We start from the raw sequence: 117,500 nt of genomic DNA, 5'->3' as shown, positions 1-117,500 counted from the left end.
TACGGTTACTCACGTGTACTTGCAGACGTGAAAATGGTGTGGTATATGTTAGTTATCCTATGCAAATGTACCGTACAGGCCCTTAACACTTGGGAACTACGTAAACAAAGATTGTCTTAAAAAAGAAGTGAGCAATAGTGACCCTTCTTTCTTGTTATGTCCTGTCATTTTCAAGAACATGAATAATCATAATTATTTTTTGCTGTATTTATTCCTTAGAATTTATAAATAGGTAGCATGAGGCAATACAAGGCTTTCTGTTTTTAATGTCTTCCTTAGGAAATGGTCTTTAGTAAAACAGAAAATGATAATCAAATTGACAAAGGTCCGGAGAATCAATGATGCACATAACTCTAGTTTGTCAAGTTTTTAACACAAAATGTATTTCCTGTCTTAATATGGTATACAATGAGTTTCATAAGATTTATAATTTGCAAGTTCTAAGAACACAGCCTTGCAACACAAGCCATAATGCAAAATCAGATTTGTATGATTTAGCTGGAGCTAGAACAGCAGTTTTAGACTTGAGTACCTGTACTGGATGAATCAATCACATTGAATTTAAGTTTTCTGAGGTATTCATATCTTCAGGATCAGGCTCCGAATTCATACGAACTGACAATACAATCAGCTATTTGTGATATTGCAAAATAATTCACAATGTTTTTAAGTCATTTTCCTCTCCTGAAGTCTAATTCTTGCTTTGCAGTTAGAGAATTTAAGATATACCAATAAACTGCTCAAATCACCCAAGTAATCTGAATTTCATAATTTGCCTGAAAACTACATATCCAGCTGTATCAAATAGACAGATTATCATGCACTTGAATTCACTACAAAAAAAAAAGGGGGGGGGGGGGCAGGTTTCTGAATTTATAGTAACAAAAGAAGAAAGCAAACAAACATGAAATTGTTAGCTCTGAGTCCTAACTCATCATTTTCTCACGGGAAAAATTGCCCTTCATTTTGCAACACCCTAACAGCAACACACACAAATCAGTAACATGTGTGCAAAAGAATAATCCCATTTTTTTTCCCCTGAGTGCTAAGGCATTTTGTAGAACCATGTTTTTGTTTCAGTGCTACCTTATTTTCTAAACCTTCCCCCACCACACCACCAGCACCCACAGGTAGGAACTTTTCTGCTGTTCACATTATAAGTTTAATGGGGATGGATCAATAGATAAGTAGGTGGGGTGAAGAGAGAGAAATTGGAATGATTTAATATAATGAGTATAGAGCTTTATCGTGCCAAACTGGTCTCCTTCTCTTTCTTTTCATTTCCTTCTACTGCCGCTGGCTAATTATTTAAAGGAAAAGGCATCTATGTGAGAAAATAAAATCTACCATTAGTCTCTTGTGCTGTACCCTTCCCTAGCCCCACCCATTCATCCATATGTAGCTTTTCCATTCACTCCCATAATACCACCAATTACTATGCAGTCAGGACCATTCATATTCATATTCACATCTCACTGTGGACATTTAGGCTACACTCTGAGCAACACTCATACCTTAAACTACACCTATTATACAGCTGTTGTACAATTACTGTAAATGAAGTATACAATATGGGGCTCAGCTTGTATAATAATTTGTAATCAGTGATAGGGGAAGAGGGTTTTGTGTACTTCTGCCCTGCATACCTTTTGGTCTCCTTATTTCCATCATTCTTCTCTCCCTTCCTTCCCTTGGGCTTGGTTCTATAAAGGCTTATTCTGAGAGACACAATAAAGAGATTCTCATCTGTGGTAAAATGACTTAGCCAGTCATTCAGACAACTGAACCAGTTTATGCCAGCTGAGACGTTCAGCTCGTCTGTCTCAGCACATAGCGCTGATCTCTTTTGTATTGTTCTGTACTGAAATGGACTTTGATTTACACCAAAGATCAGAATAAAATATGTAACCTATGTATGATAGGAGAAGATGACCAGAAGAAAGGTCAGAACAAAATTACTACAGGAAGAATTGTTAACTAAATTAATGGCCTTTTGTTTGGCTAGTTTTAACTGTTTTTCAGGTATTAACTGCTCCCAAAGGCAAAAGATTATAGACTTTGTGAACCAACATGCTGATTCAGCAGAAAACCTCACAATCAAAACAAAGGAGAGGAAACTCAGTATAGTATTGTACGTGTAGGTCAGCTATCTCATTGGTGGGGCAAAGTTTTCACAACCTTTTCTAGGCAGTATTTCCATACTTGAAATTTTTGTCACTTGAACTTTGTATGGATTTATCACCTACAAAAGCAAAGCTATGTGCAGAATATCTTAAAACAGCTACCCATTTTTACCTGCAGTGTGGTCAACATATACTGTATTTCATAGAGAACATAAGACAAGAATTGTTATGGATAGTTTAACAATTTATTCGGACTGTTTCCTGTGTCTTTTTACAAATATGCTATTATAAGACCAAAGAAGTTCCACTGTTCTGAAGTCTTGACTAATTCCAGAAATGCTCTTCAACAACATGGAAAAAACATTTCAGTATCAGTAGATATTTTAGAACTAGAGAAACATTTTTTCATAAGAGGTTTTATTTCATTGTCTAACATACAATGTACTCATCGGAATCCATAAAATACTTTCTAAAATACCATAATCGTTGTGTGTACTCCTTCTACATTTACCATTATATTCTTGTCCTCCTGACTTTTTTTTTTTTCTGACCTACAAATCCAATACATATGCAGAACTTCCTGTTGTGATTGTCTTCACAAGACTGAACTGACTGCATGGGGTTACATATATTGTCCTTAGTAACTATTTGCAATATTATAGCCTTAGCAGAGTATCCCTAAGATAGGCAGTCTGTCTTACTACTGTTCTAAAAGTCCATTAAGCTAGCATGCTATGTTATTAAATAGAACAGAAATGCTAACAATTTTTATAACATTTTAATCGACACTACTGCTCCAATTAAAGCAGATTTCTTTTCTTTCTTAAAGAAGGTTACAGTCAATATTTTGTTGTGCCATCCCACTGTATAAATATTAACTGAATTCTTGTTATGGGTTTTCAGCTGAATAATTGTTACTTTCCATGCTACTGCTTCTCTCATAAAAGGATTTATGATAAAGAGGTAGTGTAGGTCCTTCCACACTCATGTGCCATATTAAAGGGAAGAAGTTGCATCACTGCTCCTTCATCAGCAGTTTATTTATGTACAACTTTATCTCCCCTCCCCTCCTTTTCCTCAAAATGTTCTTTCCTACTCTTCCCTGTCATAAGATGGAACGATTGTTTTCCATCAAAGACTAACAAAAAGGTCAGCCTTTCTGTTTGTTTCTGTCACTTAAGAGTTTTATCATATTTCTTTATGATTTTTAAGGTAGTTCCCACTGTAAAATAGAGAGCAAAATACAGATTACTTGCTTGTTTCTGCCATGGTACTTCTTTCCTAATGCACTTGCATATAGTGACTGTCATTCTTGTATTCACACACGGATACTATCCATTTTACACATTTCTTAACAAGCTTGCACATTTCTTCATACAAGCATGTAGGAAAGAACAAGGAGGTGGGTTAGTTCAAACAGTTGTCAGGAAGAGAGAGAACATTGTCACTTATGGGAAACAAGTACTTATACTATTCAAGCTGTTGATGGTACAGAGTTGCTGTATCTGCCAGATGTATCAAAAGATATAGTCTGAAAAGGAAAAAAAACGCTCATTCTTAGTTGACCTTGTAGAAGGCAGGTGTTCTAAACATGGTATGTACCACCATATCTGCTGCAGTTCAGCCATCTCAGATAATCAGAACCTAAATGTGGGTAGACATTTACCTCCTCTATGCTTGTAGTAAGGTCTCTCTAGCCCAGGTTCAGGATACGACTACAGAGAAGCTAAGCTTTGATCATTCTTCAGATTAAGAAAGGGGTTTGAAAAATCACTGCTAGTTAAGATATCTGCTTTCAGAAGTACCATGAGAAATACTGAAATATAATCTGTATTAAGAGCTTTTGATGAGGTTTCAGAGTCCTGCAGTAAATCAGTAAAAGATATTCATAATTGGAGAGACATTTTGGATTCATAGTTCTTACTCAAGTGATGTATCCACTCTAAGACGATCATCTGTCTCTCTGTGTAGAAGGAATTATTTTTAGCTGTTTGATCATGGAAAAAAATGTGGACTGCATGATGGCACTTAGAACATAGCCTTATAAGCAGATCTCTTGGTAGCAGCACTATTTAATTCATAGACTTAATTCATAGTTGTTTCCATGTAATCAAGAAGATAATCCAGATCACAATTTTTTCCTTTCACCTTCCTCAACAGCAACCCATCTTTCTCCTCCTCTCTTTTATTTATATTAACCAAGAGAAGATAATCTTTTTTCTTTAATGATCTCTTACACTTATTTTCAGTCTGTGAAGTACTGTTTATCTGGTTAGTCTTTCATTGCCATAAAATCCCTCCCTGCAGCTTTCCCAGCTTCTGTAATAGAGTCATAATCTCTGCTTCCAAATACTATGCTGTTTTGTGTCATCACCTCACTGACTTCCTTTACATTGCCTTTTCTTTTAAACTGATCTTCCTGCTCTGGCCTCCTCTGAATGGTCCACAGTTCAGGACTAGGGTTAGGTAGGACTCTAGTGCTGTCAGATCATAAATTAAAATGTTCTGGAAGTTTCTGTGTATTTCTAGTGTGGGAAATATATATATATATAAAGAGAGAGAGAGAGGGAGAGAGAGAGAGAGGCCTCAGCAACCAGTGGAAAGGCTAGTGCCTTGTGTTTGCAATACTGAAACAAGATGTAATAGACTGAACTTATGTACAAGTACAGCTGCAATCAATATTTCATTATTGATATACAGTGGAACTAGTTTCAATGCAAATTACCAAATAAATAAATAATTAAATAAATGAAAATCTGCCATTTAGATTTTCTGGTACGGTGGAGCTTCCCTGAAGACAGAAATACAGAAGTTCAAGCTTAAGTTGTCATCCCATAGGAGACTTAACTTTGACTGGGTGACTGCCTACTCTATTTTCTTATTTTCAATTGTGGTGGGGAAATATGCAGCAACACCTCTTCTTACAAGAGAAGTCCATCCTTACTAAAAACTGAAATGCATTTAGAGTAAAGAAGGGAGATTTAAAAAGCAAAAAGCAAACAAACATAAAAACAAAAGCAAAACACTACAAAAATAAAAATAAAAATTGAGAACTCTGAGACCACTCTTCCCTTCCCCATTCATAACTGAACAGTATGTAACTTCTGTGTGATGCCATTTTTCTCATTTATTCTGCTGAAAATCTGTATTTTACCACAATCTCAAGACTATCTCCTCCTCCCCAACTGCTGATCAACACTACTACTCTAACAAAGATGCCATATAACAATTAATTGCTTTGCTTTGTATTATAGCTCATCAACTTGTTGGGAGCTAGGAAAAATGAAATAATGGGGGTCACTTCTGGAAAAAATGAGTTTATTTTCATGCCAGCTGCAGAAAATGAGCAAGGCTGGCTTCACGCCAGTTAAAGGGATGCTGTAAGAGGTTTCTTTCTGTTCGCCTGCAGCAAAAATGCTTATCTAAATAATAACGCATGCACATACATACATGCCTCTACATGTATGCAATTTAAATAACTTCTTATTTGATAAAATAGGATAGATTTTGCACCTCCTGCTCTCTTGTGCCCTTACTTTCCCTCCATTAGATTTTTATGTTATGTCAAAAACACATTTTCTCACTTTTTTTTTTTTTGAAAATGGTTTACTAATTTAATCTGAATTGACTTGCAAAGTACAAAATAGCCAATAAGGATTTTAGAGCTACATGACCTGGAAATTAAATATTACTGAACTAGTTTATAGTTTACTTAGAGTTTTTAGGCTCTTGGAATCAAGGTTTATTACCTGCTTTATCTATTTGTGAAACAGTAAGTGATTAAAAGTTTGATACAAATGGAATGAGCAGTATACATATTTTCAAGCACTCAGCACCTATGTAGTGGTGTTTTGACTAATGTGTCTTAAATCCCCAAGAAAGCTGAGCTCTATAGTCTTAGCAGATTACTTAATGGCAGTATATGATAAGGCACTGCCATAAATCAGTTTGGAAGTAAATGACGACTGGACTCATCATTGAGGAGAGAGTATATATCCACTTTCTAGCAACAATACTCTCTTGAAAATAATTTTTTCATTGTGAAACAAATATCAGTGCAACACTTATTTGGACACTGCATATGGTAATGTCCAAAGCTTCCAGAATTCTGCCAAATATAAGATACCTGTTTTGTCTTGTAATTTTAGGAAATTAAGAAAAGAAATTACAATATAAAAAAAATATATAATAATGAAATGCATGAGCCTTAGTAGCAAAGAAAAAAATAGTGAGGGTAACTGATAAATAAATGAAACAAGGTGTAAAAAAGTATTAATGTTTTCATTATTTCATACTATTTCTATTCTGTTGCAACTGATTTCCATAGTAATATAGTTAGCTCAAAATCTGTCTTTGCATATAAGGTCTCCATAGAAAAAACAAATGTGAAAATGGCAATATTTTCAACACTTCTTTTCTTTAATAAAACTAACATTTTCAAATCTGCTTTTATTAAAACACAATAAATACCATCAATTTTTGACATGAAATCTCATTACACACTGTAAATATTTATCACGTTGCAGAAAGAAGATTATACATTAGTTCTATTCATTCAATTCAAATATGAGTAAGAATGAATTCATGTTTTATTTTTCTTCATCTATTTAAAAAGGCCCAGTTGCTAGAAGAAAATGAAAGAAGTACTTTTGTTGCTGCTAATATAGACATAGAGAAATATCTCAGAGGTAAGTGCTCTGACACACTGTTCTTGACCCTGCAATTACTCCCTGCAAAGTCTCACTGATTTCAAAGGGAGTCAGTCCATGAAGATCTCGTTGGCAGACAAAGATACTAACCTTTCAGTTTCTGGAATTTGACTTCAAACATGAACTGAGGTTACAAGAGAAAAAGAAAACCTGATGCTTTTATTCTCCTTTTAACTTTGTAGCAGAATCACTATTATATTAACTGGTAGAGTTCAGAGCACAGAAAGCATTCTGTTCAAGAAGCTCAAAACTGAAATAGTAGTGTGAATAGCAGTAGTGTAACACAGCAGGACAAAATGAATAGACGTAAAGATTATGGAACTGTATGTTATGCCTGTCTGTACTAACCAACACTAGAACTTTTTTACTATTCTTTCCATGAAATCTAACCACTAATATTTTTATTCAATGCTTTAGTTTCGAATTTCAAATTCATTTTAATAGAATGTTTTCTGAGAAATCCATTCTTGCAGGTTGTTGCTCTTTGAGTTTATGGTTTTATGTAGATCACAATATAGACCATATCCTGTTGCACAGTCTCTGAAAGATTCTACAAGTATCATAATTTAGTTGCACATATCCCACTGGTGTCACTCAAATCCTTTGAAGAATGTTTTTGCTAACCTACACACATTTAAGAACAGAGCAAGTGGGCTTCCTCTCCCTTTTCTGGGGCACAGTCTTTGCAGAATGAAATGATGTAATTGCATACACAAAGCAGTTGAAACTTTGCACAAACAGAAATTCTGCAAAAAAAATCCAACCATTCTGATATTAAACAAGCAAGCAAAATATATGAAATTGAGGACCTTTTCTCCACATAGAAGTTTGATAACAAGATATCTATAATCAAAAGACAAATGTGTAAAAAAGAATATAATTCTGAATAGTCTTGAAATAGCACAAAGCAGTACTAAGTAAAATTTATTTACTTAAGAATCATATGAGAATCAAAAAGTAATATGTATGAATTCAATCAGAAAGATAAGAAAAACTTTTTGCCCATGACTTAATGAGGATTATGGAATTTCTCCAATGAAATGATGCAGTCCTTTAATATGGTCTGTCTCTTTACCTTTAATATGGTAAAGAGAGTAAAGAACTTTTTTTCAGTCATGAACATCAGTTCTCTCACTGACAATTTAGTCTCATAAATTTGTCAAGATCCATCTCTAGTTTTTATTTATTTATTCATTTCTGTTACAGAAAGTTACACTTTGGAAAATGTACAAACACAAGAGTTATTCTTTTCTTTCAAGAATAAGTTGCAATGAGAAAAGGAAGAGCAAAGGATAATTTAAAACTTAATGGAGTGAGGATTGCAATACTCCCAAACTCCACTTTCAGACTAATGAGAAAGTGAAAAAATTTCATCATAGTTTCACCTCCATTGTCCTTTACCCTACCAGCTTTAGTGCCAGCCATACAAAATATTGTTATACTTTCCTAGACCCCCAAAATTAAGAATTTGTGTTTTGGTTTGTTTTGTTTTGGTTTGGTTTTGCCAGATCAGGAAGAAATGTTAAAAACTATGTGTGAGCAATCTTAATTCATGTTTTATCTACACTAAAGTTTTCTTAAATAATTTTCCTTTTGCAATTCTGTCATTGATCCACCAAAATATACATGGTTATGTTATTTCTGTGACATCTGATTTCTTCAATAAAGCCTTGAATACAGTGTATGAAATGAAGATTTTTGCAAATTGCCTATTAAAGAGTAAGAACTTTGAAAAAAAAAAAGTCTTTGAAATATAACCTAAAATATGTAAATACAAGAGAATTTTTGTCTTCTGCTTGGTGTCTCAAAGACAGAAGATAGTGATTTTACTGATTAAGTAACATACTTGAATTTGTTGTGGGTTATTAAAAAACAGTACCCAGTGTTTACACTGTTTTAAAACTATACTTGTCTAGATACATCAAATCTGCCATTAGTAGTTGAGTATCTCTTTGAAATAGTGATCTTTCATGGAACCATGACTTCCATTTCCAAGCAAACCTCATCAATTCAGAAGTAAATAAAAATTAATTAAAAACATACACACACACACACACACAAGTAAGACTATTAGAAACTTCCAATTTAAGTTTGGCTTAAAAAAAAATAATGAATATTTATGCATAGATGGGTGAGTTTTAATTTTATCTGAACAAGTCTGTCCATCCCTAGTTCTTACAAACTCAGAGGAAACCTACCTTCATTATTCATATACCTAAACAACTATGTTAACAAGTACTTCTAATTGCCATATGGAACTAGATCTCTGAGAGAGATATTTATATGAAACAGAAACTGTAGAAAAGGATATTCTCTCCTTTATTAATCTGATGCCAACATTTTGCTAATTAAACCACCACATGTCTCATGTCACTTCCTACGTAGGTCACTGGAAGAAGAGATACATTTGGGCAACCTTAAGGATGAATCCCAGGGGAGCATCCCACAAACGCATGGTATTTAAGCTTGCAAGTTTATTAAACAAATCACAGAATATATTCCAGTCTAAATCACAGACGTGGCATGACACAATTAGAAGATTTATTGATTCTTTGGGCTACAGATCTCACAGCTTGCACTGGGGGCTCTACACCCACCAGAACCAACAGATTTGCTTCATCACAACTAATCTTTCTAAACTAGTGCAGGGAAGTTTATAAAGTTGAAACTGCCTGACTTCAGCTTTGCATGCTTTCAACTTTGCTTCTATTTTAACCTAACTATAAACTGAACACATTTTGTATTAGTCCCATGTGTCACCACCCTGAATTACTGGCACCCAGCCTGCAATAGCAGAATCACTGTATGAAGCAAAGGAAAAAAAATGGAATAAACAATATTTTCTTTAGACTAGCTACCATCTGCCTGCATTAGAAGTTCTTACCTCTCTAGTAGTCTTTCTTTTCTTGTTGAGCAAGTAATGAGAATAATAGTTAGGATCTGGCCATAGATACAATATTATAGAGAAGGTTGGCTTCATCCTTTACAGTATATTTCCAGTAAAAGATATTTGTTTATGAATGAATTGTAGGTTTCTCAGGACTCAGTTACGTATGAAATGGTTCTTCCAATAATTTCTTAGAGTTGAGTATTTTACATCAAATGTGCAGATGTTTCTTTTGAAAGTCTATTTTTTCTTTTACTTTATGGCATGTAAATGTGTCAGTGTTTGCGCAAACAGAAAATTTATCTTTATTTGAGACAGCATGCCAAAATCTGTATGTAGTAGAATGAAATGGATTCCTTAGGTTCCCCTTTGAATCGTCAGTTATGAAGAGATGCTGCTCTGGATGGAGCAAGTACTTGTGAGTGTGCTTAATTTCCAGAATACAAGCAATTCCATTGCTTTCTTTTTCTTCCAAAATCAGGAACATGCTTGAGTTTTTTAATAAACTATATCTCAACAAAGAACTTAGAGAGATTCCCCAAAGTCATAATAAATTGAAATTCTCAAAGACAGAAGAAGACAATAAGCTTTATCACACTTTAATTTGATCTTTAGTTTGCTTAAATTGCTCTCTGAAATAATTGTTAAACCAGAGTTCTTTTGTTGTTGTTGTTGTGTTGGTTGTTTTGTTTGTTTGTTGTGGTGGTGGTTTGGGGGGAATTTTTGTGTGTATTTTTGTTGGTTTAAGAAATACAGCACATCTGCAACTGAGCAGATGTGTTTAGTTACTACAACAAAACAAAATCTGTGAGGTGTTTGGAAGGTGGGCCTTAAAGGATTTTTTTAATCTTTCTTTTTTTTTTTTTCTGAATATATTTCTTTTTTGACAGTGCCAACCTTCTGAAAATGTAAAGTGACCATCTTTTTAAAATTCATTTGAGCTTTTCCCTTTCAAACTGTTCAATCTATGTGACAAATATCTTGCTTTCTCCTGGGAAGGTTTTCCTTTTTAGATGTCAAATTACATGTGAAGGGCTAATTTCCATCTGGAGACCTTATCAGTGAGGATCTTTCTTCTTCACAGCCTTGGGAGGGAAATGTTTTTCTCTTGCATAACCTTTTTTTTTTTTTTTTTTTTTAATTGGAGCCTGCCTCTACAGCTGTAAGAAATTGGTCTATGCTGCACTCATTCTAGTTCAACTTTAAAGTAAATATGCAAGTTGTTTGTTCATGTTCCCGGTATATTTGAGAATTCCCTCAGGGCTTTTCTAAGTTTTCACAACACATTTTTATGTGGGAAAATTATCAGCCAATTTTTTTATGGTATATGGTATATATGGTTAAACCACTTTTGTCACAAAACATTAGTTGAGCCATATGGCAGGAGCCATGTAGTATTTCTTCTCTGCCCTCTAAAACTTATGACAACATAAGTATCAGCTGAAACTAAAAAAAAAAAAAAAAAAAAAAGTGGTTCATCATGAAATATAAGCTGTCTTTTAGTGAATTTCTCTATGTTGAGCTTGTATAAAGCACAAAGCATACCTTGTTTTATCCCCTATACCTAGCCAATTGCACGGTGTTATTTGTTGTTAACATGCACCTGAGAACAAATAAATTATCTTCAGAAGAGATTTTGCTTATTGGATTGACAACTAAATAATGTTGCCTTCTAGAAATCACCTATTTGACTTCTTTTCTTTTCTTTTCTTTTCTTTTCTTTTCTTTTCTTTTCTTTTCTTTTCTTTTCTTTTCTTTTCTTTTCTTTTCTTTTCTTTTCTTTTCTTTTCTTTTCTTTTCTTTTCTCTTCTCTCTTCTCTTCTCTTCTCTTCTCTTCTCTTCTCTTCTCTTCTCTTCTCTTCTCTTCTCTTCTCTTCTCTTCTCTTCTCTTCTCTTTATTGGCACTTCTTTCACTCAATCTGCAGTACAGCCTACTCAGTCTCACCACATTCTTTTTTCCATATCTTTTTATATTTCTGGAAAAGAAATACCCTCTTTGATTCCCTGCTCTACAATCAAATTAAGCAAAATTAATTCACAGCAAATTCTCTTTCTAGCACCCCAATAACATGCATTCACTACATTCAGGAATAAACAAACCATCTTTGAGAGTTTAAATACTTGTCAGAATATTAATTAATTATAAAAATATAATTAATAAATTAATATTAATTTCTATCATGCTTTCAAACTACATCTGATAATGTTTGAAAGTTGTAGTTTTTAACAACTAAACTATATTCTCTGTGCAACTGCTATGCTGAATAATAAGAAAGAAAGAAAGAAACAAACAAACCAGCCAAGAAATTTTGATTCAGCTAATTGTTTTCACTCACAGAATAATGTACCAGTTTGCATTTTTTTACTTGTGGCCCACATTTATATTTCTTATTAATGTTCTACAAGTTATGCCTTTCAAATTCTAACTACTACCTCTGGCATTTCAAATAAATACATGTGAGAGAAAAAACTGTATGGTGGCTTTTCTTAGCTTCTTTCAGTACAGAATTCACATATTCATGTCAAAAAATGACAAATACGTAGATATATATTTCATATTGGTATCATAAAGCCAGAAAGTTTTGAGGTAATATTATAACAGCCACTTTTTATGACATTGATTAATTTTTTCCTGTTTAGGTCTTTGACTGACTTGGAAAATATCTTAAGTGAGGAAATGAACAATCAAAAGATTTACTGTAATATGCTTTCCAGCTTTGAGCTTCTAAAACTTGGTAATCGAAAAATGACCTTATTTTTGAATAGAGGGGGCAATTGAAAATCATGGAACAGACCTACCCCCTAATGATTTTTTTCTCAGACATAATTATAATAATTAGCATTATAAAGTGCTAATTGTCTTTCGACACAGAGGACTTACACATCAGAGAGAGAGGTCCACATTAAGTAAAGAGGATTTTTTTTTTTTCTGTAACCATTTTTTTTTTTTTACAAAGAGGTAGAAGGACACCTAGCCCATTAGGCCTCCTTTCCAAATGTTCACATTTTGTTATTACTAGATGACTGTGTCCAATAAAGAAACAGATCTGTTCTAAAAACAATGTGGATTGGTCCAACAATCCACATCTAGTCTGTAGATCGGAACTAAACCAAGCTTATCTTCTCATTTTATTGGACCTCCACATTTTCCTGAAAAGACCTTGGATGCATGTCATTATTAAGGGTTACTTCAGTCCTACTCAGCCCTAAAGGAATTGGATTAATTTTGTTAGAGAGCAGTATCATTTTCTCAGAAGTTCCTCCTTACTGACACGGCAGAAGGAAGGTTTCAGTCCCCTTAAAAAATACCAGACTGACATTTTTAAAAGGAACTGTATTGCCAACTGCATATGTTTGAAAATCAGAACGAGAACATCATAGGCATGACATAACAAATAAAGGATTGGGAGTTATTTTTCTTTACTTTCTGTACCGATCCTTACATCTGTCCCTGGCTAAATAATCCTTTTCTTATAACTGCACTGCAAATCATTGCGTAAAGTGTGAACCATTTATATCCTGCCAAAATTCTCACTCTCCTTTGCTCCAACAGCCTATAAATACTGTTTTATCTGGATTTTCTTCCGCAGTCTTTCTGCAGCAAGCACTGCTATTTCATTCAGGTGCTATGCCCAGTTCTTCATCTGTCTTCCCCAGACATCTTCCCAGTGCCTGAAGAGAGACTTTGAGATACACTTTGGTCTCCCTCATCCTCTCTCAGAGTTATAAGCCTCACAAGCATCACACTAGAAGGTGATATATATGCGTATTTCCTACACATACCTCAATGTCTCACTTAATCATCACACACTTATTTAAAATGTTATTCTTGTTATATATACATCTGAGCTGTCTCTACTGATGATTTTCTGCATGACATAAATGCAGAATATGCTTTCTTTAAACATAAGCAGGTTACACATTCCAAAGAAATTGGCAACTGCTCATAGCATGTGCAGTACTGATAGACAGTTTTGGATATTCAAAGCAGTAAACAGAGTGAATGTAAGAGTTTGCTCTTGAGAAATGTGTTGTGTTTCTGTTAGAGAACACCTGCTCTCTTCTTCTCATAGTATTAGGTAGACTACCAGAAAGGAGTTAACCATCTTATAGATGAGATGATATGAAACCACTCTTTAAACGTTAGCTGAAATGTAATCCAACAGAATTCCTCTGGAAGCTTTGGCTACATTCCTTCTGAAAAAGACTTCTTTTTCTTCTGATTGTTATGTTTTTTTTATCTGGGTCTGAGGCAATGAGCTCAAACTTTCTTTGAACGTTAATAGACATGTCTGGACCCAGATGAGGACATCTGTCTGTGATGCTCTGGCTTTTCTTCCATCTCTTTTTTGTATTTTATTTTATTATTTTTTATTACAAGTCATTGGTTAACTATGATCATTTTTGAAGGCTAAGCTGATGAAATGTCTAATTAAGTGTTCTTGCAAAATGGTTAAAAAAATATTTTCATACTTTTCCATGATAAGTCTGGCAGAATAGTTTTAAATCTTGATTTCAGTAAGGTTTTTGACACCATTTCAGCATTCTCCTGCAGAAACTGGCTGCTCATGACTTGGACTGGCATACGCTTTGTTGGGTTAAAAACTGGCTGGATAGCCGGCCCAAAGAGTTGTGGTGAATGGAGTTAAATCCAGTTGAAGGCCGGTCACTAGTGGAGTCCCCCAGGGCTCAGTACTAGGGCCAGTTCTCTTTAATATCTTTATTGATGATCTGGATGAGGGGATTGAGTGCACCCTCAGTAAGCTTGCAGACGACACCAAGTTAGGTGCGTGTGTCGATCTGCTCGAGGGTAGGAAGGCTCTGCAGGACGATCTGGATAGGCTGGAGCGATGGGCTGAGGCCAACTGTACGAAATTCAACAAGGCCAAGTGCCAGGTCCTGCTCTTGGGGTACAACAACTCCAAGCAGCGCTACATGCTGGGAGATGAGAGGTTAGAAAGCTGCCTGGCAGAGAAGGACCTGGGAGTATTGGTTGATAGTCGGCTGAATATGAGCCAGCAGTGTGCTCAGGTGGCCAAGAAGGCCAACAGCATCCTGACTTGTATAAGAAACAGCATGGCCAGCAGGGCTAGGGAAGTGATTGTTCTCCTGTACTCAGCTCTGGTGAGGCCGCACCTCGAGTACTGTGTTCAGTTTTGGGCTCCTCACTACAAGAAGGACATCAAGGTGCTCGAGCAAGTCCAGAGAAGGGCAACAAGGCTGGTGAAGGGTCTGGAGAATAAGTCTTATGAGGAGCGGCTGAGGGAGCTGGGATTGTTCAGCCTGGAGAAGAGGAGGCTCAGAGTGACCTTATTACTCTCTATGAGTAACTTAAAGGAGGCTGTAGTGAGGTGGGGGTTGGTCTATTCTCCCACGTGCCTGGTGACAGGACGAGGGGGAATGGGCTAAAATTGCACCAGGGGAGGTTTAGGTTGGATATTAGGAAGAACTTCTTTACTGAAAGGGTTGTTAGGCACTGGAATGGGCTGCCCAGGGAAGTGGTTGAGTCACCATCCCTGGAGGTCTTGAAAAGACTTTTAGATGTAGAGCTTAGTGATATGGTTTAGTGAAGGACTTGTTAGTGTTAGGTGAGAGGTTGGACTAGGTGATCTTGGAGGTCTCTTCCAACCTAGATGATTCTGTGATTCTGTGATTCTGATTCTGTGAAATGTTGTCCTATAGCTTTCTGCCTGCGTTACAATTGGATTTTCACCCAATCAGCTGTAATGATAATTTAAAATCACTGACAGTATTACTGCTCTTAATTGAATAAGTACTTTTGGAATACATATTTGTACCTTTGCATTTAAAATTCAGTTTTGTTAATAGCTACATTTTTTCTAATACAGAATCTCCCCGTGATTCTTCTCTGTGAGAATCAGCTTTGGAGAAAATAAATGGGTAGTGAACAGAGTATGACCAAACTAATTGTTTTTTTTTTTTTAGAAAGGTCTACAGAATCCCTTCTTAAAATGTACTGTAGTATGCTCAGATTCTCTTTAGCATATGCATAAACTTTTAAGTTCCTTATTTGGAGTGGCTGCTGAGTTTGCAAAGAAACTTCAGAGAAGTTAATAGAGACTTGGCGTACTTATTACACTTTGTATCAAGGCTGAACTTCACCCAGTAAAACAAAAAAAAAAGGCATCTGCTAATATATATGAATTCCTTTCTTCATATTTGACCTTTTTTTTTTCTTTTTTCTTTTTTTTTTTTTTTTTCCCTAATGCATTGCTTTTTGTATTGTTGGGAAGGTTTCTTCATTTTAATAAAAATATATAAGTACAAACTTAGGGATAAGAGAGAATTAAAATAATATGATATGAACAGAATACATCATACCAAGCATCTCAAACTGCATACACTCACAGGAGTAATGAAAATTAAATATAACGTCATCATCTCCATCCCATATGAACAATCAAGGGAGTCAAAATCTAGCTAAACCAGCAAGAGTAAATAGTTTAGTGATGAAAAATTGATATAAAAAGTTCACTGAAAATATAAATATCCTCTGGGCTGTCAAAAGCAATTGGTTCAGCTCAATCTGTTAAATCTACTTTTAATGATAATGGCAACAACTTTTCCTTTTTATTACACTTTACATAAATTTATGAGCTTTATCACTTCAAACCAAATAGAATATATTTGTCTCTGCATCAGGGCTTAAAGTTACCACATGTCTTGGAAACTTACCTAGAAATACAAGAATACAATGGTTATTCTAACCCATTTCTGTTAGGTTGGAATTAAACTTAGGTTAAGATATCATACAATTGCTCCTAATTAAAAGGAAGCAAATGACCATATACGGACTGCAGCACTTTTTTCTTATTTTTTTTCCCCCCCCTTAAATAGTTAAAAGTACTCATTCACCAAAGTTTCTAAGTATGGAAAAATTGCGGCTTAAAACTGCGATTTCTTTTTAATTAAGGTCTTTTATACTACATTATATGTTTATATGCATCATATATTTATTCGCCAGGCGTTCCTGGTGAATAGACTGGGACTGTGTCAGTTCAATACTATAAGTAGTCTGACTTTTGAGGCCTCACCAGTAGATGCTGGGAGATTATTTGTAGTTATTACCTTCTAAATATCTGATATTTTCCCCCAAGAAAATTACCGGTCAATGGTATGTATCAAAAGTGGAGATCTATTCATCCACAACCATACATAATACTACTAGGAATGCTTTGTAAAAACTAAGAAAAAAAAAAAAATAAAAATGTTGGTGAATGTTATATACCAATAACAAGCCAATGTTATTTAATTATTAAACATGTTACTAAATTGAAATTATTTCACATCATTTTTACCAGTTGTTATTTATTTTTCAAAAGTGACATTTTGTCAGGACTTGAATTAAAATCTGATCCTTTCCATGAGCTCTTTGATTATCACACCAATATGTTGTAGTGAGCATCATTTACATCTAGTGCTGCAGACAATTCTGTACACATTGCATCATGTCCAGATTGAAAATTTACCCTAAATTACTTTTTGTATTACCTTCGACCTTCCGAGCGGTACAGACTGATGTTTCAACAGTGTTATTGTTTTTCTCTTCATAACACTTGCACTCAAAAAGCAAGATTACTCTGGATCACTTATGATCATAAGAAATAAGAGTACACTTCCCTATTACATTTGTGTTACTATTTCCAAAAATTGCAGGTATATCATACAGGCTAACCTGCATTATATTTCACAGCATTCTAGTTTGTGAAAACTAGTTTACCTAACATTTTTCTGCTTCTGTCCAACTGTACTTAATCACAAACCTACCTTGCAGTACTATGCAAAATTCATTATCTATATGAATTTTTCACAATTTATTTTTTTACCAGTCAGTAGGTTTTCCTTGGCTTATTCTGTTTTAATCTGGATATCTATTTTGTAATCAAGGAAAGACTTTCATTCAGCTACATACTGTTCATCTTCTCTCTGAATAGACTTCTGACTTTCTTTTTTAATCAGAATATTTACAGCTAATTCCCACTCTTGAGATGGGAATCTCTTTTTCTTAGTTCCCAACTGTAAAATTTTTGCTCTGTCTATAGATCTCTAACATTAATTATTATTGTGCAAGGTCTTTTGTATTCTTTGGTTTTAATTGCTATGAGTTATGAACTTCATCTTCAAAATGATTTGATCAAAAGTCACTATTAAATATATATCATTCCATAAAAAGATTCAGTTCTGACACAACCTATAAGGACAGATATATTGCAAGGACATCGATGGTAGTCCAGGAAAACTGTAGCAATTATTATATGAGGCTTGCTTTTGTAAGCAACGTAAGAGGTAGACACCTCAAATTATTTATCATTATTTGGTGATAACCATACCTTTTAAGAAATCCACAAACAAATAAAACAGTGTGGAAGAACTTTCTTAAAGCATTGTTAGGGTACTGTCCTGGTTTTAGCTAGGATAGAGTTAATTTTCCTCTTAGTAGCTGGTAGGGTGCTATGTTTTGGATTTAGGATGAGAATAATGTTGATGACACACTGATGTTTTAATTGTTGTAGAACAGTGCTTACACTAAGCCAAGGACTTTTCAGCTTCTTGCTCTGTCCTGCCAGCGAGCAGGCTAGGGGTGCAGCAGGAGCTGGGAGGGGAAAGACCCAGGACAGCTGACCTAAACTGGCCAAAGGGGTATTCTATACCATCTGACGTCACGCTAAGCAATATATAGGGGTGGCTGGCCGGGGTGGGGGGGCCGGCTGCTCGGGGATAGGCTGGGCATCGGTCAGTGGGTGGTGAGCAATTGTATTGTGCATCACTTGTTTTGTACATATTATTATTATTATTATTATTATTATTATTATTATTATTATTTTATTTTCTGTCTTAATAAACTGTCTCTATCTCAACCGACAGGCTTCAGTTTTCTCGTTTCTCTTCCCCATCCCAGAGAGGGAGGGGGGAAGACGAGCAAACGGCTGTGTGGTGTTTAGCTGCTGGCCGGGTTAAACCACAACAGGTACAAAGGCTGCTGGGGAGAAAAACTTGAGTAAGAATCCTGGTGGTAAAGGAGGTTAAAGTTTACAGTCAAACATCTGAATTTCATATAACAATTATCTTTCTACATACTGCAATGTTGAGACTGCAGTTTCTTTTTTAATTTATCCATAAACAAATTTTAAATATTCTATTCTACATTAATTTTAAACTTAGAAGAGTGAAAGAGAAAGAAAAAACTCCAAGAGACTAGACCTTTCTCAGGCAGAAATCTGATAATAAATACACTAACAAACACATGTTCTCTATGCAGAGTCCTTATATTTAGAAAATATAAAACATCCTACATAAAATTTGCCATTTTTAGCTTCATATATAACACAGAACACAAAATCTGAATCCACAGAACTTTCAGTGTGCCAAATTAATATTATCATCTCCCCATTTTCTTTAACTTCTTTTAAGTAGGATTGCAAAAAGCACTGTAAAAATATTAAGGATAGGCCATTTTGATAAAGCTCTTTTCAGTATTTGTTGATGAGTAGAAGAGTAGGGAACTGGAAATTAATGTGGTGTTTTTTTTCTGGTTTGGTTTGTTGGTTTTTTGTTCGTTTGTTGTGTGTGTTGTTTGTTTTTTTTTTGTTTGTTTTGTTTTTTGTTTTTGTTTTCCTGGAATTGGTATTATTTTGACTGCAACTGTTTTCCTGGTGGACAGAAAACAAATTTTCTTATCATAATTCTCTTCTGTACAAAGACAACTTAAAGAGTTATTTCAACACAAAATGGCAAAATGCCTCAAACAGCCGTACAACTTAAGGGTTACATTTGCCAATTAAGTATTTAGAAAGTGAAACCTAAGTGGGAAGACCAAAAGGAATTATTTTACTGAATAGAAACCATTTTGCAATATGGTCAGACTAGCATTGCTCATGGTTCTTTTTAAGAGAAGGAAGTTGTTTTCTAAATATAGTTAAAAATGTGCTGCACTTAGACAATAACTCATGACAAAGAATTAACAGGTTATCATAATACAGTGGGAGTTGTATGACACAAAGAAAAGATGAGCAATACCACCTTCCAGAGTTATAGCACTTTATTGTCATTATGTAACATCTTTATTGGAAGGGAAAATGCATTATTTTGGAAGAAAGACGAGATGAAGTACAAGGGTAAATGAAATTGTTCACAGAGAACATTCAAATTTACAATTAAACAATGCCTTTCTATATGTGCTGTGCAGTGCTCACAGTCCATCAGAAGACGTCTATCTGAGGGTAAACTGCTTGATATACAAGGAAATGAAGGGGTGTCATTTTTAACCTCAAAATGGAGCAAGGGTTTTAAATAAGAAAATACTTCAATGCACAAGTACTGAAATTCGTGTATTCATCCCATCTCCCCCATCCCTTTAAAGAGTTTTGTTTTACAAGTGTTTAGTCAGGGAGGGTAATTTCACTGTCTGTCATATTTCATTTCAAATAATATAAACTGCTAAATTAGACTCTAGGGCCCGCACTGCTATTGACTTTAGAGGGAGGGGGATTAGGCGCAAGCTGTTATTCTTTTGTTTATAGAGCAGGAAGCTGAAAATTCATGCCTGGCAATGTCCTTTAGATATAATGCATGCTTTCATTTTTAAGCTTTTTGGTTATTTTCTGACTTAAGGCAACTATACTCTTGCTCCCACCTCCAGTAAAGCCCATGATAAAAATCTGTTTTATAATGTGAACCTGAGTACAGCACATGCACTCACTGGTATTCAAAATCAGCTTCAGGGAACGGCATTCAAGTATGCTGGACTTTTAACTAGCACACCTGAAAGAATGCTGCCTGGAATACTTTCAGCTCTGTCAATGGGTGGTGGGATATTTTGTTTGTTCCTACCTTTTTTCTACTTATAAAGCTCTGCACAACTTTTAATGATGTTTCTGCTGAACAATATTTTTATTCTTTTGCATTTAACCTCTGAGACAAGATCAAATGACAGAACACAGATTTTCTGAAAACAAGTGTGGTGAGACTGGTTTGGGGAAAAAAAAAAGAAAAAAAAAAGAAAAAAAAAGGAGAAAAGGAAGATTTCATGCTAGTAGAAAGGTGTTTCTTATATTTCCCCTGCACCTTCACAGATTCTCATGTTTTTTCTCCAATTCCAAAACCAGCTGCAAGGCAAACCACCTCTCCCACTGAATGTTTAGTGTCCAAGACCAAATCCCCCCAGAGTTCTTCTGTAGCCTAGGATATACAAGTCAAAGACAGACCTAGTGCCAACACTTGCACAGGCTCTAAAGAACACTACTGAACAAAGAGATCTATTTAAATGTTTAAAACAAACAGTGCAATGCTTATTATTTTAACAATGATCTATATGAAATAAATGATTTAAACACAAACACACAAAAACAACAACACAAAAATTGCAAGATTCAGAAAACACATTAAGTTTTTATCTAGAATATTTTTTACAATGATACCATTACTGAGCTTCTGAGCTCTGTACTTTAAATTGTGGAGGGAAGCATTACTATAAGCAGTATTAATTTTGGTAGCAACAACCAGCCCTGTTTTCCCTAAAAATAATTAATGAATTACACCACCATGAAACAGCACATTCTCAACACTCATTAAAACTACTGGATCACAAAACATTTATTTCTGAAAATCATAAATCTGTGTTTGTTGTTGTTGTTGTTGTTTGTTGTTCTGTTTTGCTTTTTTTTCATCAAGATTTCTAATCTGAAAGAATCAGGAAAACAACAAGTTTTTTTGAAAAAACAGCCTTTATTGACTAGTGCAGAAACACCTGCAGCTTGACACATATAATTTAAGCAACTTCTGTGAGAATTTATGTAGGTCACTGCTGGTTATGTAGATGTGTGTGGGAGATACTGGCCCTGATATAAATGATAAGCATATTTCTTGCAGTTTTATGCATACATTGGTCAGCCAACCCATAGAACTGTAAAAAAAAAAAATTAAAATAAAATAAAATAAAACAAAACAAAACAAACAAACAACAACAACCAAAAAACCCAAACCACATATATAGGAACAGAGTTAAAAGGGCCTGAGAAAAAGTGCAAAACCCCAGGTGCTACATATTTAGGTTACCGTGCCATCTACTTAGGTTTCTATGATCTCTCTAAGTATGGGTAAGTGGTAGGTGTGCGTAGGTTGCAGTCTTCGTAAATCACGGGTATGACTCCAAGCCTCCTCACAGACATGGTGTGAACCTGCATTCAGTACTCAGATATAGAATCTCAGAAAGCAAGCACTGAATTTTCTACAAAACTTGTTACCACATATGTACAGTGGGATAAATACATGTTGTACCGCAGATGTGAGATAATATCCACAGTGTGCAGTCAGTAGAGGAAATATATATAGAAAACAATGTGGGAGAGGGGGAAGGGCGTAGACAGGTTAATTCACTGAAACATTCAAGACAAGGTGGTGTACAATCTTACCCTTTACCACTGAACAAACTTAAATAACACTTTGTATTGTCCTCTGCAACTGCAACATGAAGCAGTGCTTGATGAAGGCTTTCTTTTTTCAGAAACACCTCATACTACATGTTAAACACTGGCATCTTCTCATAGACACATGCTCTATCTTGCATTAATCAGAGGTTGCACATTTGTACTCACTTTCACACACCAGCCTTGTAGTAGATTTCTTTTTGCCCAGTTTCAGTATTCTCATGTTTAGAATTTGCTTTTTGCCTGCAAAATTGTGTTTTCAGTTCACAGATAGTTTATCTGGAACTCTGTATACACATCATAGGGCAAAGAGCATAAAGATAAATTCTTGGAAAAACTGGCTAACATAGACTTTGTTTCTTTAATAGATATTGTTACTACGTTTACTTACTATGAGTCAAATACAGCAGACTTTGTTCAGTTTTATTTCTTATTCCTGGAAGATGGTAGAGGAAAAGAGTTATTACGTTTATTGCAGTTGAGAGTGTATAGCTTTACTAATGACAGTTTGGGGAAGTAATACTATTTTACACAGATATGCATTACATATTACTTTATTCATATTTTTATGTGTTTTATAAAAGGACAGCCTTTTCTTATAGTGGATTTGATTTTGCTTCATTTAAAATATCTCTGCTTAACCTGTATGAAAATGTTGACTATACTAAATCCAAAAGTCCTTATCTCCTATTCCTTATTTAGAAATGTGGTGGAAGCCAATCACCAATTCAAAACAAATATAGTATCTCACAACAAGCTACAGAAGAGGGGTCACTTATTTTTTCTGAAGGGACAGAAGCACTGGAAAGAAAAGTAGATTTGTGGTCCAAAAAAAAATAAATTAAAAAAAATTCATTTTTTTATCCTCAACTCTTAGAACAAAGAAATATTGAACCTGAAGGCTTTTTTAACAAGTGAGAAGGAGAAAAACATAATAAATGCAGTGGCTACAGAAGTTTCTCATAGGACTCATCATAATGGCGTAATGGTTATCAGCTGAAAATGTCAGATGAGATCTTTAAATGGCAATTGGTTCATGAACACAGATATCAGCAAAGAACTAACAGATCACTTCTTAAATGTTGTTAGACTGACCTTATTAATGGCCTTAAACTGCAGTGATTTCATAGTCAGCACTCCAATTTAGTGATACGTAATATAAAAATGCTCTGCAGAAATAAGATTATAGTAGCTTAGATTAATATGAAAAAGTATTGAGCAAGAGAAAGTGCACAAGGATACTTCAAGCATGAAGCATTGCAGTATGTAAACTTAGGGATCATGATAGCATTTATTGCTCTTTCAGGTTCAGCTTGGATAAATAATGATGTAGCTTCAAGACACTGCATCATATAACATGATGTTATCCATGCAGAAAGCATAGCCCAAATGGTATTAAAATGGACATCAGTACAGAGATGGTCAAACTTTTGTCAGATAAATCACATCATGTGTATATTCAGTATCTTGTGATGATGCTAGGACTACAACATTTTCATCGATGACTTGATTCTTATAGTACGTGCACAATTCCAGTTCCAAAGTTTGTTAGCTCCTGTGGATACAGCTAGAGGATGTAGGCTACACACAGCTGGGATGTGTTAGCCCAATATGTATTTTAGAAACAAATCTGCAGAGGACAAATTTGTAATGTAAGAGCTAATTTAGCTTCTCCAGAATTAAGCTGTTTTTAAAACTCTTCCCTTTAAGCTTGATTTCAGGATAGTATTCTTAATGCTTACAATATTTTACATTAATGTTAATATTCACTATTTTCAAGTTTTGATTAAAAGTCAGGAGGAATTTTAAAGTGGAGTTGTTCTCCAACTCAGGACATTTTTTTCTGAGATGTCTGAATATTAATTTATTCTGGCTAATTCTGGCAGTTAAATCAGAAAACAGATAGGGACAAACATTGCTAAAGGGGAAGTACTCAAAAATTCTACCACCACCCTGCCAAGTATATATTGTTGATATATTTGTTTGTAATTAAAAAAAAAAAAAAGTTTGTTGCCAATCTAAATTCTAGTATCAATGAAAGAACTATTCTAGTATTTGAGTTTATTCCACAAGGTTGTATTTCCAACTCCATATTAAAGCTACAATAAGGAAGCAACATTTGAAAGTTTCTCATCAGTTCCCACTTTGATCATTGGCCATTTGGTCAATTTTAGACATATCTCCAATTGCTCCATGCACATTGCAAGAATGGTATTAGTCATCATTGCTTATTCCTCTAATATCTGAAAAGATTATGTACAAAAAGATTGTACTGGTGTCCCCAAATGCTCATTTTTTTTTAGCAGACTATAAGAAACGGCCTAGTAAAAGGTTAGATCTCTTCCAGTTGGTCCTGTCCCTCTCATACAGCTTCTGTCATTTTGGGCTTCTTAAAAAAACAGTAAGGTTTAAACAAGGATTAAAATTAGATAGAGAAAAAAAAAAAGTTATGTTTTTTAACAAAATCAACACTTTGCAGAAAGTGAAGAATCCCAGCTATAATAAATCATATGCTTCCGTGGTTATCTACAATCCAAGATTAACAAGGTATTTCATGAGCAATGGTGAAAAAAAATCCACAAGGAGTCCAACGTTACAGGGAACGGGAGGAATCTCTCTCCTATTTTACAAATGATCTGTTATTAGAAAAATGCTGGCACATATTGATAAGGCAGTGCTGGGAGCTACTGGTAAAGAAATAGTTTTACTGCTATTATGGGAAGGATATGCAATTTAGGTGTCTGATAGAAAACAGAAAGGAAAATATTAGGCAGACTCAAGCAGAGAACTCATAGAGTCCCACCTCTAAAGCTAACGTTTTCACATACAGACATCCTTTCCCTTTCCAAAGCTCTTAGGCCACGTGCATTTCTTATGTACACACTCCTTGCCTAGTGCAAAGCCAATAAGAGAGAATCATAGAATCTTAGAATCATTTGGGTTGGAAAAGACCCTTGACATCATCAAGCCCAACCATCAACTAGACTTTAGTTTATTACTAAACCATGTCCCTAAGCACTACATCCACACATTTCTTACATACCTCCAGGGATGGCAACTACACCACTTCCCAGGGCAGCCCCTTTCAGTGCTTGACCACCCTCTCCATTAAGAAACTGTTCCTAAGGTCTGATGTAAACTTCCCCTGGCACAACCTGAAACCATTACCTCACATCCTATATCACCTGAAAAGAGACACCAACACTACAACCTCCTTTCAGGTAGTTGTAGAGAGACATGAGGTTTCCCCTTAGCCTCCTTTTCTCCAGATTAAACACCCTAGAGAGGTACTCATGGATTCTCAAATAAAAATATCAGTTTGTATATAAGGGACTAAATAAATTATATCTTTGCTAAAAGCTCAAGAAACTAGAAGGAAGTGGCAAATTATATGCGTACTAAGAAGGAAAGGACTGTCATGCCAAAGGTGTCAGCAACTATGCTTAAAGGTTTATGGCGTCTCAAGATTTAGCAACATATTTCTGTGTTTTTCTGCGCTGTGGTAAGTCCAAAAAAAAAAAAATAAAAGAATCTAAGCACTGCCTAAAAATTGTCATATGCCTATTTATTCTTCCATTGTTGTAAGGAAACAAGAAATTAAGAGTGACATCAGACAAACCTGATCATCTTCTTTTCTTTATACCTTGACATATTTTGCTACAGTATAACAAGGTTTTCAATAGGAGACTTTTTGATATGAACACACATTTTAAAATACATAATATTAATTTAATGTAAATTAAGGGTGACCACAAAGAGCACAGAGCTCATCCATTTTCAAATCAAAATTTACTGACAGTTCTACTGAAATAGATAAGATGATCCTTTTTAACTAGGGCTAATTTGGTAGGAAAAAAATATAATGAAACAGTTAAACACCAAATGAAAGGGTCAGCTGCTTGCAAGATTAAACACTAACTGATTTTTATTTTTCTCCTGAGCCTCCGCAATGGAAATTTACAGCAATGCTTTAGAATTAGGTACCTTTAAAACTCTGGGCCAAATTCATTTCACGTGTAACTCCATTGACTTAATGAGGCTATATTGGAAATAAATTTGGCCCAAAGGGTTTTTAATATGGCCTGAGCAGCCAACTACAAATAACACAGTGCCACTTAGTGGCAAGGAAAAAGTTTTCAGTATATGACAGAAAGACATTCAGGGATACAGATGATTTTTCTGGTGCTATTTGTATTTGAAATTTTGATACAACCTCATCTGATAGCTTCCAGTTACATTAAGCTCATTATTGCCACAATATTATATGCATCTTGTCATATAAAAATACAAAAAATGTCTCCAAAAAGGGAATGAAAGAGAGCCCTTGTAATTAATGTAGCATTAAGAACACTCTTTTCACATTATATCTTCAAATTATAGCCATTTTCTAAAAAGGTTAGAATGCCTGTAAAAGGCATAAATATCTTACAGCTATTTGTATTTCTTATTCTTGAGTAATGTATGCATCACGTTACTGAAAAATCATCCCACAAAAAGGCCTACAGTATTTCTTTTATTTAAGTACCTATAGAATTGCAGTTATGAGGAGAGACACCTATACTTAATAGCATTTTAAATGGCAGTATGTAACTTGTTATCCAGTGTAATAATATACTATATTCAGGAAAGAATGAGGTAAATACAAAATGGTATTTCAGTAGACATCATAAACACTAAGTATGAAAGGATCCACAAAAGACCATGTGGTCTGCCACCCAGTTACAAACTGGATGATTCATATATTTCCACAGGAAGAACCACCACAAAGAATTGCACATTTTGACAATGTATCTAAAGCCAGAGATGATATGCGTTGATGTCGACAACAAAAATTAAAAAATAAAAACGTGTGTACATTGGGAGCAAAAATTGTTTCTGTCTTCAGAATAAGACAAAGAGCCGAGTATGAATTTTTTGACTAATATTGGGTTTATAACCACTCTTTAATCCACTAAGACTTATTATCTCTGATTATGTTAAACAATCCTTTAGCAATCATTTAGCTGACATTCATGTTTTAATCTTTCCTTTTATACTACCACTGAAATTTGTTGTAGGAGGACTTCAGTAATAATTCTGAAGTTATACTGTTGACAAAGTTAGTACTTTGAATGGGTACACAATTTACATATACTTCTTAGCTGTAGACTCCTTCTGAACATTTAGTGTGAAGAGACAGGGGGTTTCACTTTCCAGAATGTCCCCTATTAAATATTCTTAAAATTAACAGTAAAGTGCTCTTCATCACTCAGTGATACCTACAGTCTCCTTCCAGGTACCCTTTGACATGGCTATCCACAATCCTTGGTGAGCAAGAGAGGCAAACTAAGTCTTCTAAATGAAAACACGAATCTCTGGAGCATCCTTTGAGAGGAAAATACAGGCCTGTGAGAAAAATCTGTCTGGAGAGATAAGGACATATGTGCAGGTTGGTAGAAGACTGGAAAGAAGTTTCAGTGAATGATGAAATGGTAGTGATATTTAAACACCTTTACATTGGTGTATTCATACCTAAAAACTCTCCAGAGTTCAAACAGCAGTGTCAACTGTAATTCTTCACACCCAGTGCTTTATATGAGAGTTCGACATCCTTGGCTTGTCCTAGGCTGCTGCACAGATTTACTTTGAGGACTCCATTTCATGATGCTGTCTCACTGTAGCAGGGACCAGGACCAGAAACATCATGTGAAACTTTAAAATATGTGCCTCTCTAAGTAATACAAGTATCTTATGTTGTCTTTATAGGTGTAACTGCCTATACCATTTTATTTACTTTCAGTAAAGCCCTTGTTTTCCTAGTCCCCGACTGTTGTCCCTTGTATGTACCACATCCCTGTCCCTATTGTTAATACACTATTTGGCAGGCAAAAGGAGGGAAAGGTAAGCTAGGAGAGGATCATGGAGAGTAAGAACTGTGTTGTGACAATGCAAACAAGAAAGAGAAGAAAGAAGTTGACCCGGCCTGTATAAATTGCAGGTGGTACTCATATCAAATAGTCATTAAAAAAAAAAAGAAAAAAATAAAAAAGAAAATAACCATTGCCTATCAGATGTTAGTAACACAGAAATATTGTAATGTAAACAGAGCTTTGCATAATTAAGGAATATTATAGCTAGAAATGTTCCAACTCCTATCTGTTATATTTTGACCCAACACTGTGGCCCTCCAGCACCAGACTTGTTCTGTTTTCCCTACAATCTCCCATTAGCTAGTCAGACAGCAGTAAGATTCCTCCTGAGCCTTCTCGTCTCCAGGCTGAACAAACCTGATTTTTTTCAGCCTCTCCTAATACATGATGTACTCCAGCTGCCTCCATCACACTCATTCCACTAACTAATCTTTCTTGTACTGAGACCAAAATGGACATAGTACTTCAGAAGTGATCTCAGAAGTGCTGAACAGAGGGGGAGAATCACTTGTCTTTATGACTGGCTACATTCTTGGTAATACATCTCAGCTTTCTTTAGTGTCAGGGTGAACAGCTGCACACACTCAACCTGTTCTCCACCAGGTCATCCAGGTCTTTTCTGCCAAGCTGCTCTTTAGCAAGTCAGTCTCCAACCAACACTCCTTGAGGGAAGGAGATGATACTTGCATTTGTCTTTGTCAAGCTTCGTAAATTTTCTGTCAGCCCATTTCTCCATCCTGTTGAAGTTCCCCTGAATAGCAGCCCAATCCTCTGGCCTATCACCTGCTCCCTCTATTTGGCATCTCCCACCAACATGCTGAGAGTGTATTCTGTCCTTTTGTGCAAGTCAATTATAAAGACATTTAGGAGTATTGGTCCCAGCAATCTTTAAGGGACACCATTAAACACCAGTTGAATTTTCTCCCTCTGATCACCATTCTTCGGGCTCAGCAATCCAGACAATTTTCTAGTCACGTAATTGTTCATAAATCCATTCCTTATCTCACTAGTCTAGCTCAAAGGATTCTGTGAAAGACCATACAAAAGGCTTGGTTAAAGTGAGAACATACCACATCCATCCATCAATCACTCTTCTCTTCTTCACAAAGACAGCCATCTCATCACAGAAGGAAGTCAGGTCAGTTAAGCATGATTTGTGCTTGGCAAATCCGTGCTGACTGTTCCTAATCACCTTCTTGACTTTCATGTGCTTCTATAACCTTCTAGAGGACTGACATTTAGCTGACTGCCCTCTAAATCCCCAGTTTCTCCTTGTTCTTTTTTTCAGATGAGTACAATATCTGCCTTCTTCAAGTCCGTCCTTCATTTGCATCATAGAATCATAGACTCATTAAGGTTGGAAAAGACCTTCAAGATCATCTGGTCCAACCATCACCCTATTACTAATGTCACCCACTAAACCATGTCCCTAAGGACCAGGCCCAACCTTTCCTTGAACACCCCCAGGGACAGTGACTCCATCACCTCCCTGGGCAACATGTTCCAATGCCTGAGCACTCTTTCTGAGAAGAAATGTTTCCTAATTTCTAACCTAAATCTCCCCTGGTGCAACTTGAGGCCATTCCCTCTAGTCCTATCACTAGTTACCTGTGAGAAGAGGCCGATCCCCATCTCCTCACACCTTCCTTTCAGGTAGTTGTAGAGAGCAATAAGGTCTCCCCTGAGCATCCTCTTCTCCAGACTAAACAACCCCAGTTCCCTCAGCTGTTCCTTATAGGACTTGTGTTCCAGTTCCTTCACCAGCTTCATAGCCCTTCTCTGGACACTTTCCAAGGCCTCGATGTCTTTCTTGTACTGAGGGGCCCAAAACTCAACACGGTACCCTGAGAACATCTAATATGATTTTTTCTGTATGAAACCAGAAGATGTGTTTCAGGATTTGTGGGGGAACAAGATTTTTTCTGTACCCAATAATTTCTCATTTTCAGTTAATAGTCTGAGATGTGTAAACTTTACTAGCAATCCTCAAATACTGTCAAATTAAAATGGATTTAAAACTCCTTCTATATACAGATGCTTTGTTTGCATCCAAACTGAATGATCTCTTTGTTCTTATAGACTAAATTTTCCTGCTTGTAGGTTAATCATGCAGGACTGAGTGAATCTCCTCATCTACAATAATCTTGTAGAACTCAATTTTATTTAGTTCTATACCAAACTGGCAAATAAATAAATAAATAAATAAATCTTCTTAGTCTTATAGATACCTTCTGTTATTGTTAGAAAAGAATCAGGACAATATTTACTAAGCAGTCAATCAGAACAAGGAGAGAGATATTAATTTTTTGATAGTTCACGTTATAAACTGAAATCCTGGGGTTTATTAGGACGTTAAAATTATTTTAGAATTCTTTTTACTTAGAACATTCTCGAGGATGTCTTGAGGCCTTTTTAGGTCTTTGATTTAGGTCTTTGAACTCTATAAATCAAGGTCAAAGTGTCACAGTAAATGGGGTTACATCAGGCTTGTGGCCAGTCACTGATGGGATTCCACAGGGCTCCATTTTAGGGATAGTTCTCTCTATTGTTTTCATAAATGACTTGAACATAGGACTTGAAGATATACTAAATATGTTTGCAGATGACATAAAATTGGGAGGAGCTGTTGACTCCCTTGCAGAGAAACCTCGACAAATTAGAAAGCTGTGCAGTCACTAACAATATGAAGTTTAACATGAGCAAATGCCAAATTTTACAACTACAGATTCTACCCAGGGAAGGAGCAACCCTGGATATACATACAGAGTCAAAGGGATGAGGGGATGGAGAGCAGCCCTGTGGAAAAGGGATCTGGGGGTTTTGGTCAATTAGTAAAAATAAAGTACTAAAAGCATATAAAGTACTATTAGTATATTAATATTGTATTACTATATAAAGTACTAAAAGTATTAAAAATTAAAAAAAAATACAATAAATTGAGTACAAGTCAAGCAGTGTGCCCTGGCAGCCAAAAGGGCCAACCGTAACCGGGTGTGCATCAGGCACAGCACTGCTAGCTGGTTGAGGAAAGTGATTGTCCTGCTCTGCTCTGTGCTGGTGCAGCCTTACCTCATGTGCAGTTCTGGGTGCAACAATATAAGAAAGACGTAAAATATTAGAAAGTGCCCAAAGGAGGTCTACGAAGATGGTGATGGGTCTAGAGGGCAAGACATACGAGCAGCAGCTGAGGTCATTTGGTTTGTTCAGCCCAGAGCAGAGCAGGCAGAGGACAGGCCTCATGGCAGCCTACAGCTTCCTCACGAGGGGAGCAGAGGGGTGGGCACTGATCTCTCTGTTGACAGTGACAGGACCTGAGGGAAAGGCATGGAGCTGAGATTCAGGCTGGATATTAGGAAAAGGTTCTTCACTGAGAGGGTGGCTGGGCACTGGAACAGTCTCCGCAGGGAAGTGGTTACAGCAGCCAGCCTGTCAGAGTTCAAAAAGCATTTGGACAATGATCTAAGATATATGGTTTAATTTTTGGGTGGTCCCATGTGGAGCCAGGAGTTGGACTTGGTGATCCTTGTGGGTCCCTTCCAACTCAGGATATCCTATGATTCTATGATTCTATGATTCTGTGATTCTTATATTATACTTCAGCAATTTTCTAGTGTCAATAGGTCTTATGATTTCGCTTTATGTGGCAAAACATACTGATTAATTTAAATGGATTTAAAATTATTTAACTCTATGCAATACATCCATATCACCTTAAGAGAAGTGTGTTTCAATTTAAAAAAAATTAAATTCTCAATGATTTACAAGATACAACACTATGAAACCAAAAGAAATATCCATTAAAAGTCTGCACTAGTCTGACTACATTTCTTTATATCTGTGCCATTTGAAACACATTACTTTACAGGAAGGTAAAATTTGGAGACCTGTTGGCTGAGATACAGAGAAAATATTTCCTTTCACGGGTGTTAAGTATGTGTGCATACTTAACAGGCAGTCTTAATCCTGGCATATCCTAGTTTTTCCTTCAAATAAGGGGGGAAACAAGACTACATTAAAACTCTCAAAATTGTCTTAAGAATTGCATATGCAGGATTAGAAGAATAAAAATATTCCCTTGGATTTTGAGTTCTCGTAACCCAGATCTTCAGTCTACATCCCCAATAAACTGAACCCTTTTAACCCTTCGGTCATTTTCAACATTACAGACTGTGTTATTCTAAGCACTAAAGTTTTGTCCTCTACATCTCCCCAACACACTTCAAAATTCTGAAAACTGTTGTAGAGTGGCATCCATTACTTAGTTCTTTAATTGATAAGTTTGAAAACACCCCAGAATCTTTCATGCGATAAACTAACAAGTTGTTCAAAAAGCAGACTAAATTCAGAACAGCCTTAAAAAAAAAAAAAAAAAAAAAAAGCACACCAATGACAGTTGGATGTTAGAAAATCCTTAGAACAAGTCTAACTTGACTTCAATTGAAGCCATGGATTAGGATGTAAATGAAGCAGAGCCACTGCTAAGTATTTTCAAACTCTTACTCTAGCACCTAATTGGGTCATTACTCTATGAAAGCTTGAGATAATGTACATGTAGTACCAATAAACAGAGAGGTTTAAACAGAGAGGTTTTACCATACCGCTGTCAGAAGACCTGACTCATGTATCGTCCTTAATTTGAAGGGACTCTTTGTCTGCAGACACTGGTAAATTAGATAGGGGAAAAAAAAAAAAAAAAAAAGTAAGATTTTTAGCTGTCCTAACAGCAAACAGAACATGCAATTTTAGCAGCATTATTATAGAGAAGCTAAGCAGGTGTCATGGTACCAGTCCAGGTCATCTGAAATATCTTTAAATACTAAGCAAAGAAAAGCAGACAGAAGATCAAGGCTTAGCTTTCAAGTTACAATTATAAACACAAAATGAGTTCTTCTTAATTTCGTAGATACCAGGTCTGCATACAGCATTAGCCATTTTCCAGTACATTTCCATTAGTAATGTCTTTGCTGATTAGTTTTTTTCTAAATTAGCATGTTTATCCATTAGCATATCAATATTGCTGCCAACCATCCTCTTAATTTTTAGTTTTCTTGTTGCAACAAAAAAATTGCCAATAAAAACAAGCTTTACTTGAAGCCTTAATTAACTCTAGTACAATTCCTTTTTCTTTCTTTTTTTTTCTTTTTTTAATCTTTCTTAATAATAATGTGTAATATTTACTCAGATTACAGATTTGCTTTGCTCAATAACATTACTTACTTGAATAATCAAAAACTTCATATTTTTGGTTTGGCACCAACACAAACTATAGTATTTTGCATAGTTTGGAGACATTCTGATGAAAGCTTTTCTTAAAAATGAGCAAGTCAGTGTCATCACAGTCAAAATTGTTTTACATTATTTCTGAAGTTCATGCTAAGAGGCAGTAACAGCTACAGGAGAGACCGTTACATACAAACACAGTGAGACCTATTCTGACCTTCTTTACACTTTCTTACAATGCTGCTCCCACATTTATCTGTAGTGATATTTCTGATAGATGTCTTGCATGTGAGAGAAGAGCCAGGCCCAATTCTTCCAAAAGACTATTTTTGTTCATATTCCCCCTTTTTGTATTATAGATAATTCTCTTCATTGCTTTGATGTCTTCAATTATATTCATTTAAAGTCAGTCACAGCAGAATAGCTAACACTATGTTTAACAGAAGTACATAGAGAGCTAGCTTGAATATAGAACATAGACAGCTTCTACTGTCTACGCTGTTATTCAGGACAGATACTCTTGTCTGACATAATTAAATCTTGATGGTAATTATTTCTGCTGATTCCTGGTAGACTGCTGTTAAAGATATGCTTATCCACTTTCAAACACACTATCTTATTAAATGAAATGCATGTCAGTAATTACAAAGCTGAACTTTTTAAATTTGGGGTTTTCTTAAAGTCTTTTAAAAATGAGAAGATAAAGCTTTCTCTAGAATGATCCCTTGTGTTTCAAAACTAAGAGAGCACAGACAGTGTCTGAAACTTTAATACCTGATGAGAGAAAGAGAGAAGGAATCTTCGTGTATGCACTGCATCGGGGGTTGAGAAGTTTTTGGTTTTTAACTTAGTAAGTCAATTTGTATTAAGTTATATGAAAATGCTGATTCTTACTGTTCATTGCTGTCTTCTTCAAATAATAAGTTTACCTGTGCCATTTTGTTAACCTATTACATATGAAATGGAATTTCTTATTTCTCTGACAGTGGGGGATGGGGAGACTTCAGATAATGGTTAAGATGAATCATTAGTATTTCTTTTTACCCCATCAAATGAAGACAAAAACAAATAAGGAATAAATTTCAGAGGAAACATAGAAACTAAATGCATTCTGAGTTATTTCCAAGATTCCTAATTTGAATGAGAAAAGTAAGATCAGATCTGCCTAAAATGTCTGAATATTATTAAAGATTACCTTTCAGTTTTTTTCAGTATTCATATCTAAGAACATAAAATATTTTCACAATACAAGTACATTTACCATGAGCAAATGTTTAAACAAAAGAACTAGGATTCTTAATGAAACACCCTCAGGAAAATGTTTAAACTTTGCCCTTAAGTTTACTTTGTTCACTAATAGGCTTCTATTTCTAGTAGTGAGTAGGAAGGATAGGTTCAATGTGTTAATAAGAAAAAAGTAATAATATTTAATTAATTCTGGCTGAACACACATGGTTTAATATACTTGGCAATATCATTCTATCACATGATATGATAATTTAATGGAACTTTTTTATTTAAATTGCTGGCAAGTTTATGAAATTATAAAGCAAATAGGCCATGCACTTGGGTGTAATTGACTGTATAAATGTGTTTTATACTATACTGTTGGCAAATTAGCCAGTCCCTGTCACAGAATCAATTATTATCTAGCTGTATTCTGCAAACACAATAGCAGAAATATAGCATTTATAGAAAAAAAAAAATCTACAATTGTTAATCTTACATTGTGCATCCTAAAGTCAGGCAATAAACATTCATACGCTGTATAATCATCTTATGATAATGCTGCTGCCAAATGAGTGTACATTTAAAGATTCCTTGTTGTTGAAGGAATTCCTTAAGTGGAAGTCGTGGTTTTGTTTTTATTTGTCTTTTCCTCTTCAGATCAGTGAAGTGAGTAATACATATGTCAGTGACTCAAAAGTTATAAGGTTTTACTACGTCTCAATTTTCCAAACCTACTTAATGGACTTGGACACTCAGTTTCTCTTGGTACTGCATCCACTCTAACTCCTACCTAATGACATCTTTGATATTCTGAGTACTGTAGCAAAAATTACAAGATGTGTTCTCCATGTTTTTAATACATGATGTTGTTAGAGATCATTGAGGGATTCTGAATGAATTGGACACTTAAAATATTCCTTTTTAGTTCTCATAGTAAAATGCTTGAAGTTATTTATTTCTTTTATATGTCTACCTGCAAGTAGGCCATATCTAAATTATGAGCATTATTTAACATAACAGCTTCCTGATGGTGTAAAAAGAAGAAGTGCAGATGAAAACTGCTACACCAAGGAACCAAAGTCTGCTGTTCTTAAAGACTATATCAAAAGTATAATGGTTCTGAGCAAGTGAGAGTGAAGAAGTCTGGACTCCCACAACATCACCATTGTTCTCTGTTCCTACATCCCAGCTGTGCAAGGACTATGATCTGTAGTTATGTGGACAGCTACAAGAAGTTTCACAAGGCAGATGTAATGGTACTTCTGTTCACTGGAAAGAAACCAAGTGCAAAGGTGTAGGCAGACAGCACAGTTCTACTTATGACTGTTTTCATGTACACATATGAGGGTTTTTACACTATGATCTTCACTGTAGCTACAAAGTGAAGAATGTTCACTGTCATCCAGGTGCACAGAACTGCAGCTCATGTAAACATCCCTCAACTACCTCACGTACCAAAACAGTTCATGTATTATAGCAGACTGTACAAACCCACCAGAACACTGGCAGGTTCTTGGCAGCTGAAGCCCACACTGCTATGACTTCAAGACTACAGAATCCCAGGCTATATGATTTAAAGATTGCTCAGGGATGCCTGTACATACCTGTGAACAGATGCATTGTAGATATCCCCAGCACTCTTAATGACATGCAGAAAGCAAGTTGTTTAGAGCTTTGAAAGGCTCTGCAATTCTTTAAGGTATCTTTACAGCACTTATGTGGAAAAATACCACCATCCAGCTGAGAGTCATCAGAAATATTCTGTTGTTCTAGGGCTCCAAAATCAGCACTCTTGGTCTCAGCTCCATTATTTACCTAGACGTTATTCTTTCCATGGAACCAAATTACTGATACCAATTTGAAAACAAATCTGCCAAAAGGGAAGGTATCAACCATGTGCTTCTGTCTTAGAATCAGCCCCACTGAGGACACTCAGAAATATATTGTATATATTTCTTAGGAAAACCAACAATGATCCAGCTAGTAGTCCTCTTAGAATTGTACTGATTCCTGTAGTTTGAAAGTAAAGTGTCTGCTCCTGAAATCCTCATATTAAAGGCTTAGATCAAGGTCTTCCCCAACTTTGAGTTTTCTTGCATGCAGTGCTCCCATTCAAACAGTACTGAGTTCTGTTACAGGCTCTGATCAAAACTCAGTTCTGGAGTTTGGACAGAGTATTTTTCTCTGAATCCTACCTCCCCATGAGTATTTAAGTTGCAAGTCTTAGGTAAACTCTGTCCTGAGCTTCTCAAACAACAGCTCCTGAAAAAAGTAAGTTGTGTTTTACTGAATCTTTAGCAACAAAGGCTGAGACAACTGAAGCAGAAAGCATACACACACACACACACAAGAAGGGGAAGGTTTCTGTCAAAAACAGATTTTTTTTAATCTGTTCTCAGTCATGTTCTTGTTCCTTACTCTGTATAGATCTTTTTGACTCCTTCTGGTAGATATTTCTCATTTCTAATTTAGTGGATTTTAGTTGCTTTACGTGTTGGTGAAGTAATTTTTAATTCTCATGCTTGAAAATATAATTTTAAATCTATGAAGAAGAAGAAATATATCAAGATTGTGGACCAGAATCTATTAGTCATACTAAGTGCACAACTGAAGTTTAATGAAGAATCAGTTAGTCACGATTACTGAATGATAAACTTTTGACTGTGTGATTTAGTCTATACTAGGAATCTTAGGGGTAATGGCAAGACCCTGAACTTTAATTTTTCAACTAGTTTCTTTATTTGATCAAAATAGCAAACAGCTTACTAAAGTCAGTTTTGCTACAGTATGTTTGGGACTTTTTACTGAATAATTTGGAAGAACAGGGTTAAAAAACATACTGTGAGTGTACTGTCAGGAAATACAAATGTGTGAGATTAGGGCAGAATAGATGCATGCAAATGTAAGATTTATATTTTAGATTTTTCTTTTTGGACACAAAAATGATATTTTTTTAATAAATGAGTGAATTTAAAAAATCTTATTTTCCAGTGTCTCAGCACACATTAAAACAGTTTATATATATATATATATATATATTTCTTTGAATTGAACATAGTGAGGAAATGAAAGCAAGAATTCAATGGTAATTACATAGTTTGGTCAAGAAATATTTCAAGAAAGGAAATGAAAATGCAGAGAAGATCAGCAACCTCTTCAGAACATGATGTGAGCTGTTTTAAAATGACATAATAATGCTGTCTCATTAGCCAAGTGCTGGCCAGTACTTGGGGTTGTGTAGGTTTGTGTCCTCTAGGAGGAGACACTGGTGATTCAGGTGTATTCATTAGAGCTGCTCTGCTTATTTAAAAAACAAACAAACGAACAAAAAAACCCACAAAATCTTGCTTCTCTGAGTGCAGTGGGGAAAACAAGTAAATAAATAAAAACAACAAAAATAATAGACCATATCCTTTTTCACCACATAAGTCTACTTCTCTACAACTTCTATGCTCAAGAAGCTCTCTTGACTTCATCACAATGTCATTCAGATTATTCAGAGATGGAAAGATTCATACATATATAGTCATTTGCTATAACATTTTATTTAATACACTAATTTCCTAATTGGAAAAGCAATGAGACTATCATTGATCCATTATTACTATTATTAAACTGCATTACCCTAGACACAGTCCTAAGCAAGGACTTTGATCGTGATAATTTACTTAAAATTATTTTTCTATAAAAATATACTTACCTATTGAAAATGACAAAATTCAGGATACAATATATGTGGTGATAATCCAGAAATAAGTACACATTTTTTTTTTTTTCAAGAGAAGAATTGTGATCTTTGTAAAATATTTTTATAACTCTTGGTTTCATATACACAGTGTAAATAATTTTCATCAAGACAATGGTGATAACTTCAAAACCTAAGGGAATGTATAACATTTTGGCATGTATTTTCTTAATATGGTGCATATTCGAAAGATTTCTAGCAGGATGTTGTGGCTTAACACTGGTAGGCATCAACCTCACTCCAACCCAGTGGGATGGTGGAGAGAATAGGAAAGGTAGAAGTGTGAGAACTCATGTGTTGAGGTAGAGAGAGTTTAATAGGTAAAGCCAAAGCTGTGTGCACAAGCAAAGCAAAACAAGGAATTCATTCACTACTTTCTATCAGTAGGCAGATGGTCAGCCACTTCTAGGCAAGCAGGGCTCATCACGCATCACTGTTTCTTGGGAAAACAAACACCATCACCTTGAATTTCCTCCCCTCCTACTTCTTTCTCTCAGCTTTTATTGCTGAGCCATAATGGTATTGGACATCCCTTTGGTCTGCTTGGATCAGCTGTGCTGGCTGTGTCCCCTCTCAGCCTCTAGGGCACCCCCAGCTTCCTCACTGGCAGGGCAGTAGGAGAAGCAGAAAATTCCTTGGCTCTGTGAAAGCGAGGCTCTGCAACAACTAAAACACTGGTGTGCTATAAACACTATTTTATCATAAATCCAAAATACAGCACCATACCATGAAGAAAATTAACCAGTCAAAAAAAGGACAGAGGAATGAAATTCTTTTTTCATAGAAGTGTTTTTGTCAGATACTGAGATATAAAAAGTTGTCTTCCTTTGAAAACTGGAAAACAAAAAGAACAAAACACAATGTGGACACACTATATACGTGAATGTTCAAGTTCAAATAGTCTGTGTTGTGTTTGTGTTTCAGTGATGAATCTATGAAATTCTGCTTTACTTTTTCTTTCTTTGAATGAGTGGGAGAGTTATAAATAAAATGTTGTTCAAGGAGGTGTATAAATAAATTGGTATAATTAGGTGTCATAATTAAGGTGCCCATTGCTGTTCTAGACACATTTACATAATTGTCAGTGCTAAAATGAAAATAATTGTTTGTCAGGATTGCTTCTGTTAAGGCTGATAGTTCCCTACTTTGTATAGCTCACTGCAAGTATTTGTTTAGAAAATATTCTGAACTCTGAGCTTAAAATGACTACACACAAGCCAAAATCTTCATAAGTGAACTAGTGCACAAAATTTACCACTTTAAAATTCAGATCCAATATTTTGTCCAGTATCCTGAAATATCCCTTCCGCACAGCAGCCAAACTCTGTATGCTTACACTGCCTCTTATAAGATTTGTACATGACATGCAAGTAACTACTTTGTAAACTGGAAAGGCTAAGCACTTTTTGTTTTATAAGGAAAACATGATTAAAGAAAAAGCTGTTTAAACTGAATTATTGGAGGTGTTTTTTTTTCATGATTTGCTTTTAAGAGTTGAATCAATTGTGAGGTACATGAGCACTATAATAAATGTAACTTACACAAGTATTAAGAAGCAAAGTATTGAGTCCTGTGGAAGTTCACAGAATATGGCTTTTAGGCTACTGAATTAGAGATGCAACTCAGATTTGGGAACAAACAGTATATGGCAATGAGTATTGTAAATACTTACACTTTTGCTTTATTGAGTAAGAAGCTAACTATCTCAAGTACAAACATTTTATGCGAAAGAAGAAATCTTTTAGCAAAACTGCATTAGATTTAAATTATTTTTATTAAATAAAGCAGTATCCCAGAACAGCTGCAATAAAGTAAGATACTGGAACACATGCATAGGAATAACATATTTTATAAACCCTCTAAGATCCTTTAGAATCAATGGAAGAAATTATTCACTCACTAGTTAAGACTTTTATTGAGCCAGTCATTTCTCTTTTTTCCCTACTCTTTACCATCAAAATTTATCTTTTTCTCAAATTAGATGAGATTATTGAGTGATTCTGCCTGCCACCCTAGCAAGCAAAGGCCTCTGCCTGGGGAGGCCTTTGCCCAGCTGCTTGCCTTGTTCAGCCCAGCTCTCAACTTCCTGGCCCTCAGTGAGCAACTGGCCCTTGCAACTCCCTGACACTCCACATGGGAAGCCTCAGGACTTCTGCAAAGGTTTAAAAACAGTTCTTAAAAGCCTTCCAGATTAGGCAGCAGTCCTAGCATGGATCTGAATGCTTTTCCCCAGGGGAAGATAATATGAGTTCTGCTGTGGAAAGTGAAAAGCCGTGTTGGCATGAGGATGGTAATATCATCATTGTTCCAAAGTCTCTTTTTTCCCTCTAACATAATATGTCAAATCGCTCTTTCTTAAACTGGGAACCAATATTAATAGGAACTACTAAAAACTAAAGATGCAGTATAGACTTCCACAGTAAAGAAATTTCAATTTCCTTGTCCTTTTTTACCAGGGAAAACACCATGCTTCCAATTCTTTCTAAATATGTTATAGTAGGACTGTAAGTTCCCTGGGGCAGAAACACTCTTCCATTATATTTTGTGTAGTACCTTGTAAAATGGGACCCTGCTCTCGTTTGGTCTGCAGGGAGTACTGTAGCAAAATGAATAAGTAATGCTTTCAGAAAATACATCAAACACAGAATGAGCTGCATCACCTATTGCACAGAGCATCAAAACTGCTAAAAATGTCAACAAAACAAACTTGAGCAAAGCACCAGCAGAAGGTTTCATCAAAGCAAGCAGGACATCCACCTTAAAATTGGTGGAAACATATACTCTAAAGAACTGAAAATGGCATATTTTGTTTATGTGTAATAAAATGTAACGCGCAGCTTTAAGTAGTAGATTATTAATTCGGTCAATATTAAAAAAGACATTTCTATTTGTGTGTAATTATTACAGGTATTGATCAAAATGTAAAGCTTGCACATGTACATCTATAAAAATTAAATTTGAATGAATAAGTTGTCTGTTTGTAGGCATTTAAGGATGTTCTCTAAGTTTTATCAATATTTCTTTAATTATGTTTAAGAAAGAAGTTACTATAAAAAAGTAGTTTGCAATACCAAGTAGTCCATCTTCGTCAATTTTTCCCATGTGAGTAATAAATCCTTCCTATTTGCTAACTCAGCCAACAGATATGCTTGACTGAGTCAGGAGAATTGATAGCCTCTTTGTAAAAGTCCATTACAGAGCAGATCAGCATGTCCATAGTCTCAGAGTTCTGCATCAACTTTCTTCCTCTGAAATGATCTCACTTGTTAATGAATCAGTATTGGTAACCAGAAATTACATTTATATTTGTTTTGTGGTGTTTGGTTTTTTTTCTCTTTAAATTATTATGTAGTAGCCTTCATAAGGAAATGACAGAACCCCTCCCCTCCACATAAGACCCAACTGTGATGATTTTTAAATTAGCATCAATCTCTTTTATGAAAGTACTAAACACTAGCAATTCAAACCTATACTGTCTAGAACAGAAATACATCATCAGCACAGCCCATATAATAAGCAACACCTTATCAGAAACACTCAATAGTACCATAAATTAAGCATGGTGCACCCATTACCACCCAAAACCCTTCACCAAGTTGGAGCTTCAAGTTTTCTCTTCCCTTTAGTATAGCTTTCTCCAAGTCCTTTGCATATTAATGAGATTGCTCCTGAAACAAAGTGTTCAGCTTTATGAGAAGGAGGAACCGTTTTTTTTTGTTGTTTTTTTTTTTTTTTGAAATAAGTAATCCAAGATACCAAAAAAGAATAGCAAAGACATATATAATTAATACAGTCTACTATTGATAATATCCTTTAACTAGGAAAGCATAAAGTCCTATGCTACCCTGAAAGGGCAACCTCTGATGACAGGAAGTTATTGGTATTTTCAGCTGTGCTGGCTTTATCACACCTACTCTACTTAGTAAGTGTGACGGACACTTCATGTCAGGGATTTCGATGTCATTCAGGCTGATGGGGTTTAGAGATGATATATCTTTCTTGCTTCAATTGGGAACAAAGTGTACAAAGAAATTGCATGGTCACACTGTTCAAAGTTAAATGTAGACCAGAAGAAAAAAAAAAAAGTTAATGCGCCTGACTGCAGTATTTGCTCTTAGCATGCAGTTGCAAGCTTTGAAAGTCCCGTTTAAGTATCTCTTTTTTAAGATAAATACCTATTAAGTAATGTATATGCACAAGCTGAAGTGTTAAATGGTTTGTTGAAACCTATTAGAGTACACAAGATGATAAACATAAATTATAGCTAATATACTGCACCAGTGATTTTTAAACATAAAAATTACTGACACTGTAAAAACACACTTGAGTCATCGTAGCAGCATAATAGCACTAATCCATGTTTATCCAACCGTGCACTTTTCAAAAACAACACAAACCTCTAATAAATGCTTTGGCTTCACCTTGACAACTTATATGGGTTATTGCCTCGTTCATGCCTGGATAACCATGTGTTATGACTTAAATGTTCTTTAATATCAATTTATGCCTTGAAGAAAAAGGATTGAATAACATAGTGTACATATGGTTCAATTTATTACAGCAAAACAATCATTTTAGTTTGAAGATATTTTCTCATGGTGCATATCATAGAAATCTTATTCAATAGAGCTCTCAATAAACCAGATTTTTTATGTCACAATAAATGAAACTAAGGCAGCTAATTGTTGCTAAGATTCTAAATAGATGAGTCTATTTGGCTTTCTTGTCAATCAAGAAATAAATTCCTTAACACTTGTATTTCTGGATTCTAATGTCTCTAATTGGATTTTACACTATCTGATTAACGATGTAGTTTATAGACTACTGTAAAAAAATCTGATACTTAAAAAGTGGAAGAGGAAATTGTGGGCTGTCAGCATTTATGGAAAAGGCCAAGAAAACATTGAGTAATTTAGTGTTTTTGCAAAATGGTAACAAAAAACATAAAACCTGGTCAATGATGCCTCATTTGTGGTACTCTTCTTGTGTTTCTGTGATACAAAAAAAAAAAAAAAAAGACCTTGGAGTGCTATTGTAAAGAATATTAAAATATGTAATAATCTGCACTGAAAATGGAGTGCAGTTTTAGGAAATTTATAAAGGGAAGGAAGGAAGGAAGGAAGGAAGGAAGGAAGGAAGGAAGGAAGGAAGGAAGGAAGGAAGGAAGGAAGGGGAAATAAACTTTGACTTAGAACAAATATCAATGTATAGGCTTGAAATTCAACCAACATACTGGTGATAAATAAAACTCTTACAGAAACAGGTGCTAGCACATGGCAGAAAGAATGCAGCAAAATATCCTTGTTACTTCTGCAGTACTCATTTTTACAGCCAGTCTCATTTCCATGAACTTCACAAAAGATGTTTATGAAAACCTTTCAGACAAAAAATAATCTTGCCATTTATGAAGAAATGGCAATCCTAAAATAATTGTGGCTATAATGTCTGTTGTCATGCAATCTCTATTATAAGGTGAAGCAGACTGGCTATAAACTAATTCAAAACCATTACTATAATGGAAACAGCAGTGGCAGTTAGCACTAGAGATCTTGTTATGATGTAGAGTTTCACAACATTCAGTTCTTAAACAACGAACACATTGTGAAATATTCACCTTTAGGTCACAAGTTTTTCTTACATGCTGTCTGTGCATATGCAGATTTGGAAAGTTTGGAAAGAAAAAAGAAAAAAAAAAAGTAGTTCAGCTATTTAGAGAAATCCAAACCCTCAATGTTTCCCACTTCAGAAAGAATTTTGGAACACAAATTTGAGGCCAATTATCAAAATGTGTAAGATTATAAAACTGCAATTTGAACAGGAAGAAGGTCAGAAAGAAGCAGTAGCTCAGCTTATTCTGTAAGGAACTGGTTTGATTTCCGAGAATTACAACCACATGACAAGATGACCTGCTTAGTAGGTAAGGGACAGGCTGTGGATGTTGTCTACCTGGATCTTAGAAAAATATTGGACACTGTTACTTTCAGTATTCTCCTGAAGAGCCTGCCTGCTTGTAGTCCCAAGCCGGGCGAAAAAAAAAAAAAAAAAAGGAAACTTTGAAAAAAATAGGGAGGCTTGTAGCTTGTGTAGTCCTTAGCTGATAAAATAAGGAAATCTTAAAGAAAACTGAGAGACTGGTAGCCTTGAACTAGCAGAAGCAAGGAAGATAAGAGATGAAAGATAAAAAACAAGGAGAAAAACAGCTGCAGGAAGATTCCAGACTGACCTATGGCAACTTTTTGCTCATTAAGGGTTATTAACATATTAAAAATCACACCCATCAAAATATCAATGTATGATAATGTGGGATTTGCTGTGCCGTCGTCCTATTCCCCCCCCCCCCCCCCCCCCCCCCCCCCCCCCCCCCCCCCCCCCCCAGCTGGTCTTCTGTATTGCACAAGCTCATTAGAGATAAGTTAGGTGAGCTGGAACATCCAAATAAAAGTAGCCAGAGAGTTTTCAAAAGTTTGCTGTGTAGAAATAATGGTGATTCAAGCCAGAGGTGCACTTGCTTTGCGAAAGATCGCCAAGCACTTGGCTCTGCAGAGTTATATAATTAATTATTTAATTAAAATGCCTTTGTGTGGATTCCGACTCTGTGTGATTATTGGCGGGGTGCACCGGACATGAACCTATGGACAACATATTTGTGGCTTGGACCCTCAGTGCACCCTCCATTAAGTTTGCAGCTTATACCAAGTTAGGTGAAACTGTTAATCTGCTTTAGAGTAGGAAGGTTTTGCACAGGAAACTGGATAGGCTAGATTGGTGGGCAAAATCCAGTCACATGACATTCAACAAAGGTAAGTGACAGGTCTTTCAGTTGGGTCATAAAAACCCAGATATAGGCTTAGGAAACTGGCTGTAAAGTTGACTGCTGGGCTTCAGGGGGTGGCAGGCTTCTCCCCTGAGCAAGCAGCCTCCCCTGGGTTCTGCCCCACTTGCCGTGGGGCCAAGACATCCAAGGAGCATCTTAGGGATTTGGGGTTGTTTAGTCTGGAGAAAAGAAGGCTGAGGGAAGACTTCATCACTCTCCAATTACCTGAAAGGAGGTTGCAGCAAGGTGGTTGTCTGTCTGTTTTCTCGAGTGACAAGTGACAGGACATAAGGAAATGTGCTCAAGTTGCACCGGGGAGGTTTAGATTGGATCTTAGGAAGAATTTTTTCATAGGGAGGTTGGTCAAGCATTGGAAGAAGCTGCTCAAGGTAGTGGTGGAGTTGCTATTCCTGGATGTATTTAAGGGATGTGTGGATGGGGCACTTAGGGACATGGTTTATTGGGAGACTTGGTAGTGTTAGGTGGGTAGTTGGACCTGATGATCTTGAAGGTCTTTTCCAACCTAAATGGTTCTATGATTCTATGAAATGTTCTTGAGGCAGCAGGACCAAACCTGAGGCAAGCAAGGCAACCAGGCAAACTGGCCCCAGTATTGACCCCTGGGGGTCACCACTAGTGATCTGCCTCCAAATGGATTTAATTTTATTCACCACGACTCGTTGAGCCTGGCCACCCAGACAGTTTTTAACCCAATGAAGCATGCACTTATCCAAGCCATGAGCAGCTAGTTTCTCCAGGAGAATGCTGTGGGAAACAGTGTCAAAAGCCTTACTGAAGTCTACGTAGACCAGATCCACAGCCTTTCTTTCATGCACTGAGTGTGCCACCTTGTCACAGAAGGAGATCAGGTTCTTCAAGCAGGATCTACCTTTCATAAACTCATCCTGACTGGGGCTAATCGCCTTTTTGCCCTGTAGGTGTCACATGATGGTGCTCAAGATAATCTGCTCCATGTTCAGACAGAACATCCTGTATTTCAGTTCATGCCCATTGCCATTTGTCCTGTTGGTAGACACCACTAAGTAGAGCTTGGCTCTGTCTCTGCATCCTCCTTTACATCCTCCAGGTTTTCATAGACCATGGTGAGATTCCCCTAGACCCTTCTCTTCTCCAGGCTGAACAGTCCGAGGAAAGTCTCTTGGCCTTTCCTCACAGGAGGTCTGCTCCTTGTTATATTCATGATTATTCACACAGCTCTCACCAGTAGCTCCATGTCTCTCTTGTGCTGGGAGCCCAGAACTGGACACAGCTTTCCAGGAGTGGCCTTGCCAATGCTGAGCAGAGGGGAAGGATCACCTCCTTCTACCTGCTGGCAACATGTTGCCTACTGCAGCTCAGGATACTGTTAGGATACTGCCTACTGCAGCTCAGGATACTTCTTCCTTGAAAGGTGTTATGGCTTAACCCTGGTAGGCAGCTAAGCACCACACAGATGCATGACCCATGCCCAGCCAATCCCTGAGAAATAGCAGCCCTAGCAAACTCCACCCCCACTTCTCCCTTCCATTTTTTTTTTATTGCTGAGCAGGAGGTTACTTGGATAGCTCTTTGGCTAATTTAGGTCAGCTGCCCTAGTTTCATTCCCTCACAGGCTCTTGTACATCCTCAACAAGTCCTCAAATCTGCGGTGCTGCAGGTGCATGGCTGCAGCAGGCTTTGTGGTGGGAGGGGATGCCACTGAGGTGTCCCAAGGGCTCCTGGGGCTCTTGGCTGTGCTCCCCATCAGGCCGTCCCACTGAGACTGGGGCATGGTGGGGAGGGAGAAGGGATTTAGAATGTGTCTAACCTTTATCTAAACCTTCTGTTTACACAGGTGTCTATGAGTGATGTTCCATATTTTAAGGTTTTCTTCGAATAATCAGTACTTCTAGCTAAACAAGATTTTGTAATAGTACATCGTGGCATTACTGATGACAAAAGAGAGCTAGCTATTGATTCTTCAACCTTATTTCTTGGAATGGGTACATTTTCTGAGGTTGCTAGACTAGGAAGGAATGACTGGAAAGAACACAAAATAGGTCAGCTATAGCACACATGATTCTACACGCAATATAAACTTGAACTGGAGTATTTACATTTCCACATTACTTCCAGATAAACACTGTCTCACAAAAAATTAAGTCATTAGAAACAGCATTAAGAAAAATACTCTTGATAGTGCAGTTCTCCTGCTTGTACTTCTTTTTGATGTAAATAGGGCAAATGATATCCTTATTGGAAAATCAGTAATCCTTACCATTTCTAAACTCAAGCACAGCCTCTGCAAATGAAGAATTAAGGCAACACTAAGAAATACGCAGATGGCTACAATCTTATTATCAAAAGTTCATAATGCATTTCAGGTGAAGTGAAAGGCCAAAGAAGATGTTTATTTGTATGTCCAGTTTGAAGCATTTGCTGAGCAGTGTCTGCTGTCTTCTGAGAGTGCCACGAAAACTTGATGTTGCTTAGTGCAGATATCTGCATTCTATAATGCCTTGAGTGTCCTCCCAACTCTACCTCATGTCTTCTTTTTCTTTTTTTGTCTCCTGCCTGTGTGTCTATCTTAGTATTCATGGTGGAGTACTGTTCCTAGAAATATCAGCCTGAAGAAGTGGCAATTCCTTGAAATGACATCATGATTAAAAGCATAAAGCAAGATCAGGGAAACAGATGTAATCTGTATTCTTGAATGATTGAATGAACAATGAGTGAAAAGCAAACTAATGAAATGCTGTCATTTTGCAAAGAAAGATATAATCTCCTCATAAAAGGTGTATACCATGGTCAAAATATAACTTCAGAAATACTAGTGTGAACATAAACAGGTATTGCTACAGAAAGAAAAAAGTCTGGTATGTTTGTGGAAAGCTTGGTTTGCTGACAATTTGACCACTATGTATATGATATATATTATCAAGGTATTTAGGTCACTTTAGCTAAAAGTTCAGGAAGATTTTACTTCCTAGGAACAGCACAACACTTCTTGTAGTGTTAGTTTTTCATGAGTATTGACTATTAAACCCAAATTTGGCAAAAACAGGGTTGTGTGAGCTAAGATTTCAGGACAGAGGAAATATTAAATTGAGATTGAACAAACAGCTCAAACTTTTACTTACAAGCAAGGCAAAGGCCTGTGACATTGATGAAATAATCCAGGTATTCTTTGTTCATAATGGAGTAGATGTAGGTGCCCAATAAGATTTACAGCAACCAACACAAAGAATGAGGAAACAACTACAATGGGCTGTAAGAATCAGGATGGTTAAAGTCCTACAAATCCTTTGTTCATGTACTCTGCCTGAAGCTATGGCTTCAGGTAGGTGTCTACATTTCTTGAATGAGAATCCTTCCACCTGAAAAATCACCTAACAGATTGGAGGAACCATTGCCAATTTCTGGTTGCTTTTCTTAAAATAAATAAATAAATAAATAAATATGCATGCAAACAGCAATGTCTGGCCCAATGTCCTGGGCCTTCAACACACTTTACTGTTAGAAAAACACTTAAATGCTCTGCCTGCAACAGTGGAGGAATGCCTAAGAGCAGCTATTTGCATGTGTCCTAGTAAATGTAATATAAAACTTTTCATTATTTGGCTGGAGTTATGGCTTTGTAAGGTGCTTTTTTTTTTTTTTTTTTTTTTATATAGAAGATTTAGATAAAGGTTAAACACATTCTAAATATATTTGTGAATAAACTGGGTTGTAAGTCTTCCAAGTAAGCATGAGTAAGCATCAGAACTAATTACTTGAAAACAGAATCACTGAAACATCTTTGCAAAGGACATCTAGGTATCCTCTAGTACAAGCTCCTGCTCAAAGCAGGGTCAACCAGAGTAGGTTGTTCAGGACCATGACCAGTTGTTTGGGTATCTCCAAGGGCAGAGGTTCCACAACTTCTCTGGGCAACCTGTACTACTGTTGGACATATTTTGATGTGTTTTCACTCATAAGCTCAATACTGAAAAATTGAGTCAAAGTTCATATGAAGACCCTTTTGGTACATCTCTGGTATTATTTCATCTTCACTTAAGATAGACCTACACAACAGCAATCTCTAAAAATAATATAATTTATGAGTCAGTTCTATCATTTTCTCTCTCTTTCTCAGAACTTCATCAAGCTCCTCTTATAAGAGATAGTATCAGGATATTTCACAATCTTCAGTGCAATTATCTTATTGAATTATAAAAAAGTATAATTACTCATACTGTACAGAGAAAATAGGGGACTCCCACAGTCATTCAAGAAGATCATGAAAATGGAAGACATGGACTGGTTCTCTGAGACACAGCAAGCATCTGAACCAACTGACTGCATTTTTGTTTCTTTTCTACATTCCATGTCTTAGACAACTTGGCTATTCCTTTTGGGAAGAGAAAGAAAGGGAAACAGGTGTTTAATGAAAGATGTCAGTAGGAATGCATTGAAGACAAGAGTGCAAGGAAAGATCTAACTTGAAAGCAGCTTAAGTGAAAAGAGTATAGTAAGGAAAAAGTCAAATGCAGCATCAGGTAGGGAAGTTGTAGTTTTATTTATTGTAAAATTATTTGCTGTGATCTCTCCTGGCTTGCTATGTGACCACAGAAAAGGAGCCCATCACAGTAAAGAGCCTATTTGCTTAGTGGTGAACCCGATATATCAGCTACTGTAGGGCAGTGCACTTGTTATCAAACAACATCCTTCTTCTGTCTCTAATCCTGGGCTTCTAAGAACAATGGAAACTTCAATGACAGCTATTGATTCAGTTTTTTGCCTTTGTACATTAAGTTCCCTTAAAGACATTATTTAGTGAAGGTTTGCCAGTCATAGTTTCATATTCCCTGAAATTTCTGATGTACTTTCTCTCAGTCCCCTATTTTGCTGAGATCATAGATTTCTGTCCTTACAGAAAAACATTTTGTAGCCAGTCATTTTGTACTACACAGTACCCAGAAATGTGGGTGATTTTACACACTAGAGTAATATTAAAACAATACTTAGAAAGTCATAATGAAAATAGGACTTTTTTTTTTTTTTTTTTAGAATTTTAACAGAACAGTAAAAGGTTGCTTTGTCATGTCCCCTTTGAACTGTTACATTTCTATAGTCATCCTCTTTCACTTTAGAAAGACATTTTGTAAACCAGTTTTGAATTTTACAGAAATCTAAAAATGTGAATAAGAATTTTAACAAAGCCTGTATTAAAGCCTGCATTGAATGTTTAATAAAATTATTTCAGAAGACTAAGACATTATGTTATCAACAAGTTTTTTTTTTTTTTAATGCATTTATCTAACATAAGACTTTGTTTGCTAGTATTTCTTTGTATTTTCTCAAAAAAAAACCTAACTTCTTTCATTTGTATTATTACATTTTTCTGGGTAACTTTGACAGGTATTTTCAATACAAGAGCTTTTTATTATTATTTTGAAATTAGGAAATCTCTCTCTCCAGGAATACATTCTATTGCTAGACTATCCCACCTAGAAGTTTTCCAACCACTCCCAATGTGTACAGCTAATGCTCATGTGTGCCATATTATAAAACAATTTAGCACTAAAAGACTAAACAAGAAAGACATGACCAAGTAGATTATGATGAAAAGAAGATGCATCTTTGATGTGACTGGTTACTTATTAGCCTACAAAATATAGTTTCATCCAATTTTTATTTAGAATGATATTTTTATCTGGTTACCTTGTCAAAGGTGGGTCAACGGTATTCTACACATAACCTCATTTCAGCAAAACACCATGCTGTAATCAAAACCTTCATACTTCTCATTTATGTTTTTTTCTCTTTTAACTCCACAGCAAGTACATTTCTCTCACAAGCACTTACCAAAACCATTCCAGACATACATGAAACAAAAGCATACTAGGTTTATCTGGGCTGAAACAGGTGTGTTATTCTAACTATCTACAGCTGTTCTATATGACAGAAGGTATAAAAAAAAAAAAAAAGTTTGAATTCTTCTGCAGCTGCAGAGGATGTGGAACCACATTCTGACAGTAAAGAAAAGTAGAAGTTGAAATTCAGGGGAGAATTTTCTGGTGATTTAGAGAGTGTATGTTACCTTCATACACCATCACTACCAGATCTCTCTTGCTAGGATCCTAGCTACATAAAAGATATAATGAATCATCTATTGGAGGAAGAACAACACAATCATAAGTCTCATATTTTAGCTTTCTGAATGGTGGAATTATTCAGGAACAGTCATTTCTTACTCACACAGATCTAAATCTCTAACTATTTCTTGTGAGTGGTCTGCTTTGTCAGAGGGTTCTTCTCACAGAGCTATAGGGAAAAGCTATATTGCTCAAAGTCTGCTATGTGTGAAAAGCTCTGCTTTACAGCATGCAATTACTTCTGTGTTACGAAGGAGCTAACTGGTTTTGCTGAGCAACCACATTGATAATAAGGATATATAACACAGCAAAGCACCATGAGTGATGTCCAGCCTAAGAACACGGATCACTTACTGGTAGAATTTACCGGTGCTGAACTGACAGCTACAGTTTTGTACCACCTTGTGGTAAATAGAAGTTATTGCAGCATTGAAGAGAGACATTTCCTTTAAATTGTTCAGAGCATCCATGTTTTGATGGTGCTTGTCCTCACACTAGGTCATTGAAACTTCAGATCGATGAAAAATCTCAAATATAAAGCTCAATTAATATGCTTCCTCTGCTTTCCTCTTCACCTACTCTCTGTGTCCAATGACATACAAATGTCACAAATTCACAAATGTCATAAAGCATAAATAAAAACACTTAAAAGGTCTAGTAAGCTTACCAATTAAAAAATAAAAAATAAAAAAATTAGTTCTTCCTCACAGGGAGTCTGATCATATAAAATAATGATTCTAGTGAAATATCAGTTCTGAAATGTAACTTCCTTTCAGTATCGTTAGATTATTTAGAGTAATCCCATGGTTTTCCCATGCTAGATTTTTTTCTTATTCTCTTTGAGAGTCAGAGTAAAAATGCAAAAGTGTCCTTTCCATATTTATTTATTTATTTACTTATTTTCTCTAAATTTTGTCTACTACTTAAGCATTCTAAGTTGGCAAAAAGGGTCACCCAATGTTTACTGATAAATCAAGTTTTTAAAAAAATAAATAAAATCAGGAAATAACTTTTTTCCTGAAAAGGCAAAGGAGCAAAGAGAGTGGTCAGGATTTTGCTGGTACCAGGTTCAGAGCAGTGGCATGGACTGAGCCCACAGGGAGCTCTGAGCAGTAGGCAGGAAGATTAACTGTCCATTTTAATATCTTGGTAACATTTTTTCTCTACAAGTAGTAATTTTGTTTCATGTCCAAAAAGAAGAGGAAGTATATTTTAAATGTCTTCATTTGGTACTTCAAATGGTACTTCATTGTCTTGCTGCCTGGAGTCAACTTTAAGTCAATCACAAAGCTATTGAAAGTAAAGGATTATGATAGAAAGAACTGATTTAGGCAGATAATCTGGTCATAATAGGTCAGGTCAAAAGTCCATTTAACCTTGTGGCCAGTCTTGGATTCTTTGAAGAGAAATCCAAGGGCAAGTTATAGACTCCTTCCCTAGTATAATCTGCTCCCTTTCAATCAGCAGGTTAGGATTTCTGCACTTTGCAGTACATCATTGTGTTTAAGAGCCTAAGATTTTAAGAATCCCTATCTAAGGAAAGATATCTTCCCTTAATTTGTGCAGTGGCCTTTGGAATCTGTTTAATTTTTGGCATCTAGAAGAACCTATAGCAATACAGTTTAACTACATAATGTTTGAAGAAGTACTTAGAAGGTTTGTTTAAAACTTGCATGATCAAAGAACTGCAAAGTTCTTGTGTTATGAAGCAGAATTAATATTTGTTCAGTATTTAACTTTTCTGAGGACACCCATGATATTACAGGCTTCTTTACTATCCCCCACAGTTTCCACTTTTCCAAACTGAAGAGGTCCAACCTAGTATCTCATCAAACAAAAGATATATAATACCTGCAGCCTTTCTGTTCCACCCTTCTGTACTTTGTTAGCTCATTGTTGTGTTTTTTATTTGTTACATTGTGTGAACTGTTCCAGATGAATGCATAATATGCATTTACATCATAAAAATGGTGTTTGATTTTTGTTTTTTTTTTCTTTTAGAATAATGTTATTTGATTTTATTTTTTTACCCAAGCAAGAAACTATCGTTTGCCGAGAACAACATGCAGTGATCTGAAGACTTCTTTTCTGAGTAATAGGCACTGTATACATGTATAGGTAAAGTGATTTCCACATTTTAAAATATTTTCATTTATCAACATGGAATGCTGCTGCCATTTTTTAATCATTGGTTAACAACTGTCATGAGATTCTTTGCTATTTTTTTTTCAATTGCACCTAATTTTTTCAATCTTGAATAAAACTGCCATCAAAAAACTTGTTTCCACATTATTCATTTCATTTGTCATCATTTAGAAATACCTTTGAAAACAGGGAGCATGTGGGCTGTCCTGATTATAAAATAACTTTGTCTCAATATCTGCCATCCTATATCTGTCACAAATACAGAAAAATATTGTGAAGAAATGATGAAATAACATAAGTTAAAAAAATACGCAGTTTTTAAAAGGTGGGAAGTGTGTGCAGAGTGAAAGAAGAAACAAATGAAAATTGAGAATACTGCACTTCCCTATTTTTCGAATATTTTATTTAATAATGATGGGTATTTTATTCATTTTTGTTAAACGTACATATAAAATAGCAGAATCTGGACCAGTTTTACTTACATTTAATATGGAAATTATGACAGACTGGTTCTTAACCTCGTGTATATTTGAGCAACTCAGTTTTCATTTAAGAGCTGTGCAAATATTGCTGAATACAGGTGCTATTTCCTTGATATTTAGTCTACTGGGAGGCAAGTAATTATAAAGGTCTTGTGAGTATCCACAAATGCTGCTACTGTGCCACCAGAAGACTTCATACACTTGTGTTCTTCACTAAGCACACAATAAAAAGCAGAAATGTGGCTCATTGTACATAAATGCATTTAAAAATATCTAATACCTCTGTAGGTTTTTGTGTTTTTATGTTAATAATTTGGATTTTACTACATCCTAGGAATTCTCATAACAGTTTTCTAAATGTGGCCAGTGGTTTTACTTTTAGTAACTTCCACAGCGTTAATTCTATTGTGAACATGAGCATAAGATACTGCATTTGAAGAAATCCAGCACAACTTTGTGTGTGTCATCTCCTCACCCCCACCCCCAAAATGTCTTCAAACACTAAGCTGGCTTTGGAATATTAATCTTTTTGCCTATGTGATAAGAACTCAAGCTTATATGAGCTGGAAAACATCTAGAATATAACAGTCACAGGTGTCGATACAGGCAGTGTAATATAGGTAGCTATTAAATTTGAAAAGAAGCTTGCTTGATAAGCAAACTAATATAATTTTATAGGCTGAGTTTACACAGGAACAGTTGCAGCTGAGATGCACGCTGCCTGTTTTCTGCTGTCCTAATTATTTTATCTTTTCCACAGTATGGTTCCCTCTAGTGATTCTTGTAAGGAAAGAGGCTACCTGATCCCTTAATCCAGCTAACATTTTACAAAAGAAGATCCAAATTAGTTTTGCTTACACCAGATGCTTTATGTGCAATTGGGTATCAGACAATGGTGTTTGAAATATGAAACAGGTAAATTCAATGATCTCCTCTGAAAGAATCTCTTACCTGGGGGAACTAAAGTGAAATGAGTTGTTTGCATACTTGCTGCCACTCTGCAGTCCTGTCTCCTCCCCTTATGCAAACCAATGAATGTGTAAGCTGATTGCCAGATATCCCTAGTGTCAGACTCAGTAACAAGAACTGCAATGAGTATTTGATGGAAGAGAAGCAAAATCAGATTTAGCAGACTGGTTACAGCAGACAAATATGTTATAATGTAAATGTATTATGCCTACCAGCTTGAATATGCTATGGTAAGGGAAAAGGTTTTTATAGGTAGCATCTAACCAAAACAGCAGAAAGTATACTTTCTGAAATGTAGGGATTGGGTAGATTTGATAGTACTTTTATCTGCTTTAGGTTTTAATTACTATAAACCATCTACAAAATCCTTTCTTTGCTACAGTTATTTTCTACAGGATCAGTTCCTTGCTGGTCAAATAAATCACTTCACCACCCTCTTTCTTCATCTCACCTGATACAATCTTTTGGAGACACTGCCTTCACAGCCTGTGGTTTCATTACCCAACAGGCTTCTGAGTATGCCACTCAGTTGTCCTGTCTCCTATGAGCCCAATTTTGCACCCAGAGTTCTACCTCATCTTCAAAACATTCCTCCAGGCTTTTCTTCATCAGTTACAGCTGCTCTCTTTATCTCAGCATGTCAGGTAATAGCAGTCAAGCACAATTGGTGAAAATGCCAATGTTTCAGTTTTGAGATGCCACATCTCTGCTCTGTTTTGGAGGACATAGGACATAAGCGTTTTGATGATGAGTTGCTCACCAGAGTTATGGGGGAAAGCACATAGGAAGAGGTATGACTTGTGTGAAGAAAAGAAAGAGAGATGAAAAACAAGAAAAGGTCTTTTTTTTTTCTTTTTTTTTTTTTCTTTTCATAGCCTCGTAAGTATAGAGGAATAGGAGAGAGCAGACCAGAACTATCACATGTCCCTAATGCTGAGAGACAGATAGGAAAGAAGTTTGCTTGGTAAAAGATAGCTTTACTGAACATATCTACCGAGTGAAAAGCCAGCCACCAGGAGTTACCTATATAGAATTGGACTCTGACTAGTCTGGGACCAGACATTCACATCAAAGACTGAGCCCTGGAATCTGGCATATCTGTCACAGGCCAAATGCTGAGATTTGCATTCTCCCGTCACAGACCTTTCAGAATTTGGAACATATTCTGTTCACAACATTTTGCATTTTGGCAATACTGGCTCAACAGCAAAAAGAAGATGGATTTTGGACCCGCAAGTTTGCTGGAGAACAAAAGAATATCCTGATATATTCACAACGGGCACTTCTAGCTTCTCTATGATCCTAGAGCCTGTTAACCTGCTAATATCATACAATAATCTGGCCATGTGCTGAAAGAAAGTCCTAGAAGAGGTCACAGGAGTTCTGCATGGCAGTGACATTCAGCCTGGAGTGTTCAATGCAGGCCTCAGCTGTGAGGTGTAAGAATACAGAGCACAGTGAGATAGGTTAATGTTTCTACCCTGTTTCACTAATTCATCTCCTCCAAACGGCAAATGGGCTGGGAATACAACAGAACAAACGTTTCCAGGTTATGCCTCTAGCTTGCACAAGCCCCTGCACGCCTCCTCATAGTTCGTACTTCTGTCCTTCCCCCTCAACACCAGAAACCTACCACAACTGTTTCTCCAACTACCCTGTTAACCTTCTCCCTTTCCTCACCAAGTCTCCCTGCTATCTACCATCAGTTGCTTTCTAAGCTTTGCAGCCAATTACATTATAATAAAATGCTTTAAAGACCCTGTGAAAAATCCTGCTGTCTTTTCTTCACTCACATTGTTCACTAAGTCAGCAAACATATATTTGGTCTGCGCTTTGACACAGATCATTGAATGTCACTGATACTTCAGGAGACTCAGCTCTGTCTTCTCACAGTGAGCTAATCAGACAAAAATAAAAATACAAAATCATATTAGGATTTAGACAACTGCAAAACAGAATCTGTACTACATGAGAGTTCGGCCCATATTGGATATTTAAAAATCTCAGGGATGGGTGTAACTGTGATGCATAAGGAATACTTTTGAACTTTTAGGCATATGCATGTAGCCACTAGATGTATAGACATCAAGTGAGAGGCAGAAGTGAAGGTAGAGGGAGAAAATGTAAAACTGAGGCCTTACAGACCAAGATTCCTAAATTAAGAGCTTAACTTTAGTTTAATTGATCTAGGCGGTGAACTAATAACACAGCACAGCACAGGACTTACTGTCTTTAATGTGAAACATCACTCTGAGGATTACAGCTTTAATATTTAGTCAATGTTTTCCAAACATTTTCATACGATTTTTTTGTTGCATCTTTTGTGCCTGTCTATCAAACTCACTGACGTATGTGGTTCAGATGCATGCAGCAGCATTGCATTTCCATTCTAGGCTACTGTTTGTTTTCCTTTATGGTGTTGAACTGCTGCCACTGTCCTTCATAAAGACAAAAACCTTTTTGTTATGGATAAAGTGATTCCTGTTTAATCTGCACCTGTCAGAGAGAGATTTTGTGCAGATGAATTTTATGTTTGTTGAGTACTTTGAGATCCTCAAATGAAAGGAACTCTAGACATAAAGCATTATGTTAATAATGATCTTATTTTAACATAGCAAAAAACATTACTGCATTGTAGCACAACAGAGTCTAGAGACTACAACAAAGTCTACAGACTACAACAAAGCTCCAATAGCTGTGGCACTTTACCAAGACATACTAAGAGCTTGTCCAAATATCTTAAGCGCTTGCTGTCTAAGGAGGGTAAACTGACAAAGAATGGATAAAAGGATAAAAGTACACTGCTTAAGGTAACAATGCAGGTCAACAGAAAAACTAGAAAGAGATCCTAGGCTTTGGACTCCACACTCATGGACCTCTTCTGTGGAACATTTCTTTTCTCATTTATACAGTTTTTAAAGATTCAAGCGGTTTTTTATTACAATAATTGTTTACAGGGGCTACACCAGACAGCATTCCAGTCAGGTTCATCCTGAAAATTCCTTCTTTCTGCAATTTGTACCTTTTCTCCATACTCCATGCGGATTACTATGCTAGAAAAAAATATTACTATTACTATGCTAGAAAAAAATAACTTCTTTCAAGTGAAAAGCCTAGGAATACTCTCACATTTCATAGAACATTTAATAGAATTGTTTCTTCATGCATGAAACACTGTAGTAAGTAATTATACTAAATCTTCCAAAAAAAACATATTCAAAGTGCTTGTTCTTTGCTTCTCCAATGTAGTTTCTCGGTGTTACCTATATATGATAAACCTTGCAAACCTGGCTAGGGATATCTAATGCTGAACATTTTTCTCATGCCTGCTATTGGATAATGTTCCCTCAGTGAGCATATCAGACTGTCAAATACACTGACTAAAATGCAGTCTTAAGCAACCTCTGTTCTAATACTGATGTCTCCATTATTTTCAACACATCATCAATTCAAGTAGCCCTCTAGTAAGTGTGAAAAAAGCTTTCCAGACTCTTATCTGTTTCAATCACAATAGGCTAAATCATTTCCATCTTTAGCTGAAGTTTTAACTGTGCATATGATAGATAATGTAATTTGAAGCAGACAGATCTAGATTTCACCTTTGTGTATGCTGAAATAAAATGTTAAATTTCAAAGGTACATTTTAATATAAACATTTGTTCTAATTATTACTGGGGAAATTTCTCATTTTACCAAACCATTTCACATACAAAAATAATCAGGTAATCAAAAATGTCCATCAGTTTGTATTCAAAGAGAAGCACATTTTTTTCAGATAATAGATGTTAGAAAAAAAACAACAAACAAACAAACAGATATTCCATCCTTTTCTTCTTCTTCTTCTTAATTTCCACTGCAAAGTGGAAAAAAAAGCAAGTTCTGTGGGGATTTTGCATTTAAAAGAAAAAAAAATCTCTTGGTCATTGGAAAGTTTTGTGTTTTCTTTTCCCAAAATGTCTCTCAGCAGATGAAATGAAGAATGCCACTTTAAGCCTCATTTAAACTGATGGGGAAAATGGATTAATTCTTTAAGCATTTGTTGAAATATACCAAAGTAGTTGAATTAAGACTATCTCAGTCCTTCCTCCCCCTGCACTCTTTCTGCTACCTTTTTCTATGCACAGTTCACTAACTTCACAAGCAGGGACGCAGAACAAGCATGTAAGAAGATTATTTTTTAGCAGGTTCTGATAAAAACATTATTGTTTCTAATAACAATTCAATGAATTTTAAGACAGAGTACAATTCAATCTTTCCATTTCAGCTGTGGTTTTTTTACTAGGGTATGTGTTTCTTTGAAATACTGAAGTCATTGCAGAGATCACATAGGTGAGAACAAAGCATACAATCACCTGCATTTGTCTTTTCTTGTATTTGGGCAGTATTAGGTATTTTCATCATGATTTTTCATCATTTAATATTTTCATCATCGAAGACTCCTAGTCTTTGAGGAGTTTAGAGAAGAACCGCTTGCACTCAAATTCTTGAGGCCCTTGCATCAACTCCTTCTCCAACAGAAATTCTGAAATTTAAGTGAAAGCAATGACAAAAATTTAAGTAATTCCTGCTTTACAGAACAAAATTAATGAGATACTTCAAAGATTTAGTAATCTTTCCTGGCTTCCTTACTGCACAGCTGGCTATAAACACACAGCTGGTATGCTTAAGTCTCTGCATGTTATGGTTGAAGTATAAATGGGAATTCCAGTACACTTTCTTTGGGGTCATTGTTTGACAGGAGAAAGAGAGTAGTGCTTGAAAAGATCACTGAGTAGTTAATGGAGCCTGTGACAGCCCTTGTGCAGTTTTTGGTACTGACCAAATAGCTCTTCAGGTGACATAGAATGTTGGCTTCTGCTCGTCCCTGCAAGAATCAGTAATAAAGTCCCTGTTCTGCTCAGTTCAGAGAATTCTTCTTCAAGGAAGTTTCTAATGACTTTTCCTCAGTCTTAACTTCAGCCTTAAATATACCCTTACTCCTTAGAACTTGCTATTAGTACACAATGTGAAATGCCCTTAACCAATTTTAATGCTGGATGTATCAAAATAGGCAGCAGAGAAACCAGCGCTAGGATCACAAATGCAGTTATCCATCCTGAAGTAGCTCAGCTCAATAGGCAGAGGGCTTGACAAACACAAGAATGGGCAAGTCTGAAATCACTTCACATGCTACCCTCTTCCCCACTTGCTCTGTCTCCTCCAAAAATATTCTGAATACTCTTATATGAGTTCATTTTTATCACAGCTACTGAAGTCCAAATATATCTGTTATGTGTTGGGGGTGTCTCCTTGAAGGTGATAAGAGTAAGTTTTAGAGATAAGAGTATTTTTAGAGGGAATTTGAAGCCTTCTTGAGAAAAGGATATATATTCTGGACAGCAACTTGCTGTAGGTGGACTTGCTTGAGTAAGGGCATTGGATCAAATGACCTCCAGAGGTCCCTTCCAAACTAAGCCATTCTATGATTCTATTCCTACTGTTCAGTAGCTGTAGTTTGATCTGAATGATCCTACACTTTTTCTAACAAAAAGGGGTTGTATACAGAGCTCCTAATTGCAGTGTCTCCTCCCTCCCATGTAAATTGTGTTATGTCTATTCCAATTTGTTAAATTTCTTGCTGGACAAACCTAAACTAGCACCTGATATTCTATTGTTATCAGGCAATGAAGGTCACAGTTCCTTGCTTTGCTGTAGAAGTTACAGATTGTTTCTTATTTCTTTTCTTTTAGAAGAAAAAAATGGAAATACAGAGGAAATGGAGCATTTGGAATAAAAATAAGGAAGGTAACCATTCTTTATAAGAAAAGTTGAAAAAAGATCACAGTATCTCTGAAGAAAACTGAGGCCTATCCTTGCATAAAAACATAAAGAACCACAAGATGAACACAGTCTTAACAGCCAAAGCTATTCCACATCAAGCACAGTACCTAGATGTATTTGCATCAGTGCTGGGATACAAAGTGTCGTACACTGTGCCAAGAAGAAAAAAGGATTTTATACAAATACTTGCTGGCACTGAAAAATAGTTGCACCCCTAGTTTAACCCACCAAAAACTCACCTGGATAGTCAAAATATCCATATGCTGGTGCCCATACTAATTTTCTTCATCAATAAATTATTTAACACATCTGCCTTTTCAAAAAGGTTCTGTGGCCTCCCTTTGCTCATTTGTGCAGAGGAAAAAACATCATACTGAGATCTCAAGTGTTACAGCAATTAGTAAAATGAGAAAGATGCTGTTCCAGGATTTTCAGGGACATTGTACTTCACAATCTTCAATTTTACAATTAGGGTAACTTCAGATGTGTTTATAACCTTAAGAATGTCAACATGTTTCCATTATCTACTGTGTACATATTATTTTGAACCTACTTCACACAGCAGAACATATTAATGTATTTATTTAGATTCTGATAAAGTGGTCCTTCAGACATAGTTAAGGACTTAAAGCCCTCATAGAAGTCTTATACTGATGAGTATTTAAAAATACAGAAAAATCACTAAATGTTAAATAAGAACTTGCATTTATTTTCATTGGTTCATTAGCACATTTTGATTTAAAAAGAAAAAGAAAAATAAAAAAAGACATGCAAGACTCATGAAGAGAAAAAAGCCTGATATTCTCAGGCATTTAACAGTTCAGTGGGGTTTCTTTTTGTATATCTCTTTAAAAAGAAGTAAAGGAATAGAAGACTAAAAAGCTTAAAAGAAACAGGGAGAATGAAATTTATTTTATCCTGCTTTGAACATGATGGGCAGACATGACAGATGATAGTTCTTGTACATTCACTGTTTCTGTCTGATAGAAGGGTCAGCCTCAAAAAGTGACCTACTATGTAGAGATCTGAAAAATGGATCTCATGGGAGTCATGCCCTTTTACATTATTCTGAAAGTGTCCAATGACTAGTATCCACTATCTCTTCCCTCAGCTTTCAGATGACTTCAAAGTTGATGTGGCTGGCCCCAGGCAGGCACTCATTAAGAGATGCCTGTAAAAATGCTTGAAGTACAACTGTCTTTTGAAAAGGAATTATGTAAAAATAGCATCTTGCTTACTCCTCATTTGCTCTTCCTCTCTCCCACCCCCCCCACCCCCCCCCCCAGCCACTACTATATACTTCTTTTTTTTTTCATGGGTTTATCATTAGCACATCAAGGAAAAAAATGAGGGATTATCTTGGACGTTAACAATGGTATTAATACAGACAGTCACATGTGGGCAATTAATTCCATTGCCACCATAATGCAGAGATCAGATATGCTGTAGCATATGCTATGACCCTTATAATTGTTTCAGTCATACATTCTGCCTATCCCAAATTCAAATTCTTGGACCCTGTTTGCTTCCAGGCATATAGCTCCCTGGTTGCAAGGGATCACTGCTTTTCATTCCTTGTTTCAAAAGGAGAGGAAGGAGATCACTAACTCATTGGCCCAATTTCTTTGCATAGCCATGAAAGGCACAGGGCAGAGGGAAGATTACAAACACTTAGAAGAAAATAAAAATGAATCAAACATGTTTTTATTTGCAAGCTGAGGACATCGGATATGAGAATTGGGAAATATGTCACTACACAGTGGCAACTTTTAAGTCCTGAGCCACAATATAGCTACCATATGACATATATGTCTTATTTTAGACTTACAAAATGCTAAATATCATCACGATGTTCTTTAAGAAAGTTCCACAAATGTAAAGCTAAGTGAATGATCTACTGACAATGATCTATCAATACATCTTTTCGGTCCTTAAATAAAAAAATAAAATAAAAAAGTAAGCCTTTATGTTATCTGAAATTATTTTCCAGATTTTTTCTTAAAGAATTTTCCCTCTGTGAAGATGGAAATTTGCACATTCTTGTGCATTTAGACAGAAGTATGACACTTCTACCATAAATAATAACACTTGTCAATATTTTCTAAGCTGTAACTGTACAGTGGGAGGTGAAGAGAAACAGTGGGAAATGAGGGTGCTCACCTGATTCTTTTGGTGTTAGCTTCTATTTAGTGGAACCAACACCAGTTGTGAGCTCACACAGAATAAGGCTGCTTGTCAAAAATTAAGTCATCTATAAGGTCACTAGCAAATGTCTTTTTCCAATTAATTCAAGTGCCATGGATTTTGAAACCTCATTTCAAATACTGAAATGTACCAGTGAAAACCCACAACTTGATGTTACATAATATTTTGAAGTTTTTTTTTTCTGTTTCTTTGAAAATTGTTTGAAATGAATGAATTAACAGCTTTCAAAGAATAACTTTTATGCTGACAAAGCTGAACTATGTACTGAAATTTTAACAAAAAAGACATAATATCTTCTGACTGTTTCAGACATCTTATGTAGGCTACAATGCAAGATGATACTTGATTCATGCAAACTTTAAGCCCATGAGTAATTCCATTCAGTGTATGGAATTACTCATACCTTTTAATGAAGATACACATTTAAGTATCTTGACAGCTGTTTAGAATATACAGGGTCAATTAGAGAATTAGGGACTTTTCAAGCGGGCTGATCACCAACTTCCCCTGTTCCTCCCATGCCCCCAGATAAAAGTCCATTTTTGAGTCATCGAAACCTCTTAGAATTTTAAACAACTCATAGGGAAAAAAATAGTAAAAGATAAGGAAGTGAATGAGTTTTAAAATCTAACCCTTGTACGTTGATGGACTATGTGGCAGACTATGCAGAAAACTGTAACAGTTTAAAAAAAAAAAAAAAGCAGACAGACTTACCTTTTCCTAAAAAATCTATTCTGCCTTGCATCTGTGTGCCCAAGTCCCTCTGGAGTTTTAAGAATGTAATGCATAACTAATTTTAAAGCTAAACAAAATTACCATGTCTTTTTCTGAATGCAATTTGGATGCACACTTGTGTAAGGTTGAGGCTGCTTATTTTTAAATGGCAAATGGAAGAGTGACCCATACTGACACCAAGAAACACCAAAGAAATCCCCTGGGAAAGGCCCAACATAGGTCATTACACCCACTGTCCCTCCATCTGGCTAAACAGAAGCAAGGAAGTTTTCTAGTCTGCCACCTAATTAATAAGAGCACAATTCCAGAATTCATTTGCAGCTCAGTACTAATGAGTATATATTGACAGCAAGAGTTTCTATTTTAGACATATTAGTGAATATAATTGTATTCCATTCTCAATGATTGGCATTTTGGATCACACATCATAAAAGAGGGTGGAGATAAAGTTTTCCTTTTTGAAGAAACTCAGTGTTGGATACCAGGGTTCTACAATAACAGCCAAATCAAATTGTTGGAACTTAACACTGTGATGCACTTTTCTTTCAAATCACTTGATGATTTTGAAAACCCGAATCTCTCTCTTACTATCTGTTTTTTAATCCATATGGAGCATCGGTCCAAACTAGGATCTAGAATTAAAAATACTAAAGCACATTGGAAAGTCTTTGTACAAAAAGATTGGGCAAGAATTGAAGTTAATTCTTTTCTAAAAAAATAGCATAATTTTTCCTCTTTGTATTCATAGAAATCCAGACATAAAAGTTCTATTTTCCTATAAAACTATTAACTTTTTTATCTTTTATTAATCTGGATGAATTTGGATCTTGCCATTTCTTCTGAAGTTGCTTCTAAATATAAAATAACACATAGTGAATGACAGTAATTATATGCAATTTATATGAATAAATAAAGAAAAAATGCATACATCTGTTTCTTGTCCATCCCTACTTCTGTGTATTGTCCTCAGACACATCAACACTGAAGGAACACAGGGAAATAACATTGCAGCCTGTGTGATATTCATCAACAAGAATTTTAAATCCCTCATTAAAGGTGGTATTCTAGAGAATTGCATTACAAAACAGTAGAAAGAGACACTAAACATAAATATCAGCCCAACATCCAGAGACTCATATAAACATCAGTAAAGGCAACAACAGACATTTTGAAGGCATCAACTCCTTTTATACTAATTTTCAGACTACCTTAAAACCCTAAGTCCTGTGATATGATGGAACTATTATCTGTGATGAAGCATATGTGTGTATCACTTCACAAGTGGCAAAGTTGGACAAAATGACATACAAGACAGCTGAATATTTTAAAGCATATTCATGAAGGAAGATTAGTTAGGGAAACAGAATATATATGAGTTATCAGTAATAACATCCCTACCCCTGAAAATTTACAAATTTACATGTTATTATACAGTGCTGGTTATTAAAGTTTTTAAAATTGCCACTTACAAGCACTGTAATTAAGTATCAAAATATTACTACAGCATTCTCCCTACTTTGCTAAGGTTAATTGCATACAAATGGCAAATGCAAATTCGTACAGAGGTGACCACTGTAATTCAAGATATATAGCACAATTCACAGAAATGTACGTTTACATTTGTAAAGAAGTATGTAAGAAGTATATTATTTAAAATAATTTGGTGTTACGGACCATATCAAGGCTGCGACTGAGATCTGAGTGCTACTTCCTTGATTGTACATGTGTAGCAAGAAAGTTTCCAATAGATCTCCAATTCAAAGACAAAGAAAAATCTCCTTATCAATTATTACAGTGGCATAGACAGATAAATTAGTTTGTGCTAAAGACAGGCAAAATGAGGAGCTGATTACAGAAGCACACTTCCATGGGACATCCCAGCAAACATAGTGCCAGAACTATGCCTATAGCAGAGCCTGGCATTAGCATCAGTCTGCAGCTGATGATAAGGGGGTTGATATGCTTAGGGCAAGGTCTGAATTTCACTTTCAGCTACTGAATCAATGTATGGATCTGGTCCCTTGTAGCATGCCAAATTAGCTTGGTCTGCTCTCTTGAAGCTGGGATTTCCTGAAGCCAGATCTAGTGCTATAAAATATGTGTATGTGAAATCTCAGCAAACAGAGTCACAAACAGTTTTTCATGAAGGTCCTGATTTTGTCTTCGTGCTTACCTGTGTCTGTACCTACCTGGATCTTTATTCAGTATACAGACATCTAAAGTCTCAATGAAATGCTACAATCAAATTTATCATATGCTCTAGGCTATTTCTTTTTCATAATATCCTAATATACTTTATCAAAACACCAATACTCTCACATGTAATATGAGCATATTGTGGTATTTGATGATTTCATGACATGAATGCCAGCATGAAAATACACTAATTTACATGCTAGGAGACATTATGGTAAAGATAATCAGGGATATAACATATGGATACAACTAGAAATCCCCCTTCAATGCAGGTATTCTTAATCAATATGAAGCCACGGTAGTAGGGTAGAACTGATGTTCCCTACACTGGAGATGAATAGAGAATTTCAATTGACAGGACTAGAGAACTAAACTAATTTAGGTTTGCTAGGTCAAGGATTTGCTACCAAAGGAAAAAAGTCAAATATGTTTGACTCATTATGTCCATTTTATCTTTAAAGAATGAAATCTTGACTGTCATAAAAATAAATATCTTTTGTAATTTATAAAATAATTGTACACACACTGATACTGATCTGAAATATTTAATATAGAATATTCAAATTATATTTGGGTAGGAAAAGTGAGTCTCTATTAACTCAGCTTTTTTAAAAAGCATTTTATCTCACTGTAAAAATAGTAGATCATTTAGAAGAGAACACTGAAAGAAACAGCATTGGTGAAAGCTGCGGTTTGTAATTGCAAAGTTAATTATCTTTCCTAAACCATCAGTTGTCACTTAGATAGACCAGATTCTAGCAGGCTCTCAGGAGACTGACTTTATTTCATTCCTAATGGCTTGGGACCCACCATTTTGCTGTCTCTGAACATTTGGTCACTGAATGCACCATTTATGGAGTATTGTTTAATTAAGGACAAATTAAGAGAACTGTGCACAGAATTTAATTTCATATCCTGTGTAAATTCTTTTAAAGAGGGTACTAACTATAGGCATTATAACTTTTCATTATCCACTGCTTCTACAAGGTATTGACAATTTATTGTTTGCAACAGTTAAGAGTTTTGTTTACCCTTTGGGGAATTCTGCTGGCACTGCAGTTTTTTGCCTCATCATTCCTTTAACCCCCTATATGCCACTTTCACTATTTTGTGATGTACCATATATTTGAAAATGCACTTTTTTCACATATGTTCAAATATACTTCCACAACGAATCAAACAAGGTTAGAAGATAAGATGTACTATATGCGTGTGATCAATGGGAATTCCTATGGGACTAGTGTAGACTGTATTATAAGCAGTCAAATTTCACTGAAACTCCTTATGCTAATGGTTCTGAATAGAAAGGGAGAATACACAGAGCTAGAGCATTCATTGCTATGCAGAACCTCCCAGTCTCTTCTTGGCAGATACACTTGCACAGTTTGTATGTAGTTTCTATGAACTGGTTCTCCAGCTACTGCATGTGATCTGAGGAAGATTGCTTTTCTTTCTTCCTCATGCTTACCCAGTCCTTCTGCTTGATCTTGGAATCAGTTTGGAATTTAATACAGCACAATGACAAGAATGCCACCAACAATGAGAAAGTCACATTTACTGAAATCAACTATACTTTTTCTAGCTACATTCATATTTACTAAGAAATGATTGTATTTAGAATGAAGAACCAAAGTTGTTTTATAATCACAAAAGAATACAGCATGAAAACTGATATTGTTAGTCTCTGCAAGCAACAATCTATCCCCAAAAGATTAAAAGTTTCTAGAATATTTTAACAATCCCAGAGAAGCACCCTCCAGAGCAAAGGTATTCCAAACCATACAAAACACAACTCATACCCTGCAAAGCTAGTTCTAACCTCCATCTAGAACACAAGCCTCAAGTACATTATTACCATCAAACATACTTGGTTCATTTTACAGAATGAATAGAAACAAATGAAAGCTCCTACAGCCCAGACTTCTTATATGTGATAGAAACATTTATCAAAGTTCATAGACACACAACACCTGATTTACACAGGAAGATTGTGTAAATATAACTAGAGAGGTTAAGTCAGCAAAAATACAGGTACGGTTATGTAGAAGGGAAGACTGTGCTTCTCTTCAGGTTACCTGTTTTCATTTCAGGCTGTGGCTGCTTTGGTTGAAGAACTTGGATCTTCACCCCTCAACTCCTCTCGTCAACCATGACCAGTCTCTGGGATAGGTGGCTGCTCATTGACTCCTTTTAGTCACTGTTAACAGTTTAAATAGCAGGACTTTATAGTGCACCTCATTTCTTCTGTAACTCTTCAGAAATGCACTGGTTAAACTAAGTCACATGTAAAACTGGTTTAATCTAAGTAGATTTCTGTATATTATTAACATCTACCACTAGCTACACCTACCAAGTCCATACACTCAGTTATCATTTAACAGGTTGGAATGAGAATTAGGAAAATAAGAAATGATATCAAAATTAAAAAAAAAAAAAAAAAGACTTCAAAATACTTCTTCTTCTTATTGAGCAACAAATATTAACTTAATTGTATTTGGAAAGTAACATTTTGTTCAACCTGAAAAGAACCATCTCTTTCCTGATACTTCTGGTACTTCCAAGAGGAGAACAGTATATTGCAGACTGCAAAGTGACAACAGCTGCAGGAAATACCACTCAGGCTCACCACTAAAGTTTTCCAGGTTAAATTGCTATCATTTCCATATCCCAGGAAAATGCCTTAATCATTATTCTAGGATTTAGATGCAGCAGAGAACAGCGGAGTCTTTTCAGTCTCATGTGATTAAATCTGTCCTAAGCTTTCATTCACTCCCTCAAACACACAAGATTCTTTATGCAAATAAATTAGTATTGAAATTCTAATAAAATTATTGCTACTTATACATCTTTACTTCCTAACTTATTTTTGGTAACGGATCCAAAGTTGACACTGTAAATTACTAGCATGTACTTACTACCTCAGAACACAAAGCATTGGGTTTTGTTTGTTTTTATTTGTTTTTGTATGTATGTATGTGTATGTATGTTTGTTTGTCTCTGCAGATATAACTGCCTTTTTCTGAGGAAGCTGGATATTTCACGTGTCTTTGGTGGAGAATTAATATATATTTTTTAAAGATGTTCACGTTTCTGCTCAGAAACAGCATATGAAATTTCACTACAAAAGCAATTATAAGACAAAATTAGCAGTAAGGATGGAAGGACTATCTTAATGATGACTGTAGCATCACTGGCATGACATTAGAATGCTGTAAGAATTATACAGCATCCAAAACCTGTCAAATGAGATTTAGGAATATAGTTCAGAAGTTATCCCCCATTGAGTTACTGTCCATAATTCTGATACAAATCCTGTAAAGTGTTCATGTGAGGTAGTCCATATGCTAAGCGTAGCATATCATTTCAAAGCTGTCAGTTTTAATTTCTGTTTTATTAATTTTACCATAAGTCTACAGACATACATTTCAGAGAGTATATATCAAGTAGATTGTATCCACACAAAGAAGCAATACTGCTAACACTTATTTTGACATACTTCACTATGAAGAATTCACACACCGGAAGGTATAGGTGTAAATGTAAATGTTTTGAGCAACTGGGGGGGGGGGATTTTGAAAACCTGGAGGACAAGTGATGAAGGACAAGGGCATGAAGCATGGATTCAAGAGAAAAATTTGGCTTTCTGTGGGAGAACAGAGGGCAATGTATTTGAATAACAGGTCTGCCCTTGCTCTGTTTTTTCAGTCCTATAATTGCATTCTGTCCCTTAAAGAAAAGTTACAAGTGTTAGTTTAGCCATTTGGTTGAAGAAGCAGCTATGACCACGCTATCTGGAAAAAGAGAATCCCCTGATCTCATTGTAAAAGCCTGTCTGTGACTGTCTGTGAATTGCTGAAAGAGGAATGAGTTTGGAAACAACATATGAAGAACTAGCCCAAACCTTGGCTTACAGCTCAACACAATCCAGTAAACATAAAAAAAAAAAAAAAAAAATCAGGAACCCATTGCCAGTAGTTTTCCAATATAATGCTTTGCACAAAGTTATCATCTGCTGCAGCAAGGCTGTGAGTACCTGAATTAACCCAATGAATCAAATTCAGTTGTCTTTCCACTACACTTCAATTTGGACTGTAAACACATCTCTAAACCTTAGAGGTGTGATCATATAGACTCTCTGAACCCAGATTTTTCATATCTCCTTGGAGAAACAGCATGACAAGAAGGCTGGGTGAGTAGCCAATCACATACAGACACTCTTTACCTTTACGACACCTTTCCCATCTTCAATTCTCTTACCAAAAAGAAGGGAACTCTGAGATAGACTCACTAGGTATATTTACACTGCCAAACAAAGTAGGACTATCAAAAGAAAACTGGAATCTTGATTTTTCATGCTGCTTAAATGCTTTTTCATGCTTGGCTCTGATGGACTTCACACAGCTCCAGATATCATCCTTGATATAGTTAATTTTTGAGACAGCTTCCAAAAGGGGTATGATGACACTATTCTTCTCTCTACCCTACTCCAAGCCACAGTTCTCTGTGTATTTCCCCCCAGAACCACACCTTTCAAAAAAGATAAAGCAAAACAAAAGTCATATATAAGGTCTGATAATAGTGCATGCTTTATAAATGACAAAATTACAGGACCAATCCCTACTCTGACTTATATGTTCTTTTCAGTTTAACTAATTTGGTAACATGAAAACTGAACAAAGGAAATTTTTCCAACCTCACCTGGCTTCTATTGAGCATTTTTGATGGGAATCACTGAAATAGCTGAATGATAGAATCCAACTAATTTTTATAAATCAGTCAATACAACAGAGATGATTAGATAATGTCTAATATAAGGTTTTAAAATCTGGTTTTAAAATGGTTTTAAAATTTGCTGGCGCTATTGATTCAACTAACATAAATGTTTATATTTAGGTTAATACTATATGAACAGTGAAGTATGTATAATACCACTGTAAAATAAATTAATATATTGAAGATAATTATGTTACAATGAAAATGGGTCTTGATAAATTACTAAAAATAATTAAGATTAACGCTCTCTATGTACTTCAAGAGCAATTCAAAGTCCAATGTTCTTTACTTTTTCTCTCCTGTCTTTCACTCTCCTGCCAATTCTTCTTTGGAGTAATTAAATAGTAGCTATGTCTACATGTAAGCTTTCAAGTTCCAAACACACCTTAGACCATCTTGTGCTTGCAAACATAAATTTCAAAACTTTCATCCGGCAATTTATCTCTAGATCTCTAGGAATGCTGAGCCAGTGCTCAAGATCATAGTGCCGGCTCTCCATAACACACTGACCTTTCACTGTGTTTGCATCTACCAAGACAGACATAATGAGTGACAGCAATTGTAATTAACAATTGCAATTAACATCATCTTCTGTAATAATCTTGCAAGGTATTCTCTATGAAAGTCCATTTTCAAATAATTTGGACACATTTGATTTTTACATCTTCTAAATGACTGTCAGGAAGACTTGTCATCAACTTACTCCAGGTACCAAGAACTAGATTCTTAGCTTCAGAAATCGGCTGCCACAAAAAATTGTTTGCTTGATCCCACAGTTCTGGCTCCATCATTTAAGAGCATATCTGGATAGACAGACATTGTGATCAAGAATATATTTACAATATGTAATATTGTAAATATGTAATAAGGGTACATCACAAGGATGATGGAGATCTTCCTCTTAGGTTTTACAATCAATCTTTTCTGTGGTACAGGTTAGAATGCAAAACTTCTGAGCTGAAGAAAACAACAGCTATCTCATGAGCTCCAAGAAAGGATAACTTACGGTCTAGGCCTAAGGTTCACAACTGAGAATCCCAAGTAAAAGAGAGGCCATTTTTCTTCTGTGATATATCTCTCCAGAGAGTTAGGTCTTGAAATTTCATTCTTTTATTAATACTTGCTTACAAACTGAGCAGATTCTTCATTCAGCACAAAGGCTTCTGCAGATATCTCTGTAGATCCCAGCCTCCCCCTTCTATGGAGGAACTACATTCTTAAATCCAGGTGGAAAGGCACCTCAAGTTTAGCTATTATGATGAAAATCATTCCAAAGCTGAAGTCATTCGATGGCACTTTACCTTAAAGCTTGTTAGTCAGAAAAAAAAAAAAAAAAAAAAAAAAGGCTAATTTTAATGTGATTTTTATACTGATAGTCTCTTTTACTGCAAAAATAGTTACAGTATAACATTTTTTGAAACAAGTGGAGGTATGGAGGTTTTTTAATCCAACTAAAACAACAGTTTACCTGACTGTGTTCTCAGCCACAAACCATGGGAATGCTTCCCTACAGCTTGGCAGGTGTGATCTGGAGATAATTGCAGCAAAGGGAGGGGGCCATCACAGACTTGTAATTCTCCTAGAGAGACCGCAGGCCTTTTTTTCTTCTGTGTAACCCTGTATGATAATTAGCTCAATTCCACCTGTCTGCTAAAGTAGTTCTTACAGTTGAGTGTCTGTGGTTAATTGATACTGTTCTGGGTTAGTACAGGTTCTGTACTAGTCAACCGGAACAAGCAGAAATAATTTTTGATGTTGAAAACTAAATCTGGCTTGACTACAATATCAACATTTTACTTCAAAGATTTGCTAAATGGTGAATCTGGTAGCTATCCTTTTCAAAGAGTTCAGGTGTGTTAGAAGTTTTAAATTGAAAACCTCTTCTTTTCACAAAGAAACATTACATCTTTACATATTGCAAAATTTAAAGCAGAACAGAAAAAAATGAGTGAAAAAAAATTAAATATTCCAGTAATTTCTTGACTGTGATAAATAAAGACATGATAAAATAGTCAGGGTGACCTTGGCATTTTAGTGCAAAAACTTTCCCTCAGTGTTTATTACATGGATATATGAAAGCAAAGATCTGTCATCAATGCCTTTAAATATATCCACAGATTGAGAATGAAGTTGAATCTTAGCTCCTGTAACTAACCATATGGATATTAGTTCTCCAGTTTTGCAAGTAACTTTAGCAGGTGCCTAAATCTATATTTTAAATATTCATGGACAAAAAGTTAAGAATGCTCATGAAAACCTTGGCAACCTTTGATGAGCTGCTGGTTGTATATCCAGACAATAAATCTATTTATAGACACATACATATATAGGCCATATGACAAAAACAATCCATAGTGTATATGCTAACTCAGCTGAAGGCTTCTCAGCAGTGTAGGCAGAAACAGTTTTATGGAAACAGAAATATGGGTCACAGCAGATGGGAGAAAGAGGCTAAAAAGATTCAGTGGAGGCTTTGGTGGACAGAACAGATGGAGTTTGGAAAGAATGGGGTTTCTAGAGTAAGATGGAGCTAGCAACTAAGAGATCAATGAAGGTCCATGACAGTCTGGCTGCAAAATGACTGAGGTTAAAAAGGATAGAGAAACTAAATAAGACTTTAGTGGGGATGTGAGTTGGTATAGAGGCAGCTCTTTTGCTCTTCTTTTAATTTTCCAGAAGCTTGCCCCTTTTCCTGTATAATCTTCTTCACTCCCCACAGGACCTCCAGCTTACACCCCTTGTTTGTCACCCACATTCTTTCTTCATCTACCACCCTTTGCCGTATAGGAAGGCCTGCAGGCCCTTTTCAATGGTGCCTGGTGCTAGGACAAGCAGCAATGGGCACAAACTGCAACACAAGAGGTTCTATCTAAACATCAGGAAGCACTTCTTTACTGAGCAGGTGATGGAGAACTGGAACAGGTTACCCAGAGAGGCTGTGGAGTTCCCTCCTTGGAGATCTTCAGAAGCTGCCTGGGCATGCTGCTCTTGGTGTCCCTGCCTGAGCAAAGAGGTTGAATCAGATGACCTTCAGATGTCCCTTCCAAACTCAACCATTCTGTGATTCTGGGAAGTTACATCCTATTTGTTCACTCAGTTTAGGCAACAGCAGGAGAGGAAAATGGCTGGATACATGAAGAAGGAAACAAAGACCTGCTGTTCAGCCTAGAAAGCCAGGCCCCATCTTTGGCATAGATGAAGTATACAGTCTGCTGCCATAAGCTGCTGCCTACCTTGTCTTTTGGCATAATACAACTCCGTATGTGAGTGTGTGTGTTGTGTATATATACATATGTGTGTATGTATATAGTTTAATCCAAGAAATAATGATAAAAACACAATAATGAGCTTCCAAGTATTATCAAGACTATTAAGCTCCAAATAGTTCATTGAGGACCAATTTCTAAGTACTAAATATTACAGCTAGATTTTGCTTTTATGCAAAAATCAATGCAAACACATGAATCACTGAAAAGCGTGCTGCAGCCTTCCAAAGTCAGTTTCTAATTAGCAATCCATTGATCCAAATAGTTAGTACTACAACTAACAGGGAAAAAATATATTCTACTAACTGCATGAAAAACAGTCATTTTTTTGCCCTTCACAATTAATTTATATTCCTTCCAGAATTGAAGAATATACCCCAGGTTTGCATCCTTAACACTATTTTTTATGTTCAACAATATTTCTCCTTTCACCCTGTCCCATCAATTAGAAAACTTACTCAGATTGTTGGAATAAACCTGATAAAGAATATAAAGGAGGGAAAGCCAGGCTTTGAAGGAACATCTTTCTCAGTACAGGAGATCATTTTATGCTGCTGACTACCTGGAAGAGGGGAAATAACCTGGCCTCTATTATCCCACTATAACAACATACATTTGTCCTGTAGTTTTGATAGGTGTTTAGGATAGTGAAAAACTGACATCATACTAGAATCAAAACTGACAAAGTGACTTAGACTTTAAAAGGTTTTATTTGTTTTGTACTCAGTTTAAAAATGTTAATATGTGTAAATCCTTTCATATGACTGTCAGTAACTTACAGAAATGTTTAGCTACCTCCTATTGGAAACTTGTGTCCATTGTAAATAAAAGTCATAGGAATATCTTCCAGAAGTAAAGGAGATCACAGATTTCATCATGGATATTATTTCAGTATGAGAAGGGAAATCCTAAGAATTTCTCTGGTTGAGATCCTGTTTTTAGATTTGCTGGCTTTTCTGGGAAAACAGGAGAGTATTTGTAGACTGAACAGAATCCTACAGGATGGCTGAAGACAGACAGTCCACACAAAGTTAAATACGGCATAATATCAGCTCTTTAAGTCTTGCACTTTTATTTCTGAAGAATGAATGCCCAGAATTCATTAAAGTTCTTTTAATGACAATTATTTGGTCTGTCTTCAGTGATCCATGGGGTCCCCATCAGCCTCCATTTGGCACCAGGTATCCGATATTATTCAATCTATGATCTCTATTCACCTTCAAATTCCAAATCACATAAAGCTTTAAAAGCAATTGTTATGATTTGAGATAAAGGATAAATTGAACTACTTTGAAGATGCATTAAAACTGTGGTTTACCTCCTGTAAAGAAAGCCAGTCTTAAAGTTAACATCCACAGAAAAGTATAGAATGATGCTATCTGATTAGCAGCATTAATATCAAAACTCAGGGAAACATACTCGTTTAAATGAAAGTCTGAGGTATCTTTTTAATTCATGACTTTAATATATACAGAAAAAAAATAATAATAAAAAAGGGGGTAGGGGGGTTCCCCTTCACTAGCGTATTCAACAGTGTGCTTAGAAAGAAAAGGCTTATTTTTGAACCTGGTGGAGGTTCTCAAATTTCCATCAAAGTACTGTTCTTCTTAGAACCAGAATCTTCATCATTAAATGACCTTTTCAACATTTCAAAATTATATGGTTTCTCAAGGAAAAAAAGCAGGACAAATTCTGTAAAGTTATTTAAAAATATTTTTTGCTGGTAATTTCAAATGTTGTATATTTTCCATTTTCCACCTGTCTTCATGTGTCTTGTTACAAATGAATCCCAAGGCTTAGCTGAACAGAATCTTGCACAGAAATGATAGCACCTCTGAAGAAACTGATGAACCAATTAACTAACAAGAACATATAGCTGAAATTATGGAGCAGCCCTGGAGCTTAGCAGAAAATACTAAAAATAATTCTATTCCCGAATACTTATTACCTCTATTCATCTACTGCAGGTATAGTACAGTTTCTTTCTGAACCTGAGTACAATCAGGTATAATCATGCACATATGGAAAATGGAGCCAAAGCTGGAGAAAATAAGGTACAATAAGAAATCTTGGTTGTGCTGTGACTTGTTTGCTGTCAAGACTTCTTGCCATAAATTGTCAGCTTGATCAAAAGCCATTGTTTTGTTTCTGTGCTTTATCTTGTAGCACAGCTTTTATAGATACAAATATATATATTTTCCTAGATATAGGAAAGAGTCCACAAATTATATTTCTGTGTTAAAATTTAACAAACAAACAAACAAAAAGAAATGTTGGGGAAACAGGAGCTGCTATTAAATTCTATGACATTTAACACAATTTCAGGACACCCATTTGTCTTTTGCTCTACACAAATTTTCAATGATGAAACTAATGGTTATGATTTTTTTTATTTGGTATTGGTGGAAAAGTGAAATATTAATATTAAGTGTTTCTTAACATATTTTTTATTAAATTCTTATGAGTCTGGAAAAAATGTTCTGTATATGCTAAGGAATAAAGAAAAAAGTGATTTGTCCCTTTTATTCTCATTTCAACTTATACATTCTCAAAGACAGAAAAGTGTGGTTCAAAGAAGAAGAAAGAGTGGTGTCACCAGCTCAAGAACAAGTAGGACACTAGAGAGAGAATTAGTATATGGTCACTCAAATGTTCCAGCAGTCTGATCTCAGCAGTGATGAAAACACAGCCTGCTTCTGTATTTAGGGATCATCAGAAAAATCATCACACCTATTAAGAGTGTACAATTCAAAATAACACATGAAAATTTCTATGCGTTGTTGTATGTAGGACCCAGATATGTATGTTAAATTTATTTCTTTTCCACTTAGATGACAATATAGCAAAGTGTTCCGCACATTATTCTTTTTCTATAAAATGTACCAAGATAATATGCATAACTCTTCAGTTGACTTCCCTCAGTTATTCTGATGTAACCTGCTGATGTGCCTCGAGGATTAATGTATGTTTTCTAGCATACATGAAGGCAAAGCAGAAACTGTTGTATGGAGAAGACTGTTGGTCTAAGAAATTTTGTAGCAGGATGCTTTTACACTAAACATTGGGTAGACGCTTCCAGTGAAACACATGATTTCTACTTGGTTTCCTCAACTATGAACCATAAGATTGAGGCACAAATACAAGTAACTCTGAAAATCTTCCCAGAGAGTAGTATTCCTCTGAATTCTCTAGGAGCCAGAAGGTGAAAGGATACTTTTCAGAAAGTAGAATTCCAGTGGTCACCTTTCAAAATTTGGCATTTGTCAAAAACTGTCAAGCAGCTGTCAGCAAACAAACACTGAAAGCAAAAGGAATATATATATATAATATATATATTATATATAATATATATATAATTATAATTATATGTATATATTTTGTTTCTGAAAATGTAAAGGAAAGTGTTTCAAATCTCTCAACAAATGGCTATTCTTTGGTCTGAGCACACAGGGAAGTGTAACAGCTTCAACTAACTAAAGAAATTATCCGTGTAATCATGTACAACAGTGTGTGGATAGTTGTTTAATTATATAATGTATATGCCCATTGTGCATCTCATCTCACCTCTGCCAAGTCCCCAGAAGACTTGATATTAGGCCAAACTTCAACCTGAGCTTTGGAGGTGACTGCTAGTCCCAGCTGGCCCACAAGAAGTCAAGGACTGAACTTGCTATAAATCTTAAATGTTAATTTAGCAATAATACAGAAAAGCAATCTGTAGTTTCTTCAGCTGCATCTCCCAGTTCTCAAGTAAATTTTAGTTCTTAGAACCTTGTACAAAATGGAGTAACTACTATTGCCATTGTTTGAAAAGATGCAGAATCATAGTGAAACTGAAGAGCACATCATTGGCATCTAGCTCCATGAGAGAGTGCTACAAACCTGTAACTTAATATCTACTTACACCAGCAGAGGTTTCTCAAAGTATGACATTGTTCCAGGCACACTTGTTCCTTGTAAATTTCTTTAAAGTTGACTTAGTTTACAACTTGTAATCAGGGTATTGTGAACCCTACCCCTATGTCAACTAAAGCTCTATTAAGAGCTTTAGAAGTAAGAAGTGACACTGAATTCTGCTCCTGGACATGTCAGCTTTATTCCAACTTCTAAATTCCTTTATGAATTAGACCTTAATATTTATGAATGTCCTAATGTCCCACTCAGCTTAAATGATTTGATGCGTACATATAGATCTCCATCAGCAATGGAGATCATCATACAGATCTCTTCATCAACAATGAAAAATATTAATCCACTTTTTTCTGTTTAGAAAGTAAAAAATAAATACATTCTATTAATAAATTATGCAAGGCCAAACAGATGCACGTGTGCCTGATCCAAAACACATTAATTTTCTATCGAACAATTAAAAGGAAAACAAAGACAATGACTTCAAGTGCAAATGAAAAAAAAATAATAATAATTCAGTTTTCTTTAGAGACATTTAAACCTTAAGATCAAAGAAACTGCCTGGTACTGTTATTAAATTTCAGGGAGCCAAGACTGTTTTGCAAACCCAATATTCACAATGGAATTTCTACTACATTTTTGCCCAGATTTGATGCTCTAAAAAGCTTATAATTTCCAGTTTTTGCTGCAAAGAAGTTATCTCAGAGTTGATAATCTAGAAAAAAAAAAAAAAAAAGCAAAAAAAAAGCTTCGAAGCATACTGTCTACTTATAGTAAGATATCAATAACATGAAACAAATAAAACTCTTAAAATATTCCTGCTTTTGACACCTTTAGCCATAAAGAGCTGAGAGGAAAAGGAAAAAAAAAAGTAGTAAAAATAATATTTTAAAATATTTCGTAAGGGAGAGACTGCTCTTCGCTGCACAATGGACAAATTAGTCATCTGAGAATTGGGGAAATGCAAGTTGTAGTGTATGATTTGTTCCCCAAACGTAAGGAAGAACTGTAGCAACTTTAGGGACCATTAATATATCCTCTCCAGTTCAGGTAATGAACGAAGAAATAATGATGTCCTTTAATAGATAGATTAGCCAAAAATTCTCAGTGTGCCAAAGTACTTTTAACAGTAGCATTCTCTGCACAGTAATATCTATCTGAAATCTGTCTTGTTGATGTATCCAGATAAACTTCTGTGCTTCTGATAAGAATATGCATATTCTAAGATACCCCTTTGGTGTTATTCATTTGACTGAATAAGATTTGACTGCACAAGATGCTGACAGCACACTGTGAATGGAGATCCAAGAGTTTTCCATAATGTCATTCAAGCCAGACATAAACCAAAAATGAGTTTTTCAAAGGCTTAAATAGCATCATTAAAAGGCTTGGCCATTATGCCATATCTGCATGAGGCTTCCCAAAATACTACCACTTGATTAGTTAGTGATTTGTTGCTCCAGGGCTAGGAGTAACTTTTTTTTTTTTTCTTTTTTTCTTTTTCTTACCCTCCTAAAATTTAAGTGGACGAAACCTTCAGGACTCTATGAAAGACTAGTGTTTTCTAGTGTAATTTCTTCTAGCATTTGTCTAGAAAGTTATAGTGTATTTTATACAAGCCCGTCAAGGCATTTGAACTTTGCCTTCACAGTTAATTCAAAGTAAAAGAGGGCTGGAGCATTCACAGTTCTACATTCATGACTGCAGCCTGTTTGGCCTTATGTGGCTTTACAATCAGCTACCATTTGGAGGATTTTCTTTACAGCCACAAGGGCTAGAAGCATTTATCTGAAAATGTAATTTCTGTACAGGTTTATAACAGGGTAGCAACAGTTTTCCTCAGATATGTTACTAGCATTAGTGTCACCAGTTATACCTAAATTGTGCTTCAGCTGGGTACTCAGAATAGCAAGGAGGCCAGGACCATGTGGTATACTGCAAGGTACAAGTGTTCCGGAGTTTTGCTATAGCCATTGTGGTGCAGTCAAGAAATGGTAAATATAAAGCCGAGGTGTCACAATCAAGATATTTCCAGATGGTGGTTATATACTGGTAAGACCTTATCTGGAATACTGTATACAACTATGCCCACTAAGATAAAGAAGGAACTCAAACTAGAAAAGATAGAGCAAGCAGCTACATAATAAGCAAGGAAGCTAAAGAGGATTGCTTTTTTTATCCTAATAAAACAAAGGCTGAGAGAGGGTATATATTGCCATCAGTAAATGCAGCAGTGGTGGACACTAAGGATGAGTATTAAGACTGATGTTGTCAGAAGAATAACCTGGTACATATTGGCCAAGGGAAAAATCCTTCTGGTAATTGAAAGACATTTCACAAGGTTACAGCAAGGAGCTTCTGGAACCAACCTTCATTTAGAGGACTGAGGGCAAAAATATATTTGATAGATCTTGATCCTTTTATGAAGGAACTATATGATGTGTTCCCCCTGATAGCAGGAGAGTGGTCCCAATGCATCAATCTTTCTTCCTTTCTGCCTCTACCTTTCCTTCTTAATACCATTCAGCTCACATGTACACTGGCAGCCCAAATAACAGCTAAACAGTGGAGATTGCCACTGCCATTACCTTCTTAGCAGCATCTCATGCATAGAGTAAAACAAAAATAGTGGATACATTACAATACAAAAGCTAAAATAAATGTAGTGTTCTGTTACTAAAAAGCCTAACTAAGGAAACAGTATGGCAAATGACAGCCAGGAGGCAGTTGACTTTTGTGCAGTTATACTATTTTTTTTTTTTAAGTGCATATATATATATATACGCACACAAGTTTTAGTCAACATCAGCTGGCAAATCTATTTAGCTATTCAAATGGATTTTATCTCACAATGTTGATTTCTCACATTTATTTCTACTCACTGTGCATAGAATTGACTTCATTATGCCAATCTTTGCCAATGTTAACTATTCCTAAAGGTTACCAAATACGTAATCATATATGACATGAGAAAGTACTTGCATTTCAACCCCCCCAAGAAACTGAGTTCTGAGTCATTGGTACTTTCTTCTGCTGTAAAGGATAAGTGAAAAACACCTCCCAGATGTACACGGTAGAGTAAAAAAATCAGTTAGATCTACCATTCTTCTTTATTTGTATATCAAAGAGCTGTGAAGATGTTGCAAGACAGTGCTCATATGCCCTTCTGCCAAAACTTCACAGATACATTCTGACCTCTTCAGATGGTTTTTGTTTAAATGTTTTCAGTTGAATAATGAAAGCCAAAGGCTTATGATGCATCTCCTAATTAAGACAAACAGCATTCATTTCCATTTTTAAATGCTATGTATTATTTTGCCTCCATCTTTCTTCTTTTTCGCTTTTCACTGTATCCCAACCATCAAATGTAAGACTTCTGATTCTCCTGCAAACAAAGGCCTGCACAGCTGTTACTTTGCAACAAGCACATTATGGGCCCCATCCAAAGCTCATTGAAGTTACAGTCTTTCAATTGACTTCAAAAGGCTATGGATAGACTCATTTTTTAAGCTATATCTTAATATGTGATTAATTTTTAAAGCTGAAAAACCTTTAATGCACTGATGTTTCTGCAATCTATTACAACAGGAGATATTGGAAAGATGTGCAAACAGAAAAAAAAATGAACAGAGTTAACTTTTCACAAAGTGGTAATACAAAATGTACGCTTATGATACTGCTGCCAACTACTTTTAATATCCTAATAATGTATTGTTACCCTATGACAATACAGAATAATTTTAAATTCCCATTCATAAGGACTCCAATTATAATCTAATTCAGTTCAGATTAACCATGCTTTGATGGCAATTTCCTTATATATATATAAAAAAAAGCCTAAGATAATGTGCTGCAAATATAGTTTCAATGCTAATAAGAAGCAGTTTAACAGCCTAGAGAAGTTCATTCTGACTATATTTTCGTTGTAGTGATAAACAGTATATAAAGCACCTTGATTACATGTTTAATATAAAAAATGACGTTGTAACACAATTTAGTCAAAGCACTTTTCATTTCACTTTAGGTATCCTACTCTTTTAATAAGCAAAAATGTAATTTTTCTATTTCTACACATCTATGACAGAATTGAAATTGGTGTTAGCAGTGTCACTACAGATGTATCTGCTTCATATAATAATAATGTCATAGCTATGAAAACCTACAGTAGTTTTCATTGTTTAAAACTGCAGCGTCTGTAAATTGGGCATTTTAGTTCATTACCACTTCAGCTGAGTTTTGTACTGAAAATTATTCAGTAAACTTTTATGACGGCTTTTGATTTTCACTATATTTTGCAACATTTTTATTGACAAAAGTTGTTTTCTTGCGATAAATGTGAAATGATATGGAGATACATTGCTTAGACCAGCTGAAGATTTGATCCAAAAAACTGATTCTGACATAAAGGCCCTGGCACAAGGGCAAATCAGGAAAATGTATGGAAAAATATAAAAGAAAATAATTTAAAAAAAGATTTCTGCATTAGGTTTTAATCTCGTTGAGATCATTAATAGTCATTCCCTTTCACTAGAGCACATGCATTACCATACCTATAATTTTTATTATTAACATCTAGCTAAGATACTTTTCATACATCTGAAAAAAAGTAATTATATTCCAGTGTTTCTCTAGGATTTTTAACTCTTATACAAGAAGAACTTATGAATGAATGAAATCTGATTGATACATAACACTAACAACCAAAATCTCATTTCATGAAAAACTGTCACTTTGGATTGTGTGTTACTTGGGGCGCTAAAAAGTGCTAAAAGGGGATTCCTCCTAAGCTGTGCTAATGACCAGAAATTAGCCAAGTTATGACTGACAGATGTGATGAAAGGGACCCGCATGGAAGTTTTTTCTGTTTTATATAAAACAGAGATTAGGGCATTGGTCTCCTTTAACTGCAAATAGCCTATATAACTAACTGCAGGGACAAAATGTCCTCTATGACGTTTTTCTGTTAATTTTCAGGAAACAAAACAAAACAAAACAAAACAAAACAAAAAACCCACTGTTTAAAACAGATTAACTGTATGATGATCACAAAGTGGTTCTGAACATTGTCCAGGATACAAAAGACCTAGACCTGAATTCCCACTCAGAACGAGAGACATGAAGCAAGATTTTGTACTTATATCTTCTTCTCTATCAGAACTATTCCAGTTTTTTAGTGTGAATGGAAGAGTGTAAGATGACTGAGTTCTCTCTAACACCAAAAAATCTGTCACTGACTGAGTTAAATATAATACACTTTTTTCTCTTGTTGAGCCAAACCTATCCAAAGAGAAACAGAACTCTGTTTCAGAAGAAAGACAGACTCACAGTTGTGTCTTGGAACAAGCTCAAGCTATGGTGAAGATACATTTATAAATATTTTATTATTAATAACTCTACCTAATATCCTTAATCCGTGTAAATCACTCTGATGAAGATATCACATTTTGGATAAACATTTGATTTGGTTAATATTCCTGAATTGTTGACTATCACTCATACTTTTTGAAGACTTTCTCTTCTTAATGATTTAACTGAAATGAAATCCTGCAATTTTCTCCAAATTTGAATCCAATCAGTAACTTCCATTGTTTTTTCCCAATGGTATAAATCTAATCTATTCTGAAGGGAAAATGGGGATGCTAACAAACCAGATTTTAAAAGAATGGAATAAAAGGATTTATTCATTCTGTGAAGTATTGAGTATGTCCCTTTGGTTACTATCATTCTTAAAGTCCTTTTAGTATTGGGAATCTCATGTTTCAAACGAATTACTCACTGATGACAAAAGAGAGATTAAAAGCCTTCTGGGCTTTGGTTACTACGCCCCTGCTCCTGTAAGGCAGAGGGTTATACAGCTGACCAGCAGATGGAGACACAGTATACTTCTTGGAAGTTGATCTGCCGCTCAAGGTCCAAGTAAAGTTCTACTGATAGTGGTTTTGCAATTAATTGAACAGGTTAGCTCAATCCAATCCCAAATCCATTTTTGGAGTTTTCCTCAATTATACATTATTCTGGATACTAGCCAATACCACTCTAAACATTCAAGTTGCTTTGATAGAAGCAGTTTTAATTTTGAGCATGATTTTGTTGATATACTTGTCTAACAATGAGCTAGATAAATATTTAACTGATTTATCATCTTGCTGTGATAAATAATTTCTAAAAAAATACTTTTTTTTTTTTTTTTGAAATGTATTCATCTGGTTACATGATAATTGAGACACATTTCCTAGACTCTCGCTTGCTCATGTTTTTGAGTGTGAGTCTTATAAATTCAAACAGTTGTGTGTGTTTTATTTATTTATTTATTTATTTATTCTCAGCTGAACACTCTCAAATAGTTTTATTTGTATATCCCAAATGAATACTTGGAGCTACTTTGGTGCTCTTTGGTGGTATTTGGAACTACTTTTTGAAATGGTACGACCCATACCAGTTCAAAATTCAACTTCTCTCAATGCTACTTAACTTAAAAATCTTTTTCTACAAATATCAGCCTCCATAAATTCAACAATTGTAATATTCACTGAAAACAAGAGTTTTAAAATGGATTAATTGACACAATCTTTTAAAAATAGCCAAAACACAGATTTTCCATGGGGTACAGCCATGAAGAATCTTGAAATGATTCATCAACAAGCTCCGAACCCTGTGCCTCCAGATACTCAACACAGAGTTTAATCAGTGGTATCAAACAGCATCGGCATTTTCTCTCATTCTCTCCTTGGCTTCAGAGAAATACTTACTAGCCATTCTCTCAAGAACCAGAAAACAGCCAAAGACTGACACATTCATTCTAAATGTAAGTTGTAAGTTGTGCATCAATTATTCTAGACACTTGAATACTTTATTATACTGCTTTTTATCAGATTTGCCATACAGATTCTGAATTAAATTACATGATAAATTCTGGAGAATTGCAACAGTCTTCTCACGTATGATTTGAAACCTAAGTAAATAGCCAAGATGGGAACAAAGAGAAATAAATGAGTTTACTGTTATGCAGTGAATCTGCTGTGACTGTTCCTCTCAAGGCTGGATCAAAATGGCTCAGCCATGAGGAGGTTTGACAGCAGTCAGAAAACAGCTAGAAATCTTCACGATCAATAACAAGAAGGCCTTTTCAAAGTGAATAAACTGAATTTCCGGAGTTCTGCATTCACAGAGGTTTGAATCAGCTTTAGGGCACCAGAACTCAAACTACCCATTACTAAATAGATCATACTGGTAGGAAGTAACGAGTATGAGACAGTAGGTCTTGTGATTAAAGACAAATGGGGAAAAGCACACAGCATGTTTCTGAGCATGCCATAGAAACTTTTATTCTCTCTTTTCTACAAAATATTGATTTATTTTATGGTATAACAGAAAAGGGACCAAAAGCCAGATAAAAAAGGTAATGTTTTTCCAAAACTGACAAAATTGAGCTCTTATCAAGAAGTGACTTGTGGGATCTGCTTAGGGCTGGTTTTCCTAAAGCAGTGCATAATATGCATCATGTTTCCACAAGCCAGTATAATATTGAATACAAAGCCACAGGGAATTTAATACTGTTGAAACACAACTTAGTTTTTGTATAGTCCTCCTCTAACACACTGCCTAGAACCAGAAAATGCAGTCACCATGAGTCCATAAGCTCTGGGGTCCACAGCAGGTCTAGAAACTATGACAAATCGACACAAAAAGTTCAGTTGTCTTTCATTCTTATGACTCCACAAAAGTATCTTCCTCATTCTAATAGGAGCAGTCAGAGGAAGCTGAAGTTGCTACATCTTAATGGCTGTTTACAAATCTGCTGACCATATGAACAATATTAAGTGGTATGGCACAACAGGAGCAAAGATGCACTGACAAATGCAGTTGGTGCTTAGGTCCTGTAGTCCACACCATATTAATTTCAGCGGAGTATCCTATTCCTTCCAAACTAGGAATAGCTCTGTTTTGGTCCCATATGCTCAACACACATTAGCAGTGGAAGTGCATTGGGTGTATGTACTCCTACGGACTATCTTCTGCTTATGTTTTACCCTGGAGGTACCCAGTTCATGTGCTCTGGACCATGTGTAATGTGAATCAAAACAAGTTACATGGGGCAACAAGAAAATTCATTTTAGCAGTGTTCTCCTGATCTGAACTAGAATACTAATGTAGTTCTAGCTACTGATTACTTGCCACACTGTCAAAAAAGTAGATTATTGTTACTGTGAAAAGACTATGATTTCAGATACGTATAACTTTACTAACCTTTAACCTCCTTGATTTTTTTTCCAGTCAACTCAATATATCATTCGGAAGGAATGTATGGGGAAAAGAAAAAAAAAAAAAAGTTTTCAACTAAATTAATGTAGCGGTTTCAGAGGCAGAGTAAATGAATTTGTATAGATGTGCAGATGCATTTTTTCTAGCAACATTTTAATTGAGGATTTGTGGCACAACTGTGATTTAAGGCAGAATAGAGAGCAAACATTTTTTGCTCCTGTTAACAAAATCAATTCCATTTTGGCCCAGTTGACAGTTATGTACATATGTTCAGAAGAGACTTAGCAGAACTTCACAGTTTATTTTCTCAAGGATTTTCCATGGGCATAGTCTGGCATGAATGACAATATGGACTAGGGGTACAGAAACGGATTGTGAATAGATTGCTAGGGAACATGGAGAAACAGAGCTGGAAAATAGGGGGAATGGAAGACTGAGAAATGGAAGAGTACATGTACTTCCAATTCTTAATGGAAGCAGCCATTGAAGAAAGAAGAACACTGAAATTCACTAAACAAATAAGCCAATAGAAGCCACAAGAAGCTAAGGAAAGAATCAAGCAGAAAGCTGGAACAGGGACAGCATGGTAGGAATGAGGCAGACTATGAAACACTTTGCCCCTCTTTCCTACCCAAGCGTTTAAACCAGCTTTCCAGAGTGCAAGTACAGTGTGTTAGTGACACGCAGCTATAGTCTTTTTGGATGGCAAATGACTCTGTGCACCAGTATCTCCTAGAAATATCAGAGATTCAGGTAGCAACCTAAAAAGAACATTATTTTATATAGAACCTCAGAATATGTGTTGAACCTTATGCAAATTTGTTTAAACTTCTCAGGAGATTGGTGATAAAGATTAATGGATTCTCTACCCTTCCTGCATGATTGTCTCTGAAAAAGTTCAACATATTTTCTTTGAAAATAATGATAACTTTGTGTAGCTTAAATTGTTCCAGTTTTCTTTGGAAGGAATCATGTGTGCAAAGTATTTAATTCATATTGGATAAATAAAGGATTCAAAGATGCATCCTTTTGTTACTTCATTGAAACTCTGATAATAATAGTAAAAATTTAAAAGTCCTTTCTGAGGGTAAAAGTAATGTGGATATATCCATTCACAAAGTGAACAGAAATAGAATTTCATCTATTAATACTGAAAACATGATTTCATTCAAATCATTATCAGTCACTGAATCATCTTTGTTTATGACCTGGCAGGTCATAATAACAGCCACTTTTACTACCATCATATTCTAAGATACTATTATTATTATAATTATCATCACCATCATCCTAATAGAAAAAAAGAAAGAATAAAAAATGAGAACAATTGTCAACTATTACATTTTTTTGGCTTTTCAATAGAACCTGAAATGTACTGAAGTGTACTAGGAACTGTGATTTTTGTATATTGCGTATTTTAGCTTCAGTCCTTGAGTTTGATCTTTCTGACTTCAAATATCTGTGCCCACAATAGCTTTTCCATTTAATTCTCTTCACTTAAAGAAGGTGATATAAGAGCTGTGACAGTGTCTATGTCATTCACGAATTCTCTAATGATAGGGAAATTTCAAAAAACTAGCTGTTGTTAGAGTGGAACAAATCAGACTTAAAGAGCTGGTGAGTCTGACTTTTTATTTGCTGAATTTTGCCTTCAGCAAATACTACTGAACAAATCCTTTTTTTCCCCAAAGGGGTGGCTAGAGCTGATTTGGGTTTGAATCTATGTCAATATTTTTACTTCAGACAAATAAGCGTGATTAAGCTATGGTTAAAATAAGTTTGTCAAATACGTCTTAAATAACAAAATGAATTCTGAATTATTCAAGCAGACACGTGAAAATATAGATATCAATAACTTTTCACATTTCTAACATTTCAAATATATTTTAGTTTTTTAAAAATATAAGGAAAATGAGCTTTGCTGTAGCAGCTTCAGCATGGAGTAAAAATGTATTTATGTCTATATTTTAACTCTTTAGAAAGGGTTAACAGTGAACATTTTGAGCAGTGATGTTTAAGAAAGTGGTGTAAGTTAACCTTTTTGCTCACCAACACAAAGTCATTCCTTGTTCTGTGGTCACACTTTAGTTACAATAAAACATGCTTATGGAACACATAGTCAAAACTTGTTGTCAATTATTTAGTATTCCCATAAACCATTAGATGGTCAAAAATATCTTTAATTGATTCCATCTCTACCTACACTACTTATTATTTATTAGTATAACAAACTTCTCCATGGGAACAGCTAATTGTACCTCCCTAGTGGCCACTTCAAGTGGAATAAGCATTGCACAGTGCTGCCTAAGATACTGCTGAAAGGTCTTCAGCATTTGGGATTTGATTAAAACTGTATTACATGTACACATCAGCAACCATTGCTAAAACAAAACGCTAATTTAAAAAATTCTTCTGCTATACTGCTTAACACAATTGAAAACCCTTGCATGCATGGAAAGAGGAGGGTGGGGGAGTCTGCTATCTCTATTTTTTTCCCCCTCAGACAATCATTTTGTAATAGAAATAATATAGCATTCTGTTGTACAATGAGAAGGGAAAGTGTGAACCCTACCAGCTGCACTGTGGGAGAGACCTTTCCTCTGACATACATGTTGCACAGCCAGCTACTGCTGTCTAAGCTGCATATTTTTGTTTCCTTTTTTTTTTTTTTTTAAGACATAATTGTTAATCTGTTCTACAGTAGAAAAGACAGATGTTATGGAAATAGTAAGCCACATTCTGCTTAGATTGTTCTGTGACAACACATTCCATAGGCAGTGCTTCACAAAGGAAGATTTGGACAATAAAGCATCCATTTTGGGGCTTGCAGGTGAGTTGCAAATACTACTAAACAATATCAATATAATAGCATTGTAAGCATATTATAACAATTAAAATGTTCAAAATTTTATATAAGAAATAGTAAACAATTTCTACAATGACCAACATAAATCAAGATTTTACAAATATATTATAGGCTGATTATTGAGTTAAAATTAAAAAAAAAAAAAAGCTATTATGTACATTTAAAATAATATCTTTCTCAATCACATTCAGAGGCCTTTTCCTGAAATGAGCAATCTGTGAAAGTGTCCAAAGATGTAATTCAAAATATAGCTGGCTGATTCAGATTACTCTCAGTACTTTTTCTGCTTTAAGGCAAGTGGCATATCTGGAAATGATCTTCAGGCAAATGCTAAGAGACACCTTTCAAAAACTGGATTCTAACCCTACAGGAAGGAGACCCACAATCCTTTCTGCTGCCTGGACCACTTATATGTAAACACAGAAATGGATTTAGGTCATAGAAAGAGCAAAACGAGGAATTCCTCTCATCCAAAACAGTATCATGAATTTGTTCAGAATGATCATGGACAGCACAATAGACTTATATGACCTTGAAGACATGAGTGTCAGTAATATTAAAGGTGAAAATAAACTCTGGCAAAATATTGATGAACCTGCAAGTGAAACCACCACCACTGTTTACAGTTGGAGGTACCATGTTCCAGTCCAGATTTTGGCCGCTGACTAGGGTACATTGACTATAAATGACTACATAGTCATTTAACTCAAGTTTTCCCCCATTTGAAATATCCTACTTAATGTTTCCAAAAAAAATGAGAATAATTTTTGCTTTTCTTTCTCTGTCTTTTCTTCTTCCAGTGTTTAGGAGGAAAGAATAGAATAATGATACATGCTATTAAACTCAAAAACTAAAAACATTTATGAAAAGGAACATTTTTTAAAATACTTTTGTTGTGAAATTAAGGATTTCTCAAAAAATAAAAATTAAAAAAATCTACTGTCCTTAAGTAGTAAACTAGAATTAAAACTGCCAGGATCCTCCAGACGTTAAAACTAAGTAATGGAGAGCAAACAAGAGATTAAAAAGGGAACAAAAATTCAAGTGAGTCATTAGCAGAGAAAGCAGTTGAGTTACTAGATGTGGTGGACAAACATTACTGGAGCAGAAGTTAAAAGCAAAACATTAAGTTTTAGAGAGAAGAGGGAAACTGAAGCTATTAGTCATCAGCATAAAGTGACGGGAATAACTAAGTTTTAATTTTGAAAAAGAAATATCTTACTTTCTACACATTAATTAAAATGTAGGTTTTGGTTGTAAACATTTGTTTCATATACTAGGTTATTAGCCTGTATTTCAAATATATAGTCAAGTCCTGTAAAATTGGAGACTTAGGTTCTCTCCTGTTATAAACTGACACAGCTTCACTGGAGTTGGTAGAGTTTCCCTTTCAGAGGGTGTGGCTCCTTAATATTCATGGCACAATGTCACCCACTGAGATTGCAGTAGGTATCTAATGTGCCACACTTGCCACTCAGCTGTGATTGCATTAACTTACCATCTCGTAAGTGCAGGAAGGATCATGGAGTGGTGAATGCTGAGACTATAATAGTTTGTGCAGTAAGAGAGGTACTACCTGATTCCCATGGAGTCATTACTAACACCAGCAGAATAAAACTGAAATTAAACACGCTACTGATTGTCCTTGTGGCTCCTCTCTCAGACAGAAGAAAAAGGTATGGGAGGTGATGATGGATATCTCACACAACCCCCAAACCCAGATAGAGTTTCTGCTTTTGTGCAGCCCAACTCACTGTAGAATTGCTCTGCACGTGCGCAATGTTACCATATACAACATTTACAGTAGGGCTGCCCATACATAGTATCAAACTTTCTGCACTGGCTGTGGTGTGTCCTTCATATTGGGTGCCCCAGCCACATGGGACCAGGTCTTGATATTGCACAGAGGCTGATGCCCACCACAGCAAATAGGGGATGTTACAAAGGGAAAAAGGTTCTTATTTCAGTATTGCTAAAAAAAAACTTAAATGTAATTTTAGGACTAATATTCCACTTTATGACTTTAACCATTTTTAAAAGAATAGCAGGCATTTAGATAATTCTATTAGCTTATTTTCTGCAAAATCTCCCAGCCTAATTTTGATTCAAGTTATTTTCCTGTATATGAGGCAGCAGAGTATAACAGATACTTCCATACCCCTAGTGCCTGTACCTGTTGCAATCACTACTGCTTCTCCTGATTTCTCCTATGAGAACAGTGCCAGCATGTATAGAACATGGCTTGATTTATTTTTACCCACTATAATGTGCGGGTAGCTTGCAACAATATAAATCAGAAATAACTTTTTAATACCTTTGTAGTCACCACGAATTTAGAAATTAAGATAAGCCTAGAATCATCACTGCTTCTCAATATTTGCTCTGTTTTTTTTTTTTTGTTGTTGTTGTTATTGTTGTTTTTATCTACAGAAAACAACCCTTCCATTGGATTCAAAAAATGCACGAGATATGTAAAAGACTTTTAACAAAATTGTTTTTGAATAACAGTCTGTGTTTTTCAACATTTTCAGTAATCATTTCTACTAACAATTTTATTTCCAAATCTGTTGAAACCTGCTGTTTTATTTTGATCCTTTTTATCTTGAGGGAAGGGGGAGCTAAAACAAAGGTTTGTAATTGATCCCATTATTACCACTAGGAATGTTGTTTTGACAGCAGTAGACTGACTCCACCAACACTTACTAGATGATCTTTGCCATGTCTTTTAATTGCCATACAGCCAAAGCAATGAAAATAGAATATGAATATATGCCTCCACCATATATGTTTTATGACTTATACTTTTATTAGCTTGCTGTTAAAGTAGAACTAATCAAAAGGATCAAAATTTTCATCCTATAAAACTTCAGCACATCAATGTATATTTTAACCCTGTCAATATGACAATAAACTACAAATGCACAAACACTTTATGAAAACAAAAAATTTGTCAGATTGAAGATGCTCATAAACCAATGTGCTTTCCAGTGAGAATGGAACAAAAGAATCACTGAAAAGGCATCTCTGAAAGGCATGAGCTTTAGAACTAGGGAGAAAATGTTCTCTTCTTGAGAAGAAATCTAAAAATAGAAACTCCTTCAGATTATCACTTTGCCAAACAAACTTGCTTTCTTTACCTAACACTTACTTAAAAGTTTCCCCTATAGCCTGAAAAAAAAAACACTTCTTGTATTCTAAATACCCCAAATTAGGGGAAAGGGTCCATAAAATCCAGGCAAACCATTTGATTTTGTACAGATTAACATATCTGGCTTGATCATAATGGTAGAAATATGGAAAAACAGTGGGAATTGTTTTGCTGTTATTAGGACTCACTATAAATAAAATATGAAGCATACACTCCAAGAAAAAAATCTCCATTATGATTACAAAGAGGTATCTAAATGAAGAGAGATTTCTCTTGCTTACAGAGTATACTGAAACAGAAAAACATTGTAAATAAGCTTTACCAATACAACTTCTTCTGAAAATGTAATGAATTTTACAATAGAACACTGTTTTCAGCCTTGAGCACCCCCAATCGATGCCCAGATAGTCTCCGTATTAATTTACCCTAACTATGCATTCTAAAAAGAAACAAAATACATAAAAAATGAAAGAATCACTGATAAAAAGCAAACAACAACAAAAACAAGCTATCAAGACTTACTAGCAAAAAAGCAGGGAAATGGATATTTTCAAAATACACAAAAACTCTGCTCAAATGCTGCATCTGAAAGTCCTTCGATTTAAAGGACTAGTTACTATACTGAAAAATCTAGAAGAGGTAACAGTATGTTCACTAGCCAAGAACAGAGCAGGGGTTTTAATAAGCCCCTGAATAAAGTTAAATAACTTTAATAAAGGACCTTAAATACATGAAACTGTGACAACCAAATGTTTGGTAGTAGAAACTATGGTTCATAAAACTAAAGTCTGATTTTTACATACTTAGGAATACTTTTATCTGTATTTATTATGCTGTATTATTAATAATGTTAAATAAATTGAAAGTAATCTTATTTATATAACCTATTAACTACCCTTCAGTAATAATTCCAAAATTGAAAAATCATTAGTAAAACTGTCTAAAAAAAGAAACCACGTTTCCCAAATCATGGCACTTTCTGAGACACTTTTCAGCTACCTCTTCCCAGTTGCCTGTGTTGTCTCATCAGTAAAATATTATGCCTATCACATTAGAGTCTTATTTGTTATCAGGACAAATCATAGAACAGCTTGGGTTGGAAAGGGACCTTAAAGATTATCTAGTTCCAACCCCCTGCCATGGGCAGGGATGCCACACAGTAGATTAGGTTGCCCAGGGCCTCATCCAACCTGGTCCTGAACACCTCCAGGGATGGGGTATATGACATATCCCTTCATGGGATATGCCCCTTGAAGCAACAGCAGTTGTTTGAGCTATCCCTGCCTCTCAGTGGCAGCGAAGTCTCCAATATTCTTTCCCTTCTCTGGGCGACTTTAAAACAGCAAACATATACTTCTCCATATTCTGAAGAAGGTGCTGAATTTCCATTTTCCCTAATCCAAAATCTCTCATTTAATTAATTTTATGCTTCGCATTTTAGCCTGGGGTCAGATTATGCATCCGTTTAATCCCTAAGTCAGTTTTCATCTACCAATCATTTATTTGTCACTTTTCCCTCAACTTACCAATGCATCTCCACAGCTTCTTTTATCACCTGGAAATCGGATATAGCAGGTCTTAAATCTTCTCAAGCACATGACAGAAGAAATCAACACAGTTTTTTTCACACAAGTGCCTTCTCCTTAATAACACATCAAAATCCCCTACAAAAAGAGAAAACATAGTTGAGGTGACCTGATATAAAGAATCCCAGCAGTGATACAGGAGATGACTATCTTTCCTTTCTGTACAGGGCACAGCACTGTGGGACATTCAGCGGGTTCATTGAACACTATTACTCCAAACACAGAACAATAATAATTACTGACAGTAATTTAGGTAAGCAAGATATCACATGGGCTAGGTAGAAAAGTGCTCATCATTAAAATCACCAAAAATTAGTGCTAGTAATTAGTTCTCACCCATATATTAAAGATACAAAAAAAAAAAAAGTCTATAAAGATGTAATGGCTACTGTAATATTAAGCTAGTTTTTCTTTTTTTAATGACGTCAGAGTTCTGTTATCATGTTTGAATGTTTAATGGAGAGTTTACTGCTAATCAATTCTTAATCACTTTAAAATACTACTATCTCTTCCTTTGGAGAAAAAAAAAAAAGGATGAGAGATGACTTTTTTTTTTTTTTTGATTTAAATGTACAAGTCCACTAAAATATCCTAAAATATCTTACACATAGGCTTTAATAATATTCTTTAAATATGAATTTTTATAAATCTATTAAGTTCTGCTTTTGTTTGTGCTTTGGATGTTTTGGAAAGATGTTACTCCTGGATTGTAAATTGATATTATAATATCCATCACTTTATTTTTCTATGAAAATGTTACAAAAAAAAAAAAAGCCTTTAATTCTAGAAGCAAATGTCTAAGAGGATTCTACAGATATGTCTCATATTTTCCCTAAGGCTTCAGTTCATATTTCAGAAATAATTTTAGAGATTTCAGTTATCCCACTGTTTTTGTACAAAATGTAAAAAGGAATACCCAGAATTTTCCATTTGGGGAAATCCTACTCCTGTAAAATAATCCTTATAAAAGTGCGTTAAAAATGTAGTAATATAAAAATGTTTCTAAATGCGTATACACATATATAGGTATATATACACATTGTCACAAATGCATTCCTCTCAAACACTGAAATCCTCAATTCATATCTTCTTAATAGCGATCTACAATAAAAATATTTTTACTCTGGAGATGACCATGACTGTCTCACTTCACTGACTTACAGACACCTCAGCTAGCTCAATAGTTGCAGAGAGGCAAAGAGACATTTCAGAGTCCATCATTTCTTTGCATTGCAGCTCTGGGGAGTAACAGGAAAAAATTTACTCCCAATGAAAAGAAGCCGTCTATCTGTTGATGTCTAGTCTAACTGATGGCTTCTAAAAGACATTAAAAAAGATGCAATAAACAAGACCAAATTAAACTAGAGAAAGCAATGGGGAAACTAGGTATAGATCTACCCCTTGGCTGTAACAAGTGTTATCTCACATCCATCCATCCATCCATCCATCCATCCATCCATCCATCCATGGATTATGCAGCTCACACATACTTTAGTTGATCAGCAGATTTTGTTAGCTAGTGTCGTTATCAATCAGACTTGAAGCCATAAGGACAAAATGTCTTCTGCATTTAAAGGAATGTTACCCAAACAATGTTGCATGGGAATATTATCCAGATAACACAAAGTAATAAGAAGTTGAAAACTGCTACCCTTCCATGTACTTCTGGACAAATACAACTCATGTTTCTTAGCTGCCCAAAAAGTATCCAGGAATAAATCTGTGAAGACTTTTACACTAATCACGAATTACTTCTGCTATAAAATAATACTGGTAACAGTCTGGCTGTTCTATACATGTGTTGAACTCCATCCCTGTTCTGAGGAAGAGGAAAAATAAAACAAAAATTTAGGGGAGATAGAGCAGAAAGGTACAATAGATTACTCGCAACAGCCTCCTACCTGTTTCCTTCAGAGTCCTTGAGGACTGCTATAACCCACCTATAGTGGGAGAGGGAGCAGTTACTATTCTTTTAAAATTAATTAGTGACTGTATTTTCTTTTAAAGTTTCTGAGACAGGTGGTTAGCCAGCTAAGCATGTGTATTAACTAGCCTGCTGAGGTGCCTTTCTCTTTTTCCAAGCAGCAGTCGGGTCCAGCTTGGAGAAAGGTTTATAGACTCAGTTATTGACTACCTTAATGACAGCATTCACCAGCAATAACAGCTTATAAGCAGACGCATTGGTTATACTTTATTCTGCTATACTTCATAAATTTCAGTGTTTTTTCTAAAAACAAACCAACAAAAAACTTGTTTTGACTCCACATTTATCATTTGTTACATATCTACCACCTTGATGGCTCTGGCAGCTGAATGCCACCCAAGCATTTTAAAGTGGAAGCATTAATTTAGGAAACACCATCTAGACAGGTTGGATTCTTTAATTTGATTATTTTGGGAAAGAACATTTTCAAACAGAGGTCTGTAGGTGGATGAAATGAAATCCCTCTGAATTTCAGAATGGTCCCTGTTTTCAAAAGTTTTCTATCAATAGATACTAGGAGTCTAAATATAATAAAATCTGATTTTAACACAGAAAGTTATATTCTGCTGTCACATGGCATAGGCATTTGTTATTTTCTGAAATATTTATTACAAAATTAGGTAGAGTCTGGAATGCCTTTCAATTAAAAAGAAAGTGAAAAAGTTAAAGGTTCTGTATTTTGCCTTTTAACCCATCAATTTAAACAAAGGAGTTAAAGTTTTATATCTTGCATAAATCTCTTCCTAATATTCTTTCTCACGGCAAAATGTATTTGAATTCATATGTGGTCTTATCAGGGTCAATGCCATTCAGTATCATATGATGCAGAGAGCTCCAAAGAAGTTTGCTTTGAAAATAAAAACTCCAGAATAACCTGTGAAAGAGACTCACAACAGGTAATTAGCTGAATTTCTGGGCATGTATTTGTGCAACGCCATATGAATTCCGGGAGAGCCTGCTCAGGTATCTCAGTCATAGGGCTGCACACTCTGCAGACACTTCCTTAGCTAGTCAGTTGTTCAGATTCAGATAGGTATCGTTAATCAGCATAAGGATGTCCTGGCTCTGGACAATAATAGCAGTGACACAGAAATGCTGCTGCAATCAAGTCAGGTGACACAAAGTGCATGAACTATACAGGTGGTGTTAATGGGAGAGGCTGTGATGGCTTATCCACCCTAAGTAAATCTACCCCTGGGTAATCCTTTATTCTGTGCCTAGTAAACAGGATACTGGGCAATAGGCAATAACTTTTTACAGAATCCTGAGTGTAGGTATGTTTAAAAGAGATATTTTGCTGGGGTTTATCATCGTTGAACCATACTTGCTCTTCTGACCCCACTGGCTTCAAAAAGGACTTTTTACTGAGTAAGGTTCAATTCACTTTCAGTAAAGGTGTCAGAATCTGATCCAAAGGGATTTAAGCAAACTTGTTACAAAGTGCTGTGGGTTTTCTTATTGTTTGATTCATGCTTTTACTGCTTTCCCTTTTAACACTAGGTTTAAATTTAAGTGTCATTTCCAAAGAAATAGCTATGATAATCTGTGGTGAGCTGATTAATAGCACTTACGCAAATTTCAATGACCACAAAGTTGTGAATGTGTCTGTGTGAGTGATCTACTTCTTATAAAGTAAATGAGTCTTCTTTCACATGTTTAATAATACTCAGAATTCTCTTCTCCTCCTCCCCTCTGCATTCACTCTGAAGTCCTCTCCTTCTCTCATTTGTTGTTGTTGTGGCAAAGTTATTTTTTTCTTCACTATTTCCACTCACCCACAGTTAATCATTTATGGCCTTTTCCACTGCAAACGTGTAGAAAACACGTAAAAAGGAAGCCTGTTATCACACAATCAGCAACTCCGATTACAGCTTGATCAGAACTGACATCACTGTGGTTTCATTAGTGATATTAGATAAGTGCAATCTATTTTCAATCTTTCTTTTTTTTTTTCTTTTGCAATGTCAGAAAAGACACTCACCCTGTCCCAACTGGTTCTATTTGACAGTGACAGGACTGCATACAGGATTCCTTTCACTTATCATCTCAAGACCATTTTACATGCCATACAAATCAAATCTACACATCTCTCACCATCTCTATCAACCTGCCCAGACAAAGGATTGGAAGCATTACAACCTTTGACTTGTTAACTTATTTTTCTCTCTTTACAGCCTAAAGCAACTCTTAAAATGTAGAGGATGTATGTGCAAACAAGAAGTTTTGCAATATGAGTACTGGAGCAGAGAAATGCTCCCACTGACAAGATTTGCCAATGCAGATAACGTTCTCCCCCTTGTATTTCACGTTACACATTCTATCCTAGGTTTGGCAGCTAACATAAAATAGGTACATATCCCAGGAAAACTTTATTTTATTCTTAATATCTTTAATATTTTTCTGCAATTCCAACAAGGGAATAAGTCAAAGTGCTCTCAAATGGGAGGTCTGGGATCCCTTAAGAAAACAGCAATTTGTCTAGTAAAATGACCGTTATTAATTATAAGTTACCTATTTTATAATGCTTCTATGGCACTCTTAAAAAGGAATGGACCAGACCAATGGCAATTAATAAGATTTACTTTTTTCATAAGAATTTTTTTCCCTGTCCACATTCATGAAAACTAATGCCATCCTGAGTTTCAGTAAGAAACTGTTTTTTTCCTTGGATATTTTCGACTAGACTGAATCAGGAACACACATTCACAGGGCATGCTTCTTGAGAGGAACCTGAGAAAATCCAAAGATCCTGGGAAAGCCAAGGGAGATGAAACTTCACTATCATCTTAGGGCACAACCTGGGGGAAGTGTTTTAAAGCTCTGTAGGTGCTTAAGAGCTCATCTACTGGAATGTTTGGATAGCAAACATAACAAATTAACATTTGATGGTTAAATTAAGCCATTGTTTGCTGTGAGCTGGGAAGACAGACCAGGAAAATAAATATTCTGTACCTTGACTGGTTTCTCATCTTGCTCCCCAAGTAGTTTCTGCTGGTTCTGTCAGAGACATGATACAGTACTAGATGGAGCCAAGGTACAAGCTAGTGCAGTAGCTCTTCTGGGCTTACTACTCTTGTACTCCAAAGTTCAACATCATGACAAAGGATATTTGTAGCTGCTGCAAGAGTATACCCTGAATTTATAGCACAGACACCCAGAATTAAAAGCAGTAATGAATGTTCTTCTACCAAACTGGCTGGGAAGTGAGTGGGATCCAAAATCAAATCCAATTTAAATATACAACTGGTCATACACTAGGCAGTCAGCCACATCTATACTACTTATATCAATAATAATTATACTGGCAAGTGAAAAGACTTTGGATAAGAAGACAGACTGGATGTAAGGTAACATTAAGTTTTCATATGTATTATTTGGTATGATATTCACAATGAATTGTATATATTAAAACTTTCATAGAAGCTATATTCCTTCTACAAAGATAGGGAGGGAAAGTTCCTGCTTTCCATAAAAGGAAGGAAGGGAAGCTGGAGAAGATGAAACATTGATTTTGGATGAATATAGAATTCAGTCACATATGCAAATCATATAGAGATAGAGGAATATTCAGTGTGGGTAGGTAGCAGCAGGCAGAAAAGCAGCCCTCCTCCACAAGAGCTCTAAAGCAAAACAACAAAACACAGTTCAGCTCTTCCTGCCTTGATAAGAAGAAAGGCCATCTGGAGATTTACCATAGGTATGACTTTTTTGTTAAATTGGGAAACTAGAAATACCAGGAGAAACCAGGAAAGAAAGTCAAGAGTTCAAAACACAGAGTGAAATCTAGTAATGGCAAACACTGCAGACCCACATAAGTGCTGGTCAAAGTCAAGACACAAGCAGAGTCCTCCGCGTGGAGGCAAACAGACAGCTCCTCCTTAGTCCCATCAGCCTTAAAACCTCAGCTGGATATACTACCTGCACAGACGCTGCACCTCTCTTTTACTCATATATGTATCTTTCCATAATCACCTCCTTTCATTTACCTATAACCTCTATTCTCATACAGACACACCTATTCTTTGATCTTCATTCAGGTCTTTCCCCCACTCACCTACACTTCTCATTAGCACAGACAAGATGCATCTGACTAGAGGAAGGGTTTCTGTCTGAAATAGGAGTTCTGCTATGTGAAGGAAGAGGCTGGGGTTTGGGGAGAGGAGGAGATTAACATTTTTAACAATACAGTAGCTTTGGGAAGCGGATACATGTCTGAGTGGGGAAGGAGGTGGGAACAGTTAAGTGGGAAGAGCTACAAAGATATTTTCATACAGGTGAAGATAAACACAGTAAAACTATTAAAGTCTAATTTTGGAAAAACTTCTTAGAAGCTATTCCCGGCTAATTATTCTCCAGTAATAAGTGAATAGAATAGTAAATGTTATTAGAATAATTTACTATTCATCAAGAATAATAAATGAATAGAATAATTCATTATTCCCACATCCTTGTTCTTTGCAAGCTCTGGCAAGCTAAACTAGAGCACCAGGAGGAGCGTCTCAAGAAGAACAGGGAAACAATGCACATGAAACTTGGAAAAGAGGTTTTAGTTTTAGGTTAAAAGTTCATGTATCTGACAGCATTTTATAACTGTGCTACAGACAAGAACTACCTTTTAAGCCATGTATATCTTACTGTACTCCATAAAATTCACTTGGCTTGTTACAGCATAGAAATCCAAAACTATGGAATAGGGCTATGATGTTTTCATGCAGGTAGTATTTTTTCAAAGTTATTTCGGTATTTCCCAGACACACTTTTGTTAGCGTAAACAGGTTGAGCATACTGATATGGTATTGGCAGACAGAAATAAAAACTAATACAGCCTACATCCAATTGTCTTGTCTTCCTGGCTTCTCAGATTTTATACAGCTATATACATTTTATTTATTTTATATATACATATATATATATACTTATATAAAATACACAGAAAGGCTTACACCAAAGAACATACAAACCCTTTCTTTTCTCACATGCTCCCCAAACAGCTTTCCCTGCATCACAGACATAGCCATCTCCATGTGCTTTCCCTCCTAGAGTTCTGTTTGCTTCATGCTCCATTTGCTACTCTCCAATAGCAGCCAAAGATCACAGTACAATCAAATCAACTGAACTTGTCTAGAACATCTAGGTTTGTAACAGATATTCACAACAGCAAGTATAAGTTTCTAGAACTTTCCATTTAGACACAGTTTACTGGTAAGGGTCATGAAAGTTTTCTTATTACATATTATGGCCTGCATTTTGCTTTTGGCGGGTACCAAAGCTTCTGTAATAGCTGGTGTTTCTTCTGTCAGACCCAGGTTATTAGACAAGCTCTAACTTTTTTTTTTTTTTTAAGCGGTTACAGCAAGTCCATTAAGGGGAAAAAAAAAAAAAAAAAAAGCCCATAAACATACAGGGAAAGGACTTTTTTTCTGACGTGGAAACATCATCTTCTTTCATACTAGATTAATATTGTTTATTACAGAAGGGTACAACAACAAACGTAGGGTTGATCAGCTTAGTGTAAGGCACTAAGCATCCGTATAACCTTGGGCAAGTTATTTAATCTTTCTATGACTCAGCTTCTAAGATGTAAAATAGAAAAACTCCTCCTTTATCTTACTGCCTATCTTCCTTTTTTGCCCTCTGCTTAAACTTCAAGTTCTGTGGTTTCAGGGCTATTTCTTAACAGGCACCTTGTAAATGGACAGTCTTGCAGGGGTTCTGCTGTGAGTATAAGTCGCTGCTCTCCCAGGAAGTGTCTGTGTTTTGCAATCTGTTTTACATAGCAGGTAAGCAGCAGCCTTTCTCTATTCTCAGACCTCTCTAGACTATGGAAAGAGAAAATAAGCCAGACCAAGATAATCCATATGCATGAAGAGCTTTAAAAGAAGATTATTAACTCATATTTGCAATATACATTGACCGCTTAAAAAAATATACAAGTCATATTTGCAATATACGTTCATCACTTTAAAAAAAAAGAAAAAAAAAAACAGCGGGGACTCAGAGAGCATACTTCTATCATAATCCTGCAGTAGCCGGATGATACTCCAGTGTCATAAGGCCCTATCTCACTGTTTTCTGTGCATAGGTTCTTGTAACTCTGACGAAGATTTGATCTCAGAAAAAATCATATGTCCTTCCTGAAAATTTAATATACACAAAAAAAAAAAAAAAATTGAAATGTTGAGGCATAAACACTTAATTTTGAACTATCCTTCCCAAACCAGGCATCTGTCTAGCCTACTACATTTGGAAAAGTACAGCAGAAAGATATAAAGACAGACTGACACTATAAAAGAGAATTTCTAAAGAAATACTTAAAATGTACGTGAGAAAAGACAGTGTTTTTCCAGTGATCGTGAGATGAGAACCTATTCAAGCGATTTAGCTATATATGCTTATGGAGGGCTGTTTTTTATAAATGTTACAGAGAAATTCTGAAATCTAGGAAAATGTTCACAATACTTCTTAACACATGAGCTCAGTTTGTCCCAACTATAGAAGTGAGGTCTTTCTAGAGCAGGGTGTGTATTTTTAGGGGGAATTGCAAAGAAACTGACACACTTACCCTACAGAATTTTTCCAATTTTGATAAATGTACCCGTCCCAAACCAGGAAAAAAAAAAAAAAAGTCCATTCATTAACATTTTCATTATTTGAGACACCAAGAATATTTCATATTAGTCAAAATACTCTGCTAATTCTTCCAATTTTTAAAGAAGGTTAAGTTTTTTTACTCTAAAGTATCATTTTATCTCAGTATCCTCCACAGCTTAGGTTTTTTTGTTTGTTTTGTTTTGTTTTTTTTAAATGTAAACATGGGATGTTTGAACAAATGTTCAATATTCTATTCTTTAAAATTATGGAATCAGGAAAGTGTCTAAGCAAACTGTTGTGTAGTTTGTTTTCGTGAATCATCACCTTTTAGTAAACACAAAGTTGGTAAAAAACTTTCCTACCAATTGCACTGTTTATCTAACTTCCCTTATCTTTTCTGTGCAGTCTGACCTATATTTTTATCCTGTGCTTCACAGAACTTTCTGCTTAAGGGTAGACTGACGATCTACTTGATGCTATCCCTAATTTTTGCACTACAGGGATCTAAAATTTGATGATGTTTCCTCTTACTTTCACAGTAGTTAAATGACTTCTGAAAAATGAGGGAGGGAGGGGACAGGGAGGCTGAGCAGAAGCTTCCTGTATTTCTTTGTCTTGGCAAGAACTTCCATAATGTTTTTTATGATATTCTTCAATATTTAAAAATAGCAGGGAATGTAAAATAAGAGTAAAACCTTAAGAACAGCTCATGTATTTAAGTTGATCGCATCTAGATCAAGATTGCCCCAGCTAAAAAAAAGAATTGCTGATATGAACGTAAAAATTAACCAGCCCAGAAGGTATGAGAAAATGAAAGTCTCTCACACTGTCCTCAGCGGGAGGCAAACTTAGAAAACAAAAAGAGGCAAGGTATGAAGTGTGGCACAGGGGTGGGCTGCTTTCAGGTGCACTCCATACAAAGGTTAAATCTGAGAAGGCCATTCTTATCATTTTCTTCTTGGAATGAATCTCAACAAAATCAGAAAAAAAGTAAAAAAATTACGCCCACGCCATGACTGTGAAATTCCAGTTTTGGCCATTGATGGTCAGTTTTTACGAATTTAGTCTGTCACACATGAGTATTTTTGTTCGATGAGTATCTGAAATTAGCATAAGAAAACTGAGGTTGGGGCTCATTCACTGTTTTTGTTAACCCAAGTTCCAGTACCAAAAATGATACCACTAACTGGTTTTTGAATTTTATTCTGAACATGCAGGGACCAAGTTCATATTTTTTGTTGTCATTTAGGTAAAAATCTGTCATTTTTACTTTTCTTTCTTTTCTCTTCCCCCCTTTCTAATAGAGATATATTTTACAGTCTTCAAGTCTGCAAGCAGTAAAAAATAAGCACTACACCAACTTGTTTATCACAGTTATCAGTGCACTTGTTTGTGTGAGATTTCCTGTGTTAACAGAAAGGAAACATACTAATAATAGATAGCAAATACATGTTTTTGAATTTGTGCAACTGGGCTTACTATTTATATTTTGTACAAATTAAGTAACTGTGTGCTTGGAAAGAAAACACCGACAAATCCAAATCTAAAGTGAAACAATGTGCTTGTCAATAAAGACAGCTTTTCACCAACAACTCAATTTCATTAAAAACAAAGAAAACACATTTAGACACCTGCAACTACAAGATAAAAATCCATTAGTTTTGAGTAAAGGTCAAAGATGTGCTTCAATAACTTCAGAGGAAAATGTCTTAAAATAAACACTCAGTTTAACAGCAACAACAACAAAAATCAGGTAAACTAACGTTAGGAATTATTTTGAGCTGCTGATTGGGAATAAGTCATAAACAGTCTCTTTTCTTCCCTAATGTCTTTATACATGCACCAACAAAAATAGCTCTTTTCCCAAATACATGCACATTCCCCCTACTAAATGGTCTGAATAATCATTTATTTCTTAAGTGTCATAGATTTAAGTGTTTATAAACATTTTTCAAGTAAACATTTTATGGAAGTTCTCTAGTCTAACAAATTGTGTGAGGTTGCATTTCAGCATTTAACCTGAAATCTGGCCATCTGAAAGGTTTATCGTTACACCTATATTGCCTTCAGTACATAGCAGAAGGACACAATTCACTTGAGACACCTTGATCCAAACGTTAGAAGCCTTCTGCTCCACACCTCAGGTATTATTTTACAATGCCTCCACACTCCTTTGCTACTTAGCTTTTTGCTTCCACTACCAAATTCCCTTATGGTTACTCTCTTCCCTTTAGGCTTAGCTGGATATGTTTGATCTTCCAAACACATGGCTGAAAATGTACTGTTATCCACCTGCAGTTGGCCATGCAAAGATTTTATTATCTTCAAGACAGTAAAGAATTCTCCTTAATTGATCTCTTCTAACCAAATACTTCCTAAGGTAAACCAATGACAGCTAAGTCAAAAGTCATTGTGAGATTCTACGCTAATTATCTGTGAAATAAATAAATAAATAAATAAATAAAACTTTCTCAGACTGAAAAAATACCTTGAGCCAGATTTTCTATTTTAGACATGAATGCTTCATAGATTCTTGCAAATATATGATATATGCATGCAAATCAGATATTTACATCTGCCTACTTGAGGGTGTATATATTTGTCTATATATGTGCAAATAAGCAAGTATCCATGAGTAACACTGAAAAACAAGGAAATTAAAAAGACTTCCATGTCCTTATACCTGAAAATAATTATTTTATATGTGTATCTCCTGAAGTTTGGGCAATATTAAAAGATGATTTGCAGATTTTAACCTGGAACAGAAGATGGATTGTGGGAAATACCTAAGAAGTCTGACTCTAGACCATGTGACCAAGGTGAATCTTCACTGTGTTATGCAAGACAGAATTCAAATCTATGGGACCAGACTAAAAACAAACAAACAAACAAATAAAAGCAGATGCCCTCTATGTGAATTGTAACAAATTATTTTCTGGATGGAATGATTATCTGAAAAGCCTGAGGAAATATATGCAGCCATTATAAAAATGGTCAGTAGGACTGGTCAAAATATAGACTTCAATTTTTCATGAATATTCAATTTTTTAGAAAGTTTTGAAGGAAGGCAAGTCTTATCTTAAAGTGTTAATGAAAATCTTAAGAAAGATTCCTGCTAAAGCAGCGAAAAGGAGACAGCAGAAGCGTCTGTACATGACTGGTGAGTGGACAGACCTACATACAAAGCTATGGAATCAGTCTTACATTTTCCTCAGTAACTGTTTATACCAAGTATATCATGGGCTTTTATGAAGTATATCACGTTTTTAGCCCAGAAAATCTCTGTTCTCAGGGTACATTCAAAGGAACATTTCTGCCTTCTTTAAGGCTTTTCCACCCTGTGGAAACATCACTAAAGGGAATTAAATTCTCCCGGTAGTTTCTGGGAGAATTTTCTGGGAGAAGTCTCCCAGATTTATTTATTTATTTATTTATTTATTTATTTATTTATTTATTTATTTATTTATTTATTTATGGTGAGAAAAGGAATTAAGACCCTCTTTCCCTTTTAAAAGCGGAATCTGGACAGTAGAAATAGTCAAAAGATCCCGTCTGGAGAACTCAGTAGATTATTTAGCCTTGAATACCAAGATAGTCTTCTCCTATTGCTGTCTGCTTCTTCTCTCCTCCCAGTAGTCCTTTAGCCCAGAAGAAATGACAGTGAAAAGGTAACAGAAATTAAAATCAATTCTCGACACATTTGAATAGTAAAAATGGCATTTGAACAGCAATACAGATAGAAAGAATGCTTCTGAGATCTATCTAATTGTGGTAAAGGCTTTTTAATGAGAAATGGTATGTCTCTGTGCTGCTTCATAATTCACTGTGCCATTCTAGATGCCTCTATAACTTAAATACAATAAAATTTTAGTAGGATTTTGAACACTCCCTAAGTTAACAGGTAAGTCAATTTAATGTCATAAAAAGAGATGTAACTCCAGAGATTTTAAATAATTTAATCAGGTGTAACCATTTCTTCTAAAGTTCTTTGGTATTTTCTATCAGGCTAAAAAGCACTACAGCGTATTCTAATGAATGGCTACAGGCAGCAGCAATGACTGATTTCATTTCATGTGCCTGTTGCTGAGCAGTAAAGTCATTCTGCACAAGCCAACACAGGCTTGGGAAATTCTGAAGAACCATCTGCACTGACCAAAAACTGCTCAGATTTGGCTTTTACTTCTCAACTGTAGTGAAACCACTAATTTTGATGGGAAAGGGAACATTCTTTTTTATGTAAGTTTTAGATTTTTTTCTATTTTGAAGTAGGAATTTGCTCTTACTCTAATGTTTATAGCTGGAAGTTTGCCATTGATTTTAACTAGAGATCACAGGTTTTTTTGTTGTTTTTTTTTTGTTTTTCAGTCTTCTACAGGTACCCAGGGATGAACTTCATAGAATCATAGAACAGTTTGTGTTGGAAGGAACCTTAAATATCACCTAGTTCCAGCCCCCCTGCCATGGGAAAGGCTGCCACCCGCCACCCACTAGAACATGCCCAGGGCTTCATCCAGCCTGGTCTTGAAAACATCCAGGAATGGAGCATCCACAGCTTCTCTGGAAAAGAGCACTGGGCATGTGAATGTCCAGAAAAATAAATAAATAAATAAATAAATAAATAAATAAATAATGCCCATTAATCCTTTGATTTTGGGGAGGGAAAAAAAAAATTGATCAGATTTACCCTCCCTCCCTTGATAGTACTGTCATAAGCTCCTTAGCACCCTTGCGTTAGCTCCTTGCTTGCCTTTGGACTCAGGGGAGACATTACATCACCGATATTTGTGATTTTATTGCAAGTTTCTCAGTATTTACCCCCCTCCCCCCCGCCTTTTTTTTTGGGGGGGGAGGGGGAGAAAAGCTTGGGAATGTTAATATCTCAAATACTGGAAGGTTAGTTGAAAAGAGTGCACGTGCATACACACACACAAACAGATATATTGCTTTTAAAAATCATGCCACTTTTTAGCTGATCTCATCATTTAAAAACTTGATTTGTGATTTTGAACATTTGTGTTTGGTAATGTGGGATAGTTGGGCAGAAATTGCATAGTTTTTATTTCCTTCCAATAGGTATAAAATACAGGAAAAGGAAACATCATTTGCATAAAATAAGAACATGTAGTAAAGTTAATCTGAATCATTTAAAATACTTTTTTTTTTGCTTATTTTTCCTATTATTCTAGCTTTATCTCTGTAATAATTGATTTCTGCCTTTATTTGCATCCTAAATGAAGGAAGGAAATTCAAGTAGTCTTTCCAGAAACCCAGTCCTTGAAAAAATTTTTACTACTTGGAGCTCATATAGTTGCTCCAACTTTCTTATTCTTATTCGAGCTGGGCAAACTCCAAAGTCTTCCAGGTTTACTAAGCACTAAAAACTCCTTATCTGCTCTGAATTAAAGTTTACCATGTCTCTTATTTGATTGTTATACATTGAACAGTAGAGTGAATGGTCATATTTTAATCATGATGTTATCCCTTCAGTTTTCTGACTTTACCTTAACACGTTACCTTAATTAATTTTGATGAAAGAAATTTACAGCTGCAGTTGTTTTGCTTCTTTAAGAAAGGGGTTTTGATTGGCATTTGCAAAGGAAGGTGGATTTCAAACAATATTTAAAGAGAAAATGTCTGTTATGTAACTCGAAGTCTAAAAATGGAAACAGTTTTTAGTTATTAATATGGAATTTTTAGAGCATGAAACAAATGGATCCTATCATGCATGAATCAGTTTGAACTACTGAACATACCTTTTTATTCATTGCTGCATAAATTTTCTGTGACTGATTAGGATTTGTAGTGAACTAAAGAAAAAGCCAAATGTCTATAGGAAATATATAAAACGTTGCTTAAACCTACTAGTTAGTCTTATGTATATTCTCACGACACACCTTAATAGCAATGAAATGGGAGGAAGGGACATTAATACTGAGTTAGTAGTACTTTGTCTTCATGAACAACTACACGTTTGACAGAACACCAAGAAAGTACCATTTCTATCTTCTAAAAGATTTTTCTGTGTTTGAGTGTTGTTTACACATATCTCCATTAGTAAATTTTTTCCTGACCACCAAGGTAATGAGAACGTAAACCAACAAGAATGAGACCAATGCACTCAATGCTGGGTGCAGAGTGTGAGCGCAACACATCACTGGGTAGATTTATAAGCCCTGTCAACACTGTTCTGTCAGCTTGCTCTTGAGGGCCACAATCATCCTTAGGCATAACCAAAGTAAAACTGCCCCAAGCTGAGAGACCCTGTCTATATCTATGTTGCATGACCTAGGCACGAGTTGCTTCAGACATGCTGATTATTCCACAAGCCTTTCCAGCACCCTTGAGAAATCTCAGCTAGTCCTTGAGATGTACCCCACTTGTGATCCCTCAGGCAGTCTGCTGTAAGGAATTCTGTCTGCCTCTCACCATTATCTACCAGCTTTTCTGATTATCAGGAAAATGTGGGAAGGAGGGAAAGAACGTGAATCCAGACCTGTAGGCTATTAGCCTTCTCCAGTTTCCACAGAGCTGTCTGTACCTGTATCTGGCAGCGTACAGTAAGACAGCATAACAAGTACCTGCCTCACAGGCTTAGCCTGACTGAATCCTTGATGGAACACAATGGTCTTTCCCACTGGAGATCGGACTACCAACATACGCCACAATTACCCACCATCACTCAATACGTGAACATCTTAAAGAAAGTGTTGTGGCTTGGCCTAAAACTATCAGAGCTCACAGGAGTCCTCAGCAAGGCTGGGAGAGATGGATGAACCTTACGGAGCTTATGGGGGAAAAAAATGTGAATTTGAGAATCAAGGTACCTCCAAGGATACAAAATCAGAAGATCAGACTTGGTTTGTGGGAAATTGGGCTAGCATGGCAACCAGGAGCTAAAGAAGAGGGAGGAATAGGGAAGTGGATTGGATGATAGGAGACAAGGGGATGAGCAGGGACCACGCGACACTCTACCCTAACTATAAATAACTGCTCTTCTCTATCAGTGTATTCCTGGGTTTGGATCCTGGCTGTAGGCAGACCTCTTACCATTTCAGAATCGATGCACCTCACCATGCCTCTGCTCGGTTTGGGGACAGGTTGGCTGACACTACAAGCCTGCGGTCAGCCACCACCATGAGATAAAATGGCTGCCGGCCTGGGTCAGGGCGCAGCACTGTTGAGCAGACCTCAGCACTGGCTGGTGGCAGGCCTTGTCCTGAGAAGGCAAACTGGGGTCACCTGTCAACACAGTACTGTTGAGCAGAGCCCGGCATTGGCTGGTGGCAGGACTCATCCTGAGAAGGCAGAATGGGGTCACCTGTCAACGCAGGGCAGGAGGCCTAGGGGTGTGAGGGTGAGGAGGGTGAGGAGGCCCTGCCACCACTCAAGGCTGAAGGAAAGGGGGATGATGCCCCTGCAGCTGTGTGGTTCTGCCCACACAAGGGTCCTCTCCCAACTCTAGCTGTGGTCAGTCCCACTGACTCTCAGGGAGATTCCTTGGCAGCGTGTTTGGAGGGCATCCAGCCCAGCACCAGAGTGGCAGTACCAGTGGCTGAATAAATTCCAAACATAGGCATTTTTCCAAGGCACTACATGCTTCCAGGTGTACTGGGCCACGCAATAATCCCTGCTGCTCTGCAGGGCAGGTGACAGCTGCCTCAGGCAGGGGTCTCATACAAGAAGGGGTGAGGACAGTGTTTCCTTCCCCATAGCACTTTGGCCACATGGCTTTGAAAATGTCCCTACAGCCAACCTGAAAAGTGGGCAGTCAGGTGGTTTGGCAACAAGTGGCCAGTCACAGAGTGCTCTTACAAGACAGTGCAGAAGCAGCCACGGAAATCAAGTTAGTAAGACTAGCAATCTGAGGAGGTTCTTTTTTTGTGTGTGTATGCAGAGATCTTGTGAAGAAAACGTCTTCTCTTTCCATAGGAAGTAAAAAGCAATATATGAGGTACATGGAACTGTCTACGAAGAATTTTCTTTATTCCTTTACCCACTGAAAACTTTACATATGTAACACAGTATAGTATATACACTTGCAAAACATATATTAGTCATTCACAGAATAATGAATTAATTAAAATCAGAATGTTTCTGATTTCAAGATGAAGCATTCCTATTTGTGTTTTTTTGTTTGAAGGGAAATGCATAGGTCAGATATTATATCTAGGATTAGCATTAGCCTCTCAGTTTCACACATAGATTAAAATCTTAATATTTTGTGGCTAAATCTCACTGCCTCAAAAATCCCCTTTATCCAGTCTCAGTTGTCCTTTACTACTTTTGGTGAATACGCTCAAGTCATCTGCAGAGAACCTAGAACTACCAACAAAATTCAGATCTGGGACTTCCTATTATAGTGCCTGTGTTATAAAATATAAAACCTATTGGAAGAGAAAAATATGCTGAGGAGCAGCAAAGGGAAGTTTTCTGCTAATTTTTCCATGAAACACTCCTATGAAAAGATATGTTGGGCTAGGAAATAAATGCTTTACAAGTGTAAAGAAGTACCCCTCTGTACCCTTACTGTATTTCTACAGTAAAGAATGCACAGCACATGTACAACTCCACAATGCTTCATGCAAAACCTTTTATACTGTCAACCACTCTACGGGTGGCACCATGCCACTTGTTTTTTCAAAACTTTTGTAGAGAAAACAAGTTTTCTCTAATGTAGCGTATTAACATGTATAAAATAGCCATCGATTCTTCTGTACAGGCTGCACTCTTGATAATTAACATTTCATGTAAAATAAAGCTCCATCAAATAAAGAAATCTGACAGTATTCCAAATGAAATGTAGTATAACTTTTCTGCAAATCAAAGAAATGCAATTGCTAATAAAACACTAAAACTTTTTCTAGCACTAGGTTTTTCTAGCACTAGGCAGATCAAGTTTAGAGAAGGAAAAAAAAAACAGTTAGGAAATGAGCAGGAGTATTAATTTATTTTTGTTTTGATTTATGATCCAGGTATTTAAAGAAACGGTCTTTTTCCTGAAAATCAAGAGGAAGAGAAAAGATGGAAACAAGCTATAGCCACTTCAGCCCACACTTTTATAGCTCTTTTGCTGTGAAAGTACATGAGATATTAGGCTGTTACTGTCTTGAAATAGCTAGATGAACCCCAAACTTTTTTTTTTTCCCCTCTACCTTGTGGTTACCTCAGCTGGATACCCTGGAATAAAATATCTTTCATCTTCTAGGGTTTTGCTATGAACCAATACAACCAATTTATTGTTACCATATCTCTTTTTCTTCCTTTTTTTTTTTTGGTAAAGAAGATATAGCCCAATATTTTATGTGTAAATGGTTCTAGTCTTCATATCTGTGTCTAGATGGACTTAACACATAGGGAATAAGCTAAGGAATAGAGTAGGTTAGGAAAAATAAGCTGGAAAAGAAATCCAAAGCATATGCTTAATCACCTGTTTCTGAAACCAACTTGATTTTATTAATTGATTTAAATAAAATCAAGGTTTTAAAATCTCATTGGGAGCTAAGTATTTAAGAGATTTCAGAATTGAATTACTTTAAATCTTCATGTATTGGAAAAATTCAGGAGAAATATATTATACTGCACCTTTTTCTCAAACGTCTGTTACCCAATGAAAACCAGATATTAGTCAGCATGAAAGACAATGCGGCCTTACACCATATTTTCCTTTGGCCTCCAAGTATTTATCTTTTCCTTTAGATTCTAATTTGAATTCTTTAATACTACTAAGGAATAACTTATAGACTTACTTATTCCCATGGATCAAATTTTTCACCATTCTTAAATATAAGCATTGCATTTGTCATCCTCTCAATTTATTACTGCTAGCTTGGTAATATTTACTACAGTTATGACACCTTTGTTATCACACCTACAATAGTACGGAGCTTTTTTCAGAATCAAGTGAAAGACATTACATTGTTCTTTCAACTTGAGTTCAGTAGTCTCCTGAACTTCCCAGTTCTGATTTCGCTATCTTTATTCTAACTATTAAACTTGCCTTTAATCCTGATGGTTAAAGTCACCATCCTAACTTAAAATGAAACACACCTTGCACTGAAGGAGCCAAATCTAGATGACACATTGTCTTTAGCCCCAGTTCCTGACCTTGCAGCCCACCTCTCCTTTCCCTGCTCTCATCTACTTTGTATAAACTGAAGAACTTTTTTGCCTGAAGATTCTGCCTTTGAGGCAGATAAAGATCCAAACCACCGCAGAAAGCTTTGTAATGAATGCCAACACCTTGAACTACACTCAGGAACTAATTAGCAGTTGATGTAGTAACAAGTCAAGAAGCTGTTAATTCACACTAAAAAAAAAAAAAAAAGTCAATCCTACCTGAGTAATTCATTGTCAACACACTCATTCAGGCAGATGTTTACAAATGGCATTAACATAGAGTGTGTGCATGCACATATGTACACACACCTGTCATACACTGTATATATATACGTGCTTAAGTTTACAGATGATACTATCTCACTGAAGAAAAACAAAGTATAATTTCTTGAGTAGGACTTCCCCTGGTTTAAGAAAACAGCACTTTTCTTACTGGAAAGGATGTACAGATAATGGACCTGTTCATCGTTAGGATCCTGCGGGCATGACTGTATGTCATTGAGGAACACAGTAACTACTGTAGGTCATATATCAAGTTTACACCTTTATTTCCAGAAATCAAAAGAAGTCAGTCTTCTCTTATGTCTTTTTGAGAGGAATGCATGCCAAATGATATGGAGATAATACATAAAAGGATTTGCTGCATTAGCATAAAAAAAATTGAGATTGGTCATGTCTTCTCATGACACTGCCAGGTAGGTTATGCAGGTTCAATGTGCTCTACTATTTCCCTTACAGCTCTGTAGTTGCTCATAATTTCAGATGGAGCACAGCAATATTTCTCAACAGGCCTTGTGCACTGTGGTCAGACACCCCATGGTTCATTGTTCTGTTGACATGCTCCCTGCTCCTCCAAGGTCCCTGGGAGTTTCTGTGTACTATACTCAAAATTCCTTTCAGAAAGTAATGCATTTGCATGGCTTAGGATCAAGACAGGTATTTCCCATGATTATTTTTGCTTCTTCTATGTTAGCACCTTTTTCAAAGAGTGGCTAAGTAGCATGGAGAGCACACTAGTGAACGCCAGTCTCCTTGACTGACATATAAACAAATTGCCACAGGAACAACTGATGTGACATAGGCTTTTTCTCTCTAATTTCCATCAGGCCATTGTAATTCACAGATACATAAAAGTGATTAGCCACAACACTGCAAAGCTTGATTAATTGTAATTAGATTACTCTTCATGTTGAGGTTTTAGAAACTTTCTAGGTAGAAATATCTCAAGAACATCTCAAACTTTTTTTTTTTGAATTTGAGAAATGGAATTTCTGTTATGATGGCAAAAACATTAAGGCATTGTTCTTTCCTCTAGTCTACCTAAAGATCCAAATTATCTTTTGTAACCTTGGTTCACGAAGCCTTTGCTGGATACTTGCACAATTAAGAACACAAGAACATCAGTATCAGGGTGAGAACCATGTTTCTGACAAGTCCAGGTGGAGATGTTCTGGGAAGAGAGTAAGAATAGGACAAGCCTACAGCGATATTTCCCCTTGTAGCTCAGGGATATCTTCATGCTAGAGAAACCTCAACAGAGTCTTATTTCATGCATTTGTCCAGCTGACATCTGAATTCATGTAATTTTTTAACATCCACAATGTTCTGTGACATGGAGTTTCACAATTTAAATATACACTGTGTGAAAAATTATCTCCTCGTGATTTGATTTCAATATGTTTTCTGCACAGAAAGAAATAAGGTCTTTACACCCCAAGTGGCTGTGGAATAAAAATAGTGTATTTGAAAGATTTAGGAATAGAAGAAAGATACTGAAGCTAGAAGTTGAAAATAATTTATTTTCTCTGGGGATATGAATTTGTTTTCCTTTTTAATTACTTCAATAGGACCAAAAGAGAAATGTTTTGCATAGATTGGAGCAATAAATAAGTATCTGCTAAGAATTTTCCCTAAATATTTTATTTGGCATACTATAGCACAGCTGGAACTATTCTGCCTTCTGGAGAGTGACCTGATATGGAATTCCTGCATGGCACCATGATACAGTATCAGCCACAACCAACTGTAGTATGGATACATGAACACCCTGCTTGTTGAAATTATAAAAGAAGTTCCTGGTTGAGCTCTAGGATTTAAATAAGGTGACTTGTTAGATGGGTTAGAACATTCTTAGAGCAGTATGGGACTCTCCAGTAAGCAAAGAGCTGACCCCAAAGCCCTGTGCAACAAAGTCCTTTGCAATAACCTGGGATGACCTAGGAAGCTATTAGTTGTTCTGTAAAAAGTATATACCCATTTGTACTTTGCAGAGGTCAGTCTAGCCCACATCTCAGTAAACACATTTGCAAACTTGTTTTAGTACTTTGCATTAAAATGTCAGATTTGCAACAAATAAGCATTCACTGTGAAGAGAAAGCTCTTCAACACAAAAGAGCTCAAGTTAATTTTCCACAAATAATAAAGAGTACAACAGACATTGCAAACAAGGACTTAATCTTTCTCTTTTGTTCCTGCTAGGAATCTGACCAAAGATTTGCTGTAAAAACGAGTAGGAAGGCCTGTGATTTTCATCTTTGCTAGTCATTAATTCCCAGTTTCAGTCCAAAAGAATCTAGAATACTATATGTAGAAAAGTATATCCATCTGTACGGCTATCTGTATGCTGGGTCAATACAATATTCCCTTTGTATGTTTTAACATCATTTGTTTTCTTTGCTGATGCAATGATTTTGTTATTGTTGCTGTCAGTAGCAAGGGTGATAATGGATTTGTTATTCATAGAATTATCTATCTATGACTGGGAAGCAGACCTGATTGTAGCACTCGTATTTCTATAATATATCTGTAATTATGCATTCGGGAAATTTGACAGCAAAATGTCAAAACAAAAGCAGATTTGCTCTGTTGAAGGTACTTGAAGACAAACAGTGTTACATCAGAAGCTTGTATCTGGTTCAAACAGGCTATTTACTGCAGAAAAAAAATAGCCTTTTGAATTACTTTCAGCCTTCCATACCTCATGTTAAGTCTATTGTGGTGCCCTGTCACTTGTTCATCAGCAGAGTAGGCAAGACAAACAGGAGTCACCAAAAGAGTTAAAGGAAATGATCACTTCAAAAGACTGATTTCCTGTATCTTTGAAAAATGAGGGTTTCCTTCAGTAGCATTTAATAGTTACAGCTGAGTACATTTCCTACTTTACAGGCATTGCTAACACCCATGCGAGACATTATTGATTTTCACACAAGAGAATGTGTGCTTGCTTATTAGAGCTAACGTAGTGCTTACAGGAGACTATACCAAGCTCCAGCAAGAAGCCATGATAAATTCCCTTGTTCTCTGTGAGGGACAATATATTCCTTTCCCTTACTCTCCAATATCAACAGCCTGACAGCTTTCCACATCAATGTTTATGAATCATTGAACTGGCAGTGGGAGTTAGTTCTATGAAAAAATTAGAAGGTGATGCATTTCAGATTATGGTTGAAGCTAGAGTTTAATTGTTTACCTAAGAGGAAGTTAACACCAGCAGAGTTTTGATCATTAAAAGACTTTAGGTTTAATGAATTACATTTTTCAGAAAGATACCATTTCAGTACTGTTATTGCAATGACTATAACAAAATTGCTGTTAGCACTAACATCAGGCTGAATCTTTTTTTCTGGAATTTTTTACATAGGTGGTAAGAAAAGACTGACAGAGAACTAATGGTTTCTTGCTACAAACACAGGTGTGACTTCTGTACCTGTAATGAAGGTTTACAGCAAGTCCATGTGTAAAGAGACATCTGAGCATTCAGTCTGGAAAATCTATGGTGGCTGTCACACAGCATTCTCGCACTTCACCTTCTTATTTTCCTTCCGACAGTTGGTAAGACATCTTTTTAATGGCTCACCACAGTTTTAATGCACAACTTCAGACCAAATTGTTTGAAACCATGACTTAATTCATGGAATCTATTAAAAAATGTGTTGACAGCCTTCATTCCAGGAAGAAAATGTTAATTACTTGTATCACAGTAGCACTCAAGATTCAGGCCATATTGCCCTAGATTATAGATATGCATAGTTCTTGTATCTGACTGTTTTCTTGTTTTTTGTTTTTCTTGAAATTTAATTGACTAAAGTAAAGCACTACCACACTTATTTTGCACACTTTAGAGCTAGCTGCTGTTATTGAATGAACGAGGAATGGTGCCAAAGACAGGTTAAGTGTACTATCTAAGATCACAGAGAGGTCTGTGACAAAGCAAGCAATCACTAACAACGGTGTTTCCTGAGTCCTTCCCTGGCACAATAAGAAAGGATCACCTTTCTGAGGACATAACATCCATATGATAGCAGAGAAATCATATGATGGAGAAACATGGCTTTCAGAAACTGACTGTTCCTTTCTGATGTTTTGTATTCTGAAGCTCATCTTGGAAACATCCTTGGGTTTGGGTCTAAGGAAAAAATACTCAGCAAAAGTACTCAACATGATTCAAAATGCTTCAGACTGGGCATTTAAAATCTGGGGCACCCTGAACAGTGACTGTGAACATTTGCTCTTACAACTGTGATTTGACCTATATAAGAGAGTAATTCAAAAAATGTCTGGAATCTTATTTTGTTCAACAGATCTGTAACTGATATGGGCTAATGAAATATCATTCACCATAGTTCCTAGCCAGATTCACAACAACTTCTTGGTCCATCTGTTCACTGAAGACACAGCATTTTACATATCTGTTTGTACCCATATTTGTAAAGTCTGTATTTAACTTCCTCCACTATATTTATGGTCCTTTCTCAGTCAAAAATACAGAAACAAGTGGATTTGGGAAATAGAAAATAATATAGGTTGGATACAATACGAATATAATCCCCCTTCTCAAAAATAAATAAATAAATACATAAAAGCATGAATCTTTACAGAATAATCTTTTGCTATTCAAAAATACATATTTATGTGTCTTCAGAGTTCTTGCTGTTCTACCAATAATGAACCACAAATAGCTAAAGTGAACAGCACATGAATAACGAATAGGCTAAATATTAATCATTCAAAATATTCACTAAGTACTTAGAATTTTTAACTACTTTAGAAGAACGACAACTTTGTCTGTTAAAGTCTTAAGCAAAAAGGAAATGAATAAGTAAGGAATTTATTTTATGCAGTTTCAGTGGATGGTTATTACCAAGCTTTTACATATATGTTTTTCTTCCAAATAACAATTGAATGTTGGAACAATAATCATATTTTGAAATAGCCTGCTTATATATATATTAAAATTTCTGATGAGTAA

At 35.7% G+C, this 117,500-nt stretch overlaps 1 long non-coding RNA gene across 2 annotated transcripts; it reads right to left on the bottom strand.

The window, feature by feature from the left end:
• Positions 1-26,991: 26,991 nt before the first annotated feature.
• LOC106030162 (uncharacterized) lies at positions 26,992-109,608 on the bottom strand. Of its 2 annotated transcripts, XR_007165679.2 has the most exons (4): positions 109,184-109,608; positions 93,502-93,639; positions 32,673-32,735; positions 26,992-27,819 (listed from the first exon to the last, which is right to left on the bottom strand). It is a non-coding gene; the product is annotated as an uncharacterized lncRNA (long non-coding RNA). The 2 variants fall into 2 exon arrangements; XR_010829215.1 differs by lacking the exons at positions 26,992-27,819; positions 32,673-32,735 and adding an exon at positions 57,631-59,317.
• Positions 109,609-117,500: the final 7,892 nt, after the last annotated feature.

Source organism: Anser cygnoides, chromosome 2, assembly GCF_040182565.1.
Source record: "Anser cygnoides isolate HZ-2024a breed goose chromosome 2, Taihu_goose_T2T_genome, whole genome shotgun sequence".
Classification (NCBI taxonomy): Eukaryota; Metazoa; Chordata; class Aves; order Anseriformes; family Anatidae; genus Anser; species Anser cygnoides.
This window is presented reverse-complemented; position numbering and strand designations above follow the sequence as displayed.